This window comes from Pecten maximus, chromosome 17 (assembly GCF_902652985.1).
Source record: "Pecten maximus chromosome 17, xPecMax1.1, whole genome shotgun sequence".
NCBI classification, from domain to species: domain Eukaryota; kingdom Metazoa; phylum Mollusca; class Bivalvia; order Pectinida; family Pectinidae; genus Pecten; species Pecten maximus.
Window position 1 is genome coordinate 31990673 of NC_047031.1, and position 116343 is coordinate 32107015.

The 116343-nt window shown below is 37.5% G+C and overlaps 4 protein-coding genes across 6 annotated transcripts in view; 2 read left to right on the plus strand and 2 right to left on the minus strand.

Moving 5' to 3' along the window:
- Positions 1 to 7713: 7713 nt before the first annotated feature.
- Positions 7714 to 79590, minus strand: LOC117314961. Of its 2 annotated transcripts, none has more exons than XM_033869073.1 (14): positions 79470 to 79590; positions 34760 to 35149; positions 20517 to 20647; positions 18910 to 18990; positions 18215 to 18313; positions 17934 to 18051; positions 17324 to 17457; positions 14349 to 14595; positions 13676 to 13770; positions 12177 to 12318; positions 11011 to 11223; positions 10346 to 10484; positions 9198 to 9264; positions 7714 to 8482 (listed from the first exon to the last, which is right to left on the minus strand). In XM_033869073.1, exons 2-14 carry the CDS (start codon positions 35103 to 35105, stop codon positions 8390 to 8392), a joined length of 1905 nt encoding a protein of 634 aa, XP_033724964.1. In that variant the 5' UTR covers positions 35106 to 35149; positions 79470 to 79590; the 3' UTR covers positions 7714 to 8389. The 2 variants fall into 2 exon arrangements, with proteins under 2 accessions (XP_033724964.1, XP_033724963.1); XM_033869072.1 differs by lacking the exon at positions 79470 to 79590 and adding an exon at positions 38181 to 38485.
- A 1540-nt stretch (positions 79591 to 81130) lies between these two features.
- On the plus strand, positions 81131 to 94494 carry LOC117314962 (ras-related protein Rab-13-like). The gene is made up of 8 exons (XM_033869074.1): positions 81131 to 81269; positions 87068 to 87214; positions 87930 to 87990; positions 89677 to 89737; positions 90028 to 90102; positions 90247 to 90342; positions 91446 to 91550; positions 93049 to 94494. The coding sequence occupies exons 2-8, from the start codon at positions 87079 to 87081 to the stop codon at positions 93151 to 93153; spliced, it is 639 nt and encodes a 212-aa protein (XP_033724965.1). The 5' UTR covers positions 81131 to 81269; positions 87068 to 87078; the 3' UTR covers positions 93154 to 94494.
- A 3864-nt stretch (positions 94495 to 98358) lies between these two features.
- On the minus strand, positions 98359 to 102223 carry LOC117314963 (40S ribosomal protein S27-like). Its single transcript, XM_033869077.1, has 4 exons — positions 102093 to 102223; positions 100892 to 101000; positions 100263 to 100373; positions 98359 to 98807 (listed from the first exon to the last, which is right to left on the minus strand). The coding sequence occupies exons 1-4, from the start codon at positions 102096 to 102098 to the stop codon at positions 98779 to 98781; spliced, it is 255 nt and encodes an 84-aa protein (XP_033724968.1). The 5' UTR covers positions 102099 to 102223; the 3' UTR covers positions 98359 to 98778.
- An 8511-nt stretch (positions 102224 to 110734) lies between these two features.
- Positions 110735 to 116343, plus strand: part of LOC117316003 (ras-related protein Rab-8A) — a 13265-nt gene continuing 7656 nt past the window's right edge. For both annotated transcript variants that reach the window (XM_033870488.1, XM_033870489.1), the window contains exons 1-6: positions 110735 to 110923; positions 113900 to 113960; positions 114152 to 114212; positions 115433 to 115510; positions 115946 to 116035; positions 116295 to 116343. The exon at positions 116295 to 116343 is cut by the window's right edge and continues 68 nt beyond it. In XM_033870488.1, the coding sequence (XP_033726379.1) occupies positions 110800 to 110923; positions 113900 to 113960; positions 114152 to 114212; positions 115433 to 115510; positions 115946 to 116035; positions 116295 to 116343 (463 nt within the window). In that variant the 5' untranslated portion in view covers positions 110735 to 110799. The remainder of the gene's footprint in view (positions 110924 to 113899; positions 113961 to 114151; positions 114213 to 115432; positions 115511 to 115945; positions 116036 to 116294) is intronic.

Here is a 116343-nt window from a genome sequence, read left to right on the forward strand (position 1 = left end):
TTAATATAAAGCGCAAGACAGACCATTGTGATCAGTATCTATATAAGATATTAATATAAAGCGCAAGACTGACCATCGTTATAAGTATTTATATAAAATATTAATATAAAGCGCAAGACAGACCATTGTTATCAGTATTTATATAAGATATTAATATAAAGCGCAAGACAGACCATCGTTATAAGTATTTATATAAGATATTAATATAAAGCGCAAGACAGACCATCGTTATAAGTATTTATATAAGATATTAATATAAAGCGCAAGACAGACCATTGTTATCAGTATTTATATAAGATATTAATATAAAGCGCAAGACAGACCATCGTTATAAGTATTTATATAAGATATTAATATAAAGCGCAAGACAGACCATCGTTATAAGTATTTATATAAGATATTAATATAAAGCGCAAGACAGACCATTGTTGATTACAGTATGTCATATAATCTAAAGCGAAAGATCAACCATTGTTATCGTAATCATACACTGTATCAAATAATCTAAAGCGCCTGGAAGACCATTGTTATAAGTAATTATATCAAACAATGATGTCAAGCGCTAGACAGACAAATAGTATCAACGATTATATTATATGACATAATATAATATAATATAATATAAAGAATTAGACAGAGAATCTTTAAAAGACTTTTGATAACAAATTAATCATAAGCGCTTGACCGGCCATTGTAGTATTTATATCATATAATCTAAAGCGCTAGACAATCCATCGTCATAAGTAATTCTTTCATACATTAATATCATGAGCTAGACAGACACGTTGTTACATGTTTCAGTAATTATATCATATATAATCTAAAGCGCTGGATAGCTAGACGGACCATTGTTTAAATTATTTATCAAGCAAACGCTTATAAGATTGCGTTTTTGTCAATATAAATGCAATCTAAGTGACATGAATGAAATGACATGAATATTTATCTGTCACAACATCATAGATTGTTTTTACAATGTTATACGTTATGTATTACATCCGTACGCTATTTGAGTACATACTTTTCGTCAATATAGACAGGTAGAGAAGCGGTTTGGTAACTTTACAGTAAGCTTGATTTTTCTCGAAATGATTGCAATGCAAGTTATAACAACTAACATTGCATTCTTGCCAGTGAAATATGGAAATTTATCGAATTGGTTTTGCAGTGAAAATATAAGATTTTGCAGTGAAATATATGTTTTACGTTTTTTACCTGAGAGAACCTTTGTATTCACCTCATTGGAACTTGCCGATTTCTCCAATCTATGCAAAGATAGGGTTATTCTGTTGTATTTCTGAAATATTCATACTATTATTTGACAAAATACTCACTTGACGTTAGCTTTTCATGTACAGATTCTCCAATGACAGCAGAAAACGCTTAAATTGTATTGGTCAGCCTTTCAAAATGGCGCCGTAAAGTTGACGTTGATTAACGTCAAGAAAGAGACATCGTAGATTACTTTATTGATCCCCGCTCTTTTTGAGAATATTAATTTTTCGATGTCTTTTATATTGGTTATTACCATTAAAATGCAATTAAAAGAAAATTTAATGGCTTCCCGTTGAGTATAACATATATATAACTGGTATGACAGAATATTTCGATATCGATATTCTCTCATTCATGAAACCCGTATCCTCTATATATTGATCACACTTGTTGGCGCGAGGGCTCTTACAGTGGAAGGAAACCAGTACCGGGAGAAAATACACATGATCAGGTAGTGAACCTTTTCATGTCCGATCGGAGAATCTAGCCCAGCTGCTTTGGTGAAAGTCAAGTGTGTTACCACTGTTCCACACGACCACCCGGATAGTACAAAACACAGTAAATACTGTCTTAGAGTTTAATAATGGATACAGTATCACTGGAAAAATGAATATAAATCTGCATCATACAGCTGTTTCAGGGAATTGTCAAGGGTAAGGATTCAACAGTATGAAAATCCTGAAAGGAAAAAAGGTAAGGTTTAAGGCCTCGCTTGCATACAACGTTTTAAATGTTGAGATTATCTCAAATCTTGGGAATTCCCCAGATCATTTAAGATTCCTAATAATGGCTTGCAAAAAACCCTTCCCCAGCTCAGTTTCTTCCTCAACTCAGATTTTTTTATTTTTCAAGTCCTGAGATTTTCCTCAACGTTGCCAATGACCAAAAATGCATTAAGTGTTTGTATGTATGGAATTATTGAATTATAGATGTATTATGTACTGTTAAATATCGACAAAATGGAAGAAAAATTAAAAAAAAAAAAAAAAAGTATTGTAGGTATTTTACCTCAAATGATGAAGTATAAATAGATCTCATTTACCGAGGTTTTCATCAAATAAAAACAAAGACGCTTCTGTTTTATATTTAGTTTTATTAAAATAACATGGGCTCTCATTGAGTCACGGGGTACAAAATTAACACAAAATCGAGGTGGGCTGATGGTGAGATATAGGATGGGAGATACCTCTAATAGATTATATGACGTCATGGTCAACAAAATCGACATATATATACACATCTGAATGACAAAACACCGAGCACTTTATACATTTATATAAAATCCCACGTGCTCATAGATCACGTGACCACGTATCCATAGTGTGTCAATGTATACTCCATTGTAAAATAACGCCAGTTCGATACTCACATTTCCCTTATGCATCTTAAATCAATGTAGTTGTGAAAATGGAATTTATATATAGAGTGAATTAGGAATATATCATAGAGAACAGATTTTCATCGCCAGTTCATCCACACACATGAAAAAATAGACATGTCATCCGTTTCATTCTTTATTTAGTAACTAATGTTCCTGTTTTCCGATGTGCTTTGGTCTGCCCCCAGAAAAACTGGAACGATTAGCATAATCGTATTCGTTTATGAATTTTGACCTACAAACGTACATAAATTGAAAGGGGAATCCCGAAAGAGTATAAAGTTTTGTTGAATTTTAACATGGCTTCATGACACACAATTCTCTCATATTCAGAAATAATATAGCTTCCGGATGACAGCACATAATGTTCTATAATAATCCAGGTAAAATGATGTCCCCATTATCTATGCCAGGTAAGTTAGAACAAAAACATTATATATCAGGTTTAGACGCGGGGCATTAAACAAGAAGCATACATAAACCGTAAATTTCCTGAGACAAAAAACATAAAATCCGAATAAATATTTCCGTTATCTTAACACAAGTGTTATTGAAGTTATCAAGCTAACTTGTCATCTTTGTTATGTACACTATATTTACAGTCAAACTTTCCACAATTATTCTCTTTGTCTGGGGTGACTGAATATGTATTAACTCGCAGAGTACTTTATTTACAGAAGCGCAAAGTAAAGTTAATGTATATCCAGATTAACCAAACCTGTTGTAATTAATAAATACATGTAATTAATAATCATTTCATTATATAAGTAATGATAGAAACGACAGTGTCACGTCAGAAAAGAGCGTTGACTTCTCATAATACACTATTGATTTGACACGTGACATCTCTCGTCCAATCATCCATTGCGAATTTACAGCAATCATATTATGTTACTGCAATATGCATACTTTATTTGTTAAACTAATGAAAACCAGTTGACAATCTTTCAGCAGCATTGCTTTAATCAATATCAATTAAAGGTTTGAAATCAATTCATATCTAAAATTTCACAAAAATATAATTGATTATTGAAATTAAACCGCAAGGTTACCTCACGTCACTCACTCAGTGTTTGTATTATCGAAGAATAAAGAGAATTCGTAAACATAAATAAATGAACATCACTTATTCTGGGAGGCAGTAGAGTAGTTCATTTTCCCAACTCTTCCATTTTCGGGAAGGAGGTTACCCCACGTCACTAGCTCAATGTTTGTATTATCGAAGTTATCAAGTTCAGAAATTATTCTAAACTAAGAATACTAAGAATAGAAACGTTACAAAGTAATATATTTCCATTGTTTGATTAATCACTCTGGTGCAAAAAAGTATCATCCGTGTGAAAATGTGCGGCATATAAAATAGTGGTGTTAAAACGTGAAAAGGAGTAACATAACGTCATAAACATATGTAAAATTATATCACAGTCTCTAAATATAGAAAAAATGTAATTAAACAATAACACTTGTCGGATAGTGTTCAATAAGTTGTAATAGGAAAACATGGAAATTTGACTAAATACGGATGTGTAGATGGATTGTTATAGACGTTACATCGTTTACTAATACATAATGTATATTAAACTGAGAAACCGGACACTAAAACATAGCCCTAATAACGATCGATTAAATATCATACCAACAGAGATAAATAGTATATTCCATACACAGTATCAATCTTAAACTGTGCAGTACATTTAAGGACAGTATCTATAAATAAACGTGTAATAAAGATGTAAAATAACTAAAAACATACATTAACGAATACCAATATACCAATGTAGACATATCACGGAAAAGAGTATAAACAGAGGTTACTACAGGGGGAAATGTCTGTAGAAAGTTACTTTAAATGCTACTATGAACAGATATATTGTAAATTACTTGTCTTAGTAGATCAAATTTTGTTTGCAAACTTCTGTAAGAATCCGCTACGCGGATTCATACAGTTTGCAAACAAAATTTGTTTCATACCCCGATGAAACTAAAAAACAATGACATCAATGCTTAAATGCATTGGGGGATTTTTCGCGGCTGAATGGTGTATTTAGCGTAAATAACCACCTCGCGTAAATGTCAACGTTTACAATATATCAACAATAAGTAGGCAGACTAGCACAGATAAACAAAGGAATGCAGTAAGTATATAACGAAGTGTAAACAAATAACGTAAACAAAACATCGTGTAAAGATATGTAAAACTCAGCAGTGTATCAATATTGCATACAGATGTAAAATGTTGTAAATATCAACAACGTAGATCAACTATAGGTTAACAATCTTACATATTATTTAAAGAGAATTCATAAACATAAATAAAGAAATGAACATCACTTATTCTGGGAGGCAGTAGAATAGTTCCTTATCCCACCTCTTCTATTTTCGGGAAGGAGACTCGTGATTTTGGACCCTAATTTTAGACCTGGCATGAGTAAAACAACTTTTATTGTTTGAAAATGCAATAAGTCAACAAAAGCAGTAGGTCAAAATAAGACGAATTCAAAGTTTTAATTCACGCAAACCCTCATGAAATTTGCAAGATAATGGGAAGTATGCAGTTGTAGGCCCGACAGTGTAATAATGTCAAGTACTTCTTTCCTTCTGTGACAAAAAGCTTATGGTAACCACAGCATTGCTTGTGATGTTCAAGTTTGGATGGATCCTACTTTACACCCCTATAGACAACAATGCACATTTAAGTGTGATTTCAGGGGTCTAGAAATAATAACACACAAATTTTCCTAAAATCATTGATAATTTCACTACCCGGATATTTGCTACACAAAGTCCAAATATAACTGAGAGGATATTCTTTGGAACTCATAAAGTATAAAATACATGTTTGATCATATTTTATAACTATCCTTAGCAAAAACGAAAACGCCAAAGTAGTTCGATAGCAGATGTAAACAACCAATCAAATACCATACACTCATCCGGGACATACAACAAAAGTGTCAAAGTAAGTAAATATAACGTCACCAAAATGTCGGTCGAGAGCCTAATAACGTCGCGGTGATGATGACTGGCTAAGGAAACCTGACCATTAGATAAACACTGAATATTATACATATACTCACCACTTACGAAAAGGACGTCATCCGTGCAGATGTGATATAATCATGAATCGAAAATTACGTCACGAGACGTCTATGACTTTGAACTTTAACATGTGTGTTGCTTTGTTTGGAAAACAAATATATAAAAATGTTATAATGGTTCATTGTGTTGTGGACGCTGTTAATCTTCGTATCACAATGTGGTTTTGATGAAAAGCTTTTGGAGTGATTTAGTATGAAATGCATGTATATTCCATGACATAACCCATAAATTTTAATCTTTAGTAAAACTACAGGCTCGTAACGTTCAATAATAGCATGTGAAAGGTACAGCTGTATATCAGTACGTGCCTCCATTGTCTTTCAAATAAAGACAATTTAATGGCGCGTGTCGCAAAGACGCTTTCTCCTCCGTAAAACCATGTATTGTTCTCCTTAAGATTTTAAATGGCCTCAATGTTAATGTATCATTTGTTTCATCCTGCCTTCATCAGTCGACTACGACTGAGAAGTATGATTCCAAATGAATGTCGATATCCCTTGCTTGTTTTTACCTACACTTGCAGTTAAGGAGGGGTAACTGTCACAATACAACATCCCAGATTCACGCTGACTGGTATTGAGAATTCCATATGATCTGGTTTGTAAGTGGGTCAACAACGAATATGGGTATTTAATGTGTGTCAGATCATATACAATAATAAAATATTCATCGAAATTTAACGTCATATCTATGTTACAAAACATTCCTCGAAATTTTCGAAAAAATACGATCCGCCTAAAATACCCATATTTAAAGAACACGCCTTTATTTCCCTACCTTTACAGTACAGTTGTATATATCACATTTGACCAGTCATCCAACGAAACGAATCAAATAAAAAAAATCTCATCAGGAGTAACAACTAGCAGACAATTATGCTAAACCAATCAATGACCCCAGTACCTGAAGGTTGCTCAGGGATGTGATAGTCTAGAGTAATCTTGCTAGTCTTACATGGGAAACAATTACATTGTATATAGAATAACCGACGCAAAAAAAAACCCGGCCAGGTAGTGACACGTTAACAGATTGACGATGAGTTGAATAATATTTCCCCTTATTATTCTGTAAAATACTTATGTACACTGTATATACATTTACATATCCATCGAGATATTTTTAAGATATAGTGTACTGCTGAAATAAAACTATCTAAAGTTTGTAGAATATTTGTAGTGAATTACTATTTACAATGTAGTAAATTCCATTAGACTTACAGAGTAGCTTACAACTCCTGGTCATTAATATCATATATTTGACGTTTTCATCCAGGAACAGTTTTCTACATACAATCAAACCCCTTTATCTCGAAGTCACCGGGGTTAAGAAAGAAAGTTGAGATATCCAGAGTATTCGAATTGACCGAATACATTTGATATATAATTTACACTGTCAGAGCTGCATACTTACTTCGAGTTATGCAGTTTCGAGGTATCAGCACTCGAGATAACAAAACTTTACTGCAAATGAAACATATATCTTATGAACATTTATAGTTTCTGTAAAATGATTGGTGAATGCCTCATGAACGTTTATGGCTTTCCGTGGTTACCAGTTTCTCTGGAAACTGATTCTTACTACATTGATGTATATAATATAAGAAGCATAGTTCAGATGAATATTGATGACCTCCATATATAGTTTAAGGGTATATATCTCGTGTGTCTATTGTTCGGTATATAAATGAAGTATATAAATATCGAAATGTCTCATTCTGAAGTTAGCTGTCATTGAAATCTACATATTTCCTTTAACATACCCTTCTGTCAGGATAGCAACCGGTGTTATTTCGTTAGCAACCGGTGTTATTTCGTTAACAAATCTAATCTAATCATTACTGTACTGTAAAAGTGGATATTTTCGCGTGTGAAAATTTTCGCTTAGCCAGCTTCCAAAGTGTTCGCGGTGTGGATATTTTCGCGCCGTCAAGATATATTTGCGCTAACTTGTATCTTTTATATTTAGTATTTATTCGCGTGTGGAAATTTTCGCGGAGATTTACTGATAGCGAAATAAGCAAAAATTTCCACACCGCGAATATTTCCACTTTTACAGTATATGAAACAGACAAATCCTGTACCTATACGATGATATATAACATACGTAAGTCTTTATGACAACACTATTTTTAAATATATTCTCAAAGTATGGCAACAACATACTCCTTCTGATATGATAGTGTATGTTTCCAAGTAAATATAATACAATGACGACATTGATAATTAACTATATTTACAATGATAATTAACTATATTTACAATGATAAACATATTAATTTGATCATACTCTCACACAGCCCAGTCTCTAGACAATCAAACACCACTATATAACCTGCCGATGTTTCTGTTACATTATATAATTAGGTATCTCTCTTAATCAAAACATATAGATACATATTTAAATCTACCAATATGGTAAAATGTTACAGTATTTGTTGAAATTTCCACTTTTTACTTCTTTGCTCAAAATCTTATATTGAGGTGGTCATTGATAAATCATGCTTTAAAAAGCCACCGGGCAAGAATAAATTTGTCCCAGCAATTCCACGCGCCATGGATCACAAGGCCCCAACGATTGTCCTTGATAACGTGACAAAAATCCCCATGTCACGTGAGATAGTTTCCGGTCACGTGTGTTTTATAACTTGTCAAGCGCCTCTGTAAATGTAAGTATCTCCACTAGGTTCATATTCAATTTCTTTTCCAGTGATGCATAATAGAACTCAGGCGCCTGAAACAAAAGCACTATGTGTCAAACAACGGATAGTACATTTTTACCTCCATTAGTTGGCACCTGCTACACACTCACCTCCATAGGTTAGGGCAAGAAGCATTATCAATGACTAGCAAAAATGGATATTATGCATTGCCCTTAATAAGTTCCTTGATACAAAATATTTTGAAATCCAATTTAACTGATTGGCAAAGCAAAAAACAGCACTTTTACAATATTGTTTACATATATCTATTTGTCTGAAATTTCGTTCAGTTCACAGCATTTGTTCACAGATCAAAATAGTTTATAAGGTGGTCATTTTTAGAATGTAATTGTATCATACTTGGGTAAAAAATGCATTAAACCATTTTTTAACTATGAATTACGTCCTCGTTCGAACTCTATTTTTTTTTTTTTAAGAATTTGACTTTATCAATGGAAACTGTAAATTAGAGTTTTCAAATGCGATTATAATTGATGAATAAGTTATAAGAATGTGTAAAGTTTTTAATAGATGGCAGTGTGTTATGTAATTCACACCAGATATTCATGGAAAAATCATATTTTGGCGGAATGAAGAATACCAAATGAGGGGGTCAGACATGTTCATACCTGGGCGAAATGTGATGCATGCAAATGTTGGGCTGTGTTTTGAAAACAAATTAAATACACATCGTTTTACCAAATGTGTTGTAGCCATACGTTATGATACAATTATTATGATAATTACCTCTAATTTCATCCTCTGTAGCTGTACCAGTAATTTCCCGTCAAACTGAGCCAAGGACGGAACGCACCTGAAAACATGAAACACCAGTTATCCAGTAACCTCATATTACGGGTGGTCGCTATGGTAACACACTCGCCATTCCGCATGGCGACTGAAGTTTGTTTCTACATGTATTATCGGAAATGAAAAGGGGTTTTAATCCAGATAAAGAATGATTTGTAAAAGTTGATAGAACTGTTGTCATCAAATAATTTATTATTGCATGAACACGAATTATTTCTTTAAAATATTTCGTCCTAAATCAATTTTGTCCTACATTTCATTCGTGAAGCGCATGATGACATGATGTAATCAGTTTTGAAGTTAAGCACCATTCTAAACAATTTACCCTTGAGTTGCCTTCACACAGTAATCACCTTCGATATTCCAGGGATTACGTTAAATTTTGCTCTCTGCAACGCTTGCATAGATCATGGTAATATTGAAGGTACATAGCTAGCTACGTGATTGGTGTCAGTTAAAACCTGATAAATTGTTAAGCCGATATTTTCCGTTAAAAATTCACACGGGAAAGACTGTCAAGTTCAAATTAGGTCAACCAAACAGACCTCGAGATCCGTTTGATACATATTATAGGATCACACAAGTCTTTGTTGTATCCACCAAGTGACGGTGATAGAGCCTCCAGTGTTGCCATGCCTCCAATATTGCCTTGACATACTCCAGGGATAACGTATCCAGGATGTACATTGTTAAGATATAGTATCTCTCTGTTTGGTTTGGTTTATTTTGTTTAACATCATATTATCAGTCAGGGAAAGTTAAGGAGATATCAGGTTTTGGAGGTGGAGGAAGGCCGGAGTACCCGGAGAAAAACAACCGGCCTACGGTCAGTACCTGGCAACTGCCCCATATGGGTTTCGAACTCGCGACCCAGAGATGGAAGGCTACTGGTAAAGTGTCTGGACACATTAAACATACTGATAAAGTGTCTGGACACATTAAACATACTGATAAAGTGTCGGGACACCTAAACCACTCGGCCACCACGATATCTCTCTGTACGTACCCATCAGAGTAGTAGGGCTAGTGATAAAGTGTCAGGACACCTTAACCACTCGGCCACCACGATATTACTGTGTACGTACCCGTCAAGTTTGATCTGACATAGCCAGTTACTGACTTCTTCTGACGTCATCCTGTAAGCTTGTGACGAGGTAGATAGACTGCCGGGCGAGGACGCCACTGTAGACGCTGAGGTGGCAAGGATTGGACCATCTGTCATCTCTGTATAAATAGAATGAAATAAGATCAAATAAATAACTAAATAAATAAATATAAAGAAATAAAATAAAATAGATAAATTAATATAATGAAATGAAATAAAATAAAATAAATAAATAAATATAATGAAATGAAATAAAATAACATAAATAACTAAATAAATAATTATAATGATATGAAATAAAATAGAATAAGTAAATAAAAGAAAACACATTAATTTACTATCAATTTGTTTACCTCTTAGTTCAAATATTGGAAAAGAGAATGCTTATCCTTCAGGAATACGAGACATTACTTCTTTTGTAATGTTTTATGTCTTTTTTTCGATTTAACCAGGATCATTTTCATGCAAAATAAAGATAAAAGAGCCAACTTCAAAGGGAAAACAAATCCAAACCTCTGTCGAAACGTTAAACTATCTCACTAAACTAGATAAATAGCATTAGAGAAAGTCATGCCCTTTAAATTTATCAAATATCGTCATTGATTTTATCATTGAAAAAAGCATACAGTAACAATGAGTTCCCACCTTTTCCAGGAGTCGCAGACGGCAAAGAAAGTCTTCCCATTCCTTTTAGTTCCTTCACGAGACCGTTCCATGGTTTCTCGAAGGGGTATTTTCCACTAAAGTCAAAGTAGAGCTTTGCCCCAAGAATAGCTCCTAACCAACCATCTGGGCGGTATTTCATCTGCATCATTAACGGGATATAGTCCTTCCTTAACTGGAACGTGTATTCTGCCTCTGTAATCGATATGTTAATCTTTAAATTATCCAATAATGACGAATTTTTTAAGTTATGAGTTACCTTCCTTCAATATTTTAAACTTGTTAAGGCCCATATTAACTTCCCTGACTCCCCTTTACTAAATAGTCCTGGAAGGATGAAACAGCTGCATGGTATGAAGTTGTTTTATTCATTGCCTGGCAAATGCTGCAACTTAATACAAATGTATTGATGAAGTTAACTCCTGACTTTTGTATCTTTGTACATATATTTAATTTACAGTAAGGACATATCAGAGAATTGTACAACGAGACACTATTGAAGTTAGATACAGTAGAGCCAAGAAAGTATTGAATTACACCATACAGCTGTCCTTCTAGGATCAGTGAGTGATGTTAGGGACATCATACAGCTATCCTTCTAGGATCAGTCAGTGATGTTAGGTACATCCTACAGCTGTTTTGTCCTTCTAGGACTCATCCATGGTGTCAGGGACATCATATAGCTGTCCTTCTAGGATCAGTCAGTGATGTTAGGGACATCATACAGCTATCCTTCTAGGACCAGTCAGTGCTGTTGGGGACATCATACAGCTGTCCTTCTAGGATAAGTCAGTGATGTTAGGGACATTATACAGCTGTTTTTCTCTTCTAGGACTCATCCGTGGTGTCAGGGACATCATACAGCTGTTTTGTCCTTCAATGACTAGTCCGTAATGTTAGGTACATCCTACAGCTGTTTTGTCCTTCTAGTATCCGTCAGTGATGTCAGGGACATAATACAGCTGTTGTGTCCTTCTAGTATCTATCAGTGATGTTAAAAGTAAAACGTTTCTATGCCAAGGAGGCGACGGAAGAAATTCAAAATAGGTCAAGCGAAATACCAAAACCTGGATCGGAAAGTGCAATACCTTATACTTCCATAAATATGAGACCAAAACTCTACTACATATTGTATGTCTGTCTCTTACCGAGTCTACAGTTAGGGCTTTGTTTGTACTTCTCGGACATACACACAAGGACAACTGCTGCGTTCTCCACAGCGTCGGCCATAGCTGTGAGTGTTGATCCTCCCATCCTCTCAATATCTATCCACACATCCAGACCCTCAGCCTGTGAAAAAGTCAAGATAGTATTCAACATAAAATATCATCTAGACCCTCAGCCTGTGAAAAAGTCAAGATAGTATTCAACATAAAATATCATCCAGACCCTCAGCCTGTGAAATAGTCAAGATAGTATTTAATATAAAATATCATCCAGACCCTCAGCCTGTGAAATAATGCAGATAGTATTCAACATAAAATATCATCGAGACCCTCAGCCTGTGAAATAGTCAAGATAGTATTTAACATAAAATATCATCTAGACCCTCAGCCTGTGAAATAGTCAAGATAGTATTTAACATAAAATATCATCTAGACCCTCAGCCTGTGAAATAGTCAAGATAGTATTTAACATAAAATATCATCCAGACCCTCAGCCTGTGAAATAGTCAAGATAGTATTTAACATAAAATATCATCCAGACCCTCAGCCTGTGAAAAAGTCAAGATAGTACTCAACATAAAATATCATCCAGACCCTCAGCCTGTGAAATAGTCAAGATAGTATTTAGTATAAAATATCATCCAGACCCTCAGCCTGTGAAAGAATGCGGATAGTATTCAACATAAAATATCATCGAGACCCTCAACCTGGCAAATAGTCAAGATAGTATTTAGTATAAAATATCATCTAGACCCTCAGCCTGTGAAATAGTCGAAATAGTATTCAACATAAAATATCATCCAGACCCTCAGCCTGTGAAATAATGCAGATAGTATTCAACATAAAATATCATCGAGACACTCAACCTGGCAAATAGTCAAGATAGTATTTAGTATAAAATATCATCCAGACCCTCAGCCCGTCAAGTTCTGTAAATGGTATGGAAACAAACACCCATACAAAGTATCTACATAATTGTCGTCGTCCAAAAGGTCAGCCTACCGACGTAAATTTATAGCATCTACTCTAAAAATACAGTCAGCCTATAAAATAGTATAATGATATTTAAGACTTGATACTATATTTTATGTTAGGCAGCCATAAAGAAAGAAGGAGCTGTTTATGATGAGAGTACACTCCGGTGTTTTGTGTTATGGCTGCATTATAAATATGTTCAAGATAATCCTTATAATTTAATCTATTTTACACATTCCATTTGAATGTCTTCTTTTATTAATGAACTATTTTTTCTCGTAGAAAATATTATGCCGCTGTGTCGGCCAATCAAAAGCTAAGATACTAATGGCGACGCCATTCTACTTATGCACAGATAACATTAAACCTATGGAAATGCTGACAAAGTATATTTATACACAGTCTTGTATCTAAATATAATAAGGTCACATAGCCTGTCTCGTACATCTGTATACCCATCCGGAAGTTTTTAAACCTCAAACATCTTACATTTTACGATAACTTACCTTGAGCCTTTCTCTTATCTTGAGTACAATATCCTTTTCATTCCACGAATAACTGATGAACACATGCCCTTTATTTTTCTTCCCTGATCGTGGCCCTTCATTACAAAGTTATTAACATTAATATACAGAATCACAGCGTTATATGATAGTAATCATTATTATTTAGACAGGTTTCGTGGAATTCCTGTGATAATTGAGATATAACAGCGAAATCAATATTATCGTATTTGAGGAGGAAATGGTTGTCAGTGTAAACCTAATAGTCCAATCATCAATAAATGAGACAATTCAGTACAATTAAACATCTTTAAAATGCAGTTATTTGGTATGAATAACCAGTATGTAACATTTTTTTCTTATTGGTATATTGTTTCGTTTGCTTTGTTGTTGTTTTCAACAAGGTCATGTGAGGACGGTTGTGAAGAAGACACCGATAACCAGGGTCATGTGAGGACGAGTGTGAAGGAGACACTAACAACCAAGGTCATATGAGGACGGGTGTGAAGTAGACACCAATAACCAGGGCCTTTTGAAGACGGATGTGAAATCAAAACGTTCATAAAGATGCAAACACAGAACGTCAAAACAGAGAGGAAAGTAATAAAGATACAAATTAAAACGGATAAAAGAATGAAATACAGTGTTGCCATTTGGGCCTCTTCATGTAACTTACGTTTAGATACGTCATTTTCTCCCTTTAGTACAAAGAGAGCACCGTTGACGTTTTTTCTTACGTCACTATCACTGCTTTCCCTGAGTTTCTCTATCGACGTCATCATATCCGGGTACTCTACGATTTGTTGACACACATCTTTGTCGAATGATAATGTCCAGAGTGCTCGCGCCGTCACTGCATGTTCTTCTACCGACTCGCTCTTTAACATCTTCATAAATATAGGCAGTGCGCCCGCCTCGACAATCTGTAGATACCAACAGTGAACAGTTTGACATGAGACCAATATTATAAGCTAATTGACCAATCAAAGTACAAAGAACACTAATATTATAAGCTAATTGACCAATCAAAGAACAAAGAACACTCATATTATAAGATAATGGACCAAAAAATAAATCAAAGACATTAATATAATAAACTAATTGACCAAACAAAGTACAAAGACCAATATTATAAACTAATTGACCAATCAAAGAACAAAGAACGCTAATATTATAAGCTAATTGACCAATCAAAGATCAAAGAACGCTAATATTATAAGCTAATTGACCAATCAAAGAACAAAGAACGCTAATATTATAAGCTAATTAACCAATCAAAGTCAAAGAACGCTAATGACATAAGCTAATTGACCAAACAAAGTACAATGAACTATAATATTATAAGCTAATTGACCAATCAAAGTCAAAGAACGCTAATATTAAAAGCTAATTGACCAAACAAAGTACAAATACCAATATTATAAACTAATTGACCAATCAAAGAACAAAGAAGTAATTTTATAAGCTAATTGACCAATCAAAGTACAAAGAACGCTAATATTATAAGCTAATTGACCAAAGTACAAAGACCTCTAATATTATAACCTAATTGACCAAACAAAGTACAAAGAACTCAAATATTATAAGCTAATTGACCAATCAAAGTCAAAGAACGCTAATATTAAAAGCTAATTTACCAATAAAAAAACAAAGAACATTAATATCATAAACTAATTGACCAAACAAAGTACAAAGACCAATATTATAAGCTAAATGACCAATCAAAGAACAAAGAACACTAATGTTATAAGCTAATTGACCAATCAAAGATATAAGAACGCTAATATCATAAGCTAATTGACCAATCAAAGAACAAAGAACACTAATATTATAAGCTAATTAACCAATCAAAGTCAAAGAACTCTAATGTTATAAGTTAATTGACCAAACAAAGTACAAAGAACGCTAATATTAAAAGCTAATTGACCAATAAAAAAACAAAGAACATTAATATCATCAACTTATTGACCAATCGAATTACAAAGACCAATAATATAAGCTAATTGACCAATTAAAGGACAATGAACACTAATATTATAAGCTAATTAACAAATCAAAAAAACAAAATACATTAATATCAACGTATTGACCAATCAAAGTACAAAGACCAAATTATAAGCTTATTGACCAATCAAAGAACAATAATATTAAAAGCTTATTGACCAATCAAAGTACAAAGAACTCTCAGACTATTAGCTAACTGACCAATCAAAGAACAAAGAACATTAATATCATAAACAAATTGACAAATCAAAGTACAAAGAACTCTCAGACTATTAGCTAATTGACCAATTAAAGAACAAAGAATGCTAACATTATAAACTAATTGACCAATCAAAGAACAAAGAACGCTAATGTTATAAGCCAATTGACCAATCAAAGATCAAAGAACGCTAATATCATAAGCTAATTGACCAATCAAAGAACAAAGAACACTAATATTATAAGCTAATTAACCAATCAAAGTCAAAGAACTCTAATGTTATAAGTTAATTGACCAAACAAAGTACAAAGAACGCTAATATTATAAGCTAATTGACCAATCAAAGTCAAAGAACGCTAATATTAAAAGCTAATTGACCAATAAAAAAACAAAGAACATTAATATCATAAACTAATTGTCCAATCGAAGTACAAAGACCAATATTATAAGCTAATTGACCAATCAAAGGACAATGAACACTAATATTATAAGCTAATTAACAAATCAAAAAACAAAGAACATTAATATAAACGTATTGACCAATCAAAGTACAAAGACCAAATTATAAGCTTATTGACCAATCAAAGAACAATAATATTAAAAGCTTATTGACCAATCAAAGTACAAAGAACTCTCAGACTATTAGCTAACTGACCAATCAAAGAACAAAGAACATTAATATCATAAACTAATTGACCAATCAAAGTACAAAGAACTCTCAGACTATTAGCTAATTGACCAATTAAAGAACAAAGAACATTAATATCATAAGCTAATTGATCGATCAAAGTACAAAGAACTCATGACAAGGAAAAATGAAATACTGGCTTATTTTAATGGTCTAAGGTATATCAGATGATAATCTTGTATAGCTGGAACATTATTGTTGGGCTATATATTGTTGTATATATGAAATAGCAGGGAAAAAAAGAACAACAACTTAACTTTAAACATTCAAAATGGTTGAACAGACATCTTCCCATTAAATTGTGAATTTGAATTTGACTGGAAGAAAATTGACTACGGATTTCAGCATTCAATAATGATTTTATCAATTTCGTTTTGTCCATTTTCACTAACATTAAGTAGTATAACGATTTTATTTATATGAAGTGTCGTAATGAATATAGAAACATGCGTTTCACTCCCTTTTCTTTATTTTCACTGAGAACTACGCTTTTATTAATCTGAAGGGTCGTTATGTGGGTGGAAACACGCGTTCACCCGTTTTGTCGATATTGAGTTAGAATTACGATTTGATGTTCAAGAAGGGTCGTTATGTGGGACAAAACGTGTTTCCCTCTTTTTTGTCGATTTTCTCTGGGATTACTATTTCCTTTACACGAAGGGTCGTTACGTGGGAGTAAACCTTTTCCCTGGTCGATTTTAACTCACGATTTTGTTCATATGTCGTTATTCTCCGTTTTCTATGGAATGACAGAACCTACCTTCTTTTTGTTGTTGTCGTTGACGGCCAGTTTTCCGAGTCCGTCCATTAGTTCCTGAGGTGTGAATCCCCGGTACCTCCGCCGGTCTGATTCTATAGCCTTGTCTATGTAGCTGATAGTCCCCTCTATAGATCCTACAATATCATATCTCATCGTTTAGTTTTGTTGTTTTGTTGCTTTTTTTCTATTAATTTCAGGCCATGGTTTGGATCGTTTGATAAAGTAATCTGAAATTCTAGCTGATTGAGAACGCATAAAAACATAAAATATATCCATAAAATACAACATAAGTTGTTCTATTGCAGACAGATTTCAGTGAATAGTAATAATTTACAGTTCATAGGCTATAAACTGTATACTGTAAACCAATCTGTTTTCGCGGCGATTTAATTTCGCGTTTTTAAGCCTATCAACCTTTTTGCGGCGATTTATTCTCACCAGTTACAGTTAAATAAGGCCCGATATATTTCGCGGCAATTAATAGGCGAACATCTCTACATCTTAGTTCCGACTGATGAAAGGGAAGCAACCACTGAATACCACAGGCAAAGTTTGTTGATGGTCACGTAAAACACAATAAAACCACGTGATCGGACCGGAAGTGACGTACCTGTATCGTCCATTAGTTTATCGTTTTCCTCCTCTTCCACGATATGCGCCAACGTTAACATCGCCATAATCTTTAGCATTTCATGCTCTTCATACGACTTGAGGAACTTCAGCATCACCTAATGGTAAAATACAGCGTAGAAATTCGTCAACAAAATCATGCAGGCACCATACTCCAAAAAGTTGCCGTACCAAATAATGAGAAAAACCGAGTACGATTAATCAAAACGCAGCAGTCGTTAACAATGTCACTAGTATGTAGTTGTAAGAGTGATTACTCACATCTGTTGTTTTACACTCTTTGAAGAAATGAATGACATCAGGGTTACGGGCGACGTTATGTATAATACTCATGGAAGACTTGACGATGTAGTATACATTCTGTAAAATATTGATTGTTATAAATACAAAACTAATATCTATATACATGTAGTATACATTTTGCAAAATATAAATTGTTATATGTGCAACACTAATATCTATATAGTACACATTCTATAAATATAAAATGTTATATGAACAGAACTAATATATATATAGTACACATTCTGTAAAATATAAATTGTTATAAATACAAAACTGATATCTATATAGTATACATTCTGTAAAATATAAATTGTTATATGTACAAAACTAATATCTATGAAGTACACATTCTGTAAAATATCAAATGTTATATGTACAAAACTAATATCTACATTTGTACATAGTATACATTCTGTAAAATATTGATTGTTATAAATACAAAACTAATATCTATGTAGTACACGTTCTGTACAATATCAAATGTTTTATGTATAGAACTTATATTTATATAGTAAATATTCTGTAACATGAGTTACCGACAGACGAAATTACCGGTTCTGACCCTCTTATCAATGTTTTCCAACACACACCAAACTTATTTCTTTGGTACAAAAAAAAAGAATTTATAACTATTTCAATTTTACAGATTATTTTCAGATTTAAAAACCTACCTTATTATTGAGGTTAGTAAGGAATGGTTGATGACTACAGTTCGCTGTGAAGAAACGTACGCCGTCCGCCTCAGCCACAGCCTGCAAATACGAAAGTAGAACAAAACTATTGGTAAGTGATACTAAAAATACATCAGATGGCAGGAATATTTTAAGGGTGTATTGAAACCGCTGAATGTCCCAGAGTAGATTTACACACAAACCATAGGGATGAAGATATAAGGAAAAGACGAGGTATTACAGAAAGGACAACATATTTCGCTTAATCTGCCTCGTAAAGTTTGGTCAACTCCAGTTAATGACAAAATGTTTATATTTAATATTTCAGATGCTTGTCGCCATCCTGGTTCTCATTTTAAAAATATGACACAACCTAGATTAGTATGGCGGATGTCATCGTTGAAGTAGAAGACGATTGAACTTTTTAACTGGTTTCTATGCAAGTCTTCATTTTTGGAAGTATATTGTCGGTATTCTCTGGTTTTGTTTTTATTTTTTGTGTATGTGGTTTTTTTAATGCTTTTTTGTGTGTTTTTTGTGTATTTTTTTCCTCATTTCGAGTTTAGTCAACGTCCTTAAATCAGGCCCTTAGCATTATTGACGAGTCCTACGAGGACGAACAAGAGGCCCATGGGGCCTGTATCGTTCACCTGGTTGGATTAGACCAAATGTCAAAATAATAGTCATGCATGTTCAATCCGTTTCATTTGTCAATCTCAAACAATGCTATATATGGTTATGGTGTTGGGATCCCAAGTGCTTTAAAGAAATAATGAAGTCCAGACTCTCTAAGGGTCTGAAAGACCTCAAGAATTGTTTTTAGAACATCTATTCATAAATTTATGACTAGTAGCGATTTGAAGGAATTACCTCTATTTTCCCTATGGGGCCCCGCCCGTTTGGCCCCTTGGGGGTCAGAGTCGCCATTTATACAAAATCTGTTCCCCTTTCCCAAAGGATGTTTCTCACTGAATTGGGTGCAAATCCATTCATAACTTTATGACGAGTAGCGATTTGAAGGAATTACCTATATTTCCCTATTAGGCCCGCCCCTTTGGCCCCTTGGGGGTCAGAGTCACCATTTATGCAAAATCTGTTCCCCTTCCCCAAAGGATGTTTCTCACTAAATTGGGTTCAAATCTATTCACAACTTGATGACCAGTAGCGATTTAAAGGAATTGCCTCAATTTCCCCTATTGGGCCCCGCCCCTCAGGCCCCTTGGGGGTCAGAGTCACAATTTATGCAAAATCTGATCCCCTTCCGCCAAGGATGTTTCTGACTAAATTTGGTTAAAATTCAATAAGAACTTTTGACAAGTAGCGATTTGAAGCAAATGTTGACAGACGACGGACGGACGACGGACGCTGCACAATGGCATAAGCTCACCGGACCTTCGGTCCAGGTGAGCTAAAAAAAACTGTAAGATGCAGGTTAATTCTTTTTGACTCCACTGTATCTAATTATCATCTATTCATTTATTTTCTTATTTTTAAAGAAATATATGTGAGCGATGTGCAGTAACATTTAGTCAGAAAACAAATTTAGAAAGCTGGAAATGTGAGACACAATCTTATGTAATATATAATGTTGATTGCGTCACTACTACCTTAGCCAGGCGGAGACTGGCATCTGTAAAATTCCACAGTGTATTGAGTGAGTAGTAGGCGGGGAACCATATCGAGTCGTTTTTGAATATCCCTTTAGCATTGAGTGTCTTGAGCATCTTCATAGCAACCTCTGTAAGACAAGCATGTTCAGAATTAATGGCATGTCTTCTCGACGATTTAACTAACATGTCCTCTCAACCATTTAACTAACATTTTCTCTTCAGTATTTAACTAACATATCCTCTCAACCATTAACTAACATGTCCTCACAACCATTTAACTTACATGTTCTCTCAACCATTTAACTTACATGCCCTCTTAACCATTAACTAACATGTCCTCTCAACCATTTAACTAACATGTCCTCTCAACCATTTAACTAACATGTCATCTCAACCATTAACTAGCATGTCCTCTCCATCATTAACTAACATGTCCTCTCAACTATTTAACTAACATGTCCTCTCAACCATTTAACTAACATGTCATCTCAACCATTAACTAGCATGTCCTCTCAACCATTTAACTAACATGCCCTTTCAACCATTTAACTAACATGTCCTCTCAACCATTAACTAACATGCCCTCTCAACCATTTAACTAACATGTCCTCTCAACCATTTAACTAACAAGTCCTCTCAACCATTTAACTAACATGCCCTCTCAACCATTTAACTAACATGTCCTCTCAACCATTTAACTAACATGTCCTCTTAACCATTAACTAACATGTCCTCTCAACCATTTAACTAACATGTCCTCTCAACCATTTAACTAACATGTCCTCTCAACCATTTAACTAACATGTCCTCTCAACCATTAACTAACATGTCCTCTCAACCATTAACTAACATGTCCTCTCAACCTTTTAACTAACATGTCCTCTCAACCATTAACTAACATGTCCTCTCAACCATTAACTAACATGTCCTCTCAACCATTTAACTAAGATGTCCTCTCAACCATTTAACTAACATGTCCTCTCAACCATTAACTAACATGTCATCACAACCATTAACTAACATGTCCTCTCAACCATTTAACTAACATGTCGTCACAACCATTTAACTAACATGTCCTCTCAACCATTTAACTAACATGTCATTTCATCCATTTAACTAACATGTCCTCTCAACCATTAACTAACATGTCCTCTCAACCATTTAACTAACATGTCCTCTCAACCATTAACTAACATGTCCTCTCAACCATTTAACTAACACGTCCTCTCAACCATTTAACTAACATGCCCTCTCAGCCATTTAACTAACATGTCCTCTCAACCATTAACTAACATGTCATCACAACCATTAACTAACATGTCCTCTCAACCATTTAACTAACATGTCGTCACAACCATTTAACTAACATGTCCTCTCAACCATTTAACTAACATGTCATTTCATCCATTTAACTAACATGTCCTCTCAACCATTAACTAACATGTCCTCTCAACCATTTAACTAACATGTCCTCTCAACCATTAACTAACATGTCCTCTCAACCATTTAACTAACACGTCCTCTCAATCATTTAACTAACATGTCCTCTCAACCATTAACTAACATGTCCTCTCAACCATTAACTAACACGTCCTCTCAACCATTAACTAACATGCCCTCTCAACCATTTAACTAACATGTCCTCTCAACCATTTAACTAACATGCCCTCTCAGCCATTAACTAACATGTCCTCTCAACCATTTAACTAACATGTCCTCTCAACCATTTAACTAACATGTCCTCTCAACCATTAACTAACATGTCCTCACAACCATTTAACTAACACGTCCTCTCAACCATTTAACTAACATGTCCTCTCAACCATTAACTAACATGTCCTCTCAACCATTTAACTAACATGTCCTCTCAACCATTTAACTAACATGTCATCTCAACCATTAACTAGCATGTCCTCTCAATCATTAACTAACATGTCCTCTCAACCATTTAACTAACATGTCCTCTCAACCATTTAACTAACATGTCATCTCAACCATTAACTAGCATGTCCTCTCAACCATTTAACTAACATGCCCTTTCAACCATTTAACTAACATGTCCTCTCAACCATTAACTAACATGCCCTCTCAACCATTTAACTAACATGTCCTCTCAACCATTTAACTAACACGTCCTCTCAACCATTTAACTAACATGTCCTCTCAACCATTTAACTAACATGTCCTCTCAACCATTAACTAACATGTCCTCTCAACCATTTAACTAACAAGTCCTCTCCACCATTTAACTAACATGTCCTCTCAACCATTTAACTAACATGTCCTCTCAACCATTAACTAACATGTCCTCTCAACCATTTAACTAACATGTCCTCACAACCATTAACTAACATGTCCTCTCAACAATTAACTAACATGTCCTCTCAACCATTTAACTAACATGCCCTCTCAACCATTAACTAACATGTCATCTCAACCATTTAACTAACATATCCTCTCAATCATTTAACTAACATTTCCTCTCAACCATTTAACCAACATGTGCTCTCAACCATTTAACTAACATGTGCTCTCAACCATTTAACTAACATGTGCTCTCAACCATTTAACTAACATGTGCTCTCAACCATTTAACTAACATGTCCTCTCAACCATTTAACTAACATGCCCTCTCAACCATTAACTAACATGCCCTCTCAACCATTAACTAACGTGTCCTCTCAACCATTAACTAACGTGTCCTCTCAACCATTAAACTAACGTGTCCTCTCAACCATTTAACTAACATGTCATCTCAACCCTTAACTAACATGTCCTCTCAACCATTAACTAACATGTCCTCTCAACCATTTAACTAACATGTCCTCTCAACCATTTAACTAACATGTCCTATCAACCATTTAACTAACATAACTAACATGCCCTCACAACCATTAACTAACATGTCATCTCAACCATTTAACTAACATGTCCTCACAACCATTAACTAACATGTCCTCTCAACCATTTAACCAACATGTCCTCTCAACCATTAACTAACATGTCCTCTCAACCATTTAACTAACATGTCCTCTCAACCATTTAACTAACGTGTCCTCTCAACCATTTAACTAACGTGTCCTCTCAACCATTAACTAACATGTCCTCTCAACCATTAACTAACATGTCCTCACAACCATTAACTAACATGTCCTCTCAACCATTTAACTAACATGTCCTCTCAACCATTAACTAACATGTCCTCTCAACCATTAACTAACATGTCCTCTCAACCATTTAACTAACATGTCCTCTCAACCATTTAACTAACATGTCCTCTCAACCATTTAACTAACATGTCCTCTCAACCATTTAACTAACATGTCCTCTCAACCATTAACTAACATGTCCTCACAACCATTTAACTAACACGTCCTCTCAACCATTTAACTAACATGTCCTCTCAACCATTTAACTAACACGTCCTCTCAACAATTAACTAACATCTCCTCTCAACCATTAACTAACATGTCCTCTCAACCATTAACTAACATGCCCTCTCAACAATTAACTAACATGTCCTCTCAACCATTAACTAACATGTCCTCTCAACCATTTAACTAACATGCCCTCTCAACCATTTAACTAACATATCCTCTCAACCATTAACTAACATGCCCTCTCAACCATTTAACTAACATGTCCTCTCAACCATTTAACTAACTAACATGTCCTCTCAACCATTTAACTAACATGTCCTCTCAACCATTTAACTAACATGTCCTCTCAACCATTAACTAACATGTCATCTCAACCTTTTAACTAACATGTCCTCTCAACCATTTAACTAACATGTCCTCTCAACCATTTAACTAACATGTCCTCTCAACCATTAACTAACATGTCCTCTCAACCATTTAACTAACATGTCCTCTCAACCATTTAACTAACATGTCATCTCAACCATTTAACTAACATGTCCTCTCAACCATTAACTAACATGTCCTCTCAACCATTTAACTAACATGCCCTCTCAACCATTAACTAACATGTCCTCTCAACCATTTAACTAAGATGTCCTCTCAACCATTTAACTAACATGTCCTCTCAACCATTAACTAACATGTCATCACAACCATTAACTAACATGTCCTCTCAACCATTTAACTAACATGTCGTCACAACCATTTAACTAACATGTCCTCTCAACCATTTAACTAACATGTCATTTCATCCATTTAACTAACATGTCCTCTCAACCATTAACTAACATGTCCTCTCAACCATTCAACTAACATGTCCTCTCAACCATTAACTAACATGTCCTCTCAACCATTTAACTAACACGTCCTCTCAACCATTTAACTAACATGTCCTCTCAACCATTTAACTAACATGTCCTCTCAACCATTAACTAACATGTCCTCACAACCATTTAACTAACACGTCCTCTCAACCATTTAACTAACATGTCCTCTCAACCATTTAACTAACACGTCCTCTCAACAATTAACTAACATCTCCTCTCAACCATTAACTAACATGTCCTCTCAACCATTAACTAACATGCCCTCTCAACAATTAACTAACATGTCCTCTCAACCATTAACTAACATGTCCTCTCAACCATTTAACTAACATGCCCTCTCAACCATTTAACTAACATATCTTCTCAACCATTAACTAACATGCCCTCTCAACCATTTAACTAACATGTCCTCTCAACTATTAACTAACATGTCCTCTCAACCATTAACGAACATGCCCTCTCAACCATTTAACTAACATGTCCTCTCAACCATTTAACTAACATGCCCTCTCAACCATTTAACTAACATGTCCTCTCAACCATTTAACTAACGTGTCCTCTCAACCATTTAACTAACATGTCCTCTCAACCATTTAACTAACATGCCCTCTCAACCATTTAACTAACATGCCCTCTCAACCATTTAACTAACATGTCCTCTCAACCATTTAACTAACATGTCCTCACAACCATTAACTAACATGTCCTCTCAACAATTAACTAACATGTCCTCTCAACCATTTAACTAACATGCCCTCTCAACCATTAACTAACATGTCATCTCAACCATTTAACTAACATATCCTCTCAATCATTTAACTAACATTTCCTCTCAACCATTTAACCAACATGTGCTCTCAACCATTTAACTAACATGTGCTCTCAACCATTTAACTAACATGTGCTCTCAACCATTTAACTAACATGTCCTCTCAACCATTTAACTAACATGCCCTCTCAACCATTAACTAACATGCCCTCTCAACCATTAACTAACGTGTCCTCTCAACCATTAACTAACGTGTCCTCTCAACCATTTAACTAACGTGTCCTCTCAACCATTTAACTAACATGTCATCTCAACCATTAACTAACATGTCCTCTCAACCATTAACTAACATGTCCTCTCAACCATTTAACTAACATGTCCTCTCAACCATTTAACTAACATGTCCTATCAACCATTTAACTAACATAACTAACATGCCCTCACAACCATTAACTAACATGTCCTCTCAACCATTTAACTAACATGTCCTCACAACCATTAACTAACATGTCCTCTCAACCATTTAACCAACATGTCCTCTCAACCATTAACTAACATGTCCTCTCAACCATTTAACTAACATGTCCTCTCAACCATTTAACTAACGTGTCCTCTCAACCATTTAACTAACGTGTCCTCTCAACCATTAACTAACATGTCCTCTCAACCATTAACTAACATGTCCTCACAACCATTAACTAACATGTCCTCTCAACCATTTAACTAACATGTCCTCTCAACCATTAACTAACATGTCCTCTCAACCATTAACTAACATGTCCTCTCAACCATTTAACTAACATGTCCTCTCAACCATTTAACTAACATGTCCTCTCAACCATTTAACTAACATGTCCTCTCAACCATTTAACTAACATGTCCTCTCAACCATTAACTAACATGTCCTCACAACCATTTAACTAACACGTCCTCTCAACCATTTAACTAACATGTCCTCTCAACCATTTAACTAACACGTCCTCTCAACAATTAACTAACATCTCCTCTCAACCATTAACTAACATGTCCTCTCAACCATTAACTAACATGCCCTCTCAACAATTAACTAACATGTCCTCTCAACCATTAACTAACATGTCCTCTCAACCATTTAACTAACATGCCCTCTCAACCATTTAACTAACATATCCTCTCAACCATTAACTAACATGCCCTCTCAACCATTTAACTAACATGTCCTCTCAACTATTAACTTACATGTCCTCTCAACCATTAACGAACATGCCCTCTCAACCATTTAACTAACATGTCCTCTCAACCATTTAACTAACATGCCCTCTCAACCATTTAACTAACATGTCCTCTCAACCATTTAACTAACGTGTCCTCTCAACCATTTAACTAACATGTCCTCTCAACCATTTAACTAACATGCCCTCTCAACCATTTAACTAACATGCCCTCTCAACCATTTAACTAACATGTCCTCTCAACCATTTAACTAACATGTCCTCACAACCATTAACTAACATGTCCTCTCAACCATTAACTAACATGTCCTCTCAACCATTTAACTAACATGCCCTCTCAACCATTAACTAACATGTCATCTCAACCATTTAACTAACATATCCTCTCAATCATTTAACTAAAATTTCCTCTCAACCATTTAACCAACATGTGCTCTCAACCATTTAACTAACATGTGCTCTCAACCATTTAACTAACATGTGCTCTCAACCATTTAACTAACATGTGCTCTCAACCATTTAACTAACATGTGCTCTCAACCATTTAACTAACATGTCCTCTCAACCATTTAACTAACATGTCCTCTCAACCATTAACTAACATGTCCTCTCAACCATTAACTAACATGTCCTCTCAACCATTAACTAACATGTCCTCTCAACCATTAACTAACATGTCCTCTCAACCATTAACTAACATGTCCTCTCAACCATTTAACTAACATGTCCTCTCAACCACTAACTAACGTATCCTCTCAACCATTAACTAACATGTCCTCTCAACCATTAACTAACATGTCCTCTCAACCATTAACTAACATGTCCTCTCAACCATTTAACTAACGTGTCCTCTCAACCATTTAACTAACGTGTCCTCTCAACCATTTAACTAACGTGTCCTCTCAACCATTAACTAACATGTCATCTCAACCATTAACTAACATGTCCTCTCAACCATTAACTAACATGTCCTCTCAACCACTAACTAACATGTCCTCTCAACCATTTAACTAACATGTCCTATCAACCATTTAACTAACATAACTAACATGCCCTCACAACCATTAACTAACATGTCCTCTCAACCATTTAACTAACATGTCCTCACAACCATTAACTAACATGTCCTCTCAACCATTTAACCAACATGTCCTCTCAACCATTAACTAACATGTCCTCTCAACCATTAACTAACATGTCCTCTCAACCATTTAACTAACGTGTCCTCTCAACCATTAACTAACATGTCCTCTCAACCATTTAACTAACATGTCCTCTCGCCCATTTAACTAACGTGTCCTCTCAACCATTTAACTAACGTGTCCTCTCAACCATTTAACTAACGTGTCCTCTCAACCATTTAACTAACATGTCCTCTCAACCATTTAACTAACGTGTCCTCTCAACCATTTAACTAACATGTCCTCTCAACCATTAACTAACATGTCCTCTCAACCATTAACTAACATGCCCTCTCGCCCATTTAACTAACATGTCCTCTCAACCATTTAACTAACATGTCCTCTCAACCATTTAACTAACATGTCCTCTCAACCATTAACTAACATGTCCTCTCAACCATTAACTAACACGTCCTCTCAACTATTTAACTAACGTGTCCTCACAACCATTAACTAACATGCCCTCTCAACCATTAACTAACACGTCCTCTCAACCATTTAACTAACATGTCCTCTCAACCATTTAACTAACATGTCCTCTCAACTATTTAACTAGTATGTCCTCTCAACTATTTAACTAACATGTCCTCTCAACCATTAACTAACATGCCCTCTCAACCATTAACTAACATGTCCTCTCAACCATTAACTAACATGTCCTCTCAACCATTAACTAACATGTCCTCTCAACCATTTAACTAACATGTCCTCTCAACCATTTACTAACATGTCATCTCAACCATTAACTAACATGTTATCTCAACCATTAACTAACATGCCCTCTCAACCATTTAACTAACATGTCCTCTCAACCATTTAACTAACATGTCCTCTCAACCATTTAACTAACATGCCCTCTCAACCATTTAACTAACATGCCCTCTCAACCATTAACTAACATGTCCTCTCAACCATTAACTAACATGCCCTCTCAACCATTTAACCAACATGTCCTCTCAAAACCATTAACTAACATGCCCTCTCAACCATTAACTAACATGTCCTCTCAACCATTTAACTAACATGTCCTCTCAACCATTTAACTAACATGCCCTCTCAACCATTTAACTAACATGCCCTCTCAACCATTAACTAACATGTCCTCTCAACCATTAACTAACATGCCCTCTCAACCATTAACTAACATGTCCTCTCAACCATTTAACCAACATGTCCTCTCAAAACCATTAACTAACATGTCATCTCAACCATTAACTAACATGTCCTCTCAACCATTTAACTAACGTGTCCTCTCAACCATTTAACTAACATGTCCTCTCAACCATTTAACTAACATGCCCTCTCAACCATTTAACTAACATGCCCTCTCAACCATTTAACTAACATGTCCTCTCAACCATTTAACTAACATGTCCTCACAACCATTAACTAACATGTCCTCTCAACCATTAACTAACATGTCCTCTCAACCATTTAACTAACATGCCCTCTCAACCATTAACTAACATGTCATCTCAACCATTTAACTAACATATCCTCTCAATCATTTAACTAACATTTCCTCTCAACCATTTAACTAACATGTCCTCTCAACCATTTAACTAACATGTGCTCTCAACCATTTAACTAACATGTCCTCTCAACCATTTAACTAACATGTCCTCTCAACCATTTAACTAACATGTCCTCTCAACCATTTAACTAACATGTCCACTCAACCATCAACTAACATGTCCTCTCAACCACTAACTAACATGTCCTCTCAACCATTAACTAACATGTCCTCTCAACCATTAACTAACATGTCCTCTCAACCATTTAACTAACATGTCCTCTCAACCACTAACTAACATGCCCTCTCAACCATTAACTAACGTGTCCTCTCAACCATTTAACTAACATGTCCTCTCAACCATTTAACTAACGTGTCCTCTCAACCATTTAACTAACGTGTCCTCTCAACCATTTAACTAACATGTCCTCTCAACCATTAACTAACATGCCCTCTCAACCATTTAACTAACATGTCCTCTCAACCATTTAACTAACATGTCCTCTCAACCATTTAACTAACATGCCCTCTCAACCATTTAACTAACATGTCCTCTCAACCATTTAACTAACATGTCCTCTCAACCATTAACTAACATGTCCTCTTAACCATTTAACTAACATGTCCTCTCAACCATTTAACTAACATGTCCTCTCAACCATTTAACTAACGTGTCCTCTCAACCATATAACTAACATGTCCTCTCAACCATATAACTAACATGTCCTCTCAACCATATAACTAACATGTCCTCTCAACCATTTAACTAACATGTCCTCTCAACCATTTAACTAACACGTCCTCTCAACCATTTAACTAACATGTCCTCTCAACCATTAACTAACATGTCCTCTCAACCATTTAACTAACATGTCCTCTAAACCATTTAACTAACATGTCCTCTCAACCATTAACTAACATGTCCTCTCAACCATTTAACTAACATGTCCTATCAACCATTTAACTAACATAACTAACATGCCCTCACAACCATTAACTAACATGTCCTCTCAACCATTTAACTAACATGTCCTCACAACCATTAACTAACATGTCCTCTCAACCATTTAACTAACATGTCCTCTCAACCATTTAACTAACATGTCCTCTCAACCATTTAACTAACATGTTCTCTCAACCATTAACTAACATGTCCTCTCAACCATTAACTAACATGTCCTCTCAACCATTAACTAACATGTCCTCTCAACTATTTAACTAACATGTCCTCTCAACCATTTAACTAACATGTCCTCTCAACCATTTAACTTACATACCCTCTCAACCATTTAACTAACATGCCCTCTCAACTATTTAACTAGTATGTCCTCTCAACTATTTAACTAACATGTCCTCTCAACCATTAACTAACATGTCCTCTCAACCATTAACTAACATGTCCTCTCAACCATTTAACTAACATGTCCTCTCAACCATTTAACTAACCTGTTCTCTCAACCATTAACTAAGATGTCCTCTCAACCATTAACTAACATGTCCTCTCAACCATCAACTAACATGTCCTCTCAACCATTTAACTAACATGCCCTCTCAACCATTTAACTAACATGTCCTCTAAACCATTAACTAACATGTCCTCTCAACCATTAACTAACATGCCCTCTCAACCATTAACTAATATGTCCTCTCAACCATTAACTAACATGTCCTCTCAACCATTTAACTAACATGTCCTCTCAACCATTTAACTAACATTTTCTCTTCACTATTTAACTAACATGTCCTCTCAACCATTAACTAACATGTCCTCTCAACCATTAACTAACATGTCCTCTCAACCATTAACTAACATGTCCTCTCAACCATTTAACTAACATGTCCTCTCATGTCCTCTCAACCATTTAACTAACATGTCCTCTCAACCATTAACTAACATGTCCTCTCAACCATTAACTAACATGTCCTCTCAACCATTTAACTTACATACCCTCTCAACCATTTAACTAACATGTCCTCACAACCATTTAACTAACATGTCCTCTCAACCATTAACTAACCTGTCCTCTCAACCATTAACTAACATGTCCTCTCAACCATTTAACTAACGTGTCCTCTCAACCATTAACTAACATGTCATCTTAACCATTTAACTAACATGTCCTCTCAACCATTTAACTAACATGTCCTCTCAACCATTTAACTAACTAACATGTCCTCTCAACCATTTAACTAACGTGTCCTCTCAACCATTAACTAACATGTCATCTCAACCATTTAACTAACATGTCCTCTCAACCATTTAACTAACTAACATGTCCTCTCAACCATTTAACTAACATGTCCTCTCAACCATTTAACTAACATGTCCTCTCAACCATTTAACTAACATGTCCTCTCAACCATTTAACTAACATGTCCTCTCAACCATTAACTAACATGTCCTCTCAACCATTTAACTAACATGTCCTCTCAACTATTTAACTAACATGTCCTCTCAACCATTTAACTAACATGTCCTCTCAACCATTTAACTAACATGTCCTCTCAACCATTTAACTAACATGTCCTCACAACCATTTAACTAACATGTCCTCTCAACCATTTAACTAACATGTCCTTTCAACCATTAACTAACATGTTCTCTCAACCATTAACTAACATGTCCTCTCAACCATTAACTAACATGTCCTCTCAACCATTAACTAACACGTCCTCTCAACTATTTAACTAACGTGTCCTCACAACCATTAACTAACATGCCCTCTCAACCATTAACTAACACGTCCTCTCAACCATTTAACTAACATGTCCTCTCAACCATTTAACTAACATGTCCTCTCAACTATTTAACTAGTATGTCCTCTCAACTATTTAACTAACATGTCCTCTCAACCATTAACTAACATGCCCTCTCAACCATTAACTAACATGTCCTCTCAACCATTAACTAACATGTCCTCTCAACCATTAACTAACATGTCCTCTCAACCATTTAACTAACACGTCCTCTCAACCATTTAACTAACATGCCCTCTCAACCATTAACTAACGTGTCCTCACAACCATTTAACTAACATGTCCTCTCAACCATTTAACTAACATGTCCTCTCAACCATTAACTAACATGTCCTCTCAACCATTAACTAACATGTCCTCACAAACATTTAACTAACAGGTCCTCTCAACCATTTAACTAACATGTCCTCTCAACTATTTAACTAACATGTCCTCTCACCCATTTAACTAACATGTCCTCTCAACCACTAACTAACATGTCCTCTCAACCATTAACTAACATGTCCTCACAACCATTAACTAACATGTCCTCTCAACCATTTAACTAACATGTCCTCTCAACCATTAACTAACATGCCCTCTCAACCATTTAACTAACATGTCCTCTCAACCATTAACTAACATGTCCTCTCAACCATTTAACTGACCTGTCCTCTCAACCATTAACTAACATGTCCTCACAACCATTTAACTAACATGTCCTCTCAACCATTAACTAACATGTCCTCTCACCCATTAACTAACATGTCCTCTCAACCATTAACTAACATGTCCTCTCAACCATTTAACTAACATGTCCTCACAACCATTAACTAACATGTCCTCTCAACCATTTAACTAACATGTCCTCTCGACCATTAACTAACATGTCCTCTCAACCATTTAACTAGCATGTCCTCTCAACCATTAACTAACATGTCCTCTCAACCATTTAACTAACATGTCCTCTCAACCATTTAACTAACATGTCCTCTCAACCATTAACTAACATGTCCTCTCAACCATTTAACTAGCATGTCCTCTCACCATATTAACTAACATGTCCTCTCAACCATTTAACTAACATGTCCTCTCAACCATTAACTAACATGTCCTCTCAACCATTACTAACATGTCCTCGTCAACCATTAACTAACATGTCCATCTCAAACACATTTAAAAAACTAACATGTCCTCTCCAGTACTAACCTTCTCAACCAACTAACATGTCCGCCTCAAAACCATTAACTAACATGTCCTCTCAACCATTAACTAACAGGTCCTCTTCAACCTATTAACTAACATGTTCCTCTGCAACCATTAACTAACATGTCCTATCAACCATTAACTAAGCATGTTCCTCTACAAACCATTTAACGAACATGTCCTCTCAACCATTAACTTAACATGTCCTCTCAAACCCATTAACTAACATGTCCTCTTCAACCATTCACTAACATAGTCCTCTCAAACCATTTAACTAACCGTGTGCCTCTCAACCATTTAACTAACAGTGTCCTCTCAACCATTAACTAACATGTCCTCTCAACCATTAACTAACATGTCCTCTCAACCATTAACTAACATGTTATCTCAACCATTAACTAACATGCCCTCTCAACCATTTAACTAACATGTCCTCTCAACCATTTAACTAACATGTCCTCTCAACCATTAACTAACATGTCCTCTCAACCATTTAACTAACATGTCCTCTCAACCATTAACTAACATGTCCTCTCAACCATTAACTAACATGTCCTCTCAACCATTTAACTAACATGTCCTCTCAACCATTAACTAACATGTCCTCTCAACCATTAACTAACATGCCCTCTCAACCATTAACTAACATGTCCTCTAAACCATTTAACTAACATGTCCTCTCAACCATTTAACTAACATGCCCTCTCAACCATTTAACTAACATGCCCTCTCAACCATTAACTAACATGTCCTCTCAACCATTTAACTAACATGTCCTCTCAACCATTAACTAACATGTCCTCTAAACCATTTAACTAACATGTCCTCTCAACCATTTAACTAACATGTCCTCACAAACATTTAACTAACATGCCTTCTCAACCATTTAACTAGCATGTCCTCTCAACCATTTAACTAGCATGTCCTCTCAACCATTTAACTAATATGTCCTATCAACCATTAACTAACATGTCCTCACAAACATTTAACTAACATGTCCTCTCAACCATTTAACTAGCATGTCCTCTCAACTATTTAACTAACATGCCCTCTCAACCATTTAACTAACATGCCATCTCGTCCTTTTTAAAGAAATACCTACACAAATTTGGGTTTTGAAGTAAAGCGGGAAATAAAATTGTCAATAATCATGTGATAAAGCTACCGTCCTCTTGAACAACTGGGCTCAGTTATTGAGAAAAAACTGTTGAAAGATTTCAACTGCTGACATTGAAAGTACATTAATTATAAGGTATTTCATCATTCATCAGAACATATTAAGAACACGAGTACCCATGCCATCTGTAAACAGAAAGCTATTATGATCTGCTTCAATACTGAATTGTTTTAATATGTTTAGTAGTAATTCACTAACCGCCAAATCCCGCCTCTGCCATTCCGTCCCCGATTTTCTTTCGGTGAGGTCGGTAACCCCAATATGTGTCGCCTAGTGCTTTGACAAGCTTCATTCCGAGGCCATTTTCGTACGTGTCAAGACCTGCCAAGACCTTGACTATTTCTTTTGTCCGGGTTCCGAGCTCAGATTCTTTCAAGTTCTTTACATTAGCAAGCTCATCAATGTTGAGGTCCCCGTTCATCATGTGGGCGGAGTCGGTGGAGACAGCATTAGCTGGTGAATGGGAGCCTGTTCGTTGATTGGCTGACGTCTCATAAGGAGACTTGGACGGCGAATCTGATTGGCCGGTATCCACATCCATCATTTGGATGGAACCGTTCAGCGAGTCCTGGAGGCTCAAGGGACCATCTGTAAACATTAAAATTAATATTATCAAATATTCCGTCACAACTTAATCTAACGCTATATCTTTAGAAATAAGAACCCTTTCTTATCAAATCTCCCGTCACCACTCGCTCTATCGTTATATCTTTAGAAATAAGAACCCTTTCTTATCAAATCTCTCGTCATCACTCGTTCTATCGCTATATATTTAGAAATAAGAACACTTTCTTATCAAATCTCTCGTCACCACTCGTTCTATCGCTATATCATTAGAAATAAGAACCCTTTCTTATCAAATCTCCCTTCACCACTCGTTCTATCCTATATATTTAGAAATAAGAACCCTTTCTTATCAAATCTCCCTTCACCACTCGTTCTATCCTATATATTTAGAAATAAGAACCCTTTCTTATCAAATCTCCCGTCACCACTCGCTCTATCGCTATATCTTTAGAAATAAGAACCCTTTCTTATCAAATCTCCCGTCACCACTCGTTCTATCCTATATATTTAGAAATAAGAACCCTTTCTTATCAAATCTCCCGTCACCACTCGCTCTATCGCTATATCTTTAGAAATAAGAACCCTTTCTTATCAAATCTCCCGTCACCACTCGTTCTATCCTATATCTTTAGAAATAAGAACCCTTTCTTTAAATGAATATGAAGGCAGGAATTAGACAGTAATCGCGGCACCGCAGAATAATCCGCACGCTTCTGTAACGTAAACATGTCATGTGACCCACCAGACCGGAAGTTGTTTCCCCGGTCCAGCTCCCCACGCGACAGACAGACTGCGATCGATACAGATCAATACGGAAGGGTGTGTATTTCTCCGCCCGACGGGGCTCTCGTGAGACACAAAGGGATGTATGCCATGTAGCAATACACCAGATCGAACAAAATCCTGGTTTAATTTCCATCCTTTCTTACATGTTATATGAAGGCCCAGACTTGTAACAGACAAATTACACAATTCGTGTGATGTTGGCACACAACTAATTTTAGCAGACATCTTGCTTAGGTATATATCGTGTATTTGTCATGATAAATTAACTGGAAGTACTTCTTATACGTTTCCACTATCATTCTTGTGTTATAATTACTTCAAGTACCTATTTTAAACTAAATGAAGCTCAAGGCAAATGTAAACATGCACATCCATTTTTGTTGACGCTTCTATTTGTAAACTGAAGATTCTGATGTATTAGCAATATGAATCCTCATATGATGCTAACTCGTAATACTTCCCTAACATTGTGTATTTGCATATATATATATATATATCTCAACTCAACTGATATAAATATGTATGAAGGCAGACACAATGACATTTAACTTCAAGATAACTTGTTTATGCCGGTTATCGGGAAGCTTCCCACAGGGTCATGTGAGGACAGGTTCAAGGAGACACCAACAACCAGGGTCATATGAGGACGGGTGTCAAGGAGACACCAACAACCAGGGTCATATGAGGACGGGTGTCAAGGAGATACCAACAACCAGGGTCATGTGAGGACGGGTGTCAAGGAGACACCAACAACCAGGGTCATATGATGACGGGTATCATGGATACACCAACAGTCAGGGTCATACTTGATCGGATGCCAAAGAGACAACAAAGTACAGAAAACCCGGACAGGAGAGGAAGCAAACGATTAAGATCCCAAAATAAAAGGCACGAAAGAAAATCTGTAATTCTTCAAGGGGTCCATTATGTAGTTTTCTACGATCAACATGTGGCGGTACACGGGTTGGTCCCAGGTCAGATCTCCAGAGCTAGTCTAGAAGGTCTCGGTATGATTTATTTTGTTACCTGACTCTCTATGTAAATGAAGTATTTTCTATTTTTCCCAGGAGGAAAATTCCCAAAAATTCGTAACATGACGGGCAAGTTAAAACTGTTGATCGGCGTGGACCAACTATGTGGAAGCGTCATTCTGACCCCGATTGTCGACGTAAATAGTATTTCTTCTTCACGACATCCATCGCTTCCATCGGTTGTCAAGCTGGTCGAGAAGTGGCACGAAAAGGAGTGACGTTGATAGATAAGAATCCTCCAGGATGTTAAGAGGATTGTGAAGTTATACGTCGGGTTTGTTGTGGACAATGACACATACTGTAGTTATGTATTGACATATATTGGTACAATAACACGTCTTGTTAAGAAAATAATGTTATGTTTCGAATGGCCTATTTCTGGACATTATTGAATTATTTTAGATTATTCGGGTAGCACTGCGGCCGAGGGGGCCGCGGTGGCTGAGTGGTTAAGGTGTCCCGACACTTTATCACTAGCCCTCCACCTCTGGGTTGCGAGTTCGAAACCTACGTGGGGCAGTTGCCAGGTACTGACCGTAGGCCGGTGGTTTTCCCCGGGTACTCCGGCTTTCTTCCACCTTCAAAACCTGGCACGTCCTTAAATGACCCTGGCCGTTAATAGGACGTCAAACAAAACCAAACCAAACAAACCAAACAAACCAAGCACTGCGGCCGAGAGAAACAGTTTTTCTGTATATGTAATAGATGTAGAATCTCCTTTGTAAAGGCCTGACGGTACAGATTATCAACATTATATCTCTCATTTCACTTCATGCCTCACTCTTACTAAATTCATTTTTAAAATGTGCTATGCACAAGTCAATGTCGAGTACATGTCAGCGATTGAGAGTCCTAGTATATGAACAATAAATAAAGCAAACCACATCCCCTCTTTTCCATTCTAGACTATGTCATAATTAAGTACGGAAATTGAGAAGGAATGTGAGATGATATGATATGGCTTTTACTAGATTGGGTACAAATGTACAGATATGATATACAGTAGGTGACTGGCCGTGGTGTAGTGATAACTTACACAGCTGTATGATCATTTGTATAAATATACTGATGTTACTAAATCATTGTTGAATTATCAATTATGTGTAAGTCCTTTGAACAATGGCACGCCTCAAACATACCAATACTATATAGTACATAGTGTTGTATATACCGGTACTATATATGGTATATACTGTTTTACATACCGGCGGTTAAGTGTACTAATACATACATACCGAAGGCAAACATGACTGTCCACACCGGATACGGATGTCCTATAACCACAGGAAATAATCCTCTCCCCAAACGTCCTTCTCTGTAACCTGCCTGTACGTTCCGAGGTCATGCAGTACTCTCGGTCAGACAGATCGAACGTCGTAAATCTTTTACTTCAACACCAATATGTAACCTTAATAATGCGTCCATCATATTTCGTCAATGTCCGTAGAGTAATCCCTTTCTCAAATAAGAAAATCGACAATATCTCCATTTGGTACACTGTACATAGAATTTTGGATATCATGGTTAACGTATGGACCAGAACATGTTGATCCCTCTAATTAACACCTAGATAGCCATACTTGGTTTGAGTTTTACAAGATAGAATGCTTATTTGAAGTCACGTGTTATTGACATCATTAGCTATGACGAGCTATTAGTGTGACAAAATCGTGTATGAATCTCTTGTTAATGCAATAAAAGTTTGATTGTGAAACAGCTAACGCGTTACAACAACACGGCGACAAGATAGAGAACTATCAATCAATACCATGCTGGTCTTACGATCACTCAAATCTTACATCATCAAATACATGGTCATGTTTTACATCACAGATGGCGCTTCTAAACACAACATTGCGCAGCGCCATCTAGCGTCTGTAATGAAACATTGGCATCATTAATCGGTTACATGGACTCGGTGATTGATTGGTTACTGGTATACATCCACAGGAACGTGCGGTCAATGCCCGCCTACATCAACAAATGTATCGATTATCTCGGAACCCCTCGGGTATTTACATAGTCCAGTTTTCTCGACAATACACCGACGATTTCGGGGCCCTATTCCGTTATCATTTGTTTTGATATATTTGAAAACTACGTTACTTTTCTATAAATAACAGAATCTGATACGAATGTCCGATCTATAAAAACTAGCACTAAAATAACCATTGTTATATCATATAAAGCTATATACTCTATACTTATAAACCCTATTTATTTTACAACAATTGCGAAACAATGTGAAACTATATAAATAATTGCTGTATTTCGACTGTCGGTATATCGGTCAGATGGTATAACACACACATCCATCATGCTCGGGATGGAGAATTGGAGGGTATGAGAACGACAAAAGGTTGGATGATTGAGTGTGACGGTGTGTGCGGGGGAAGGAGTAGGTCAGAGGTGCTGTTCACTTATATTGTCCTTTGTCCAGTCCTTATAGTTGAGTGGGATGATATGAGTGTGGGGAGAGAAGTGATAGAATACCATTGCACAACATGTACATGATGGACAGGGGTGTGGAGGGGTGACCTTTACAGGTGTAGGGGGGATACAGATTGTAGAATGTCCAAACACAGCACCTATAGGGGGCAGGGGTGGGGAGGGTTGACCTTGACAGGTGTAGGGGGATACAGATTGTAGAATGTCCAAACACAGCACCTATAGGGGGCAGGGGTGGGGAGATGTGAACAGGACAGGTGTAGGGGGATACAGATTGTAGAATGTCCAAACACAGCACCTATAGGGGGCAGGGGTGGGGAGGGTTGACCTTTGACAGGTGTAGGGGGATACAGATTGTAGAATGTCTAAACACAGCACCTATAGGGGGCAGGGGTGGGGAGGGGTAACTTTGACAGGTGTATGGGGGTTCAAATTGTAGAATGTCCAAACACAGCACCTATAGGGGGCAGGGGTGGGGAGGGGTGAACAGGACAGGTGTAGGGGGGTTCAGATTGTAGAATGTCTAAACACAGCACCTATAGGGGGTGAGGGGTGGGAGATGATGGAACAGGACAGGTGACGGGGATACAGATTGTAGGAATGTCTAAACACAGCACCTATAGGGGGCAGGGGTGGGGAGGGTTGAACAGGACAAGGTGTAGGGGGGGGTACAGATTGTAGATGTCCAAACACAGCACCTATAGGGGGCAGAGGTGGGGATATGTGAACAGGACAGGTGTATGGGGGTTCAAATTGTAGATGTCCCAAACACAGCACCTATAGGGGGCAGGTGGGTGGGGAGGGGGTGAACAGGACGGTGTAGGGGGTTCAGATTGTAGAATGTCCTAAACCCCCCCCACAGCACCTATAGGGGGCAGGGGTGGGAGATGTGAACGAGACAGGTGTAGGGGGATACAAGATTGTAGAATGTCCAAACACCGCACCTATAGGGGGCAGGGGTGGGGAGGGTTGACCTTGACAGGTGTAGGGGGATACAGATTGTAGAATGTCTAAACACAGCACCTATAGGGGGCAGGGGTGGGGAGGGGTAACTTTGACAGGTGTATGGGGGTTCAAATTGTAGAATGTCCAAACACAGCACCTATAGGGGGCAGGGGTGGGGAGGGGTGAACAGGACAGGTGTAGGGGGGTTCAGATTGTAGAATGTCTAAACACAGCACCTATAGGGGGCAGGGGTGGGGAGATGTGAACAGGACAGGTGACGGGGGATACAGATTGTAGAATGTCTAAACACAGCACCTATAGGGGGCAGGGGTGGGGAGGGTTGAACAGGACAGGTGTAGGGGGGGGGTACAGATTGTAGAATGTCCAAACACAGCACCTATAGGGGGCAGAGGTGGGGATATGTGAACAGGACAGGTGACGGGGGTTCAGATTGTAGAATGTCCAAACACAGCACCTATAGGGGGCAGGGGTGGGGAGGGGTAACTTTGATAGGTGTATGGGGGATACAGATTGTAGAATGTCCAAACACAGCACCTATAGGGGGCAGGGGTGGGGAGGGGTGAACAGGACAGGTGACGGGGTTCACATTGTAGAATGTCCAAACGCAGCACCTATAGGGGGATAGAGGTGGGGAGGGGTGAACTGGAAAAGTGTAAGGTTGTACAGAATGTCCTAACGTAGCGCCTATATATAGGAAGGGGAGTGAAGTGGTTTTAAGGCCTGTATCTGTCGGGGGAATAAATTCAATTTGACCAAATAGATGCACTCAGCAATCAAAAAATAACATCCAAAATCATTTTAGAGTTTCACCTCATTTTTGTATAATAAACCTTTGTCTTCACATTGAGGAGTTGCCTCCCCTTTTGTTGCACCATTGTTAATCTTAATTCATGTGTGTATATATGTTTATGTTTGGTTGCCACCTTTTATATAAGGAGAGGACTAATATAGGCAATGCCTGATGTCTAATCCTATTGACAAAATTACATCTTATGTCAATAAAATATGTTGAAATTGAAAAGTGGTTTTAGAATACCATAACAAAATGTTTGCGGGATAGAAATGGGTGGGTAGAAGTTGATTGGGCAGAACTGGGATGATTTTAATATCATAATACAGTCCCTGAGGGATAGAGAGTAGTGGGATTGGGTAATATTAACTGGTACGGTGGAGAGGATGGGCAGGGGTTGGAGTTTTATCAAACAGTATGCCTGAGAGGAGGATAAATAAATGTATATATAACTATATATTAATTAACAAAAGATATAACGTATATTCACATTTTCTGTTCCGGTTTCCAATTAACTCTGTAAATGTACAGTAAATGTGTAAAATCTGGACTGTACCCACAGGAGTACAGAACAAGACAATAAATGACGTCATCTTGGCACAAATGTTGAGTTACGTAACGCCAACGCTCCGCATGTCGCCTCAGATAACACGCAATATGTATTTGCATCAATCATTTTCCAAAGCTCTTCCTGTCTACAGATTTTTTTGGTGGATTTTACATTCATGTAATAAACGCGAGAATAAAAAGATTATATTATTACAAAAAATTTAATTCAAATTTTATCTATTAAACGGTTGGCATTATTATCTATTGTAAATATAATCATGTATCCGCTATATGGTTAGATAGCTTCATTACTATACCGGGACTAGTAAGGAAAGCCTACCAAGTCTGGACTGTTTCTGCCAAATCCCACTCTGATAAACAACAGTTGTAACTCACAGGTTCGATTGTCTATACGACCGTGTAAGTATTTAACGGGAAGTGGAAAAGGCCCAATAGGCCTGAAGCAGGTACTCTGTAGTGTCCTAGTTCTGTTAAAAAAATGATTGGACTCGAACAATACGTTACTGCAAAAGACAAACTGGCCCGAACAATATCTTACTGTAGCAGACAAACTGTGATCGAGCCTCGTTTTGAAGATAAAGGAAGCAAACTCCAAGCTGCCAGAAGATAATTACGAATGAGAGTAAGGAACAATTTAGGACAATAGACGGGAAGCTTTGTCTTTCTCATCAAGCTGGAATTGCGGACTGTCCTGTGCTAGTGTGGTCGTGCCCTTTGGCAAGACTCTTGGTCTCATTTTCTCCAATTGCCATGCAACGGGCCTCCCACATGGTGAATAATGAAAGGGTACTAGTTAATTCAAGGAGACCCCATCCCATAATGGCCCTGGATGTTGACAGGGCGATAGACTCAGCAGCAAAACAAAAATCTCGTTACAATAATGATAGCTTTATAGTATTACAAATATCAAGCAAAGAACTGGTATAGTGCAATAGTTATATATCAATGCCGCTGAGTACTGCAAGGTTATTGGTATTGATTTTTCATTTTTCTGTAAGTATCTTTTTAAAATGATACATAATGATTATGTAAATTAAATAAAATGTAAATTTCATTACGTAAAGTGTCGCCATTATTTCTATTTCTCTGTATTATCAGATTCAGCACGTGCCTCACTCGGCTGGCTGATAATAACGCGAGTATGTATTAGATGTGGTTTTGTCAAACACACGAGAAGCTTCTAGCCAATTTGGCCAAACGCGCGAGACACGTGTATCACACGAGACCAAACGCATAAGACACGTCAAAGATACGAGGCCAAACACACTAGCCCAAATGCAACAAACTCGTCAAGCACAAGAGGCCAAACACACCAGGCACGTCAAGCACACGGGGTCGTACACACGCTATACTTTATTTATCTAAATGATTAACATTGTTTGTATTGACAAACTCAGTCAAATGGAAGAAACTCGTGGTCATTACAGCGTATGATGCCAATAGGGAAAGGTTACATTTCAATACATTACTGAAACAGAAAATACAGACATGTGAACTTAATTTCTTTTACAACAACTGCGAAACAAGTTATATTAACTGATATGAATCCCACTTGTTGGCCCGGATTGAAGTGTGCAAGGGGTCTGACTGTGGGAGGAAACCGGAATACCCGGGGAAATCCCACGTAGTCGGGCAGGTGACCCCATACCTTTTCACGTCTAGGTGAAAGGCAAGTGTGCCACCCGGCCATCCGAAAATACCGACATGTAACGCAACAGTAATTATAACTCTAAATCTATAAAATACCAAATAAAGGCAAAAAGGGAACAAATCAATGATTTACATAGAAATCTTTGTAAAAGTACAATGAGAATAAGACCAGGTTGTCCCAGACTGGCAAACGCCTTATTTGAGTAAAATTAAATAAAGCGCTTAGATCCACAACATACTGTATAACCAACTTATTTTTGCGGCGATTTAATTTCGCGATTTACAGTAAAAAAGATTGGTGGGCCTACTGTGGCTGTGATTGAAGCCATTTCGTGGCGATTAATTTTCGCGAATTTCTATCGCACGTGAAATAAGCGAAAATAAGTTGGTATCAAACTGTTTTAATCAATAAATGACGGTAAGAGCATCACGTTACTTCCTGTCAAGAATGTAGTCTCAAGGAAGTATAAATTACAATATTGTACATTCTTAAGTAAAACAATAATCAAGAACAATTTCCTGATAAAGTGCCCCACCCATCGAACAGAAGGCTTGTACTCCGTCTATCCGAGAGTGAAATAACGGAAAAGCAGCAGAAATCAAATAATCACTAATTATTAAAGTTTTGATTACATACATTTCTTCCTTTCATTTCCACGTTTATTACGTGTCTTTTGTCCTCCGATTATATTAATATTTCTGTTCATTCTTTGATGAAAATTAAAAAAAAAAAAATAGTTCCGCTCAATTGATAATGATTGGAGAAGGCATTGGCAACACGCCGCATTATGGCCGATATGTCGTGAGTACACGATTCGTGATCAGTTTACAGTTCTTTTTTTTCTTTCATGCCGCCATACAACTAAATATTCCTACCAAAGCTCAAGAGAAGGTGACATCACTAAGTGAATACATCGAGAATACACATTCTAAATAATTCATAGGTTATATTTTGTTGTTTTATTTACCTGAAATACAGTCAAAATAACGTTTTAGCAGTATCAATAACAAACATTCTCAAAGTAATATTTATTGTCATAACATTGTATATGTTAAGTGTAACACAAACATAAATAAATAAAAATCAGACATTAATTTCAAAGCAACCAGAAAATTCCACACAAATCATATTAAAAAACAAACAAACAAACAAACAAACAAAAATAGGTCGTCACACGTCATCAATATTTGTTGATTCCTACTCAGAAAGGTATGCGTCATCAATTCTTGTGATTTTAAAACAGGACGTTAGATGGCATTCATTAGTACTAGCTTTTTCTTAATTGTGATTCACAATATCAAATGTCATAAGTTGATTTTATTTACCACCCAGAAGCAGAATTCGATAACCAGATTTGTATAGACCCCTCGCCCTAGTAGCCTCTGTGTTGTGACGTCATCAGTTAAACTTACCGAGTTTACACGTCATGTCGATCGAGTCCCAATGTGAGAGAAGTAGCGGGATTTTCTGTGGTTTCTCCTTGACGGGATGTCGGTCCGAGAGAAACTTACACACTTCATCATCCAGAATCTCTTTCTCCACTTCCAACGCCTTATGTTTAATATCTTTCAGCTGACTTCTCGATAACATCATGAGCAGTAATTATATCGGTCAATAGTGAAATCTTCGGGATAATTAATATTCTTATCTACCTCATTTAAGGCTTATTAAATCTTATAAGATCTGTCAAAACTACGTGACAAAATATCAACAGTTTGGTGTTAAAATAGCCGAGTTTGAGATATTTCTTGGTTTCTGAGACAATGTCTCCTGACGATATAGATACGACTCCTTTATCACCACATCTTTTTAATTTTACCGCTGTTTATCTCCCTTTTAGAGAACTCTCCTTTGACTGTTTTCACTCTCACCTACAAATGTTGTTGTGACGTAGTAAGAACGTCCATACACAAATCAACGTCTTTGCGTTAAATGTTCTTTTCTTTCATTGTTGGCACAGGTGTCTTTGGACACTAATTGCAATATAATACCATGAGTACGCACTTCATACCATTAAACTGAGCAATAGTCCTATTTACTACACCACTTAAACACTATGGCCTCCTCAACCTTCAAACGAGTTTTGAAAAATGAATTACCAACACAATGTCAGTTTCATAACCGACTGAAAAAGAGGAAGTCAACCTTTTGCAATAACTGCGTTGTCCGTTTTCAACAGAACTAAATATTGTCGTTTAAAAAAACGAACGATATTTTTTTTCTCAAATGCCGTCGGTATTGATTCACATGTGATAAGTCCTGAACCAGGGAATCCGGATTTTGCAGATCCGCGTCAGGTTTGATTTGTGAATTACATGCAATACGCAGCAATAAAACGCAGTGTTCAGCTAAAGGGTATTGGTAATCACGCGCATGTGCAGACAGATTACTTCTCAAATGTCAATATTATAGTAAGTAGCGACAAATGCATCCAACAAAAGCATTAGTTAATATGATGTACACTGTATTATTCATGCTGCCCGTTGTTTCCAATACGTCCTGAAATTCAGAGTGACAGCTCATGATTCTATGTTCTTTAGATATATCTCCAAGTAGCAAAAGTTTCACGATAAACCAAGAATCAAGATAGTGCTGCTATAATGTTATTAGTTCAATTTCCCTTCTAAGAGTTTTGACTTCACATTGTCAGTGTAACAGTTATCATTTCAACGTTCCTTCTAAGATTTTTGACGTTACCTTGTCAGTGTAACACAGAACGGGCACGTTTCTTATGAAAAACGCCCTAATGCTCGACCATCGAAAATCCACAGAAACATATATCGGCGAATTTGACAGCCTTAGTACCTCAAACACGTCATACAAATGCATGTATCTACATTAAGTATTCCCCAGGTGACATGGCCATCACACCAGACACCTGTAATCAGAATCCTTTATATTCTCTGAATGTCCGACTTCTGTATAAACCCTTCGGTAGACACGATGTATCCAGTCTCGTATCAATATCACACACAGCAATCACGAACTTATGCCATATAAATATTTTCAGACCAACTATCCTGATCTTCTTTAGCAAAATATGACACTTTTGTCCGGATGATATGATAAAATATGTACAGTGCAGATTATTGTTCACGCAACAAAAATGTGATTGTCTGTCAACGCGGTCACCACTTTTCAGCAGGGTAACTGTAAGGAAATAACATCCAGGGAAATGTGCTGTATATTAATCCAAATACTGTGGCATTGTCAGTAGTTCAAAAAGTTTCCAAATATCCTGTAAACTGATCTAAAAATATGAAATGTGGTTTTTCTTCTGTTTGTGACAATATTGCGAAATGAACGAAAGACACCGTGGTGACAAATGCAAATTCGTATTTCCAAGTGTCATTGGCGTTATACTACAAGCGTTTGTTGGACTTTGACACGCCGCTTTGCCTCACGGGAAGGTTCCAGCTTGCTGCTGGTGTTTGTAAGTCTCGTGAGAGCTGTGTAACATTTACAAGTTGTGTTGCTATAGTAGCGGTTAGTGTCAAACACAGCGTGCCAACACTTCATACATTAATTCGTATGTACACAGAACCATTCCAGGGTTTTGATCTCAAAACTTAATTAGCTCTACAATACCGAGAGCGGAGTGACATATCACATCTACTAATGGCGAGCTAGGCCACACCACAAAATGTCATTACATATATATATATTGGGCTTATGGCGGCATTGTCAACGCTTGTTCGACCTTGTCAACAGAAATCCTCCATGAATTTCTCGTGAAAAATATTTTAATCTATCAAGGGAGTTTTTAAGTAAATCCAATCGAAGTCCAAAGAACTGCTATCCTACCCACAATGCGAGGTTGTCGCCGATATAAAATGATAATGTGGGTGTACTCATTAATTAACACATCGGGTCAGAGTCCGTCGACGCCTTTCATCAACAGCAATAGAAATCTCCTTAGGAATTGATGACAGTTTTATATCATTTTATCATTTGATTCAAATGTGTGAGATTCTGCAGGTTTGCATATCCGTCAATATTCCAACCGCGAGGCATTCTTTTATTTTGGGTACAAGCTTGGTTCATAGAACTTCGGTACAACTTTGTTAGGTCGTCACTTTAAAGGTGGCCAGGTGTTGTTAGGCCGTCACTTTAAAGGTGACCAGGTGTTGTTAGGCCGTCACTTTAAAGGTGGACAGGTGTTGTTAGGTCGTCACTTTAAAGGTGGACAGGTGTGGTTGTCTGATAAAACATTCCTGTGTATTACAATGAAACTTGTTCCAGAAAAGTTCATCTTAGTAAATTATGTTTGTTTCTAAAATGTATATTTCGTTTCCTAAAACAATATTATAATTCAGAAGACACGTTGTTCTGTCGAAATATTCCTATAACGTATTTGCGCTTAGTTCATTCATTAGGTTACACGCATTCCAGTAGATACCCGTGACTTCGACTCCTTAATTGTACCCGTTGTTTATTCCAGTAGATACCCGTGACTTCGACTCCTAAATTGTATCAGTTGTTCATTCCAGTAGATATCCGTGACTTCGACTCCTTAATTGTACCCGTTGTTTATTCCAGTAGATACCTGTGACTTCGACTCCTAAATTGTACCCGTTGTTTATTCCAGTAGATATCCGTGACTACGACCTAAATTGTACCCGTTGTTCTCTCCAGTAGATATCCGTGACTTCGACTCCTAAATTGTACCCGTTGTTCATTCCAGTAGATATCCTTGATTTCGACTCCTAAATTGTACCCGTTGTTCTCTGGATCAGTAGTAATTTGAGAAACCTCTTTCAATTGCGGTGAGTCATTCTAATGAGTTAGTGTCCACAAATGTACTTGTAGCTCAGTAGTTGACAGTTTGCCAGGGTGTTCTTCTTCCTAAACAATACTCATTACGTGACCATTCCAAGAACAGCGAATAAAAATTTTCAACAAATGACTTGTGCTCTTTATACAATATGCTCGAAGTCACATTGGCCAATGTTCAAAATAACAAACAGTCTACAAAACTAACCATTTTCCTTTGAAACACACCATTCAGAAAAACGAGACAAATGCTAGGTATGAATTTCGGAAAAAAAACCCAACATTGTCTGATTGTCCAGATATGGAGACGATGTTCTTGTACCGACCATCAATAAAGCATTACATATACGACTACTTGTGTTGTATGGCCTCCTCCAGCCTCACTGCTTCTCAATATCGGTATGTCTTATTAATAAAACAACGGAAATTATCTTCAATTCCCTGAATACGGTCGAGGGAAAGGTCGCGAACTCCGCCATTATATGGATGGGTAGGCAAAATATATGTACATAGCCTCTCCTTCTTCTCGGTCGGTTTTACAAACCCAGTAATCGATCATGCCCCGAGTTTATAAGTGGAACTAACAGTCCATTGTTATGGCAGGAAATACTTGTACAACACTGGCCAAGCCACTAGGATGAAAAAACACAAAAAGTGTTTTTCCATCAGATGTAAGAATTTTCAGAGTGACATATTAATGAAACTATAGACTTTTTTGTTTAATTTCAGTCTCACTATTCAATAAATCTCCAAAATAACTTTTGATGAGAAATGAATTTGAAGGTTTTGAATAAAAATAAATAATCTTCATAATTTTTAAGCGGTTAAGTATTATAAAGATTATTTTAGTTTTATCTAATATGTAAATTGAAAATTTTCAGAATCATTTCTCATCAAATATCATTTTGAATATTAAGGGTATTTTTAGAATAATATGGAACACTCCGTGATGAATTCTTTTGGGGTTTTATATATACGAAAAATACATAATAAAATGTATGAATATTAATGAAAATGTGTATGTTGAATGAATCTTCTCCTGCGCGAAGACACCAACCATGTGTACTTTCATGCTTTTGATGAATAAAATTATTTTGAACCCGTAAAAAAAAATGCATAATGTTTTTTAAAGATTTTCATAATTACCGAAATACTGAAGTTGAAAAATACCGAAATGTAAACAAAACTGTAATTCTAACTCAAAGTCATTTTAAAAACTAGGACAATATATGAACACCATAAACAATTTCATTTCTGGAGACCCATGGAAAGTACCAGGAAAATAGGACAAAGTATTGGTGAAAGTGTCGGAATCTCAAAATACTCAAATACCCTTCTTTAAAAAAAAACACAAAATAAAATATTTCCGAATGACTTCAGTATTGACACTGATAACTTTCACCCATGCAGATTGAGTAAAGTTCTTTCAGTAAACTGCACTAAACACAAGCTTTACTAAAACAAAAAAATGAAAAAATTCTAGTTCGGCGCCATAATCTACATTTATTACACTGATGCCGTGTTATGACCCTCTTTCGGTATAGATTTGATGATAAGATAACGTAGGTCGGTGCAATTTTACACAAGGTACGTTCACGGGTTACGCTGAAGTGAATTGAATTGGCGGTTTTCGAAAACATGATATATTTGTTTCAAGTGATTGTCGCGTATCAACTGCTTCAGACTCAACTCCGCGGATATTATCATTTTTGTTTCCTCTTCCCATTTTTTCTAATTTCCTTTTCCCATATTTCTATTCTATTGTTATTTTCGCACTAATTTCTTAATATATATTTAGGAAAAGCATTAAATTTCTTTTTATATATTCTAAACAATTCAACAGTATATCTCACATTTAGGAAATGGGTTCCGTAGGTCGGAATGAATTTGGATAATGAGTCGGACATTTTTATCTTAACAACATTCTGCTGAACAGAAAAGTTAACATCGAAACAAAAAACATTAATAACATTTCAAACAAAAACAAATCCGAGATTGTTTCAATCAAATAATGAGATCATCCTGAACAAACATGTCATTTACCATCGCCGAGTCTTCGACGGCGCCATTTTGAATTTCAATAATGACATTTTATTTTCATTGGTATATTTACTTAATGCAAACACAATAGGTGTTACAATAGCAATTATGTTGTCTCGCCTGTCCCACTTAGTCGACGAAGTTTTAAGAAAACTTCAAAATTCACTCCAAAATGTAATTTTCCGTAGAAAAAAAGCAATTCTAAATAATAATAAATATTAATGTAATGCAAAAGAAAATAGAAAATTCCGACAAATAACTAATTATCAAAATCTAAACATCACATTTTACCCCCAAAAAATCAGTATTCCTGAACAGTGAGAAGAAAAAAAGATACTTGGTTGTGTATATTACAGATTTTATTCAACTTAACTAATAAAAAAATCAAATTGAGAAGCAATAAAGATATTGTTTTGAATTCTTAAATAGAAGTTTTTAATAAAAAAAAAATACACATAAAGTCAAACTTAACATAATCTATAGGATGCGTTGTGATGCCAATACCACAATGCAAATATTCCAGATTTGGAAGGAATAGGACTGATACGTTTTGCGCAACTGAGCCAAATACAAAACGTTACAGATTCCAAGCAGTCCTAAATTTCAGAGTCACTGGACCATATATTCTGGATGATATTCTATAAATAAAGCATGTGTTATTATGTGTTAAGATTATAATATATAAATATATACGAAGTGTGGTTAAAGATTGATTTGTACTTTTAACAACGCATCTAAATTTAAAACGCCAAAGTAAAATGTTGACGATGCCGAAGTCGCCGCCGGTAAGTAACACCGTAATCTCTCTTCCTCAGGCGAGACAGAAATTATATTACTTCGGTGTTTTAACATATTAATCGGGCATTGTTTTGCAATTTAGGCCTCCTCCGATAATATGGGACCGGCGTTTGTGATAAAAAGCTGAAAATTCAACGAAACATGTATGATCAATTACACCACTAGGAAATTCTAGCTAGGTTCTTCCCTTTAAGCGTTCATTTTTAGGACACTTATTATTGATATATCTATTGGTGTTTGTTAGATATATGTCTACCCCATGGGCGCCATTGTGACGCTGGCAGTGGTGCAGCATTATCTAGTTAAGTCGGTGGCCTAGTTTCCTGATTTTATTTAGTACAGGAAACCTGCTATTTCCGACACTTCATAGGCCGAGCCAATGTGTCAGATATGACAGTGTCTGTAAAGTCAGGGTCGGCAATGACAGTAGGGCATGTCGCCGTCCTGGTGGATATGGTGGGATGATACAGGATATCATTAAAACCAGCAGTCGATAAGTCAGGTGTCACTCTTTATGAATCTACAGTTACATTTCAGTTCAACTTTACAACTTATTGGATAGCACAGTATATAAATTAAGGGATAAAGGCACCCACTCTTACATAATTGATCATTCATTCTGCAAAATAGTTCTTACTGTCACCACATACATTTACATTTAACAAAATAGTTCTTACTGTCATCACATACATTTACATTTAACAAAATATTTCTTACTATCATCTAAAAGAACAATAACAATTAATATATTATTATCAATTTAATAAGCTAATTTGATAATACTGGTACAAGGAAACAGAGCAGAAGTAATCATTAAAATTGAATATATTTTAATCAAAATATGAAAACAAATCTTTCCTGAGTTTATTCATAGACAGCGTTCTTGAGGAGGGGAAATCGTTAATAAAACCGTATGGCTAGTGGGTTTTTTTCTTTCTTTTTTTTCTGAAGTTGGAAATTAACTCGAGTTAGATGAACATGATTAACAGTCGTCACTTGCTGGGGAACCTCTATATTTCAAAGTACATATGTCCATTACCATTAGGCGTATGCCAGAGATAAACGTACGCACAATGAATGATTTGGGTGCAATTTCTCTTCATGGGAGCTAACGGATCTTTGAGTCTAAGCCATTTCATCAGTCCAATCAATATTTGTCAGAACTCTGAAAGGTCAAAACTATATCAGACATGCCTCTCCAAAGGTCAAAACTATATCAAACAGACATGCCTCTCCAAAGGTCAAAAATATATCAGACATGCCTCTCCAATCCCAAGTCAGAGAGCATTTTTGGGAGTCAAACACATACCCTATATGTCGACTGGATGTTCTGCTACTGAATAAATAATTTCAGCGATCGATACACATCTGTCATAATATAATTACATGTATTAACTCATATTGTGGTCGGTAAAAGTTTATCAGGCTGAAAAAGATGGATTGCCTACAGTCATCGGTTGATAACACACGGTACAAAAATGTTCAAAAGATACCAAAATGAAGTAAAAGACATACGCAGTAATGTCGCTCTCAGGTTACATAGAAAACAAAAACATAAGAAAAATGTTCAGCAAACCGATTGGATGTTATAAAACTTCTTAATGATAGAAACGTAGAGATGAGCCAATCAATATAGCACTACATATCGAGATCAAGCTAGAATTAATGGCACATTAACTTAATTTCAAATGAATGAAGTTCATTACGAGGGCTGATTGACATGTTGTTGGTCACGTATTGAAGGAGGAACTCAGGGCTGTTCTTTTAATGTCCTACTAACCTGTGACTTTATAGAGCCGTGTACCCAAGGACTGGTCTCATTTGGTTAGTTTATATCGACGAGGTGGCACTCTAAAGTAAACAAGACAAGTAGATTTTGCAAAATGGACAAAATTGGTGAAAGAGCAGTGATTTTTTTTACATAAAAAGGTATAACACCTACGGATATTCATAATGATATGGTAGTAACATTAGGGAAAGACGTCCCTTCATATGCTACAGAGAAAAGGAGGGTGGCGAAATTTACGCGCGGCTGACAGCGCACTGAGGATGACCCCCGTCCTGGTATGTCAATGTTGCAACTTCATGAAGAAAGTTCATGATATTGTTATGACTGACAGACGAGTCACAGACAGAAATATAGCCAGTAGAGTTAGCATTTCACAGGAAAGAGTACATTCAATTCTGGTCGAGGATCTTGCAATGAGAAAGCTTTCGGCCCGGCGGGAACAACACTTATGACAGTTGATCAGAGGCACAACAGGCGCATACGACCGCATGATTACCTTAACCTTTTGAGGAAGATCCTGCCAACTTTCTTCAGAGATTTGTCAATATGAATGAAACATGGGCCCATCATTTTACCCCAGAAGTCAAACAACAATCGAAAGAATGAATGCACCCTCGCTCTCCCCCATCAAAGAAGGCAAAGACTGTTCCGTCAGCTGGGAAGGTTATGGCCTCGGCTTTCTGGGATGCAAATGGTATTCTGCTAATAGATTATCTCCAAAAGGGACAAACAATCAATGACACATATCTTGCTTCACTTCGAAGGCAGATACGGGAAAAAAATAAATTAAAGCGCCGCGGAAGGCTCACTAAAGGTGCGTTGTTCCATCAGGCAATACACGATTTTGGCTTTTAATTGAGCATCCGCCTTATTCACCAGATCTCGCTCCATCAGACTTTCATCATTTCCAAAACTGAAAAAAACTATTTCATACATCCACTTTCAGTCCGATGATGACGTCATACATGCAACGGATGACTTTCTGAACAGCAAAGAAAAGGAGTTCTATAAAAGTGGCGTTGAGGCCCTTAAACACCGCTGGCAAAAATGTAGAGACTGGGGATTATGTTGAAAAATTATACAACATGTCCGGCAAAATTAAAATCCTTCAATATGAGGCTCACAACATATCAATCAACCCTCGTATGTTGGTTATAAGTTAAGATACCCAGACTGCTATGTTATTTTATATATTATTATACTGTCAATATACATACCTGTATTTTAGTGGTTATCTTAGTTTAACGATTTTCGCACTGGAAAAAATTCGCTAATGTAGTTTATCTGGTGTTTTCTATTGCAATCATTGTCGGTGTGCTTATTTATCATTCCGCTTATTCGTTTTAGTATTAATAAATAAATAATAATAAACAACATTTATATTAAGCACTATATAATTTGTAATATTACTCTGATGCGCTTCACATTATAATGCATTTTGCTTCAAGTGTTCCACAATGTACAGAACATAAAATGTATACACTAGTTTGACTCGAACAGTTAGATGATAATGTGTACATGACCAGCTTTTGTGCTAAAGGTTGAGTACCTCAAAATAAGTAGGTATACAGTAGTTAAAAGGCATTCATTTGGCTATGTATCTAAGAAATACAAATGTTTAGAAATCATTATATGCATATATTTTTAATAGAAAGGAGTAATGTAAAAATATCCTGTCATGCCTGGGGACTAGCGACCTCTCGCTCTCAAGGCAGACATCCTATCACTAGACTAAAGAGAAATCCACGCTAGTCTAAGCTAGTAAGATGACCTGTACTCTCCACTTTTACCTTCGGTTTACATTCATGAATAACTTTGACCAACACTCCCAGTCACAGGGGTCAAATAGGCTAATATACTAAAACAATTTCTCAATAACCATGAAGTCAAGGTATTTGATATTAGGCTTTTAGCATGCTAAAGGGCTTCAAAGTTTGTTCAAAGAATGGTCACATTCAAGGACACAGGGGTCAAGTTAAATATTTATTTGATAGTATGAATATAAGCAGAAAGTACAGCTGGAAATACATTTGCATATGCCTGCAGACGAGGACGCCGAATGTGGTCATTCACTGAACTTGATAGCGACAGTTAGATCTATTTTCGGAATTTTAAATCGGTATTGTTTATATCATACATGTCATATGTCAATATTGTAATGCTAATCAGTCAACGTCTTAGCTTTGATTAAATGGTTCTTGATTCTCACTAGTTTTCTATGTCGTGCTGTCATTGGATGCATTTATTTGTTACGTGTCCAATGATGTAACAGCAAAGAACATTGGACCAATCAGCGTCACCCTCACATCAAGGTAATGAACATTGGACCAATCAGCGTCGCCCTCACATCAAGGTAATGAGCATTGGACCAATCAGCGTCGCCCTCACATCAAGGTAATGAACATTAGACCAATCAGCCTAGTCCTCACATCAAGGCCATTTTAAGGATTTCTTTGATTTTAAAAGGTCGGATATTGATATTTTCGTAACAAACCTTTTTAGTAATATGGTGTGATGCAGAACAGATTACTAATTTCGGTGAATTGTAAACATACCAGTCGTCCTAGCAACACTGTGGCCCTTCCTCCCCCTGGCGAATGTGTTACGTCTGTAGCGATAGTCCAGCTGCCTATTTCTCTGTACAGATTTCGTTCCCCTTCTAGATGATGCATCAGCGTCGTAGGTAATAGTCGGACTAGGAATTAACTTCATGTATCGAGTCGTGCGGTAAAGTTCAATTACAGGGACTCGCTTTACTCGTGTACGACTCTCCATGTCATTATATGCGGAGGTGAAATAACTTTTCTTCACTATTTATACCCATGGTGTCGCAAAGCAAAGTTCACTGAACGGATTATCTCCCTTTAGTGCTAGTCGGCATGGTTTGTGAGGAAATTAGCACAAGCATAAGATGTATCCTCCTTAAAACATGTTACATAACACAAGGTGTGTCTTCCAATATTTTGTGTCACAAATAGATACCAATATTAACTGCAACACGGTCATTTCTGTCCTCCAAGTAATTTGTTGAGATGTAAAAGTTTTCCCCTTCTGAATTTCATCTCTATAAGTTTCCAAATACTCCCGACTGCACCAAATGATTTATCTGACGTCCACATGATCATACTATCTGCACTAGCAGTACCTCAATTAATGCTAACATAATATCACAATAACAACACCTTTATGACGTCACAGGATCATTTGGAATCCCGTTGAGTACACGTTATTTACATAAAGCGGAAACAACATATCTGTGGTTAAGATCAGAGTCTGCGTTCTTCATTTCTGTTTTAAATAGACTTTGATCTCTGTACTGACGCGTACCGTTATAAACATGCTGCTGTTCGCACCATGCGAGTTGCATCCAAGAATTCCCAGCCGTGAGTCATGGTATTCATCTTGTCCTTAGTCTAACTAGGCAAAACATAGTCATCTACTTCTGTTGATATTATCATCGTCCACACATTATCTAGGTAGTGACATTACATCGACGCTGACCTCGTCTATATACCCCAGATACTGTCAAATTTGCTACCAACCTACTGTGTGCACCGGGCGATATCTGCCTTCCGTGTCAGGAGCTACAGTGTGAAAAGCATGGCCAACCGGACTGATAATGAGATAAATAGTAAAACAGTAGTAAACATTCATATGGACATCTTTAATTTGAACTTTATTTAATGGTTCCTGTTGATATTTTGACATGGTGAAAACGTCACACTGGAAGTGTGTTGTATAAGCTCGTACCGAACTGTGATCACACGCGTGTTTCAAGCTATACTGCACGTGAGTGGTGAACGATCGATAACGAGGCTGTTGATTCCACTTAAAACTCCCACTTTGTATTATTAACCACGCATCATAAGGATACGCAATACTCCCTCGGTGATGTTAACACGCCAATCAACACTCGCAATAGAACCGTTCCGGACACAAGTGACCGGTTTCGTTTTCTAGATTAGATGTCTTTACCAAATTTCCGGTATGGTATTGCTTCATTTCCCATACCCTATAACCGCTAGTGTAACGTTTCCGTACAGCAGAGCAAAAGCTTGAATAGCTTTATTTAGTATAGCAACATGACAGCCAGCTGGAATAAAAACAAAGAATTTCCATTCTTTGAGAAATTTCACAGCATATAAATTTGAGGCCAGGTTATCGGCGTCAAATTCTAAGACAACTATAATTCCGTTTTTGTAAAGCAATTTGGATTAGTCAAGACTTTATCCTGGGACAGTTTTGCGCTAAAATTACAGATAATATGCATTTTTTCTGGCTTTCTGTTTTCCATCGGGAAGAATCAAGATATTATACTATAAAGATTGATATTGCCCTCGTTGTCAGGGTTACACCGCAATGTAACCAGTGACGTATGATATACATGAGTATTTATACTGTAAGACAGGTTATTGTAGATGATATATAAGCCATTAATCATTTTATGATCGTAGAAAAGAGAGGTTTTTAATACGAATGGAATTATCTCCCCTGTTAGTAATATAAACTACACATAGCATGAATAATATATAAGTTGTACAATTAGTAAACTTATGTACCGCTTCATGTTACAGCGATCACCATAACAAGGGCTTCACACAGAACAGATGTAGTCTATCAGTGGAGAGTATTATCTGGGCCAGTTATACCTCCCTAGGGACCTAAACACCCACCAATCAACAGTCAGGTCACAAAAAAACCTTACTCAGTGTGCACCAATAACAGACAACGTGACATATCGGTATTGGGTTTCAGACCAGTAACATCAACCGGTAAGTACAAAAGGTTTATCCAATCAGTCGAGCCAATCAGGAGCTGTGTTAATTATACAGCACTCACTCACGTCCAGTCACGTCCCAAGTGACCAATCAAATTGTTCGTTATTGAATGAGTATATATGTCAAGTAAACATAGGAGACATTCAACTGGTGCTATAGGTTATAAAAGGATAAATCAGGTTACGTTTTACACTGACGCCTTGGAGTTCAAGTGGCATCACCGACCGGTGGTAACCTGGGGTGATACTGACTACATACATATATGTTATACGTCAATATGATGATACTAAACAATTATTTTTTAAGAAAGCGAATCACAATGGCTCCTTTGGGTTACCTTTGGTAACAATACTTCACTGTATTTAATGCATACCAAGTAAAAGAACATTGCTGCTGATTGGCTGATGAGATTCAGAGACACTGATTTCATTGGCTGATAACAAAATAAAGAAACGCAATGTCAAAGAATACCCGATGGTTAACAAAGAATACTGTTCCATTTTGATACATGTAACCCAATCTCCCATCTGATCGAATAAGAACAAATGTTAACACTTCGAAGCGTAAACGTCCTTTGTAAGGAAACTAACAGGAGTCCCATTGACCCTGCAAAGTTTGAATCAAGTAAATTCATTGCCACTGTTGATACCCATCCGGGTCAGAAAGAGGAGGGAGAACAGTAAATCACTATGAAAGTAAAGGAGATATGGAAATCCTACATTCGGTTTTTGATTCCAGTCCCAAAACCTCAGAAAATCTCGATTGAGATACAAATTCAACTCTGCCCGATCGAAAACAAAAAAGAATACCGAAACCGAAATGCAAGCCAATCAACGAAAAACCAGGAAAGAATAGGAATACTTAATAAATTTGGTTTGATACATTTGCAAAATTACAAGGAGAATAAGACCATGTTTTCCGACATGGTAAGCGTCTTTTCTTCCTTTTAATGAAATGCTCATTCCCTATTAGATGGTAGAAGATACATCTTACAAGTAATGTAACACATATATCTTTATCTAACGCCTACAACGTTGAAAAATCTATTTTTCATCCACATTAGGACAGACATATTTTCACAAGGTATATGAATATTGTTACTTACTCTTACTATGTCTGTCCATATCTTCCTCTGTACAGCCTTGAACTGACCTCTGTCGTCTTATTTGACCTTGCCGTGGTGACTTCTTGACTTGACCCCGCGCTGATTCACGATCTTGACCTATTTTTCCACCCCCAGATAAATGCCCTTGGCCTGACTTTTCGTCACCTGACGAATGAACCTCGGCGGTTGTTATTATGAATTGTGGTCCTTGCATTCTATCTTGACAAATGAAATGGTGAAAATTTACCTGTATTACAGACTAGAAGACGTCAATACTGTTCACTGTACAAATGAATGATAATAATTGCGTCTAAAAAAAGGTCATATGTTACCGGTGATTAATACAATCCCGACTGCCCGCAGATCCTTGATTCCACTTAACCATCTTGAGAAAATTCAAACAATATTCACAAGCTGACTTTTACAAAAGAGTAAGAATCGTCATCTTGCAAAGAAGTTTTCCCAAAGCAGCGATGATGGTCGTAATGTGGGCTTTGTTTCCGGTTCGTCGCTCCTCACTTTCAAAGGTTCAATTTCTACCCTAACAGTTTTTTACACTGTTCCAGCAATGTCTACTGCACACATGGACGTTTTCCGCTAACATTAAATACAATGCTGCTTCCAAATCAGAATTTTACACAACTTTGGCCCGTAAAAAAACGTTACTTGGGAACATTATATCTTAACCACTTTTCTGACTGCTGCTGACACAGATCTGACGCCAGATTTCACAGGAGAGTTCCCATAGTCTTGTCACACAAAAAGGTTTTTACGCAGTTATAATGAAAATGTATCAACATTTTAAAAAAAACCACTATCACACAGAAAATATTTACTCTATAAAACAGCCAATTTGTAAACGATTTTGTGATTTAAAGGCCCGAGGTAATTTTATAGATTAGAGAAGAAAAACGAGAGTAATTTCTTGTGGGAAATGATGATGATAAATCCGGTCGATACAACAGCCCAGATATACAAATCAGTAAGTCCATCCCTTATTATACTACCTACAGTCCGCACTGTTTACAAAGAGAACTTGAGGTCATACATGTTTGCTGGCGAAAAGTAAATACAATCAGTCGTAGATGAAGGTTATGTCCTCAGAAAACAGAGTAAAACGCGTCCTTGTATAACCAACATGCTTTACTCTATAGTAATCTATCCCGTAATAGGTATACTACAATCAACCAGTCTTCCTATGTATCCCATAATACCAACGTCAATTCCAGTGTATCATCACACTGTAATTAAGTCAAACATGCCAATCCAATCAGAGTCACATGGGAGTTTGTCTGTATCGTTGTATGTTGATGTAGGAGGCGGTGGGACGTTTTTTTCAGTAGACGCTTGACTTGATACATTACAGGACACAGAAGAGGGCGGGCCACGTGGTCTGAGTGAGAGCACGCGCCACAGTAGAAACAGCTGTGTGTATGCAGATCGTTAACTCCATAGTCTAAATCAATTTAACAATATAGCCCCGATCCCGAGTCGAAGTGTGTCCCGCAAAAACCATAAGTCAGGCAACTATTGCAGTACAGCGGGTTCAGTAACCATGTTCATAAAGAATAAAATACCATCAAACATCTTACAATAGGGAATTTCATAAAAAAAGACACCGCTGACCCAGAATTCAATATGAACGCAAAAAGAAAATATATATATTTATTAATAACTAGGACGCTATTATAAATCAGGTGACTCTACGGTTCAAAGTCAATACTGAAGAATTTCAGAGTGTTGGCAATATCAAGGGTTTATGACAAGTTCGTCCAGCAAGGTCTATGTTAGAATGTATTGGATAAAGAGAGTCATTGATATAACACACAACAGTACTGGCATAGCTGGATCTGTAGAACAGGACAATAATACAAAGTATGTCAAAAACTGTTCGATATTCCATTGGTATCAGAAATGTCCATTGTATGAAGTCTACTGATAGGATCTATTTTGTAGGGTCCTATATGACAGGTCAGCTGTGTCAAGACAGCTTTGTAGGGTCAACTATCAGAGGTCATTCAATGTCAGCTGACAATTTAAAAAATAAATATTCATGCCTATCACTCCATTGAAGAGTAATACATACGAACATTGATCCATGTAATATAGCAGAAAGGATATCAAAGGAAACATCATTCGGTTTTTTAATGGATGGTAGTCATGTTATTGGAAAATTTGTAAGATACCAAATGAACTGCCAATATCAGTTTAAGCTATCTTAACGTCGTGTTTGAAATCACCAATTAAGATCTTTGACAGTACGCTGTTCTCCATGATAAACGGAGCTCAGTTTACCATACAAACTTCCGGTGTCGAGTAGAAACGTCTACGTACAGTTAAGTAACAATCAACAGCCGTTGTCTGTCTGATACAACAGGAAACACTGAAACACAATGGGAATAAAAAGATAGCGATCCATCGAACAAAAACATGTAAGGTAAACGTGGTGAAATTTGGTTGAGTTAAACTGATAACGTGAATGAATCAGTTAATCAATTTTAGCGACCTTATTTTAACGACCTAATATATTGACAAACCAATTTTCAAAATTTCTGTATAAGTTAATATTGGCGGGGATTTAATTTTACGATATTGGCGATATTGAATACAGCGCAAAAATAAACACCCAGCGAATATATATAGAGTGTGTAAAAAGGTTACACAACTAGTGGTTACAAAAATGTATATGGTATTACTTTCACCCGAGTTATTTTTTAGTTATTGTTCAAATGTTACAAAAGAGGAGCTTAGCGTTCGAGTTTGCGATACCTCTTTCTACGACAATTAAAATGGTAGCTACAAGTAGGAATTGACCCCCGTGTGTGTGTGCTTTGTTTATGGTATCATTTGGGGGGTGGGGATGGGGGTGTAAGAATATGACCATGACATGATCATATATTTAAATTCATACCAAATAAATAACCATTCCTATTATCTTCAAAGCATTTGACAACTAAACAGTAATCAGCGCAGCATTTCGCTACATGATATAAAAGTTTATTCATTTATTGATGTTATTAACTTGCTCGTTTTAAAAGCATGAAGACAGAACCTCAATCACTCCACAAATACCATACAATGTAATTGACGTCCAATTTAACTGCTGTTGAAACGCGCGTTGCATATAAACGCTGCTAACTGAACCTTAAGTTCGAAAATATTCTATCGTCAGAAGAATGTTAGCTGACACGCGAAATGAGCACGCTATCTGTAACACGATTATACAAGAGGCACACAAAATATTGGCACCTTTCTAAACCAACCGAGAGTTAAATACGGATGAGCTAGAATGAATTAAACTGCACCTGACAACTGTTTCGTTCTTCTAGAACTCGTCAGTGATGTCAGGGGCACCATACAACTGTTTCGTTCTTCTAGAACTCGTCAGTGTATAAGGGACATTATATAGCTGTCACGTTCTAATAGGACCCGTTATAGATGCTAGGGACACCATACAACTGTTTCGTTTTTCTAGAACTCTTCAGTGATGTTAGGGAAATCGTACAACTATTTCGTTCTTCTAGAACTCGTCAGTGATGTTAGGGAAATCGTACAACTATTTCGATCTTCTAGAACTCGTCAGTGATGTCAGGGGCACCATACAACTGTTTCGTTCTTCTAGAACTCGTCAGTGTATAAGGGACATTATATAGCTGTCACGTTCTAATAGGACTCGTTATAGATGCTAGGGACACCATACAACTGTTTCGTTTTTCTAGAACTCTTCAGTGATGTTAGGGAAATCGTACAGCTGTTTCGTCCGCCTAGGACACCTAAGTGGTGTTAAGAATATCATATAGCTGATTTGTCCTTCCAGGACTCGTCAAGGATGTTGGGAACATCATACAACTGTTTTGTCCTTCTATGACTCGTCAGTGATGCTAAGCGAGGCGACCAAAAAGCGAAATAGGCCGCAAAAAAACATTATTGACGGGGATGTACAAAGGACCAATAATTCAATGAATTAATATTCGATTTGCATGATATACAATATCAGATTTCTAAAGAACGTTAAATGAATGTGTATATTCTAAATCTTGTCACTATTCAAGTGAATTTAAAATGTTCACGGTTATTAGATTACGCCCAGGAATTGTAAATATTCAGCAGTGATTGTTTGTTTGTTTGGTTTTTGTTTAACGTCCTATTAACAGCCAGGGTCATTTAAGGACGTGCCAGGTTTTGGAGATGGAGGAAAGCCGCAATATCCGGAAAAAAAACACTGGCCTTCCGTCAGTACCAGGCAACTGTCCCACGTGGGATTCGAACTCGCAACCCAGAGGTGGAGGCCTAGGGCTAGTGATAAAGTGTTGGGACACCTTAACCAATCGGTTACGGCGGTCCCTTTTACAGCAGTGAAGACTTATACAAAATGTATTTGTATATATGTATTTGTACACACATAAACATTCGCGGTGGGGGTGTATCTTAGCGTTGTATTTAATGCCCACGAATATACTGAAATAAAGTTCCCTGTGAAAATTAAAAGTATTCAGCAATAATTGTTTATTGGGCGTTTCAGTCTCATTACTCCAGCACTTTCTGATCATGAAATAATCTCACATAACATGGGGCCACTCATTGCTATTTAGTGTAATTACACTAAATGTTTTAAATGAAAACAGATGTATGCCACTCCACCATTGCATACTTTCCTCTGTATGCTGACAATATACTTATCAACCCTCTCCGCCACCCATTTTTAAAATGAACAAGAACGTATTACTGAATATGGTTTTAAAGACTTACGTTTGTGTCGATCGGGAGACGAACAGTTCAACCGGTATATTCTAATATTTCCACGAACACACAATATTTCGGTGATTACCTGAATTCATGACAGGATATTGGTATTGTCAAGAATGACAATAGGAAACTAGAAGTAGTCATGAAGCAGAGAAGAACACCAGTATCTCTTAACGGAGCAGCAAATTCATGCTACTTTCGGCTTACAGTAAATAACGATAGATATACCCTCACCCATTCTCGACCTGGATGGTTATCGTTCGCTTCTTGGGAGGCATCAAATGTAATAGCACCCTTATTGGAAGGTATCAATGATAATCACTCTCTTCTTGGAAAGTATCATTGGAAGTCGTACGAATCTTGGAAGTTATTAATGGTAATTGTACACTTCTTGGAAGTTATTAATGGTAATTGTACACTTCTATGAAGGTAGCAATGGTAATAGTATGCTTCTTGGAAGGCAGCAATGGTAATCGTCCGCTTCTTGGAAGGTATCAATGGTAATCGTCCGCTTCTTGGAACGGATCAATGGTAACAGTATGCTTTTTGGAAGGCAGCAATGGCTTTCTGAAGGCATTAATGGCAATCATAAGATTGTACAAAAGGCACGCGAGATATCAGCACATATAGATTGAGAGTGAGATACATAAGAGTTAAATGTAATTTAATTGCATCAAAGATCAGCTGTTTCATCCGTTTAGGACTAGTAAGTGATGTTAAGGGTTTAAAGTATTCGTACCGAAGAGGTGACGGCGGAAACTAAAAGCTTCTGATGTAAGCTTGTTTTACATCTAATTGCAATAATGTGTTGCTCTACACATTAGCGTAGTAGCAATATTCCAATTTGTAAATAGCATTACAAGATTTCCTTTACATAAAAGCGCTGGAGTCAGTTTTGACGATTTGTGATCATCTAACACCCCATAATAATGTCAAACAATCTTGTTATCGTTTCCTACTTATAACAACTTGTCGGGTCCCTATGTAAACGAAACTCATAAGTGGGACATTGTTCCGGTTGCCTGATGATAAGCCACGTGATCATTTCGACAGACATTTGAAATTACGTGTGATTCCGTTCTATATATCATTGGTACCAAACTTAAAAGAAACTAGATTTATGTTCTTTGGCTTAGGATACAAATGTGTAAAATCAGAATTAGCAATGGCTGTTTTTGAAACAGTTACTTGTTAATGACAACATATAACTATTTTTATATATATTTTGAGACTTTGAATGTAACAAAATGTGTCGTAACAGGTAATAACAGGTAATAACAGGTAATCTTCTGGGAAATATCATTTAATATAAATGTAATACAGACTATATCCGTTACGAGGATCGTATTGTAGATCGAGAATATTCTAAAGCATGAAAATAGTCCTAGCGGGCTGACTGACCAATCAAACTAATGGACATAAACAAGTCTGACCAATCAAACTAATGGATACAAATACGAGTACGACTTGCAGCTAACACTAACTCTATGTTTTATGTTGACGTATGGTGATTTGTCTGTCTGCTGCAGACTTCGGTAAGGCACCAGGTACACCTACCATACAAGTCGTCAGCCTACATGTTACCGATATAATATTACAGTGCCAAACGTATCTTATATCAGTGGGCAGAAGTTACCTTAAATATCTCACACCAATATACTCCAATATTCTTATATTTCAGCTGTCCTAGCTATTAACACTTAAATACAAGGTCACCGAACTTAATACGACAAATAATTATAAGATGATTATATCAAAAGATTGTTTAGTTACGTTACATCAAAAGATTGTTTACTTACCTTACATCAACTTTTACCTGGCCAACTTACATCAAATGGTTACCAGACATAGAAGCCTATATAACTATTATATTATATGTCTATTATAGGTCTCTGCCTTACATCAAATGGTTGCCTAGTTACCTAGCACCAAATGGTTACCCAGTTACATACATCAGGTGTTACCTTACTACGAATAGTTGTTCATATATAGTTGCCTTTTATCAAATTATTGCCTAGTTTTTACTGTCCATAACTTGGTTGTCTAGTTACCTTGCATCAAATGGTTGCATCAAACAGTTGCCTGGTTACTCTAAATCAAATGATTGACTAGTTACTCTACATCAAATGGCTGCCTGGTTACTCTACATCAAACAGTTGCCTGGTTACCCTAAATCAAATGATTGACTAGTTACTCTACATCAAATGGTTGCCTGGTTACTCTCCATCAAACGGTTAAGTGGTTACCCTACATCAAATGGTTGTCTATGTTACTTTAGATCAAACGGTTGCCTGTTTACCCTACATCAAATGGTTACCTGGTTACCCTACATCAAATGGTTACCCGGTTACCCTAGGTTTTCTAGGTATCATACATTAACTAATTATCTAGTTGCCTTACATCAAATGACAGTCCAGCTGCCAAGATTTTGTGTTAGCCTAGTTTTACCAGTTTTAATGTATTAATTGTATAACACATGTAGTTTTTATTTGTATTGGCTTTTTTTTGTAATTCAGTACAAACCTTTTTGATAGCAAATTAATCAGTTTCAATATCTGTCATGTCAGAAAACATTAACCGACTTATGAGTGGTAACCCCTATGTAATCAATACACAGCATCACAAGGACAAAGTCACAGCATCACACATGTACCTAGCCACAGAGCCACATGGACCTAGTCACAACATCACATGGACCTAGTCACAGCACCACATGGACCTAGTCACAACATCAAATGGACCGAGTCACAACATCACATGGACCTAGTCACAACATCACATGGACCGAGTCACAGCACCACATGGACCTAGTCACAACATCACATGGACCTAGTCACAACATCACATGGACCTAGTCACAACATCACATGGACCTAGTCACAGCACCACATGGACCTAGTCACAACATCACATGGACCTAGTCACAACATCACATGGACCGAGTCACAACATCACATGGACCTAGTCACAACATCACATGGACCTAGTCACATCACCACATGGACCTAGTCACAACATCACATGGACCTAGTCACAACATCACATGGACCTAGTCACAACATCACATGGACCTAGTCACATCACATGGACCTAGTCACAACATCACATGGACCTAGTCACATCACATGGACCTAGTCACAACATCACATGGACCAAGTCACATCACATGGACCGAGTCACAACATCACATGGACCTAGTCACAACATCACATGGACCTAGTCACAACATCACATGGACCTAGTCACAACATCACATGGACCTAGTCACAACATCACATGGACCTAGTCACAACATCACATGGATCTAGTCACAACATCACATGGACCTAGTCACAACATCACATGGACCTAGTCACAACATCACATGGACCTAGTCACATCACATGGACCTAGTCACATCACATTGACCTAGTCACAACATCACAGGGACCTAGTCACAACATCACATGGACCGAGTCACAACATCACATGGACCTAGTCACAACATCACATGGACCTAGTCACAACATCACATAGACCTAGTCACAACATCACATGGACCTAGTCACAACATCACATGGACCTAGTCACAACATCACATGGACCTAGTCACAACATCACATGGACCTAGTCACAGCATCACATGGACCGAGTCACATTACAAGGACCTAGTCACAACATCAGATGGACCTAGTCACAACATCACATGGACCTAGTCACAACATCACATGGACCTAGTCACAACATCACATGGACCAAGTCACAACATCACATGGACCGAGTCACAACATCACATGGACCTGGTCACAACATCACATGGACCTAGTCACAACATCACATGGACCTAGTCACAACACATGGACCGAGTCACAACATCACATGGACCGAGTCACAGCATCACATGGACCTAGTCACAACATCACATGGACCGAGTCACAACATCACATGGACCTAGTCACAACATCACATGGACTTGGTCACAACATCACATGGACCTAGTCACATCATCACATGGACCTAGTCACAACATCACATGGACCGAGTCACAACATCACATGGACCTAGTCACAACATCACATGGACCGAGTCACAACATCACATGGACCGAGTCACAACATCACATGGACCTAGTCACAACATCACATGGACCTAGTCACAACATCACATGGACCTAGTCACAACATCACATGGACCTAGTCACAACATCACATGGACCTAGTCACATCACATGGACCTAGTCACAACATCACATGGACCTAGTCACAACATCACATGGACCTAGTCACAGCATCACATGGACCTAGTCACTACATCACATAGACCTAGTCACAACATCACATGGACCTAGTCACAACATCACATGGACCTAGTCACAACATCACATGGACCAAGTCACAACATCACATGGACCTAGTCACAACATCACATGGACCTAGTCACAACATCACATGGACCTAGTCACAACATCACATGGACCTAGTCACAACATCACATGGACCGAGTCACAACATCACATGGACCTAGTCACAACATCACATGGACCTAGTCACATCACATAGACCTAGTCACAACACATGGACCAAGTCACATCACATGGACCGAGTCACAACATCACATGGACCTAGTCACACATCACATGGACCTACTCACAACATCACATGGACCGAGTCACAGCATCACATGGACCGAGTGACATCACATGGACCTAGTCACATCACATGGACCTAGTCACAACATCACATAGACCTAGTCACAACATCACATGGACCTAGTCACAACATCACATGGACCGAGTCACAACATCACATGGACCGAGTCACAACATCACATGGACCAAGTCACAACATCACATGGACCTAGTCACAACATCACATGGACCTAGTCACAACATCACATGGACCAAGTCACAACATCACATAGACCTAGTCACAACATCACATGGACCTAGTCACAACATCACATGGACCTAGTCACAACATCACATGGACCTAGTCACAACACCACATGGACCTAGTCACATCATCACATGGACCGTGTCACAACATCACATGGACCTAGTCACACCACATGGACCGAGTCACAACATCACATGGACCTGGTCACAACATCACATGGACCTAGTCACAACATCACATGGATCTAGTCACAACATCACATGGACCGAGTCACAACATCACATGGACCTAGTCACAACATCACATGGACCTAGTCACATCATCACATGGACCAAGTCACATCACATGGACCTAGTCACAACATCACATGGACCGAGTCACATCACATAGACCTAGTCACAACATCACATAGACCTAGTCACAACATCACATAGACCTAGTCACAACATCACATGGACCTAGTCACAACATCACATGTACCTAGTCACAACATCACATGGACCGAGTCACAACATCACATGGACCGAGTCACAACATCACATGGACCTAGTCACAACATCACATGGACCTAGTCACAACATCACATGGACCGAGTCACAACATCACATGGACCTAGTCACAACATCACATGGACCTAGTCACATCACATGGACCTAGTCACACATCACATGGACCTAGTCACAACATCACATGGACCTAGTCACAACATCACATGGACCTAGTCACAACATCACATAGACCTAGTCACAACATCAATTGGACCTAGTCACAACATCACATAGACCGAGTCACAACATCACATGGACCGTGTCACAACATCACATGGACCTAGTCACAACATCACACGGACCTAGTCACAACATCACATGGACCGAGTCACAACATCACATGGACCTAGTCACAACATCACATGGACCTAGTCACAACATCACATGGACCTAGTCACAACATCACATGGACCTAGTCACAACATCACATAGACCTAGTCACAACATCACATGGATCTAGTCACAACATCGCATGGACCGAGTCACAACATCACATGGACCGAGTCACAACATCACATGGACCTAGTCACAACATCACATGGACCTAGTCACAACATCACATGGACCTAGTCACAACATCACATGGACCTAGTCACAACATCACATGGACCAAGTCACAACATCACATGGACCTAGTCACAACATCACATGGACCAAGTCACAAAATCACATGGACCGAGTCACAACATCACATGGACCTAGTCACAACATCACATGGACCTAGTCACAACATCACATGGATCTAGTCACAACATCACATGGACCTAGTCACAACATCACATGGACCTAGTCACATCACATGGACCTAGTCACAACATCACATAGACCGAGTCACAACATCACATGGACTTAGTCACAGCATCACATGGACCGAGTCACAACATCACATGGACCTAGTCACATCACATGGACCGAGTCACAACATCACATGGACCTAGTCACAGCATCATATGGACCTAGTCACATCATCACATAGACCTAGTCACAACATCACATGGACCTAGTCACAACATCACATGGACCTAGTCACAGCATCACATGGACCTAGTCACAACATCACATGGACCTAGTCACAACATCACATGGACCTAGTCACAACATCACACGGACCTAGTCACAACATCACATGGACCTAGTCACAACATCACATGGACCTAGTCACATGTTCATATTGTATTTACTGTCATATGTCCCAGTAAAACAAAACAAATATGTTATTCAGAATCTAAAATTACATACCTACATCTTCAAAGCATCACGCTATATATCATATTACACTTAGACACAGAAGAACCTTATGTTAATAACCGACCATACTTATCATGGTAGATGGTATCATCATTTACCGTCCTGAATAAAAACAGTGAAACCTAAACTTTTACTGTTATTATCTAACATACCCCAACACAATTACAGGTTGTGGTATTTTGGGGATCAGATAGATATTTTGAAGTTATAGCCAGCATTGTTGGAGAATAACCATGTCATATAGGAGTAATAACAAGTAGGAGACACTCTCCAATAATCCCGAAACCTTCAGGATCGTATTTTTGTTTTAGATAATATTGTGAACAGTTTTGTGGTTAAAGAATATTCCCTTTAGGTAAATCTTCTACCAAAGTGAATGGTAAAGCAACTCCTAAGTAAGAAAAATGTTGAAAGGGAAATTCTTTATTGTACAAGGACAGATATCAATGGGACAGTGTCTTACTAAGACCTATAAGATGTTAGTCTAACAAGCATAGTATATAATGGAAATTATTAACCATATACTGGACCATGCCATAATGACATGTCATTCTGTACCATACAAATACACTATGCCAGTATATATATTCAAAGTAGAATATAACAGGCATTACTGTTAAGTCATATGATAAAGTGCCAGGTATTATATAATGATATACATTATATATTAATATTATTATATAACTTATATATTTATATTTTAACTTATACATCTATACTATATCATAATGTACCTTAGTTTTATTATGATATAACTTATATATTTATATTATAGCATAACTTAAATATTTATATTATAATATAACTTATATATTTATATACTGGGTAATGATATACCTTATATGTATATCATAGATATAACATATTATAATATAAGCACAAGTATTTATAGCATTATCTATCATATATAATTCATGGTATGTTTCTTTTAAAAAATATCACACCTGTATATTATAGGCAATACCTGCATATTTTCTAAGACAATATAATGTAATACCGGACCATACAGTAAAGGCTATGCCATACAATGTACATATTTATTATTATATTCCCTGGAGGTAGTTATAAAGGCTATGCCACATATATTACATATTTATTATTATATTCCCCGGAGGTAGTTATAAAGGTCTATATCACATATATTACATATTTATTATTATATTCCCCGGAGGTAGTTATAAAGGCTATGCCACATATATTACATATTTATTATAATCACTTGGACACTGTGGTCAATATATAATGTTTTATCACTTGGACACTGTGGTCAGTATATAATGTTTTATCACTAGGACAATGTGGTCAGTATATAATGTTTTATCATAAATAAAGAGATTCGGTGTATTGTCTGGCTGTGCCTCCCACTGACAGGTCGTCCTATGTGACCCACGACATGAGGAAACATTACATTAGTTCTAATATGTGTACCAGCATCAGCTCCCACACAATACTTTGTAGTAAACCCGTCTACAGAGGAATGTCATAGTGGTGTAGATAGGGACACATGCTTCCCATCAAATCTAACAGTGTAACTCAATTATTGTAAAACAATGAGAAGATTTTGATCAAATATGTAAATAATGAAATTCATTAGTATAAAACAAGAGTTAACTTACGGGTAAAGGCAGGCATGTTATCCTACACTGTCGCTGGGAAACTACCATACAGACCAGGCCGCCTCATCAGCAGCCGGAGTTTTAATCAATAGAAATGAATCTTGATTACAGAAAGTTCTGCAGCTCATCACAGCGAAAAAAGTATGTCTTTTAATTAGAGAGAGGGGGCTATAGTGGGCATATTAGTAGGGAACAGAGGGACAGAGGGGTCTAGGGGGCATACTTAGAGGTAGAGGAGTGATGGAGGGATATAGGGGACACATTTAGAGGTAGAGGAGTGATAGAGGGGTATAGGGGACACATTTAGAGGTAGAGGAGTGATGGAGGGGTATAGGGGACACACTTAGAGGGAGTGGGAGATAGAGGGGTATAGGGGACACACTTAGAGGGAGTGGGAGATAGAGGGGTATAGGGGACACACTTAGAGGGAGTGGGAGATAGAGGGGTATAGGGGACACACTTAGAGGTAGAGGAGTGATGGAGGGGTATAGGGGACACACTTAGAGGTAGAGGAGTGACAGAGGGGTATAGGGGACACACTTAGAGGGAGTGGGAGATAGAGGGGTATAGGGACACACTTAGAGGGAGTGGGAGATAGAGGGGTATAGGGGACACACTTAGAGGGAGTGGGAGATAGAGGGGTATAGGGGACACACTTAGAGGGAGTGGGAGATAGAGGGGTATAGGGGGACACACTTAGAGGGAGTGGGAGATAGAGGGGTATAGGGGACACACTTAGAGGTAGAGTAGTGATAGAGGGGTATAGGGGACACACTTAGAGGGAGTGGGAGATAGAGGGGTATAGGGGACACACTTAGTGGGAGTGGGAGATAGAGGGGTATAGGGGACACACTTAGAGGGAGTGGGAGATAGAGGGGTATAGGGGACACTTAGAGGGAGTGGGAGATAGAGGGTATAGGGGACACACTTAGAGGGAGTGGGAGATAGAGGGGTATAGGGGACACACTTAGAGGGAGTGGGAGATAGCGGGATATAGGGGACACACTTAGAGGGGGTGGGAGATAGAGGGGTATAGGGACACACTTAGAGGGGGTGGGAGATAGAGGGGTATAGGGGACACACTTAGAGGGGGTGGGAGATAGAGGGGTATAGGGGACACACTTAGAGGGAGTGGGAGATAGAGGGGTATAGGGGACACACTTAGAGGGGGTGGGAGATAGAGGGGTATAGGGGCACATTTAGAGGAAATGGGAGATAGAGGGGTATAGGGACACACTTAGAGGGAGTGGGAGATAGAGGGGTATAGGGGACACACTTAGAGGGGGTGGGAAATAGAGGGGTATAGGGGCACATTTAGAGGAAATGGGAGATAGAGGGGTATAGGGACACACTTAGTGGTAGTGGTAAAATATAGGGGTATAGGGGACACACTTAGAGAGAGTGGGAGATAGAGGGGTATAGCAGACACACTTAGATGGAGTGGGAGATAGAGGGGTATAGGGGACACACTTATTGGGAGTGGGAAATAGAGGGGTATAGGGGACACACTTAGAGTGAGTGGGAAATAGAAGGGTATAGGGGCACATTTAGAAGGAGTGGGAGATAGAGGGGTATAGGGGACACACTTAGAGTGAGTGGGAGATAGAGGGGTATAGGGACACACTTAGAGGGAGTGGGAGATAGAGGGGTATAGGGGACACACTTAGAGGGAGTGGGAGATAGAGGGGTATAGGGGACACACTTAGAGGGGGTGGGAGATAGAGGGGTATAGGGGACACACTTAGAGGGGGTGGGAGATAGAGGGGTATAGGGGCACATTTAGAGGGAGTGGGAGATAGAGGGGTATAGGGGACACACTTAGAGGGAGTGGGAGATAGAGGGGTATAGGGGACACACTTAGAGGGAGTGGGAGATAGAGGGGTATAGGGGACACACTTAGAGGGAGTGGGAGATAGAGGGGTATAGGGGACACACTTAGAGGGAGTGGGAGATAGAGGGGTATAGGGGACACACTTAGAGGGAGTGGGATATAGAGAGGTATAAGGGACACACTTAGAGGGGGTGGGAGATAGAGGGGTATAGGGGACACACTTAGTGGGAGTGGGAAATAGAGGGGTATAGGGGACACACTTAGAGTGAGTGGGAAATAGAAGGGTATAGGGGCACATTTAGAAGGAGTGGGAGATAGAGGGGTATAGGGACACACTTAGAGGGAGTGGGAGATAGAGGGGTATAGGGGACACACTTAGAGGGAGTGGGAGATAGAGGGGTATAGGGGACACACTTAGAGGGAGTGGGAGATAGAGGGGTATAGGGGACACACTTAGAGGGAGTGGGAGATAGAGGGTATAGGGGACACACTTAGAGGGGGTGGGAGATAGAGGGGTATAGGGACACACTTAGAGGGAGTAGGAGATAGAGGGGTATAGGGGACACACTTAGAGGGAGTGGGAGATAGAGGGTATAGGGGGCACATTTAGAGTGAGTGGGAGATAGAGGGGTATAGGGGGCACATTTAGAGGGAGTGGGAGATAGAGGGGTATGGGGACACACTTAGAGGGGTGGGAGATAGAGGGGTATAGGGGCACATTTAGAGGTGGAGGAGGGATAGAGAGGTATAGGGGACACACTTAGAGGGGGTGGGAGATAGAGGGGTATAGGGGACACACTTAGTGGGAGTGAGATAGAGGGGTATAGGGGACACACTTAGAGGGAGTGGGAGATAGAGGGGTATAGGGACACACTTAGAGGGAGTGTGAGATAGAGGGTAGAGGGTATAAGGGGCACACTTAGAGGGAGTGGGAGATAGAGGGGTATAAGGGGCACATTTAGAGGGAGTGGGAGATAGAGGGGTATAGGGGACACACTTAGTGGGAGTGGGAGATAGAGGGGTATAGGGGACACACTTAGAGGGAGTGGGAGATAGAGGGGTATAGGAGACACACTTAGAGGGAGTGGGAGATAGAGGGGTATAGGGACACACTTAGAGGGAGTGGGAGATAGAGGGGTATGGGGACACACTTAGAGGGAGTGGGAGATAGAGGGGTATAGGGGACATACTTAGAGGGAGTGGGAGATAGAGGGGTATAGGGGACACTTAGAGGGAGTGGGAGATAGAGGGGTATGGGGACACACTTAGAGGGAGTGGGAGATAGAGGGGTATGGGGACACACTTAGAGGGAGTGGGAGATAGAGGGGTATGGGGACACACTTAGAGGGAGTGAAGGGGTAAAAGATGGTAGGTAGGGTACACTAATCACAAACAAAATGACACTTAGTATATTAATTCTAATTACAAATTTGGATTTGGTAAAACTCATGGGAAATGACAAAAAATCAAAATAGTAACATCATAATTTACACTATAGGACCATAATCACCGGGAATTTCCACAATTTACCATGAGAATCCACATGTACAAATGTGTTACATAACAGAACAACTGATCCCTCTTTGATCCATTGATTGATCTGTTCGGGAACTAGCCACAGCGTACAAGTGTAGGTCTCTATTTCGGCTCATGGAGTATCCATAATCAGGATAGTAATTTCATGGTGAGGTTCAATCTAGATCAATACCATACAAATTACTACTGAGTAGGCCATTCAATGTACAACAATGTCTCTTCCCAAAGCCTTCAATTCAGGAAAAAACTAATAGACCAGAAGTAATAGTCCCAAAGAGCCTGTATTACTCGTCTGTCATTCATATCTCTATGAACAGCATAATTGGTCATTAGTCTGATGAAGGTGACAGTGTAGTCATCAAAATGTTATACTCTTAAATATGATATTGGTCATTTTATATAACTTCTATTATATATTTAAGCATTGATGTCAATTTTTTTTAGTTTCATCAGGGTATGAAAAAATATTTTGTTTGCAAACTGTATGAATCTTTTTCATACCCCTATGAAACTAAAAAAATAATTGACATCAAAGCTTATAATTAATTCTTGAAAATAATTTTCTAATTTAAAACATGTTTTATGTACAATTTTACTGGTTTCATATGGGATTCTTTTTCTGAAATCAATATGCAACGTCAATTGTCATATGGTGACGTCACATTTTTCGTGCCATTCACGGAATTTTTTTCATAGTGGTATGAAAAAAAATATCTCAACCATTCAGAAAACGGAATTTTGCATACAAACAATGGAAAATAAATTATAACAATTATGAAAATAATTAAATAGGATACTCTATACCTTATGAAGCTTCGTTAAATTAAGGTCAAGGTCATATGCAACATAATATAATACAGACTCATTAACATTCACAGGCTTTCAAGGTATTTTCTTTACCCCTGTGACCTTAAAATGAGTCAAGGTCATTCATATTAGTATCATATGGTCTTTTACCATGACTCTTGGACTCATGGTTATTCAGTCAAAAATTTTAACAAACTTGATAACCCTATGACCTTGAAATATGGTCAAGGACATTCAATCTAAACAAAGGCTTTACTTCTTCATCCCAACCTACCTAGTAGTAATGGCCATATACAGTATGTCAAGGATCTTGGACTGTTGATAATTCAAAAGAAGATTATAACACATCTGACCCTGTTACCTCGAAAGTGGGTCAAGTAGTTGGTATTATAACAATCTTAATTGCACTTCATGCTGGGGTCAAATGCCAGCTATAGGACACTGTGACTCTATCATTCAGACAAATTTGTTTAAAAATCGAAAAAATAAGTTTGACCAAACACATTTGACCCCGTAGCCTTAGAGGTAGGTAAAGAGCATTCATTTGAACAAACCTGGTAGCTATAGCCCTTCAACCCAGCATACAACTGGCCAAATATCATAGCCATTGGCCTGGCAGTTAAATTGAAAAGAGACTGTTTGAAAAGATTAACCTTTGACTTACACTTAGTAATCATTTATCCCAGCAATTATTACTCCTATATCATGTGGTAACAAGTCTCCTAGTTATTGAGAAAAAGTCATTTAAAGAAAGTGTTAAAGGCCAAATGGACAGACAGATGTATGGACAACAAATGTAAAACACCACCACATAAGCTCTCTTGACTTTCCCTTGATATCAGAGCCTACAGGTTTACAGGAAGTAAATTAATCATCGAAAATTTTCAGTTTATTTTGATATAAATCCTACTGGTTGTGCTTTTGGAATTGTACGTCCCTTTTATTTCATTTTAGTTTCATATGACCTAGTGGTACATAGACTGTACACTGTAATTAGTTAAGTTGTTCATTAGTACATATACATATTGTGTATATATAGGTAGGTTCAATTCTATCCTGGCTAGAAGGGAGAATACTCTCAACAAATCAGCATTGTCTGATGTTCTACATATGGTAAAACTCAGTATTCTCTCTGTGTAAGTTGTAAGTATGAACTTTCATTTCATTTAAATTGATGTTTTTACTATGGGTCATCCAGATCAATAGGACTATCTTAAGTGTCGGTCTGATGATTGAAAATAATGAAAATCTAAAAATAGTCAATTAACTGATTAAATTGAAATAGTTAATTAATCAGTAGAATTTTTAAAAGCGATTATAGAAATTAGGGAGTTCAACAACAATGTCAAAATTCTGATAAAATCACTTATGGTAAAACTAGCTTGAAAAATTTTGAATAATATATACTGGTACATATACTAGCGCTCTTCAGTCTCTTCCTAGCTGCCTATTTTACACAACACACACAGAATTTGAAGTAGAGATCGAAGAAAAAGATCATCACTATTTAAGTGATAAAACTAAATCATCTTCTTTTAACAACCAAGTCCAGGAGTTTTTCTTATCTTTTAAAAAACCAACATAATACATAATTTTTCATATAACCTAGTTTATTTACAAGGCCATTTTATGTGTGTCCAGGGCAGGACCATTATCAATATTCAACTGAATAGAAAATACAAATATACAGATTCAAAGCTTCCAAACGCATGAATTATACTTCTAATAAAATGAAACATAAATTTTCAAAAAGAGAAACACACCACTTAAATTATTCTTAAGTTAGCCAAGAGAACAGATTTTGATATTGATATTTAATCTAGATCTGTTGTGAACGTTTGATTATCAATTATGATTCCAACAGTAGCTGTCATATCACTACGTGTATATATACCCGTCATATCACTAACATCTATTGATTTCTATCATTGATACTAAAGCAGTCCAAACTGATACATAGTCTTAAAGGCATAAAGCTATCAATGGATAAATAAATCACACAATATTTGCTCTCTTTTTTCGTATAAATTTTCCTTTTTATTTAGACACAGTATGAAAATATAAAATATTGCCAGACTTGAGATGTCTTACTAACAAATCTGATGTATAATAGATGTCCATTGATTGCTCGTTTCACTAAATATAGTCCCATCCATGTAGTACCATATTTTACTTAATAAAAACACTGTGTGCTTACATCACGGTATGTGTTTACTTAAAAATTGCAGGCACAAGTTTATAAATACATAAAACCATTGTTGAAAAATAAATTACCCCTGAAATTGCTTTGGTTTTTGTTTGGTTTTTTTTTCTCTCATTTCTCGGGAGGAAATCTTTTGCTTACAACAGAAGAGTGAAAATTGTGTTTGTACATCAATGAAGTAAGCCGATTTTTGACAGCTTTTAGTTATAGCACCAGCATTCACTTCAAAACAGGCGGAAATGGAGTGTGGCATGTGTAGAAGTAAAATTATGTGCTATATAATTCAGGGCTTGCAGGGGTACCTTTTGAGGATACAACATATTTTCTTCCCACACAAATCATCATGTCGGCTTTTAACCTATATCAATAAAACCTGATTTCCAGAAAAATCAAAATCTACATGTATGGCTTCCAGCTGTATGTTCTGAAGTCTATAGATCTATGAAACATGTCTCAGTGATGAAGTTAAAACTACACCTGGTCACTAGCTCAGTGACTTTAGGTTAAGTGCCCCAAGTAAAGTCCTGACTACCAATTACAAAATGTGATTTTTTTTCTGTTTTGCACTGATTAGCTTTATAATTGTGGAGCATGGTTTCTTAATCTTAAGGGATTAAATTATATATAGATGTTCCTTTGCTGGGTAGATCACCCCATGAACAGCCACTCATTTGTAGATGGAGGTTTACCTTATTGCACTTTGTACGAAAGGCCTGTCACATGACGTGGTACAAGCCTTTTAATTAAGATAGACAAGAGCCTGTGACCACTCGGCACTGCATAATCATATATACATACATGTACATGTATATATGCATTACTATTATAATTATTAAAAATATTATAATTATAACTAAAACTTTGACATTTCAAACAAAAAGTCTTAATCCTTTATAAAGGAGGTAACAAATATACATAAAGTATCTGATGATAGGATCCTTTGATAGCCCTGTTGGGTTTTGCGTCTAATATTAAAGAAGTTCCGAGGACCATATTTGGTTCGATTTTCTATGCCTGAATGAATGTGCGAGAACTCAGCAAAGCTCTCTCAAGCTAAACAAACTGTGAAATTGTATTCCAGGTGCACATGTATTATAGGGAAAATAGTTTTAAAATAGTATTATTCAAAACCAAATATATGGAAAAGGAGACTTGACCGGTGACTGAAGTACAATTTAAGTGACCAGAATTAATAGGAATGGCCGTTCAGAGTTCAGAGGACCCATATTGGAATCCCGATGGCACAGTTCATCAGACCACTGACATAGCCCTCTAAAATTGGCCATAATTGCAGACTCCAAAATTCCGACCGGCTGCTTGTTATGATGATGGTTTTTACCACTGACATAAATCATGTTCCGAAATCAATGGCATTATCTGGAAAATTAATAGAATTCAGTTACTTACGTATTTACGGAGGAGATAGTTGACAATCTTCCCTGAGAAGCAGTGAGGTAATTTTGATAAAGAAGGATAAATCCGGTCAATTCCTCTTCACCAACACGAGTATAGAAACCAGCAGTGTTTCTCAACACCTGTCAGATTTGTTGTGATAGTGATGTACCGCTTAGGACTTTAAAAAATAACTTTCACTTCGCACTCTTTCAAATGTCTGTATCGAATCATAATGAACTTAGTAAATACGGACAGTATTTTGTTATTATAATTGATGCGAATTTTATTTCCTTCATCCCAACAAACTAAATAAAAATATATTTGATAAATCAATTTGTAATGGTGTGAGCGGCGAAAGTGAAAACTGGAAGAGTTGTCTCTCTTCGTCCCTAACGCATCAACTGGTGGTGTCGACGGACGCTTCCATTCACCACACTGGCCCATAGCTAATTGAAAAGTAACGACAGTACTTTACCAGGAACTGCCCTAAGTAAAATAAATGAAGGAAGCAAAATAAATTAGAAACTAGGGAAGAAGAAGAAGAAGAAGAAGAAGAGAAGAAGAAGAAGAAGAAGAAGAAGAAGAAGAAAGGGCCAGATTTATGTCACCATTAATAAATTTAGGATTGACGTAGGCCTAATACATTGAAATGATTCACTATTTTAAACATATAAACTATTTTGATTATGCGGTCTACTTCTTAATATTCTACTTTAAGTTAGATTTTTATTATACCAACTCTCTAGATTATGCTATGATTTGTTGTGTATTTATTTTTAAATATGCTCACTATTATTACCAGTCTTGAAGTACTAATACAGTAGTAGCTAGTAAAGTGGTGTTAAATTTTAGAAGAAAGAAATCTTGAATGGCCATGGCTGTTGAATGCAAAACCAAACCTAGTTAAAACTCTGTTGTTGTTTTTTTTCTTGGATTAAAGTTCATTTTGTATTGATTGTTAAATTAATTCCAGCTGTTTATTTATTCACTGATTTAGATTTTAATGTAAGTCCATGACTTAATCAATGAAACGACTATTTCGTCACCAACAATTAACATTTAAATATGGAACGCCAAATTAACATATATTCAATTAATTGATCCTATCTTCAATTGAATTGAACCTATCTCTTATTGAATTGAACCTATCTTCAATTATTTGAAGATAGGTTCAATTAATTGAATATATGTTAATTTGGCGTTCCATAGCCATCTGCAAAAAAAGAAATATTTACTATGTACATGTAGCTCTCCGCATACATAGTAACCCAACATCGCCAAAACAAAAACAAAAAACATAACAAACAAGCAAAAAAAAACTATTTGTAGCATTTTATTTCTGTCTATGACTGTAACAGTCTCGGAATCCATGTGATTCACTAGGATAGCTCAAAATACATACAGACTGTAACAACATCTCGGGTCCGTGAAAGAGTTGCTATGGTAATGAAAATAACTATTTAAGTGCAATATATGTTTCGACGTTGCCGTTGAAAATGGACGTTCCCGCGTGATTGACATTTATCTACACGATTCATAGTAACGTGATTACTACATGGGAGTGAGCACGTTTTTATGAATATATATATATATATAACACGCCACCCGGACTTTGATTAGATATCTATCAAAGACGGATCTGATAAATGTCCACTGCGCGAGATTCGCGATGTCACATGATAACGACACATTGCCAAGGACGACTCGTCTGGTATTTTCCCTTTCGTGATTGGTGTGATTTGCTGTGAATGAGGATGGTTTAAATCGAGAAGAACTGGGTATATTTATGTCATGGATTTTCTATAAAGACAGGTATGTGTTGTGGCCATTCAGAATAACAACCGGGGAGAGATATAAGTATAGTTTCGTAGTAATTGTTTCTAATATAACGCTGATAGGCGTTATGGAAAACCACCGGTTAAACCCTTCATAAATCTAAGATTTGATTAACAGGAAATGAATGTACCATTATCTGCAGCAATAAAATAATATCAGTGCATCGGCGTCTGTTTCTGGTTAAAACATAAATATCAGTCCCTACTCCTACTAATCTTGTTGATATAGTATGAGTAGGGTCTAATTTTTTCTGTCAATACTAACCAGACCCCTGTGGTCAGTCCTCCGTTGTTATAGGATTCCAAATTCCAATTAACATAATTAGAATACGGTGAACAACAACAGAAGAAAACCGGCGAACAATCAAACCGTAATTTTAATTAAATATCGACAAAACGATGACAATCTATAAAAAAACAAATAAGCTTAAACAATCGCGAACCAAGTTATAACGACCTTTATAATCACTCTTGTTGGCGCGGATTGGAGAGCGCGAGGGGTCTTACTGTGGGAGGAAACCGGAGTAACCGGGTAAAACCCAAATGGTCCGACAGATGACCCCCTACCCTTTCACGTCCGATCGGGGAATCGAACCACGACCGCCTGGGTAAAAGACAAGTGTGTTAACACTGTGCCACCCGACCACATACAAAACACTTTGTATTTAGACACTTATGATGCATACAATGAGTACCATGTGTTCCGCAAGGTATTTTCTTCTGCATCGCTGATAACCGCCATGTTTATCTAGGATAAATTGAAGTTATTTAACGTTCTTAAAGTGAGAACAATGGTTGGGTAATGGAAGCAATAGGCATAATAATGAACACCAAGGAATATTTTCCCAAAGTGACCAGAATGTCGACAATTAAATTTTCTCCATAGTCTTAATCACCCTGTATCTCTGGAAACCATATGTTGTATTCCCCCGTCAACAGTAATCGACTTTGGTTTGTTCGGTTTGGTTTGTTTTTGTTTAACGTCCTATTAACAGTCAGGGTCATTTAAGGACGTGCCGGGTTTGGAGGTGAAGGAAACCCGGAGTACCCGGAGAAAAACCACCGGCCTACGGTCAGTACCTGGGAACTGCCCCACGTAGGTTTCGAACTCGCAACCCAGAGGTGGAGGGCTAGTGATTAAGTGTCGGGACACCTTAACCACTCGGCCACCGCGGCCCACCCAGAGGTGGAGGGCTAGTGTTAAAGTGTCGGGACACCTTACCCACTCGGCCACCGCGGCCCCTCCCACACAGTAATCGACATATATCATGGAAATCATGATAAAATGTACAAGTCCCCGAATATCAGTTAACTTCAGTATACGTGTGGTAAGCTGTCTGTTGCAGATAAGGTCAAGGACAAAGACAAGGTCAAGGTCAAGGTCGACAACTGATGTAAACTAAGACTGTATAGTATTAACTATAAGTATACTTCATTTTACATTCACGAGGTCATGTATATTATGATCGACATGTCAATAAATATCTTGTTATCTAAAGACAACATATCGTCTGTATATCATAGCGCTAAAGTGCAGGACTCTGAAAGGTCAGGGGTTACCTATTTCAGTGATAACCTCCTTGATAAATTATTCACCATTATATACAACAACAACAACAACAAAATCTCTTTGACAAGATATAGATAAGATATTAATATAATGTAATATAAAGTTATTTTCTCCCATGAAGATAAGGATGGATTTTATAATATATCTGAAGTATCAATTTTAATTCTCTCTACTGTGAAAATCTCAAAGGGTGAATTTTAAATAGGTTGAACAAGTTCAGATTTCCACATTTCTGGCAGTTTCCCTGTATATACGGTAACATAATCTTTATCTGCAGTTTTGATTACGAAAGAATACTAATCATATTATCTGATATCTCAACCCACTCATTATCTGAAATCCCAACCCACTCATTATCCGATATCCCAACCCACTCATTATCCGAAATCCCAACCCACTCATTATCCGATATCCCAACCCACTTATTATCCGATGTTTCCGAAAGATGATTTATCATCGCTATGTTCTATGCTGTAACTTTTGAAAAATAACTAACGAGAGTCAAAGAAATACCATATACAACAACCATCTACTGTATTTGATTACTGGTTGAGTAATGAAAAATGAGACAAAAAAAGCATCATTGACGGGTCCTAGAAGGACGAAACAGCTGTATGACGCTCCTAACATCACTGACAAGTCCTAGAAGGATGAAACAGCTCTATGATATCACTAACATCACTGGCGAGTCCTACAGGACGAAACGCCGTATGATGACCTTGCATCACTGACGGGTCCTAGAAGGACTAAATATCCGTTATTTACTGTATTTGCTACTAAGGTCTTTACAAAAGACAGGAGATATTAACACCTTTCAATACATATTGAAAGTTAGACACAGTAGCATAAAAAATAAATTAATCTACATCATACATCAGTTATTATTCCTGCTATAGAATATCGATACCTATGAGGATTGATTCATGTACAACACTGAAGAGAAGTAGTGTATGTCGAACTTTTTTTACACTTCATCACTGTTGTCGGTTGTTATCGCCTATCAAGACATTTATGTACATACAGATCTATTTACATAACTGTAATGTAGTTATAGTCTGGGGAAATAGTTATTTAATGTCTGATAACTGTTAGAGTAAATGTCTTCCCTTAGTTTAAACATATTTTATTGACATATAATAATGACAAAGGGATTTGTTTTTCCAAAAAAAATGTCTTCTCTAGCTACGAGTATTTATTTATCTGACAATTTGCCTTTACAATAAATATTTTTGTAATAACGAGTTTTAGTTATGACAATTTGCCTCTTCAACAAGTATTTTCTGTAATTACGATTATTTACTTAAATAACTGATACTTTGCCCCTCCAATAAATATTTTTCTGTAATTTCGAGAATTTATTTGCCTGACAATTTGCCTTTTCAATAAAGATTTTCTGTAAATACGAGTATTATTTTATCTGACAATTTGCCTCTTCAACAAATATTTTCTGTAATAACGATTATTTAGTCAACTGATAATTTGTCTCTTCAATGAATATTTTCTGTAATTTCGAGTATTTATTTATCTGACAATTTGCCTTTACAATAAATCTTATTTGTAATTTGGAGTATTTATCAATCTGACAATTAATTGGCTTCTACAGTAAATGTCTTCTGTACTTATAAATAATTGTCTCTGTTAACAGATGTCTTTTAGGTGTACTAGTATCTATGATCTATCCTATTATTACAAATTTGAGTGTAACTCTTCTAGAGTAAACGACATCTACCTGTTTATCTGACAACTTACATGGCGATATCTACATGTTTATCTGACAACTTACAAAACGATATCTACCTGTTTATCTGACAACTTACAAAACTATATCTACCTGTTTATCTGACAACTTACAAAACGATATCTACCTGTTTATCTGACAACTTATAAAACGATATCTACCTATTTACCTGACAACCTACAAACCGATATCTACCTCTTGATATCCACTGTATTCATAACAGGATATTCTGACAACTGTCTTCTAGGATATATATATCATCTGCAGTCACGTCTATTTTTACCTTTCCATCTGACAGGTGATTCTGTGTATACGATTTATTTAGAGTATTGGTCCCACGCTGTTGAATGCACTAGAAGTTTACTGTAACGTTATACAAGATGGCCTACGTTTGCGTTGTCCGAATTCACTCAAATTTGAATGCATGTGTGTTACATCACAAAAGCTATTTCGAATTTAGCTAGTATCATTTATAACTGCGGGGTATATGGTGAAAGTTATTATATAATTCTATGGATACTAGTAAGTACTTGTCTATTAATACTATAACGAAGTTTCTGTCTATTCTCATAAAACTGTTTATTAGTTCAACTAGCATACAACAAGTTATAAAAAACGGAAGTTATCACGCTGAAAGACTATCTTCTGAAAAATTATTAGGAACAGTGGTGGATATAAAGATATTAATGCTATAAAGTTGTGTTTATTCTAATAAGAGTAATATTTAATTCAACTGATACGGGACTATGATTATAGTGGAAATATCCAATCTATTTATAGTAGTATCTACTTTCGATATCGTATCATTTAGGCCTATTATACACAGACAGGAAATGTACTTAGAGTCAACAACATTGTGTTTGACCTTATCGTGTGAATATTTATGACCTCAATTGACATGAACCGTCCAGACAACAGAATCTAGGTAAATATATAGATAGCCAGTGGTTGTGTGATTCCCATTAGTAATCTCGATATCGGTATTAATGAACGATTGTTGTAGTATATAAAAAGCTTATTATCAACCAGACAAGGGTCATATAGGAAGATTATAAGGAAAGTGACTAAGAAGGATGAAATATCTCGGGTTCAATGTCCTTGCCACAGTCGTGTTAAATGGGAAGGGTGAAACAATCAAGAGAAAAATATTGATAAAGATCCCAAATATTGCATTAGTTACAGCAGAATCTCATCCATTTTGGTCAGTCAATTAACTTGAGTGGAGGACATAGGGAACCTTTGATTATATAGAGAACGCAACACTGACATCACGTAATATACACATGAGTGGTAATGGGCAAGTGTGTCTTTAACTCTCTGGTTTACAACGTCGTTGAAGCAGAGGATACTTACCTTTCGCGATCACCAACTTTATGAATTTATACGTGTTCGATGTTTTTTTATATGCCTGGCGTCTTCACTTTCACCAACTTAGTTCTATTTTCTTAATGTGACTAAACCACGATTTAACCTAGATTGGTATGGGGGGTGTCGTAGTGACCTAGATTGGTATGGGGGGTGTCGTAGTGACCTAGATTGGTATGGCGGGTGTCGTAGTGACCTAGATTGGTATGGGGGGTGTCGTAGTGACCTAGATTGGTATGGGGGGTGTCGTGAGACCTAGATTGGTATGGGGGGTGTCGTAGTGACCTAGATTGGTATGGTGGGTGTCGTAGTGACCTAGATTGGTATGGCAGGTGTCCTTGATTTGATCTAGATTGGTATGGCGGGTGTCGTAGTGACCTAGATTGGTATGGCCGATGCCGCCGATTTGACCTAGATTAGTATGGCGTGTGTCGTCGATTTGACCTAGATTTGTATGGCGGGTGTCGCTGTGACCTAGATTGGTATTGCGGATGTCGTCGATTTGACCTAGATTGGTATGGCGGGTGTCGTCGTGACCTAGATTGGTATGGCAGATGTCGTCGTGACCTAGATTTGTATGGGGGTGTCGCTGTGACCTAGATTGGTATGGCGGGTGTCGTTTTGACCTAGATTTGTATGGGGTGTCGCTGTGACCTAGATTGGTATGGCGGATGTCGTCGTGACCTAGATTTGTATGAGGGGTGTCGCTGTAACCTAGATTGGTATAGCGGATGTCGTCGTGACCTAGATTTGTATACGGCGGGTGTCGTCGTGACCTAGATTCATCATTGGTATGGCGGATGCCGTCGATGAAGCAGAAGACGCTTCTTTTCCAGAACACGTGGTCTTATTCTCCTTTTACTTTCTCGATTTTAATCTTTATTTTGTCGTCGTTTTGTCAATTTTGAGTTAGAATTACGATATCGTTTGCCTGTCGGTATTCGGTGTTTCCTCACAAACAGAGGACCAATCCCTCCCAGATACTGTAGATTATCTGCCAGATAACTTGAAAGCAGCCAATATATAAAATAATATCTGTGATATTTACATGTAAAGCATTGGAAAACAATATTAAATTATCTAATTTCCTTCCAATGTCCAGTAACCATAGCGATGCCACAGCTCCGACCTAAATCACAATCACGTGACGTAAAGATCGCGGTGATTGGAAATAACACCGTGGGGAAGACATCGCTATCTCTGCGCTTCATCTATGGTGATTTCCATCCGGGTTACTTCCACACCAGAGGTACGTATATTATCTGGCCACATGACATCAATTTTACAAATCAATTTAGAAATAACCACCGGCAGCTATAACATATGTTTGATAATTATGATTTATTATAGTTTAGCGGGTTTAAATGTCTTTTTTTTCCCTTTGGATGATGGGATTTATCAGATTTGTATTAATGGGTTGATCGGCGATAACACAACACACATTTAATCAGATTGTATTATAACAATGTAATATTGCGGTTGAATGTGGAGAAAACTAAGAATACTTGACATGATTACGAAACCATAATTGCAACTCAAAATCAATGATTGCAGACAAAATATGAACACAAATATATATTTGCATGGATATTCTCCCGAAAAAGAACAGGGATAAACGGACCAGGTGCTCTGGAAAGGTAAGCGTCCTCTGCTTCACTGGCGACACCCGTCATACAAATATAGGTCAAATCTAGGTCAAGTAGCTTATAAGTCACATGAGATGTACATTCTAGTTTTCTGGGCCACATAGAGACTTCTGTGAAAGGCCAAAACGTATCTGTATCTTCTCCTTTCTTTCCTGTTTGCTCTGCTTTATTTTCCTCTCTTGGTGTCTCGTTGAAAACCAACCTCATATTATCCTGGCTGTTGCAGAGCCCGAAATGAGTGACTAGGAATTTATAAATCATCAATTCTAAGACGTTCGGATATCGTTAAGAATATATGTTTTTTTTTCTTTATTGTAGGTGGCGATATTTATCTGAAACAAATCAAAGTCCACGATCAAACTGTGAATCTCAAACTTGTGTAAGTACTGAAAACATAATGATATACATTAGTATAATAAGATATCTTATGACGTCCATACACATTAACATGATGAAATATCTGATGACGTCAATACAAATTCAGATAATAAAGCAAGTAATGAAATTATAAAAACTGTTTATTTATTCACAATCATATCCATACGCTGTAATTGTATACAAATGATTATGAAAAAAAAGCATTCTTAGTACATGTAGTGGGATGCGAAGCTAGAGAGTATCACGGTTACTAATGTCTAACGGCACATATATATAATACAGGATTAATAGATTTTCAAATGGTCTGAGTATGTTCTATATTGTTCGAATAGACTTAAGATGTTCACTTAGCAATAATTCCGAATTGAATCACCCTCTATAAAAAGAATACCTCACTACAAAGGCAGTCCCAAGGATGTCCTTTCATTATAGATAACTGCATCATGCAGTTGTTTTGTCCATCTCGAGGACTCTTCAGTATTGATTGAGGCCAAAAGTGAAGAAATCTTGAAGTCTAAGCGATAAAAAGCAAATATGAAACATGTAGACGATGAGGTTCATTGATTTACCATTTTACACTTTGATATTGGATTATTACGAAATATTATACAATGAGGATATCTTGAAACTGTGCCACTGTCTAAAATAAGAGTTAATACTGAAACGATTCCGTAATCCGAGCTCAAAATCGATAAAACGAGGGAAAAATGCTGACAAAAATAAAAATTTGCATGGAAACCATTTAAAAAATACTTGGAGAATAAGACCTGGCGTCCCGGCAAGGTAAGCGTCGTCTGCTTCTTTGTCAAATATGAGTCAAGTCACATTTCAAAACAATCTAATTAAAATCTAGTTGGTCATTCTCACTACGTTACATGAACATGTTCATGTAACGTAGTGATAATGCCCATCTAGATTTTAATTAGATTGATTTCAAAATGAAAACTAGGGCGATGGCAATGAAACCACTAGGCATATCAACAAGCATCCAGTACCTCCGACTCCATATCGGATAAGGAAATAGACTAATTCCAAATGATATCATGGCGTCGACCAAAAACCTGCCCTTGGTCTTCATCAACCTGCAGTTTTCCAAACCTTTTGTTGTTACTTCCCTCCGTAGTCTACATCTGCCATGGAAAGTGTGATTAGTGTAGCATGTCCATGGCTATCGAAGCAGCTGAGACAAATGAACAACTAGATAATTGAAATCATTACGTTTATCATACAGTTTATTTACATGTTGTCCCTGCTAGGTATGTTATAAGTTACGACTGGGTGCCTGTAGTGTCTTTGATATCAAGTTCATATCTGATCGAAATGGCCAATACAATTTATTTTTTTTGGGGGGGGGGGGGGGGGGGGGGGGGGGGGTGTTTTTTTTTTTTTTTTTTTTCCTGATTGAAAGATAACTCACTGTTGATAGATCATTAGTCGAAATCAGATGACTTTGCAAGGTTACTGGTTTCTGTTCTTAAAACCTTTTCAATGCAATCTGCCTCGAATGAAAGCAAAAACAAGTTGGCCATGACAGGGACACAGTCTATTCCCATTCGTATGCCATGTTACAGTATGTCTCTGGTAATGGAATAGCACTCAGTGGACCCAGGAGGTAACAATGGTCCAGTTTTAGAATGATTGCAAAGCCTTGTATTGTCGATATTTGATTGACCCTGATTGGTTACAGAGACACGGCCGGTCACCCGTACCAGAGAAGCCTGATCGGACCTCTCTACAAGGACGCCGACGTGAGTAGTTATATCATGCTATTTGTTGTTAAAATATGTAGAGGTAGTTCCTACCAAAGGTGATCTTTCTATGACACAGATAATCATTTTCCCTATAAGTTTTGTTTTGAGTGTCTCTAATTTTCTTTCGAGTGCTGGATACCTAAATATAGACCAATATGACTATCCTCTGACTATCAAGACCTATGGTTCTTGCTCTCCTTGGTGGCCATAAAGCGTCCGTTTTGAACTGATCTATAAATACACATAACGTACGATATTCTGATATTAGTTTTTATTAAACTACTCAGGGTGTCATTATTCTCTATGACGTCACAAGTGAAAAGAGTTTCAATGCCCTGGATGACTGGATCATCGCGGCGCAGGTAAATATATTTAAATCATATACTAAACTATATTCTTTTTCGTCGCTTTTTCACAATCGTGTCTCCCTAGAAATACATCCTCACGTGACCATAGATACATACACATACAATATATACACAATATTTGGTATTTCACTGCCACAGGAGAACAACTGTCGGGAGGTCGTTCTGGTAGGAAACAAGCTGGACTTGTGCAAGGACAGTAAGAAACAAGAGGAGGTGACGAATGAGCTCAAATTGGTGAGTATTTACCTGTTTCGGAAAGTGAGTAGGGGTCGTTAACAGTACGAAAGCCGATTTATGTCTCCAGGAGAATAAGGCAAAAACACTAGCTAGTAATAGGGCAAAATTGAAACAACCAATGACGCGGAAAACACCTAATAGTGCTAAACTGAAACAACCAATGACGCAAAAAACACTTAATAGTGCAAAACTGAAACAAGCATTAACGCGAAAACACACAATAGTACAAAACTGAAACAAGCATTAACGCGAAAACACACAATAGTACAAAACTGAAACAAGCATTAACGCGAAAACACACAATAGTACAAAACTGAAACAAGTGTTAACGCGAAAAACACTTCATACCGCAAAACTGAAACAACCAATAAGGCAAACTGAAACTATTTATTTATTTAAGCGTGTTTTTTTGTTGGTTTTTTTTTTTGCGTTAATGCGAGTACACGTGTGGTTTCCCTTCTGGTGACAGTAACCGGCTTTCGTATACATGTAATATAAAACGAACTCGTGAGCAAATATTTTTGTGAACTTGAGTATGACGTTAGGAAGGAGCTCAGATTGTGAATGTATACTTGTTTGGAAAATTGTGAATAAGATCATAAAAGAGCTCAGATTGGCGAATAGTATGTACCTGTTTTAGAAATTGGGTAGGAGGTGACATGAGAACTCATATTGGTGAATATTGTGTACGTGTTATAGATATTTAGCGGGAGATGACAGGGGAGCTCAGATTGGTGAATATTGTACGTGTTATAGATATTTAGTGGGAGATGACAAGGAGGTGAGATTCGAGAATGTCACATTGCATTGCGCCTGTTTTAGAAATCATGCAGGTGATGACAGGGGAGCTCAGATTGGTGAATGTTATACACTTGTTTGCGACAGTGAATACTTTTCATGAATTATAACGAGTAATTCTTAATCATGTCCTCGTTTATCAAGTTTGTATAGGAATCTATTTCAAGACAGTACTGTCTGGTTTTAAACTGATAAAAAAACATTGACCAATAAGATTTGATATTTTGATAAGATAACAAAGACAATGTATTTATGTATTCATTTAAACATTTATTTCTTTATTTTCAAATATGTATTACTAGATAGCAGATCGTCACAATCTACGTCACTACCTAGTTAGTGCCAAGACAAATCTCAACGTGAACCGGCCGTTCAACCGACTCCTTCGTGAGGTTCTACAACGACAGGTAACTGGACCACTTTTGGTCAATATGTTATAATCAGACTTTTAAAAATAATATTTGATTTAATTGTGGAATTTCTGAGGAATTTTTGTGTGGTAAGAACACGACAATAAACTTGTAGCTAATCCGTATAGGGTACTGTGAGGGTTTGTTTTACAGTCGCTCAATCTTTTTCTTCATAGATATTATTGAAAGGACAGATAGTAATATTATTATAATATCACTTATTTCATTTATTTTGAGGTTTTGTTATATTATGGGTGAAAAGGCGAAAAAAGAAACACCTTGAGAATATGTGTTCTTGTGGCAATTGCATATACCTCCAGAAATATGCCTCTTTGACGTCGTAAGGAAGATCATGGAGAGATTTAGTAGGGAGAATTCCCAAAAGGGAAATAGGAAATTAACGTTACTGTCTTGATATCTGTATCTGAAATAAAACCATAGATATGATACTTCCAAAATTATTCCGTGGAATTTTCCACTGTTATTTCTAAAACGACATACAATCCTGAAAAAAAAACATTTCAGTGATACGCTGGGGACGTACAATGTTAATACATAGGAAGCGACCAAAACATGAAAAATAGGTCAAGAAATAAATGTCGAAATCTAAATAGAAAGATGCAACAAACCTATATTTTGATCAATTCAACAGTTTTCAATATCGTGTTTGAATTACCGATGACTTTTTTTCATATTTCAGTCTATAAAACAGTTTGATTTGGTTTATTTTGTTTAACGTCCTATTAACAGCCAGGGTCATTTAAGGACGTGCCTGGTTTTGTATTGTTTAACATCCTATTAACAGCCAGGGTCATTTAAGGACGTGCCTGGTTTTGTATTGTTAAACGTCCTATTAACAGCCAGGGTCATTTAAGGACGGGCCTGGTTTTGTAATTTTTAACGTCCTATTAACAGCCAGGGTAATTTACGGACGTGCCTGGTTTTGTATTGTTTAACGTCCTATTAAAAGCCAGCTAGGGTCATTTAAGGACGTGCCTGGTTTGGTTTTGTTGAACGTCCTATTAACAGCCAGGGTCATTTAAGGACGTGCCTGGTTTTGTATTGTTTAACATCCTATAAACAGCCAGGGTCATTTAAGGACATGCCTGGTTTTGTATTGTTTAACGTCCTATTAACAGCCAGGGTCATTTAAGGACGTGCATGGTTTTGTATTGTTTAACATCCTATTAACAGCCAGGGTCATTTAAGGACGTGCCTGGTTTTGTATTGTTTAACGTCCTATTAACAGCCAGGGTCATTTAAGGACGTGCCTGGTTTTGTATTGTTTAACATCCTATTAACAGCCATGGTCATTTAAGGACGAGCCTGGTTTCGTCTATAAAACAGTTTGGTTTGGTTTATTTTGTTTAACATCCTATTAACAGCCAGGGCCATTTAAGGACGTGCCTGGTTTTATATTGTTTTGTTTTGTATTGTATCGTCTATAAAACAGCATACTTTACTGACCCTATTTATGTTTCGTCTTCCATCACAGGCTGCTGAACAGGCACGTGCACTAATTAAAGATAAAGAAGAGGTGCATCAGTTACAAACAACAGAAAAACAAGTCTCGGGCTGTTTCGACTGCATAATGAGCTGACACCATTGAACTCCTATAACTTGTCGTACATTATACTCGGTGGTTAAAGAGTGGAATGTCGGGATTAAATCTAACAAATGTAGTCCTAATACATCACTGCCATGGTCGGAAATCACCCTAGACTGGATTATCTGCTTTAGTGCTATTTCTGTCCGCGAGACGTCGCTCATGAGTTGTATTTCCGAAACGAGGACAAGCGGAGAGTAAAATACCTACGGCAGATAATCCAGTCTGGAAGAAATTATTTATTTATTTATTTATTTTACGACTGCTCTTACGGCCTTAATGTTCAGCTTAGGAGTCTAGAAGACATCCAAGCCATGTTTATCTAGGGTTCTTTGCCACATCGATGTCACGTGCTATGGCGTAGACTTGGCGCTTTGCATTCTGGGAGAGATTATAGTTAAGTGTCATTTGAGAAAACTGGAAAAACTGCCTATTGTAAGTTACATAACTGGTGGAGACCACGACGATCTCCGTTAGTGTTGAAGTCCCTTGCTTTAGGAAGTACTGAAAAGTGCATGCAGGAGGTATTGAGCAAGTTGGACTGACGTAAAATCACTTCCCTTGAATCGCATCTAGAAATCTCACTGATTTAATTTTCCATTGTCGGCATTTTATGCATGTTCGCGAGGTACATACGCTTATGTATTAAATGTATCCATTTACATAAATGTAATAAATTGTACAATGTTCATGATATATAGTGTTAGTGTATATTAAATGTATCTATGTTCAGGAAATACATATATCGACAGATTAAGTCATTCACATTTTGACTTCAAACATGTCCAACTGTCATTTTTCTAGTCAAGTTATATGATAAAATGTATCTTAAATTCATTGATTTGATATGGGATTGTAACAAAAACGAAAACAGACTTTTTTCATAAACTCTCGTATTAAAATATATGAAAACAAAGATTAGATCCTATTTATTTGTATCCCTGTATACATTCGAGATGCATCATATAAATTAATATCAATATGAAAGTTACGCAGAAATAGAAGTGTTTTCTAGAAATAGGGTAAACTTGTGTAATTTAGTAGGAGTTATTTCCCTTGGTAGCTAATGTCGAGTCCTATCGATAAAGAACCTACTGTATGTAGGAGACCGACGTACTAAGTACATTGATGTGTCATATTTACACATCTATAATCGTCGCTATCTCTCAGACCCCCCTACACTGTGTATACACCTGGTATTTATATCTGAAGAGGTCGTCACTCCTGTTGATAACTCGGAATTCGTACTTATAAATATGTATTGTTATGTAACATTTAGCGCGCTATCAATATTTGTTCAAAAAATATTAAACATTAAAATGAGTCATATAGTCACGAGTGTATGTATGTTGGCATCCGGAGAGACAGACAAGTATAAAACATGAAAATCTACAGGATAACTGTTAATCTATATTGATGCGAGTTTCAATTAATGTTACTTTAACATTGAAATATGACGTGACTGGTGGTGGTAGATCAGACGGATTGACATGGGGAAATCAATATTACTTCTGTATATTTATCAAATGTTCTGTAAATGTTTAAACTTATAGTGGAAAAAATAATACGAACTTTTCCTGTTTCATGTCTGGTTACATCAGATAAAATACATGTATTACCGGTTTTCATGGCACGGTTACCAAAGTATGGCCAATCAAGTACATCAATTTATTTTTAAGATATTCATCTATAAACTACATATCATGCATTGCAGTTCCTGCATTTGTGAACAGGAACACAATCATGCTAACATGAGGCCCTTCACAACCCAAACAAGGGATCCAAAGAAAACAAACGCATGTTGCAAATGATTGACAGGTCAATTAGAACACCTCGCCACGACTGAATCAATTCCAATGCGAGCATGCGCAGTACAGGGCATTCTAGATTGCCTTGCTACGAGGGATGATTGGAGGTACTCAATGATCTTTTTTTGAATTTCAAGATATTTTATTCAATCAAGCATTTGAATTAATTTAAATACAATATTTCATAATAGAGATAGATATACAAATTGGATTGGACAACAGGCTTAGCCTATACAGGTCCTTTCCATACTTCCGTTAACATAAATATTATTAATAATTTTAGTGGTATAGTTGTAAATATAATTATGCAGAGAAAAAGTACAATGGAATGCTTATTATCAATTTATGGAAAAGAAAGATCATAACTGAGAGGAGAGTTTTGATTTATAATAGAGAGAATAATTTATTGAAGAGAATGTATAACAGAGAAGAGAAAAGGTTAAATGATCTTTTTTGGTAAGTTCTACTATTCTCTGACTACATAAGGCCGTGTACTCAAGGGCTGGTGTCATAAGGATGCCCATAATGATATGGTAGCAACACTAGGGAAATGTGCCCCTTCATATGCTAGTGAAAAGGTTGGTGGCGGAATTTAAGTGCGGCCGACAGATGATGACCCTCGTCCGGGAAGGCTTGTCAATGTTGCAACCCCAGAAATGGTCAATTAAGTTCACGATATTGTTATGACTGACAGACGAGTCACAGAAAGATATATAGTCAGTAGAATTGGCATTTCACAGGAAAGAGAACATTCCATTCTGACTGAGGATCTTGCTATGAGAAAGCTTTCGGCCCGATGGGTACTAAGACTTCCGACAGATGATCAGAAGAATACAGGCGCCCATTATCGCTTTCTTATCTTAACCTTTTTGAGGAAGATCCTGCCAACTTTCTTCAGAGATTTGTCACTATGGATGAAACATGGGTCCATCATTTTACCAATGAGGCCAACCAACAATCGAAACAATTCAAGCACCCTGGCTCTCCCCGCCAATGAAGGAATAAGACTTCCATCAGATGGGAAGGTTATGGCCTCGGTTTTCTGGGATGCAGATAGTATTCAGCTGATAGATTATCTCCAAAAGGAACAAACAATCAATGACACATACTATGCTTCACTTCTGAGGCAGTAACGGGAAAATATCAAACTTAATTCTTGATTCAGCATCCGTTTTTTCACCCGATCTCGCTCAATCAGACTTTCATCTATTTCCAAAACTGAAAACATCTATTTAAGGCACCCACTTTCAGTCCGATGATGACGTCATGCATACATGCAGAGAGGGACTTTCTGAACAGCCAAGAATAGGAGTTTTATTGAGGCCCTTAAACACCGCTGGCAAAAATGTATCTATATACTGAAGGGGATTATGTTGAAAAATAATACAACTTGTCCGGCAAAATTCAAATCCTTCAATACGAGGTCAAGAAGTTGCATTCAATACCATTAATCATTATGATCTAGCAGTTTACGTCTCTGTTTCACTCACGATACACAACATGGAATTTCGAAACACTACCACGGAACAAATCTACTTAGTATGTTGAAAATACAGTGCAGTGCCATAAGTGAGTAGCCACTTCTACGCGACGTCATTTTGCAATGTCAAGTAGATGGCTTTGTATTTTCGACGTTTTTTCAATAAAATAGCAAAAATAATGTAACTTACTTGCTAATATTTGGTAATACACCCCTTTGCTATGTTTGATGCGCACCAAGTTATATAGAACTTTAGCCCTGTAACCGTTACTCCTTCATTCCTCTATTCGTGTAGTCAAGATATATACAGGCACGTCTTGTATCTGGTAATTTGTCAGGGACATACATTGTATTACGTCCCTGCTATAGTAAATCTTGCAATATGCATAACCAAGCACCAAGGGGAACCTACATATGAAAGTTGAGAAAGATCCCTTTGGTACTTTCTGAGAAATGGCAATAACAAGAATTGTTTACGGAGAGAGGGATGGACAGAGGGACGGAGGACGTACGCAGGGCGATTTGAATAGCTCACCATCTGATGATGGGCTAATAAACAAAACCAAACCAAGATCTCTGATGTAATGTGGCCACAGGGTCTAAACTTAATTAGATTCTGTTTGGACTGGTGTTTTTAAAGTGAGAATATCATTCAGTTAATTTAAGGGAATAGTACTGTGCACCAATTCTAAAATACTTTGGCTAGGTCATTCAGGTAATCAATATGGTGTAGATGTCTAGCGTTCCTGCTCGCGGACCATAAATTTGGATTTGTTTTTTGTTTAACGTCCTATTAACAGCCAGGGTCATTTAAGGACGTGCCAGGTTTTCGAGGCGGAGGAAAGCCGAAATACCCGGAGAAAAACCACCGGCCTACGGTCAGTACCTGGCAACTGCCCCACGTAGGTTTCGAACTCGCAACCCAGAGGTGAAGGGCTAGTGATAAAGTGTCGGGACACCTTAACCACTCGGCCACCGCGACCCCCATAAATTTGGACGAAATTGTTAATGTAGCAAGATGAAAATACAAAACTTTCCATAGCAAAATGTAGATAATAAAGCTAGAGCTGCTAGAAAAATCTCCTTTTGAAGCAGGCGAGACATAAATTCAAAATGGCTGCTTGCAGCCATCTTGAAAATCTATTTTATGTAAAGCAATAGGGGAAATATATTGCTACTTATGTAACCCTGGTAAATACTAGCCGCAATATACCGCTCGGCTAGAGAGATCTTATCTTTAGCTCGATCGGTTGAGCGCAAGACTAGTAAGCCGGAGGTCCCGGGTTCGATCCCTAGCGGAGGCAGTGATTTAAATTTAATGAATCATGCGCTCTGTTACACTTGCAAGACTAATATTTTAAATAGATATTGGGTATATCTGATCACAAGGGGCCACATGGTCATTTACAAAGGATTTATTTATACCAGCTACTCCCGTGTCAATCTCATGTCTTGTGTGATTTGTCCGAAAACCGTAGAAATTGTTGTCACATGAAATTTATAACGGATGCATAAATATTTTGTGATAAAGGGCCATAACTCATAAATATGAACGTGGTGTAGCAAAACCATTTCATAATATGAGCTTCTTGATGTCATACTGATAATGACGATGTGAAATCTGAAAATTTGGTTGGAAACTGCAGGTCACAAGAATTGTTAGTGGACAGTCGTACAGAGCCATACCATATACCATAATACAGGTTTCACCCTGGACCCAAAAATCATGGGCCCTTTTGACAAGATTTCATTAATCTTATGGGCCAAAACATAGAAAATTTAAGAAATTTGTGAGTTTTGGTGGGCCATTTTGGAAAATATGGGGCAAATGGCACCCTCCAGAGTTATCCCTAATAATATGCTATCCTCGGTATCCTGGCTGTGCGTGTAAAAGATAAGTGAACTCCTATATTGGTGTTAGTGAATACCCAAAGTTTTATTAGCATAATGGCAGACACAGAAAGTATGATGAATCTTGTTTACTTACATCCATTAATTACTGCCCAGCAGATCTTTAACGCTGTTTTTTAAGTTCTTAATCAGGATTTGTGTACTTCACTACAAATTATTGTATCAAGAGAAAATTCCCCCCATTATTTATATGATAGAACCAAGAGTTTAACTCTCATGTATATGATAAAATCAAGCAGGATGACGATTTACAGATGAAGAAATGACAACGTCGTCAAGCATTCCAAAGATCCAGAGCATGGTCTATGTGTTGCCCTCTGCTGTCAATCACAATTTGCCAGTATTCACCAAAACCAAAATCACCGTCTCCACTGTAACAGCCTCGCACGGAATTCCTCTTGCACACATAAATATATCAAATTAGTGTTGCTTCCTCCGGAAAGAACATCCTGGAAAGAAAAGAGTTTATTGTATAATTGTGATTAACCTTCCAGGTGTTGACACTAACTTGGTTGCCTTGACAGACCGCTGGGCTGCCAGGTTTTGAAATGAGGCAGCCTGGGCTGCCAATGGTGAACCCCTCTTAGGTGATTTGGGGGAAGGTCCCTAAAATGCAGTTTCCTGCTGTCTAGTTTATTCTGAGCATAAAAATATTAGATCTTACACCAACAGATTTTATATGAACAGTTTTGAAAATGAAATCATTATAAAAGTAAACGAGGACAATTTTAGCTGAACATTATACATTTGGCTTAAAATGTTGGCAGCCCACAGGGCTGCTGGTCTGGACATTCTGGCAGCCCAACCAGATTTCAGGCAGCCCAGGGCTGCTGGGCTACTGTTAGTGTCGATCCCTGCCTTCATTTTGACATTGATAAGGATCTTTTTTCTTCTTCTAATAAGCATGTGGATACTGAAAATATCACTTTAGGGTTATTCCAGTACAATATCTGCCCAACAGGAGGACTCAAAGGTTCATCAAGCAGGGGCCATGCATAGCATCTCTCAAGCAACCACACATGTGTAGAATTTCTCGAGTCCTAGGATAGATATATATATTTACTGGAATAGGCTTCATTTATGTCTTGTGACCACTGTCTGCATTAATAGAATAATAATCTGGCTAAAATTTAAACACAAATCTTGGCTTTCTGATAAATGAAGATGCATTCACAAAGATCATTAGATTTTCACATTTGCATTAATGTATCTTGTGCTATCAAACAATTAGATAATGTTTGCAATATGTTTCCCCTGTCTATAAGTGCACGTCCTAATTGGGCATGCTGTTTATCACCCCCCCCCCCCCCCCCCCCCCCCCAATCTAGTATTTTGTAGCTAGGTTCCAATATGAAGTCCAACCTTCTTTGTTTTGTTCTCTACATTCCTCTCCAATTCTACATTTTTGCTCACAAACATAAACTCCCACCTCTCTTCTCTGACATCAATGCAATAAATCTCTCCTGGGGTTCACGAGATATCTTTAATTTAATGGTACACAAGCTTTTTATCAAGTACACACTTTGAAAGGTCTATAACATTGACCAATGACCAAGTCACCCAGTCAAAATGAATGCTGTCCTTTTGTCTTATTTTCAAACCTGGGCTTTTTCCAGCAGGCATTTTGTGGTTGATAATCATAAATGGGCAACGTTCCAGGAACCAATTTTGGTTCTGGGAGAATTTGAGGCATATCATCTTAAGTCCTGTTATGGAATAGATCACTATATTGTATTAAAGCTACCTTTTCTTCTTTTTTGAAGCACAGAAATGGAAAAAGACCTCAATTATCTACATAAAACTAATTAAAACTAAACGAGAGGACCCCATTAAAACTGAAAAGGACCCAATTTATGAAATGCCCAACACCAACCCCGAGTTTGTTTTCATTATTCAACACTTACCTTCTGTTAACCGGCATTTTCCTCCTGTGGGCTGACACAGAACTGTGGAGCATCCGACGCACAACACGACGGTCTGGGCATGGCTAAACACTGTGGTGATTTTGTAGCAGCCTGTAGCACAAAACATGAAATTAATAGAGTTTGCAATGGCTGGTTTAAAATTGTCTTATTCTCGAAATATTAAATAACTAATTTAAATTAATAAACATCTATTTTACGACAATTGCAAAACCAAAGTTATATTATCACTCTTGGACCAGATGGAAGCTTATGATGGGAGAAAACTCGGAGGAAAGAAAACAAGTGACTGGACAGGTTTAATTTGTTGTCGATCAAAATTATCTATCATAGTTGGTAACCCCATTTTACTTCTGCAACAGGGATAATGTTCTTTGTTTTATCTAACTTTGGAGATGGAGGAAAACCAGAGTACCTGGAGAAAAAAACACCTTCCTACGGTCAGTACCTGGCAACTTCCCCGTGTGGGTTTCGAACTCGCAACCCCAGCAGGTGGATGGCTGGTGATCCATTTTCTCGACACTGACTTTAACCACTCGTCCACTGTAACCCCAATTTACCTCTGTGATAGGGATAGCGTATTTTTTTTATTATTTGTTGCAATTACTCACCTGGACATTTCACATCCATGAAGTAGCTGTTTGGACTCTGGACCAATCTCTTTAATTTGTTTTTCCTCCTCTCCTCCTCCATGGAGGGGTGCAATAAGTCTTTAGCAAGCTGTAATGATAAACAGTTACACATATAGTTAAACAAAGCATCACATGTCTTTCATACTGGTGTTAAGGAATTGATAAAATCCCCAAATCTCTGCCCAAAGGGATCCCTGTAATGAATTCTAGTATCTAATACTACTGCAAAAGGAAGGGATTGGTGTGACTTGTACATGTATAGGCTAGCGTTAATACGGTCATCTGTCAATCAGCTGATGAAGCAGGTTTTCTCTAAGGTGGGGGAGCAATGGCTTATTACACCTGGGTTAGATTCCTGTCGGGGCACTCAACAGGAATTTGTTTTTCCCTGTTCTTTCACACTATTATGCTCTGACACACGTTTTTCATTCCACACAATCAAGTTAATGACAATCCTATACCACATTTGTGTGATTTTCTTCACAAACCCCAAAATAACAGGTGACCCCTTACTGTGTATTGTTTTCATTGGGACTTTATATAACTATCTGGGTAATTATACCTGTACTAAAAATAGTGTTTTCATTGCATACATACTAAAAATAAATATGGTCATAATTTCATAACCAATCGAGAGACCCTCGTGCTCATGAAAATAACCTTGATTTCGACATTTTGATTAAGGGTTGAGGCACCGATTTTGGATTTTTTTTCTTCTCTGCCCTCAAACACTCGACAACATAACGACGATCGTAATCAGACACTAATTATCCGGAATTTCCTAGTCCGGAATTTGTTTAGCAATTATAACATCCTCAATCTGTTCCCCACGTGGCCCAACAAAATCCATTGCGACCGAGCAAAATTTGGTGACGACATGCCGAAATAACCACACTTCGAGTATGAGATCCATCAATAACCACAGAAAACTAATAATTCCGTAGTTTTAATGACCAAAGTCATCTTATAAGCGAAACATAACCAGCAAACTCATATAATTCTCGAAGATATACACACTATTCTGCCACTTCAACGACGAATTTAATCAATTGTAACAACTTTATTTGTGTTATTTATACTAATCACTACTTTCAAATATCTCCATGATTCTAAAGTGATAATCATTAAGCAAAATATCCTGGTATTATTGGAATACAACTTAAAAATGTACAACACTCACAGGCATCGTTTACACGAATGGCCGTCCAATGTAGAAAAGGACGATTCTCGGGGTTCACATTTATAATATCACGGGGTCCATTTCACCAACTTCCTGTAATCTGTAACAGGGCAGACATAGTTGCGCATCACGAGGAAACTTAAAATAAATTTTCTGCTCGAATTTCTATTTTTAGTTGTTTATAGAAATAGCACAATTTCAAATGTGTCCTCTTGTTATGAAATTATAACGATTCATTCATAGATTAGCATAAGAAACGCAGTAAGTTTTGTTCCAGGGGAGGTCACTCTCAGATGTAAACAAACATTGCACAACCAGAGGAAATGTTCACGCTGTAAGCACTAAAAATAAGCCACTGAAAAATCTTTTAGATGGCACCTCAGACACATTAGAATTGAAATATCCTATATAAATAAGCTGGCTATATATAAGAAAAAATGACTTTAAGTGTTCAAGGTGATATGATTGTATTAATTAATTAAGTGGCCGAACACTTTTTTTTATATATACCTTTCTACACTGCATGTTATAAGTGATTCCTATCTGTCATATATATATATAAATGTATATATATCATATTTTTTCAACAAAATAGAATATGTACATTGTAAAATGGTACACATATATATAGATATGGTTTAGACTGGATATTATGGCAAACACTTTTAACTTTTGAAGCGTGAAATAAAACATATTAACATGGTTACTATAATGAAGAAGTTTATTCACCACAAGTAATTTTAAGATTAAATAAAAATAATTTCACTGATCGCCAATGGGGAAAATGATGAAATGTATTCAAACGGCTTGCCATAGAATGTGAGGACATGTCTTTAAAAGTTATACAGGCGCGGTCCAGGAATTTGAAAGGTGTGTGTGTGGTGTGTGTGTGTGTGTGGGGGGGGGGGGGGGGGGACAGTTATTTAGTGGTAATGCGAGCGCCGTTTTTTTGGCGAGGGGTCTGGGGGCCAAAATGAAAATGAAATGATTCTAGCAAATTTTACTATCTTTCGGGGATAAGATTTTCGATGGGGGGGGGGGGGGGGGGGGGGGGCATAGGCGTTTTTTAACCTATAAAAAAATTAATTTCCTCATCCGAAAAAGGGGGTGGGGGGGGGGGGGGGGGGGGTTATATCTATATAGTTATTCAATAAACATTTCTTCTAAAAAAGTAAACAACGCACTTTCAAAGGACCTGTTACAGGTTGCATTGCATAGATTTTTGCCCACAAACCAATTTAACAATTACCGGCTGATATTTGTAGTACTATATGAGACAACCCATGAAATATGTTTTAAAAATTCAAAAGGTCCCAGGGGCCTGTTCTATGACCATTTTAATATCAGCCTACAAGGGGTGTGACAGTGTTCCATTTTTTAGTCAAAATAACGCACATTTAACTTTTTTTGCTTCAAAAAGTTACCATTTTCTTAATAGTGATAGTTACTGCAAATCATATATGCATTTATGCACCGAAAAAAAATATCGATTACAAAATTATACAATCTTAAACCCCAAAATACCTATACATGTATTTTTAAGTCAATTTTAAGCCATGTTCACTCTTTTACGGAATTAATTGGTACAACTACTTCTGGTTCTTGTACACCCAAAACAGTTGGCAATTATTTGGACCATTTTGTTAAATATCTATGGTAAAAATTATAGAAATATTTGAAAATCGATAAAGTTGTCATAAATCTTCTCTTTAGGTCAATCGTAGGAGCGTAAGACTACATGTAGTAAGTCAGAGGTCCCGGGTTCGATTCCTAGCGGAGGCAGTGATTTAAATTAAATTAATCATGCGCCCTGTTACCATTCACTATATTATGTATCTGCCTTTGTAACACTGATAATGTAAGCCATTGTTTACTAATATATTTTAACTACATTGTACGTAGTTAAATATTCTAAATGCATACTATATGTTATAAACATTATAAACAGTTAACGTTTAAGTGTACTATGTACCAGTCAGAGATATGTGAATTGTAATGTAATGTAATATAATGACAATTATATTGTAATATAGTTACAATAAAAACAACGACCAAATTTTAATATAATAGCATACTTATAACACGGAAACGTCGTATTAGATATGGTGTGATGTTTTATGTGACAGAAATATAAATTGCTAAAGTGTTTTGAAATGTGTTCCTGTGCTTTTGTATTATGATTCTAATATTGTGTATCCTGTATTGTTTAAGGGTTTTAAATTGGTAAATAAACATTTGACGAAAAATCTTGACTGCCTGTTTTGTGTCGGTCCTATGTCCGAACCCATCCCGGTCGGTCCTCTGTCCTAACCGATCCCGGTCGGTCCTCTGTCCTAACCCATCCCGGTCGGTCCTCTGTCCTAACCCATCCCGGTCGGTCATCTGTCCTAACCCATCCCGGTCGGTCCTCTGTCCTAATCCATCCCGGTCGATCCTCTGTCCTAACCCATCACGGTCAGTCCTCTGTCCTATCCCATCCCGGTCGGTCCTCTGTCCAAACCCATCCCTGTCGGTCCTCTGTCCTAACCCATCCCGGTCAGTCCTCTGTCATAACTCATCCCGGTCGGTCCTCTGTCCTATCCCATCCCGGTCAGTCCTCTGTCCTAACCCATCCCGGTCGGTCCTCTGTCCTAACCCATCCCGGTCGGTCCTCTGTCCTAAACCTATCCCGGTCAGTCCTCTGTCCTAACCCATCCCGGTCGGTCCTCTGTCCTAAACCTATCCCGGTCAGTCCTCTGTCCTAACCCATCCCGGTCGGTCCTCTGTCCTATCCCATCCCGGTCGGTCCTCTGTCCTTACCCATCCCGGTCGGTCCTCTGTCCTAACTCATCCCGGTCGGTCCTCTGTCCTAACCCATCCCGGTCGGTCCTCTGTCTTCACCCATCACGGTCGGTCCTCTGTCCTAACTCATCCCGATCAGTCCTCTGTCCTAACCCATCCCGGTCGGTCGTCTGTCCTAACCCATCACGGTCGGTCCTCTGTCCTAACCCATCCCGGTCGGTCCTCTGTCCTAACCCATCACGGTCGGTCCTCTGTCATAACTCATCCCGGTCGGTCCTCTGTCCTAACCCATCCCAGTCGGTCCTCTGTCCTAAACCCATCCCGGTTGGTCCTCTGTCCTAACCCATCCCCGTCGGTCCTCTGTCCTAACTCATCCCGGTCGGTCCTCTGTCCTAACCCATCCCGGTCGGTCCTCTGTCCTAACCCATCCCTGTCTGTCCTCTGTCCTAACCCATCCCGGTCGGTCCTCTGTCCTAACCCATCCCGGTCAGTCCTCTGTCCTAACCCATCCCGGTCAGTCCTCTGTCTTCACCCATCCCGGTCGGTCCTCTGTCCTAACCCATCTCTGTCGGTCCTCTGTCCTAACCCATACCGGTCGGTCCTCTGTCCTAACCCATCCCGGTCAGTCCTCTGTCCTAACCCATCCCGGTCAGTCCTCTGTCTTCACCCATCCCGGTCGATCCTCTGTCCTAACCCATCCCGGTGGGTCCTCTGTCCTAACCCATCCCGGTCAGTCCTCTGTCCTAACCCATCCCGGTCGGTCCTCTGTCCTAACCCATCCCGGTCGGTCCTCTGTCCTAACCCATCCCGGTCAGTCCTCTGTCCTAACCCATCCCGGTCGGTCCTCTGTCCTAACCATCCCTGGTCGGTCCTCTGTCCTAACCCATCCCGGTCAGTCCTCTGTCCTAACCCATCCCGGTCGGTCCTCTGTCCTAACCCATCCCGGTCGGTCCTCTGTCCTAACCCATCCCGGTCGATCCTCTGTCCTAACCCATCCCTGTCGGTCCTCTGCCCTAACCAATCCCGGTCGTCATCTGTCATAACCCATCCCGGTCGATCATCTGTCCTAACCCATCCCGGTCGGTCCTCTGTCCTAACCCATCCCGGTCGGTCCTCTGTCCTAAACCCATCCCGGTCGGTCCTCTGTCCTAACCCATCCCGGTCGGTCCTCTGTCCTAACCCATCCCGGTCGGTCCTCTGTCCTAACCCATCCCGGTCGGTCCTCTACTCTAACCCATCCCGGTCAGTCCTCTGCCCTAACCCATCCCGGTCGATCATCTGTCCTAACCCATCCCGGACGGTCCTCTGTCCTAACCCATCACAGTCGGTCCTCTGTCCTAAACCCATCCCGGTCGGTCCTCTGTCCTAACTCATCCCGGTCGAACCTCTGTCCTAAACCCATCCCGGTCGATCCTCTGTCCTAAACCCATCCCGGTCGGTCCTCTGTCTTTACCCATCCCGGTCGGTCCTCTGTCCTAACCCATCCCGGTCGGTCCTCTGTCCTAACCCATCCCGGTCGGTCCTCTGTCCTAACCCATCCCGGTCGGTCCTCTGTCCTAACCCATCCCGGTCGGTCCTCTGTCCTAACCCATCCCGGTCGGTCCTCTGTCCTAACCCATCCCGGTCGGTCCTCTGTCCTAACCCATCCCGGTCGGTCCTCTGTCCTAACCCATCTCGGTCGGTCCTCTGCCCTAACCCATCCCGGTCGGTCCTCTACTCTAAGCCATGCCGGTCGGTCCTCCGGGCCAAATCACATTAGGGCGTTGACAACGGAACCACCAGACATCAATGTATCAACAGACATAGAATACGTCAGACTTTATATCACACAAGGAAATATAATATCTCCTAATGAGATCGTGATGTAGACCATAACACTTCTCTAAAGTCCTCAGCAACCTGCTTCTCCCGAAACATCGTGTTGTGATTTTTTTGTCAGTTTTGGTTTGTTTTGTTTAACGTCCTATTAAAAGCCAGGGTCATTTGAGGATGTGTCTGGTTTTGGAGGTGGAGGAAAGCCGGAGTGTCCGGAGAAAAACCACCAACCCCCGGTCAGTACCTGGCAACTGCCCCACGTAGGTTCCGAACTCGCAACCTAGAGGTAGAGGGCTAGTGATAACGTGTCGGGACAACTCCGCCATCGCGGCGAACTTTCGTCATTTGTTGACATCTAATAATATAATGTATAATAGATACAGAGTGATATTAACAATACAATATAAGAATGGATTAATAATGCTTTACTACACAAATATTATGTCCTGTGAAAGGCGATTTGAACAGTTTTTATCTACAGACCCGTGTACGTTCGCTGTTCCGTCTTAAACGCAAACTCTACGGAAGTGCTACGGAAATGCTACGGTAATGGTACGGTATTGCTACGAAAGTGCTACGGAAATGGTACGGAAGTGCTACAGTAATGCTACGGAAATAGTACGGAAGTGCTACGGAAACGCTACGCTTAAATCGGAACTGCGAACGTACACGGGTCTGTACATGTATATTTATTTTTGATATTGGAAATGTATATGATTATATTGTATCGTAAGTCTGATAAAACTGGACATTCTAATGTATAATATGTTGGTGATTGATGTACTTTTATGCATTTAAAATGTGTGACGCTTGAATAAAATATATCTTATATAATCTGATTTATTTCTTCACTCCCTCCTTTTATAGTCACAGCCATACTATAGTCGTGTTTAGCAGCATGGAGTGGACATTAACATCCATCATAACGTCTCGTGCAGTCAAACATACCACTCCCGGGACTTGACACAATCCTAAGTACTTCAGCCAGCTAAAGGTCTCTGACTAATTATTTGGTTTTGACGCCAACCAACGAGGCGTCTGTCATCAGATTCTCGCCGTACGTGTAATACTTTAACGTTGATGGAGCATATTTAAGTGGAATGTAGGTAGACAGATTGTGCCATGCCCCTAACTGTGAAACAGACATCAGCTGTATTAACCTTTTGGTATTCTTCAATATATATTTATATATGTGTATTCATTTTTGTACCATGTGGTATTCCATCCCATTGTTATATACAGAACAAAGGGGTCCTAGTACTGACACTTATATGTACAGGATATGTCGACGAGGAGCACTTCGATAACACATTGGATTATATCATTACTTCCGTCATCATCCGGTGTTCCTGTTCATGGAATAACGTATATATATAGACGGTATCGCTGTCAGTTCTAGGATTTTTAAATCAAATGTTCTGTTCTACTCCACGGATTTGTCCGTGTGTCCTTTTTAAGAGATATTGAGATTGTATGTTAATTCCTGTTTGCTGTTTCCTCTCGTTAGTTATTTTTCAGTTATAGGATTCCCATTAACATTCATGCTTATACGACTTTTGCTGTTGCGGAGACGTTAAACCCCTTAAACGAAACAAGATATCTTTACACAAGTTTGTTCTAGTTTGATTTCATTTCGTTTCACATCCTATAAACAGCTTTGTCAAACGCGTGTGATTTCGGGAGACTGTGCCATTGTCTTGTGAGTCTCATTGCGGTAGTGCGGACCCGCCCACTGTCGAAAACACCAAACATGACAATACCCGGGTCACGTTAAATTGACAACGCGTAAACCAGATGTTACACGCCAAACATAATGATATTAATACCATTTTATAGATTCTGGTATGTCTCGTCCAGGGCACAAGAGCGAAACCTTCAATATGGCAAACGTTCAGGTCAAACGTGAAGGAGACGTCAGGGAGAAGAAGCGAAAACATGATATCACCCATTTAGTCGCCTTTTACGATCTTACGTCCTACCTGCGGAACTTATCATATTATATATTTACAGATTTTCTGCTAAGAATCTGGGATATTTCTATTCTTTGTATTTGATATAAAAGTTTGTATCGGAAAAAAATAATAATAAAAACGCGTACTTTGTATTGCTGTGATATGTAACCCTTCCATCGTCAAAAAAAAGCACGCGCAGTTGTATTTCGAAACTACACATGATATTTCCAATCTGATTTTTGAAGTTTTGATGTTCATATAATGTACACTTGTATATCCATTTATTGACATTGACATAGTGTGTGTTTCAGCAGTATAAAACATGTGTAATGATATATAATATTGCACAGAAACTAGCAAAGATAAAGTGAATCACATCGTAGATGATATAAAATTTACAGAAACTGTCACAGTTATAGCGAATCATATCTTGGATAATATAACTTTTACAGAAACTGTTACAGATATAGTGAATCACATCGTGGATAATAAATATATCGTTGTCACGAAGTATTTTATGTGTATAAATATCATAATTAACAGAACTGTCACGAATTGTGAATCACATCAAATGTCGATATCCTAACTCAAGTATGTCCCGGAAAGTCATGGTTAGGATGAAATCCAGCTGCATCAATTGTTTAACAAAATAAAATATTATAGATAAAAAAATGTGTCATTTTCGCTGTTTCTCCGTTTATATGTGGAATTGACGTTTAATATGGTTGGAAGGTTCAATGTTATTCAACGTTGAAAATCTTACGTTGAATTATGGCACGTATCAGCGTCAACTTCGTAATAAAATATATTCTCAACGTCAAAAAAACGTCATTGTGTCTCCTAGGACAGATCCTTTCCTACATTGTCTGAATTGATATCACAAATGTATATTTATGTTAAATAGAAAATTCATGTTGCGTGGCATTTTTGCTCATTTTGCTTTCCCCCTTTTATCTTTGAATGCAAGTTTTCAAAAATATATTTGCTCTAGCCGAGGGGGTACGTGGTGGTGTTGGTGCGGGGAGGGGTGGGTCTTATAGATAAGGACAACCCACCATAAAAATACCAATATAGTATCAAATACTATATAACGGGGAACAAAATTAGCGAAAATGCACGGGAACCCATATTTATAGTATGGAGATGATTTTTAAAGAACTTTTAAAAGTATATATAAATATATGCGTTAATTTCGCTTAATTGTAATACTCTTTTTATCATTTATGATATATGAAATGATACATGAAAAGGAAAAAAAATGCATATACACGTACAGTTATAAAAATACTAATGCTCCTATGGTCATTGTATGGTCATGCAATTTGGAAGTTTTAAATCAAATTTCATATCGATGGATAGATATATGAAATAGTGCTAAACATAACATCTATATTGGTCAGCGAACTGTGTTTATACTGATAATATTTGCTTTTCGTAAGGAACGACAACTCTGGGAAGATAATTATATTTTATTTATATACTTTATGTTTATATCATAATTTGCGATTAAATTGTGTTGTTATTTATATCTGTTCATCGATGAAGGCTACAGGAAATTAATATCAAGCTTACAATAGACTTAAAATCGTGGTCTACGACACACACGTGACGAGTTCCTTTATCAGACCCGATGTTTGTGGTGACAATGCCGTGTCACGCACAACAATAACAGCTGATATCATCTGTCAATAGTTAAAGTGGAATTTTATTGAAGTGTGAAAAGGTGTATGACTCATAAGTCCACCCCTACACTACCCCATGTTCGAGAGACTATTTCATATCTTTCTCCACATTTTACGTATATCAAGTTCAAAAATATGTAAAAAGTTTTCATAATTTCATGTTCGAAAAAAACTGTATCTGGTCAAGTAAAAAAGTTTAAAGGGCCTAAACTTTCACTTTGCAATCAACAGCACAAGACACTCGGAATACTTTTATGGTTTGTAGTTCGAGAAAGATAACCTCCAATAGCATCCGATTGTACTGAAGTCATGACCTTATTGACGCTTAAATTTACACGTAGTACGGCCTGTCGAAATCAAACGTTATAGCGATCATGGAACCCGGAAGTGGATACCTCGCCTACGTCACTCGTCTTTATGTAAATGAGGGTGGATCCGTCGAAAGACTAGTTACTGAGTTTTTAACAGGTTCACAAGATGGCGAAGACATATGACTACTTATTCAAGTTGTTACTTATTGGTGATTCTGGTGTCGGAAAAACATGTGTACTGTTTCGCTTCTCCGAGGACGCCTTTAACTCGACGTTTATTTCTACAATAGGTTTGTGATTTTGGTGAAACCCCAACAACCCCCTTATGACTCAACTTCATGAGGTGTACCCTCCAAATATCGCGTAAAGTTTGTTGTGTCTAGACCGTGATTGTATCTCCGCTTCAGATTATTGTGCATGTTGTTACATACTCCCCATGACAGGCAGCCCTGCTGTGTGTTCTCTCTACACACTCTCACCGTCTAATGTTGTATTTATAAAACGTGAACAAAACACATGCCGTACAGCACAGGGGCATGTCTATAGTCTATATTAAAAAAAATCTATATATACAGGTATTTTCTGACTATTTTTTTCTATCATAAGACTAGACATGCCCCTGTGCTGTGACTTCAGTCATCAACATATTAAATTTGTTTTTAAAGAATTGAAAGATACACGCTTTGCACATCAGTCTGGTTTTCATCAGCACACTAAAAAAATGCACAAGTTCATAATTAAAGTATACATACAAACCGAATGGAACCGCTGCAATTACATTACGGGTAAATCACCCATATTTTCTTAATTTATATGTTTGGGTTAGTATATTTGTATAGATAGTAACCTACTTTAGTACGGTATAGGAAAATATATTGCGCCTATAGACATCAGTGCCTCTGAAAGATTGGCATAGTTTTCGAGGTTATATGTTCACATTATCTTGTGTCAAGTGACATAACGGTATGTATTATAGAATGGTAATCAATGTATTGATAACCTACTTAAAAATTATGAAAATCAAATAAAAGAGATTTTGACAAAAGCTTAAGATGGGTGTGTCACCCAGGGGATTTTTTCGGGCTTTTAGGGGCTGAGAATGTATACCCCATTCACAATTTAATTATTTCATACTTAAGTCGAAAATTCTCAATATTTGCTGATTGCCCCTGAAAATTTCCTTCCCAATTCACCAATTTCCTTTCTACTAAGAGGCAAAATTGTCTGTTCAGTTGAAAACCATTGGGTGAAAAAGCTGTGGTCACTGGTCATTATAAAAAATACAATATATTATTTTGATGACAAATTAGGGTTTTGCTTTTTGCAAAGATACAGATAAAATAACGAAACATTGACAACATGTATTGCATACAGACACTTCAAAAAAGCTGTGTAAAAATTGAAAAGACACAAGGTACATGTAAAAATTGAAAGGTCACAAGTATTAAAGTATAAACTACATGGAATGCACTAAGGGGAGATAATCTATATGAAGGTACCGTACTGTAAGGAGGTAACATGGAAGGTGGTGCTAAGGGGAGATAATTTGATTCTCTGTCAGTATAACCACTGACTGCAGAAAATTTAGTGTTGTTTTGTAAAATGGTTCCCAAGTTACAAAATGTAAGTTTCCTCAACCTGTCCCAGCTCATGTTGTGGAGTTTCGAGTGAGAGAAAAGGTAACCAGATGGAAAGTATCAATGGGAGGTAACCCATAGGGAGGTACTAAGGGGAGGTAATACAGAGAAATACCTAAAGTAATCCTTAAGATAACCAAAAAGGAAATTATTAAAGGGAGATAACCTTTTGAAAGGTAACCAAAAGGGAGATAAATGGGTGGGGGGTTATTATAAAAAGAAAATGAAAACTATATTTAGGAATTATGCATTAACCCAAAATGTGTCAATAGCATAAATTCATCTATGCATACAACAGCTATTAATGAATCATTATAGTTAAATAAGAACAAAACAAGTAATGTTAGGAACATGATAGTTGAGCAGTTGATTAACCTAAATTCCAGGTATGAGTAAAAGAAGTGTCCAGCCAGGTCATCTAGTCAAATAAATAAACAATTGAAAATTCCCAACAGAAACATGCTCAGGCCATTGTTTTACAGTGGTATTTGTGATTCATACAATGTGATGGCCCATTTACTACTGGTGCATGCTGTTGAATATATAAGATGTACTTTACAGTGGTGTTCCAGGCAGTGCCTTAGGTATTCCTGTACCTGACTCTAGGCTGACTGTAACCTTGGTGTGTTAGTACATAGAGATAAAACATTTGTTACAGGTAAAGAGCTTTACATACCCAATCTACACTGTATATTAACAATACAGACAGTCCTGAAGCCATACCCATGACATAATTCCTGATTAATTAAAAATTAATTGATATATAATATATTTAACATAGGACAACTACGACAGGAAATTCCAAATTTTACCTTAGGATCAACAACACATACAATACATTGTACTAATAAATAATAATAATTAGATATATTACAAAGTAACACAAATGACGAAGGATTAAAATGTTTGTGACTTAAGCCCTGACAGGGCCTCGAACTCGAGATTTACGGCACCTAATCGCCTAGCCTGAAATACCCTATTGCGCCACGTCCACGTTCTTAAAAAGAAAGTTTCAATTGAGTAGTGGTGGTGGCCCGATACCCTGACATGTTTAGAGACAAATTGTCTATTAGGTGATATGAATATCTGGATCGCAATTTATACATCCAAACAGAAACTTGTGCTCTTTAATTATTCACATGTAAATTAATAAAATCTACAGACATTTTTTTACCATAGTGTGATGATATTTAAGTTTTTTTTTTCCATCAATACTGTGTTTTACGGTTATGAAAGTTAGTTTGAAATTTAAAAAAACCCAGCTAATATTTACACCCGGTCTGTACTGTCCTAGTTGTGTCCTTAGGCAAGAACCTTACCCTAATTGCCCTGTACGGCATGTGATGGGTCTCCCGTATGTTGTTCAGTGAGGTAGACAGAAACTACTACAAGGATACCCACCTCAAAATGGCCATGTCTGTTCAGGGGGCCATAAACCACACAAATAAACAATCATTCTGAGCATGTGACTATGTCGACCTACATTTTCAATCCCCATGACGCAGACCTCAGGGTGAATGTGCCTCCCCTCACAACAGAGAGCGGGAATGCTATACTAAAAAGTCGGAGTTGTTTGACTTATTATCGACAGGTGGTCAATGTCGATTCTAACAATTTTTTTTCTTTCAGGTATTGATTTCAAAATTAGGACGATAGAACTTGATGGAAAGAAAATTAAATTACAAATATGGTAAGTAAATTTAAAAATTGCAAGTGAATCAACATTTTGATAACAAATATATGAGGCAAATAAACTTATTTCAATTGCAAAGATATTTTAGTCCGAAGCATTTATCATGAATTTGTTTTTCAATGTTTGTTTTTTCATATATATATATATTGTATAGTATGTAAATATCTACACAACTGTATTGTTTACAGGGACACAGCGGGACAGGAACGATTCAGAACTATTACGACAGCTTACTACAGGGGCGCCATGGTAACCAACACATCATTTACAGATATATGTTTTTGACAGCAATGAAATATACTTAAACTATGGTTTAGTAAATGAAAGTTTTGTAATTGATATTCAAGAAAATTAAATATGTATAATATTCAAAATATTTGCTCAGTACTATGTGCAAGCATATTTATTTTCCATCACTCAAATTTAAGTACATTATCAAAGTTTAATACATTACCAGCTTCATGTCACTTGTGTAGCATTAGGTTTAGGCACCTAGAATAATTTGCAATAGAAAACAATAATAAAACAAAAACTTAGCAAATTATTATCCCCTCGCGACGAAAGTCGGGGAGGGGATATAGCGTTTCGTTCGTACGTAAGTACGTACGTACGTATGTTCACTTTTTGTCAGCGCTCTTGCAACTTCATTTTTTAATTGGATCCTGACCAAACTTCATATATGGGTCAAGCATGGCAATACCTCAAACGAGTTTGTGATTCAGGGCGCCAAGGTTAAGGTCAATGTCACCGTTACTATTTATAGGAAATCTTTGTCAGTGTTGTTGCGACTTCATTTTTGAATGGATCCTGACCAAACTTCATATATTGGTCCAGCATGGCAATACCTAGAACGCGTCACCTGTAGTCTTCATGTGACTATATTGCATTCTGTATTTTTCTTGAATGGGACTCCATCCAAGAAAATAATCATGTACTATGCCAATTAAACCTTCTGAACAAAGGAAAATGCTTATACAGTTTATATGCATTTAGATACACACATAATTATAATAACTATCAGGAAATAAAGTTGCTAGTGTGATGCATAACCAGATACTGTTGAATGCATAACAATATATACCATATTTATCTGGCAATGAGCCCATGCCTGATAATAAGCGTCAGAGTTCATGTGTTAGCACGCGAGGGGATTTGTATCGTTTGCGATGCCTTGTTTATTGTTATGATTTGAGAAGTGAAAATTGGAAACCGCTATAGAATATATGTATTAACAGTTTATAGTATTACATCAGTCGTTCAGGGATTTTAGAGGTAGAAATCTGAAACCATCAGAATATGTATGTTAACAGTTTAAGATGTTATATTAATTCTTTGTAATATAAAAGTCATTATGTAATATTGATGATATCTGTGATAATTTTAGAACTATATTGTATATATTTGAAGTATTTGCCGTATATAATGCTGTAAAAATCATCAATCATCGGAATCTTATCTTTGTATTGCAGGGTATTATGTTAGTATATGATATCACTAATGAAAAGTCATTTGAGAATATACGGAACTGGATCCGCAATATAGAGGAGGTAAGATTACAGCCTTTGGTGTTATACACCAAGATGTCATATTGATTACTTATTTCAGAATTTCAATATTGGATAGAAATTCATGCATATTAAAAAATTTCAGTTTCATTTAAGTTTATAGTAACCATTTTGACAAACTACCTAATAACAACATATTTTAAGCTTCAGTTTCTGAATGATTTATTGGAATTGTAAAATTATGAATAATAAAGAGATTATGTTTATGTAATGTTCAGATCAAACTACAATGCCCTGATAAGGTAAAAACTCAATGGTATCCTTAAACAATTGGGAGGGTTGAATGGATCAGGGCAAGTCATTGAACAAAAATATAGATTAAATAAATGTACAGTAATATATAAATGTTCAGTAATATATAAATGTTCAGTAATATATAAATATACAGTAATGTATATATATGTATTTTTTTTGTAGCATGCGTCCCAAGATGTGGAAAAAATGATATTAGGAAACAAGTGTGATATGAACGACAAACGGATGGTGTCGAAGGAGAGGGGCGAACAGGTATAAAGGGACATCACATCTGGATAATGTTTTTACCACATAATGTTGTCACCTCTTTGTTAAAGAAACATTACTCTGTTCAAGGAATATCATGGATTGCTAATGCTTCCTACGAAATGAAAAAAATCTGAAGAAAATTATGTAATAAATGATTTAAATCAATGTAAATATTGATACTCCGGCTTCATCACGATCTTCCTTCTTTAACTAAATTTTCAGTTGTGATTGGTATTACAGTGTAATATATATGTGTTTACAGTTAGCTATAGAACATGGTATCAAGTTCATGGAGACAAGTGCTAAAGCCA

Excerpts from the sequence above, each read along its gene's own strand:
- LOC117314962 (XM_033869074.1), top strand. The coding sequence starts at position 87,079 with ATGCCACAGCTCCGACCTAAATCACAATCACGTGACGTAAAGATCGCG. Across the intron at positions 87,215-87,929 it reads GGGTTACTTCCACACCAGAG|GTGGCGATATTTATCTGAAA; the intron begins GTACGTATATTA and ends TCTTTATTGTAG. Across the intron at positions 91,551-93,048 it reads GTGAGGTTCTACAACGACAG|GCTGCTGAACAGGCACGTGC; the intron begins GTAACTGGACCA and ends CTTCCATCACAG.
- LOC117314961 (XM_033869072.1), bottom strand. Across the intron at positions 20,648-34,759 it reads GGCAGAGGCGGGATTTGGCG|AGGTTGCTATGAAGATGCTC; the intron begins GTTAGTGAATTA and ends CTTGTCTTACAG. Across the intron at positions 12,319-13,675 it reads AGATAAGAGAAAGGCTCAAG|GCTGAGGGTCTGGATGTGTG; the intron begins GTAAGTTATCGT and ends ACTTTTTCACAG.
- LOC117314963 (XM_033869077.1), bottom strand. Across the intron at positions 100,374-100,891 it reads CATGGATGTGAAATGTCCAG|GCTGCTACAAAATCACCACA; the intron begins GTGAGTAATTGC and ends TTTGTGCTACAG. Across the intron at positions 98,808-100,262 it reads AAAATGCCGGTTAACAGAAG|GATGTTCTTTCCGGAGGAAG; the intron begins GTAAGTGTTGAA and ends TTTTCTTTCCAG.